We start from the raw sequence: 144,179 nt of genomic DNA, 5'->3' as shown, positions 1-144,179 counted from the left end.
GAGGTTCTGGATGTGTGTTTGCTCGCTGAGCTGGAAGGTTAGTTTTTAGACGTTTCATCACCATTCTAGGTAACATCATCAGTGAGCCTGTGACGAAACGTCTGAAGGTTTCATCAGAGGCTCACTGATGATGTTACCTAGAATGGTGACAAAACGTCTGAAAACTAACCTTCCAGCTCAGCGAGCAAACTCACATCCAGAACGCTTTAAACAAACAGACATTAGATACTGAAATGGATGGCAAATTGAACTTCCATTGCATTGCTAATTTTCATTTAGTGCTTTGGGTCTGTTCTGCTATTCAAGACGTTAATCTGTTTCCCTCCTGCCTGTGTTTCATGTACCTGCCTGTGTTGGTATCGCTTGATGTCATTGGAAAGCAAAGCTATTGGCCTTCGATATATAGGGATTTTGTTGCGTTACACAAAGAGAATTCTGAATTTGGTTCAAATTTTTATGTGCCCTAGTCTAGACTTCAAACGGTGGAAGTAGTATCCATCTGTTGCCGTGGGACAAATCACCTGTTAACTTCCAAAATCCAAGTGAATACAGTGTTGCTCCCATTATTTATCTCATGCCTATCTATAATGGAAGGAAGACATCTATCCTCTTGTCAGTTATTCTTCTGAATATCAGAGTCAGAACTCTATTAGGATTTTTGATTGTGTTCTGTTCTCACACATGACATTTTGATTCTGTACCAGGGCTTCCAAGTCTCTCTGTGCCTCTGAGATAAAAAGAACCGCCAATGTTGGAATCTGAGAGAGCACAGTGTTGAGCTGGAAGAACAGAGCAGGAAAATTGACATTTCAGGTCGGGACACTTCTTCAGAAATGGGGGAAGGGAAGGGGGCTCTGAAATAAATAGAGAGAAGTGGGGGGGTCAGGCAGGGGCAGGTAGGTTGAATGGTGATAGGTGAATGCAGGTAGATAGTGGTGGGGATTGGTCAATGAGGTGGGAGGAGTGGATAGGTGGGAGAGGAGACAGACAGTTCAAGGAGGCAGGGATGAGAGGAAGGGTTGGTCATGGGATGAGGACAGGGTTAGGGAGATTTTGAAGCTAGTAAAGTCCACATTGAGACTATTGGGTTGTGGGTTCCCATAGTAGAGTATGAGGTGCCGTTCCTCCAGTTTCCAGATGGCATTGTTGTGACATTGGAGGAGGCCCAGGATGGACATGTCGTCCAGAGAGTGGAATTAGGAGGGGGAGTTGATGTGGTTTGCGACTGGAAGATGTTGTTTGTCACGAACCAGCGCAGGTAGTCTACAAAGTGGTACCTGAACATCTGCTTGGTCTCACTGATGTAGAGGAGGCCACATCGGGAGCCGCAGATAAAATAGACCACATTGGCAGAGGTGCAGGAAACATGAGATGCGGCCGAGGGCGTATTCAACCACTGAAGTGGGCGGGGGTGTTGGGGTCCTTGAAATACGATGACATCTGGAATGTTTAGGAGTGGAACTTCTTATCTCGGGGGCGTAGGTGGAGGAATTGGGAGTATGGGATCACATTCTTGCAGGAAGGTGGGTGGCCTCATCCCATGACCAACTCTCCGTCTCATCCCCACTTCCCTGACCTGACTGTCTTCTCTCCCACCTATCTGCTCCTCCCACCTGACTGATCAAACCCCACCACTGCCTACCTGCACTCACCTATTACCATCTCACCTATCTTCCCCAGCCCAACGCCCCCTCTCTATTTATTTCAGACCCCCCCTTCCCCTCCCTCATTTCTGAAGAAGGGTCCCAACCCAAAACACCAGCTTTCCTGCTTCCCTGATGCTGCCTGGCCTGCTGTGTTCTTTATGCGTCTACCTCCTAAAAAGTTAGAAAAATTAATTTGCATTGTCCTCCTGATTCAAGATTTGCTCATTTGTTTAATGTCAGCAGAATAGACTAAGAACGTGGTAATGGCTGGAAAACAGTGGGAATGAGTAGGTTATTTTTCAGTGATAATGGGAGCTGCAGATGCTGGAGAATCCAAGATAATAAAGTGTGGAGCTGGATGAACACAGCAGGCCAGGCAGCATCTCAGGAGCATAAAAGCTGACGTTTCGGGCCTAGACCTTTCATCAGAGAGGGGGATGGGGAGATGGTCTTGGAATAAATAGGGAGAGAGGGGGAGGCAGGCCGAAGATGGAGAGAAAAGAAGATAGGTAGGGAGGGGATAGGTCAGTCCAGGGAAGATGGACAGTTCAAGGAGGTGGGATGAGGTGGTAGGTAGGAAATGGAGGTGCGGCTTGAGGTGGGAGGAAGGGATGGGTGAGAGGAAGAACAGGTTAGGGAGGCAGAGACAGTCTGGGCTGGTTTTGGGATGCAGTGGGGGGAGGGGATGAGCTGGGCTGGTTTTGTGATGCAGTGGGGGGAGGAGATGAACTGGGCTGGTTTTGGGATGCAGTGGGGTAAGGGGAGATTTTGAAGCTTGTGAAGTCCACATTGATACCATTGGGCTGCAGGGTTGCCAAGCGGAATATGAGTTGCTGTTCTTGCAACCTTCGGGTGGCATCATTGTGGCACTGCAGGAGGCCACGATGGACATGTCGTCTGAGGAATGGGAGGGGGAGTTAAAATGGTTCACGACCGGGAGGTGCAGCCCTGGTAAACCCTACAGCCCAATGGTCTCAATGTGGACTTCACAAGCTTCAAAATCTCCCCTTCCCCCACTGCATCCCAAAACCAGCCCAGCCTGTCTCCGTTACCCTAACCTGTTCTTCCTCTCACCCATCCCTTCCTCCCACCTCAAGCCGCACCTCCATTTCCTAACTAACACCTCATCCCACCTCCTTGACCTGTCTGTCTTCCCTGGACTGACCTATCCCCTCCCCACCTCCTCACCTATACTCTCCTCTCCACCTATCTTCTTTTCTCTCCATCTTCGGTCTGCCTCCCCCTCTCTCCCTATTTATTCCAGTTCCCTCTCCCCATCTCCCTCTCTGATGAAGGGTCTAGGCCCGAAAGGTCAGCTTTTGTGCTCCTGAGATGCTGCTTGACCTGCTGTGTTCATCCAGCTCCACAGGTTATTTTTCAGGTTGGAGAGGCACAGGAATCAAAGATTGGTCCCCATATTCTATGTCAGTGCATTGGATGTGGGTCATAAATGTAGTATTTCCAAGTATGTGCCTGATAGAAAACTTGCAGGTAGAGTCGATGATTAAGAAAGTGAATGTAATGTTGTCATTTATCTCAAGAGGGTTGGAATATAAAAGCAGCGATGTGCTTCTGAGGCTTTATAAAGCTCTAGTTAGGCCCCATTTAGAATACTGTGTCCAATTTTGGGACCCACAACTCAGGAAGGACATACTAGCCCTGGACCGTGTCCAGCGGAGATTCACATGGATGATCCCTGGAACGGTAGGTTTGATGAACGTATGATGAACGGCTAAGGATCCTGGGATTATACTCATTTGAGTTTAGAAGGTTGAGGGGAGATCTAATAGAAACTTACAAGATAATGTATGGTTTAGAAGGGGTGGACACTAGGAAGTTGTTTCCGTTAGGCAGGGAGACTAGGACCCGTGGGCAAAGCCTTAAAATTAGAGGGGGCAAATTTAAAACTGAAATGAGATGACATTTCTTCAACCAGAGAGTGGTGGGCTTGTGGAATTCATTGCCGCAGAGTGCAGTGGAGGCTGGGACGTTGGATGCCTTCAAGGCAGAGATCGACAAATTCTTGATCTCAAAAGGAATCAAGGGCTACGGGGAGAGTGCAGGGAAGTGGAGTTGAAATGCCCATCAGCCATGATTTAAATGGCGGAGTGAACTTGATGGGCCGAATGGCCTTACTTCCACTCCTATGTCTGATGGCCTTATGTCTTATGGTAAGATGGGAGTGAGAGTTGTGATTAGGATGCAAAAATGCTTCAACAGGTTTTGCCCAGTGAGTGGGCAAAACTTTGACTGGTGGAATACAATGTGGAGAAATGTGAGGTTATCCACCTTTGTTAGATAAACAAAAATAAAGACTACAGGGGATCCAAAATTATGAAAGTCTGACTTACGAGCGTCCATATCTAATGAATACAATCCCAAATGGGCGCTTTTTAAAATATGCATCTAAATCATTTCCTCTGCTTACAAACCTTTGCTTTATATCGTCTTGCATTGTATTCCAACTTGTGCAGAAATTGACTTGTGAACAGGCTGCACAACAGAATACATTTGCAACCCATCAACAGTCTACTGCTTACAAGGTGAGAGGCTGGGAAGTGTTGAATTTCAAAGGGACTTCAGTGTCCTTGTTCAGGATTCATTGAAAAGTTAACATGTAGGCACAGCAAGCTATAGAGGAAGTAAATTGTATATTGCCTTTATAATAAGAAGATCTGAGTATGAAGGTAGAGCTATCCTACTTCAATTGTATAGAATCTTGGTGAGACTGCCCCTGGAGTATTGTGTTATAAGACACTTTACCTAAAACAAGAAACACTTGCCGTAGAGTTTGTGCTGCAAATGTTAACCAAACCAATTTCTGCGATGGCAGGATTAAGGAAAAATTAAATAGGCTGTGTCCATATTCTCTGGAGTTTAGAAAATTGAGAATTTATCTCATTCATACGTACAAAATTCTTGCGCAGATCAACAAGGTTGATGCGAGGAGACTGTTTCCCACAGCTTAGGGTGGATGAATGTGGGGAAGGAGACGGCATCTTGAATCAGGATGTGCAATCTTAGAATGAGGGGCAAATGTTTAGGATTAAAATGAGGAATACCTTCACTGAGAGGGTGGTGGATCATTGAAATTCTCTGCCCCAGAGGCCTGTGAAGGCTCAGTCACTGAACACATTCAAGGCAGATCAATAGATTTCTACATCTTAAAAACTTCAAGAGATGTAGAGGCAGTACAACAAAATGGTGATCAAGTAGGAGATCAGCCATGGTGTCGTTGAATGATGATGTGGTTGTGAAGGACTGATTGGCCAACTATATTTCTTCATAATTTTAAGCTTCATCTTCATCACTGAAAATGCTACAGAGCTTTGTACTGGGAAAACTTTGGATAGAGAACTTTCTATCCCATCTTACTGAAATCCTGTCAGGATGCTAATGGTCACATCCTTCTAATGAGAGTAGCTGTACTCATCACTTCTGTTTCGGGTCATCCAGCCAATGTCCAAAACTGGCCAATCATTGGTATTCAAAATCATGAGTTTAAACTTTAACAACAGCTTGTGAAAGTATAAACGTCAACTGCCTCACAGAAGTTCAGAAGAATAACATCCACAGATGCACACTCTCCACGAATTTAATCAACTCTTCAAAGAATTCTATTAGGTTTGTCGTGAATGAGCCATTCTGTACAAAATATGCTGGTTTTCTCTGATTAGCTAAAAGCTTAAGATTTCAAGTCTTACTTGAATTCCAGGGTCAAATTAAGAGAGACTTCAAGAAACCAATGTTTTATTTATGGGAATTTAAAATGTTTAAAATCTTTATCTACACAATTTCTGATTGATGTGGATGTGGTGGTACTGTCATTAATATCAGGATTGACTTTGCAAAAGACATCTACATTTCTAGTTGTTTGGAATGCTTCTTTGCAAATAATGATTGTTGGATCTATGATAATTTTGAGTCTGTAATTTTGTGAATTTATGAGACCATAAGACATAGGAGCAGAAATTAGGCCATTCAACCCATTGAGTCTGCTCTACCATTGAATCATGGCTGATAAGCTTCTCAACCCCATTCTCCCACTTTCTCCCTGTAACCCTTGACCCCCTCGCCAGTCAAGAACCTAACTATTAAATGTACTTAATGACCTGGCCTCCATAGCCTTCGGTGGCAGCGAATTCCATAGATTCAACACTGTCTGGCTGAAGACGTTCCTCCTTATCTCTATTCCAAAAGGTCTTCCCTTTACTCTGAGGCTGTGTCCTAGTCTCTCCTACCAATGGAAACATCTTCTTAACATCCACTCTTTCCAGGCTATTCAGTATTCTGTAAATTTCAATTAGATGTCCCTCATCCTTCTAAACTCTATCTGGTATAGACACAGAGTCCTCAAACGTTCCTCATATGTTCAGCTTTTTATTCCAGGTACCATTCTCGTGGACCTCGTCTGAACGTGCTTCAGGGCCAGTGCATCTTTCCTGATGTATGGGGCCCAAAACTGTGCACAATACTCCAAATGTGGCCTAACTAGAGTCTTACGGAGTCTCAGTAGTACATCAACCAAAGTTGAATTTGCTTTTCTGACTACTGACTCAACCTGCAAGTTTACCTTGAGAGAATCCTGGACTAGAACTCCCAAATCTTTTTGCACTTTAGAATTTCTGAATTATTCTCTCCATTTATAAAATAGTCCATGCTTCTATTCTTATCAAAGAGCATGACCTCACACTTTCCCATGTTGTACTCCATCCGCCAGTTCTTTGCCCACTCTCCTAACCTGTCCAAATCCTTCTGCGTCCTCCCCACCGCCTCAATACTACCTGTCCCTCTACCTAGCTTTGTATTGTCTGCAAAGTTAGCCAGAATGCTAGATCATTAATATATAAATTGAAAATATGTGGACCCTTGTGGAACACCACTTGTCACCAGCTGCCATTCTGAGAAAGACCCTTTTATCCCCACTCTCTGCTTTCTGCCAGACAGCTAATCTTCTATCCATGCTAGTACCTTGCCTCTAACACCATGGGCCCTTATCTTACTCAGCAGCCTCCTGTGCAGCACCTTGTCAAAGGCCTTCTGAAAGTCCAGGTAGATAACATCCATTGACTGTCCTTGTCTAACCTACTCATTACTACTTCAAAGAATTCTAACAGATTTGTCATGTACGACCTCTCCTTGATGAAGCCATGCTGACTTTGCCCTATTTTACCATACACTTCCAAGAATTCAGAAATGTCATCCTTCACAACGGACTCTAAGATCTTACCTTTGGCTGAGGTTAGGCTAATCGACCTGTCTTATGCCTTACTCTCTTTTTAAACAAGAGGGTTACATTAGCAATTTTCCAGTCCTCTGAGACCCTGCCTGACTCCAGCAATTGCTGAAAGATCACCATTTCTGACTCCACTATCTCTTCAGTGATGTCCTTAAGAACTCTGGGGTGTAGTCTATCTGGTCCAAGTGATTTATCCACCTGCAGGCTATTCAGTTTTTCTAGCACCTTCTCCTTGCTGATGGCCACCGTACTCAGCTCTGCCTCCTGACTCTCTCGAATTTTTGGAATATTACTCATGTATTCCACTGTAAAGACTGACACAAATAATTATTCAGTTCCTCAGCCATTCCATCTCTCCAGTGTCATTTTCCAGCGACCCAATGTCCACTTCTGTCTCTCTTTTGCCCTTTAGTTATCTAAAGCAACTCTTACAGTCCTCCTTTATATTAACGGCTAGCTTACTCTCATATTTAATCTTCTCCCTCCTTATTTCTTTTTTTGTTGACCTCTCTTGGTCTTTGTAAGCTTCCCAATCCTCTGGTTTCCCACTGCTCTTCGCCACATTATACACTTTCTCTGAGATAGTAGGAACTGCCATTGCTGGAGTCTTAAATAACAAGATGTAGAGCCGGATGAACACAGCAGGCCAGGCAGCATCAAAGGAGCAGGAAGGCTGACGTTTCGGGTCTGGACCCAGCTTTCTCTTTTGCTTTTATGCATTCCCTGACTTCCCTCGTCAGCCATGGTTGCTTCATTATCCCTGTACCATGCATCTTTTCCCTATGAATGAATTTTTCCTGTGTCTCCTGATTTACTCTGAGAAATTCCTGCAATTGCTGTTCCACTGTATTCCCTGCTAGGCTCCTCCCCCAGTCAATTCTACCCACCTTCTCTTTCATGCCACTGTGGTTGCCTTTATTCAGCTGTAATACCATTACCTCTGATTCTATATTCTCCCTCTCAAATTGAAGAGTAAATTCTATCATATTACGACCACTGCCTCCTAACGGTTCCTTCACCTTAAGGTCCCTTATCAAGTTGCCTCATTGCACAACACTAAATCCAGTTTTGCCTGTTCCCTCGTGGGCTCTGCCATAAACTGCTCCCAAAAGCCATCTCGCGGACATTCCATAAATTCCTTTTCTTGCAATCCATTACCAACATGATTTTCCCAGTCCACATTCCAAGGCCCAGGACCGTGTGCTGAGGGACGCACTAAAAACTGGAGCAGCTGCTGCAAAGACACAGTGGAGAAAGGCTACTGTGTAAGGTCCTTCTGCCAAAGCAAAGCAGGGGTCCATTTAGTAACCGGACCCTCCTGATGCCTCAGTTAAATGCCAAGAGGTTAATTGTAAATATAGAGAAGGACATATGCCAATGTTTATTTTATTCTTTGTAAATAATAACAGTATCGACCAGATTGGATACTTCAACTGTGTATGTATCTAAAAATGTATTTATTTGAATGGAGTACATTTTTGCAAATAAAAGGATATTAAACGGATATGCAATTGGCTCACAGAGCAGTCATGATTCCTTAAATGACCAAATGACCTTCAAGGCTAAATGACCAAGAACAATTGTTACTAGAAAATAAGTTTAATTTTAATGGCACTTTTTTTACAAAAAAAATCTAGTTTGGAAATATCAAAGTCCAGAAAAAAAATCTCGAAAAATTTTCAGGACAAAGTGAACTCCCACAGGATCTGTTGACTGATAGAAACTTTATAGTTGATTTTGCATATTTTCCTGGTGTGTTAGGTCATTATCTGAGATGTGACAGCTATGCTTAACTATATTAAACTCTGAATTGCATTACCTTGAGTGGCCACTGTCTTAGCTGGTCCTGTATTTCTGCTGGAGTGCAATCGAGTGCGGTTGAATTCTTCAAGATTTCTGCTGAACTTAAGCTCCACCCAGAAAGTAATGGCCTGAGTGTGAACGGGAACTATAAAGCTAAAAAATAAGATAAAACAGCAAATAAAACTTTTTTTAACAGGCTTCCTCTGGCTGCTACTGTATGGATTCTTCTTTCTAGCCTGTTGTCTATAGTATTTTAACTTAACCTCCTGAAGGAACCTCCTGAGTTCAATCCAGGCAAACATGAGGTGATGCATTTTGGAAGATCCAATTCAAGAGCGAACTCTATTGTAAATGGGAAACCCCTGGGGAAAACTGATGCACAGAGAGATCTGGGTGTTCAGGTCAATTGTACCGTGAAGGTGGCAACACAGGTCGATAGAGTAGACAAGAAGGCATACCGCACGCTTTCATTCATCGGATGGGGTATTGAATACTAGAGTTGGCAGGTCATTGTTACAGTTGTTTAGGACTTTGGTTTGACCACATTTGGAACACTGCGTACAGTTCTGGTCGCCACATTACCAAAAGGATGCGGATGCTTTGGAGATGGTGCAGAGGAGGTTCACCAGGATGTTGCCTGGTATGGAGGGTGCTAGCTATGAAGAGAAGTTGAGTAGATTAGGATTATTTTCATTAGAAAGACGGAGATTGAGGGGGGGGTTCCTGATTGAGGTCTGCAAAATCATGAGAGGTATAGACAGGGTGGATAGCAAGAAGCTTTTTCCCCCAGAGTGGAGGACTCAATTACTAGGGCTCATGATTTCAAGGTGGGGGTGGGGTTTAAGGGAGATATGTGTGGAAAGTTCTTTCCGCAGAGGGTGGTGGGTGCCCGCGATGCATTGCCAGCGGAGGCGATAGAGGTGGGCACGATAGCATCATTTAAGATGTATCTGGAAAGATACATGAATAGGTATGGAGCAGAGGGATACAGATCCTTGGAAAATAGGTGACAGGCTTAGATAGAGGATCTGGATCGGTGCAGGCTTGGAGGGCTGAAGGGCCTGTTCCTGTGCTGTAATTTTCTTTGTTCTTTAAAAATAAGCATGAATAATGGTGTTTCTCTTACTTGAGTCTTGCTTAAAATTCGACTATCTGGACTCTCCGTTACTGCTTAAACTTTGTGATAGATCGCTATGTACTGATTAACCTTCCCAAATTTACAGCAGTCTTACCAGGCCCTGCTGTCTGACAGCTACAAGGTGCAAAGATGTCCTAGAATCAAGGTACATTGCAGAGTGTAGGTCACCTACTGAACAACAGGATCACCTGCACATGGTGAGGCTTGGCATTGTTTCATTTTCGCTAAAATTTTCTTCTGCATATGTCAGGTCAAGGTTTGTGCATTTCTCTTCAAAGCTCACATTACAACCACGTTATGTTCGTTTTAAAGTAAGCATACAAATTACATGACAAGGATCAATAAAACAATATGTGGTTTCTTTGTTTTGAAGATGAGACTGCATATAGAAACATATTTAGTTAAGGCTAAGGGTATACATCTGACTTCTACCTACTGTTGACAAAATGATTACAAGTCATAGGACTAATGCATCTTATCCTGATGCGGGTGTAGTGATTGACAACATTTTAACATACACATGCTCAAAACTACAAACATGCATTATAAGGAATAGGTATCTGGCCTTCTGTAGCACAATGGTAGCACCCTTACTTCTGAGCCAGGATACCAAGGCTCATATTCCATCTGATATTTTTCCTTTAACTAATTTTAGAAATTCTTGTTATTTATTTTAATATTGGTATCCAGCTTTCCTTTGTACTTTAATTTCTCCATTATTATCTTTTCAGTCATTCTTCATGGATCTGAAATTCTGTCTGATCTTCTGACCTGTTACTAATCTTCACAGAATTGAATACTTTTCATTCAATTTGATACTGTCTTTAACTCCTTCATTTAGTCAAGGGTGATGACCCTTCTCCTAACCAGCTCTGTCTTCATTGCTTGTAATTATTGTTAAGTTTAAAACACTAGAATTAGTCTCGCTCTCTGCCTCAAACTTAACATGAAAGTAAATACCTTAATGTCACCTAAATTGTTCACTAATTTGAGCAGATTTCCCTTATCATTTTCATTGTTTGCACACTAGACAATGAAGCCTTCCATCGGATTTTCTGATATTGTTCATAAAATCACAGAATACTAATGGTATTGATTTTACAATGCTTGGTTTAACTGTCACTGCTTAAAATCAGGAGTCATCCATTTAAAACAGGTGATTTTTTTTCTCTCTCGGTCAGTGGGTCATGCATTTTTGGAACTCCCTGTCTGAAAAGTTATTGGAAGAATTTTTTTTAGACAGAGGTAGGTAGATTCTTGTTAAGCAGGGAATGAAAGGTTATTGGGTGTAGGTGGGAGTAGAGATTTGGGTTTATAATCAGGTCAGCCATAATATTATTTAATGGCGGAGGAGATTTGAAAGGGGAATGATTTACTTCTGCTCTTTGTTTCTTAGTTCATATGTTATAGGCGCATTGGACTGTGCTTTCACCTGAGGTCCACACTGCAACCTTTCAATCAGTTCATTTGATATCCAGAACGATAACTTGAGTAGGAACGATTTAGTGGAATATGGACCAAACGCAGGCAAATGGAGCCAGTTTACTTTAGGAAACCTGGTTGGCATGGATGAGTTGGGCCAAAGGGCCTGTTCCTTGCTCTATTACTGTATGACTCTATGGTCATTTCCCTTTAACGCATCAGGACCAAGGGTAATTATTACCAATGGGCCAGCGGTCAGAATATTCAAACACAAAAGGGATTTATCCAGCAAATGTCTGGTTCTGTATGTCTTCAGTACATTTTAGATAAGTTCAAAAACAGTATCAATGACTTTCGCCATACTGTTTCCAAATTGTCGCTAAAAGGGAATTTGTATAAACTCTTGGTTCCACGAATAATCTGCTCCAAAGATCTACTAAGTTAGCTTCTAGTTCAAGCACACACAGACACCATGGAACTGCTCCTTCATTCTGCCTTTTATGGTGCTTGGTGAAAACTTGGAACTCTCTCCCAAACATCTCTGTAGGTGTAAAAATTGTTTCGGAGGTAGTAGGAACTGCAGATGCTGGCGAATCTGAGATAACAAGGTGTAGAGCTGGGTGAAAACAGCGGCACAAGCAGCATCAGAGGAGCAGGAAAGCTGACGTTGCGGGCCTAGACCCTTCTACAGAAAATGAAAAATTTTCTGAAGAAGGGTCTAGGCCCGCAAGGTCAGCCTTCCTGCTCCTCTGATGCTGCTTGGCCTGCTGTTTTCATCCAGCTCTACATCTTGTTATCTCTGTAGGTGTACCTAAACCCCCATAGACTGCAGCAATTCAAGAAGGCAGCTCGCCACCACTTTCTGAAGGGTCATTAGGGATGGACAATAAATACTGGTCCAGCCAGTGATGCCCATATGCCATGAATGACAAAATAAATTTTGACCATTGGTACATTTTTGTCTGCGTTAATGTGACATTTTGCAGCATGTTATTTTTGAAGTTAATTTAGAATCTAAATTGTGTTTGTAAGAAGAAGCAAATATTATTGCAGCACCAGTAGTGCCAATTGTGAATTTTTCTGTTCACAAACCTGATTAAAGTGTCTTAGAAATCAGATCCCTAGCTAACAGTGCATCCTTATGTAAATATCTTAATTTCACTCAAGTTGTTCAATGGTTTGAACAGATTTCCCTCCTCGTTTTCATTGTTTGCACAATAAACAGTGAAGCCTTCCATTGCATTTTCTAATATTGCTCAGAAAATCACATGTACGCACAGAATACCAATACTATTGATTTTTCAGTGCTTTGTTTGTTCATTCCTCCTAGACAACAGTATCTATATTGCAAGCCTTATTAACTTCAGAAGCAGCAGAAGTCCCCAAAGTCATCTACATATTCAAGAGATTTAATATACAATTGTTCATGTGAAGCTCATGTTGAATCTGGAGATGGAAAAAATTAGCTTTTAACCTGAAATTGAGAACAGAAGTATGGTTGAGAATACAGTGGCATTGACAGCTTTGTCAATTCTCATATTGCAGACAAATCTCAATCTGCCAGGTAGCCTCATGCATTGGCTTTGTCACAGGCAGAAGGAGCTTCTCCCCCTTATAAGGCCAGCCAGTATAACCACGTCTTGGCCATCTCTTGTGGAGGGTTTCTTCAGGGTTATGGTGGGAGAATCATTGTTGACTTTCAATGATGAGGCACTTTAGCTCAGTCAGTGATGTACATTTTAGTATTAAACACCTGTATGGACTTCGTGTGGAGAATTTTGGCCAGAACAGTTATTTCTAAAGCTGTGATAAGTCCATTGTGTGAAACAGTGTGATATGTGTCCTGTATTGGTGTGAATATTTTTGGTATTTTCTGAAATCTTACGCTCATGAATTAGCTGCCAACATTTTTCTTCATGCCTACAGGCTTTCCCATTCTGAACAAATTAACCATGGTCCTTCACACTACTCTGCCACTAGATGGCGCTTTACAGCAATTAAATATATATATATAAAAATTTTAAAATTACATGCAGCTTTTAAAGACATGGTATTTGTAATGCAGTATTCATACTATTTATCATAGTTCTCACCTGGTTTCCTCTACTTCCCCTCATTATCCCACTCCTGTATGATCTGGCAACTTCCACAACTCATGGCCTGTTCTTTTCTGTCTGTCTCCAATTCCATAAAATTTGTTGGCCTGAGCCTACCATTATAATTTACTGGAGTAGGTCACCACAAGATGTGTCTATTTTCCCTTGCCATTCACCTCAAGCATTTTTGGTTTCCACTGTTCAGCTGCTGGCCTCCCCTCTTTTTGTTTCATTAGCTTTCAGGCAAATTGACTCGCAAATGCATCAAGGCAGCCACTGGAAGGGCCACGCCCACCCCTCAACCCCTCATCCCCTTTGAGAAGAAGCCCTAGCCACTTGTAGCCATTCTTTTTGCCAGTGCTGACACAGATGGCAAAGTTTGGGGCCATCTGCCAACGCCCATTTTGTGACTCAGTACCTGCATTGTCAACATGCTGGCCTTACCTGGCCTGGCCTACGTGTGACTTCAGACCCACACCAATCTGGTCAACTCTGAACTGCCCTCTGAAATTCCTGAGCAAACCTAGTCTGCCAAGGGAAGTTAGGTTTGGACGAGAAAAGTCAACCTTGCTAGTTGTAATATACCATGAAAGTATGAAGGAAAATAACTTGGGGAACCAAGCAAAGATGATGCCAAAATGCCAAGGAGCATATCCCAAGCATGTGGCCAGTGATGTTTCATTCCAAGGTGCAACTGACTTGAAATGATACTCAATCTTTTGTAACATATGAGGAGTAAACCACATTTCACCATTGAGACCCCACGAAAGAGCTCTAGAAGAAATACTTGAAAGGCAAACAAAAGCAAGTACATTGCCAAGGAAGATAACAATACAGGTAGGATTTATTTACACACTGCAATTATTACATTAAAATAGATTGCACAAATATGATGTTTTATTATTCACAGCAATAACCGGTGCATAGGAAACGGTCTAGGCCCGAAACGTCAGCTTTTGTGCTCCTGAGATGCTGCTGGGCCTGCTGTGTTCATCCAGCCTCACATTTTATTGTCTTGGATTCTCCAGCATCTGCAGTTCCCATTATCTCTCATAGGAAAGGATGCTGACTGATTTTTTAAAAGTATTGATTTATTATTGTCACATGTACCTAGGTACAATGAAAAGTTTTGTGTACAGTACAGGCTGATTGTACCGTACAAAGTGCATTAAAGTAATAGAACAGAGCCAAGAAAACAATGTTACGACAGCAGTGAAGGTACATATAAGAATGAGATCAACATTAAATTTTAAAATTCGAGAGGTCCATTCAGAAGTCTAATAACAGCAGGAAAGAAGCTGTTCTTGAATCTGTTTGTGCTTAAGCTTTCATTTCTTCTGCCCGACAAAAGAGGTTGGAAGAGATTCTAACTGGTACGGTAGGGGTTTTTGATTATGTTGGCTGCCTTCCCGAGAAGTATGGATGGAGTCAATGGATAAAACGTTGGCTTCTGTGATGGAGTGGGCTGTGTCCACAACTTCCTAGGAGCTGGGCAGAGCAGTTACCATACCAAGACATAATCCACTCATTACTCATCATTCGCATGGTCAGGTAGGGTAATGAGATTAGTGGATGCTAGTTTATGTTGATGTTTGTTTGTTGGAAAATGGGAGAAGGAGGTCAGGTGTCTTGTGACTATGCTGGCCTGAGTTAGAAACTGAGAATGGCAACAGTCAGTGAGGAGATCTCTAAATGTGCCTCATCCTGATGGTCTTCCCTACATAACACTTTACCTGCTTTCAACCAGAGTCCCATCTTCCGCAATGGCAGAGTTGTCATGGATACAGCAAACGTTGCGGTGTTTGTATGGTGTTTCATTCAGGGATAGAGAGTCATATTGGACTCAAAACATTAACCTTGCTTTTCTGTCTTCAGGAGCTGCCAGGCCTGAGTTTTCCAGTACTTTCAGTTTTTATGTTAGACCTCCAGCATCCATAGTACATTGCTTTCTTTGGAGTTTACATTATTATATCCTCGCTAGTTCAGAGTCACCAAAAAGGCTATTGACAAGGCTATGTGCAGTGGTATTCAAAAAAACTATGATCATCGATGATTATTCTTCATTTTTCAACTTTTTTGTGTTTATTCATGGAAAGTGTGTGTCATTGGTTAGGTCAGCTTTCATTATCCATCCCAAATTGCCCAGAGGGTAGTTATTTGCTATGGATCTAGAGTTACACGTGGGCCAGACCAGGTCAGGATGACAGATTCCCTTCCCTAAGGGCATTGGTGTATTAGATGGCTGTTTCCAACAATTGACAGAGGTCACATGGTCTCCATTAGACTAGCTTTTTATTCCAGGTTTTTAAATTGAATTCAAAATTTTGCCATTATGGAATTCAAGCCCATATCCTCAGAAAAGTCGCCTAGGGTTCTGGAACACCAATCCTGTGCCAAATCCTTCCCCTTGTATAATCTACATTATATCCATTTTGGGAGCAGTTCAATGGAACATTAGTTTTCTGGAATCCTTCTAAAAGAAATAAAAGTTTTGAATTGTGACCATTTTTGTAATTTGATTGAAAATTTGTGTGGCAAATCTCATTTATACGAAGATTCCCTGTGGAGGCCTTGGTTCTTCACCTATAATGTGGTGCATGGTAAAGGGAGCTTTTGAACAAAGACTTCAGCTTTAATTATAAGACTGTCCTTTTATTGAACGAGGGTGGTAGATCCAAAGATAAAAGGATTTTTTTTTGCAATTTCTCCAAATTGATAATCAAAAGGTCAGGCAGCAATTTCTCTTAAGTGTAGGTAATAGAGAATCTAATTATCAAGTTTGAATAAAAGAATTCCCAATGTGGGCTTATCAATGAGTACCACTTAACGAGCAGTAGAACAGTGAATCAAAATTACCACATGCATTTCTTTCAGTGAGAATACAATAATACAGACTTATTCAATACTTGGCTCGCATTTCAAAGAATAGGCTCAGTAGTGATTAGGAATGCATTAAGAAATCATAAAAGACATCATCTTAGTGCATGAATGTGTATCCATGCTTCACATGAACGAGGTGCCTAACCAGCCAAGAGCAGATTGATTATAGGCACGAACAAAGGCATTAACTAATACCAGATCCCAACTTCCCTGCACTCCAGGATAAAGTTCAACCAGCAATTCACTCCAGAAAATGATATTTACCAATTCATTCATTGTAAATATCTGGCAAATACATTTTAATAAATCGAACATTCTACCAAAACTTTGAATGAATCATGACTGGCTAATAATTCTGGAATAACTTCGGAAAAAAAATATAATGTTTGGATTATTAGAATGTGTCCTTGCGGCATTTGTAGACCTTTTGATTAATCGAACGCTATTTGATTTTCTTGCTCGAAATGCAGTTCTTTACATTTATTAGAGTACCGGTAAACTGCCTGAAGTGTACGCATATAAAAATTGTAGAAATTCTTAAGGTCTGAAACTGGTTACAATTCTGAGCTGTCGCGATCTCATGCTGTGTTCAAAATTGCTGCGCACTGTTCACTACTTAGTAATTTATTGATGTGAAACGCTTTGTGATGTTTCTGAAACATGTGATAAGGTGATGCATAAATACAATCTTTCCTCATTTTTGTAATTTAATTTATCATCCAAATTGAATCATTTGAATTCATGTCTTTATGCCTATCTTCAAAGAATCTTCGGGTTTCACTATAAATTAGATCACAGTGAATAGAACTGGTAATCACTATGCGTCACATATTCCACAGCTTGATATCCACAGGCAGATGCATTTCATAATCAGTGTGGGTGGAACTTGAAATTTTTACTTCTCAAAGCTCTTTAGCTGTTTTTCTTTTGCAAGGCTTCGAAGGAGAGGAAAGGTATTGACAACTAGTGAATAGATGAGAAATCATTGTGACTTGGTAATATTGACAACGATTTTTGGAACACAACGTTCTTTGTTTGTAATAATGCTAAAGAAATGGAAATTGTGAGGTAACTTTTTCCCACAACTTGAATAATAGAAGCATATTGCCCCATGTTTGGTCTTGATGCTCAAAGATCTGTATGGAGGGAAGTTCTTAAATAAGATGTTAATTCCTGCTCCTTCTTAAGTATTAAAAGATCCTGACCCGAGGTGGAAATGTTGACAGAAGGGGCAGAAGCTCAAACAAGGGCAATATCGAACACTTTATGATCCTGCTGCCTGGCAATTTCTGATTTTGATTTTTTTTGACAGAATTTACAGAAGTGATACATTATGTAGAGTAGCACACAAGGCCTCCTTATTTTCATGATATGTTGCCCATGCTGAGCCATACGTGGAACATTTCTGACTCCGTGTTAAGTTCAGGGTGTCAGTGGAACCAAATCAGCGCGTACCTTTGAAATGATCATTTTTGCACAGAATGCTTTGTCACTTTCAAGTGTTTTACCAAGTCTATAGAAAGTTAAGGAGTGTAAAATATTGAGTTGATACTTGCCAGGAGTGACAATACCCATTAAGTTACCTACCACTCTACTCCTTCTGCTTTACACTGGATAGAATTCTGCATTTCTAGCCAGGGCTTCTGAATCTGAACTCTTCAAAATATGGAGCATACCTTTCTTTTTTGTGGAATCCTATCTTGTAGCTTAGGATTATTGGGGGAGTCCAATCAATTTTTCTTTTAATAGCACTACTGCATGCTAGTAGGTCTCAATCATCCACTAACACAAAGAAAAATGTATTTGGACATGGAATGTGGGCATAGCCTGGAATCCAGTAAGTTATGGAATATTTTGACCAATGCCCCTACTGTATTTACAGCCACTACCTTTAAAACCCTTTAATGCAAGCCATCAGGTCCCTGCAACTTGTCTGCCCTTAGTCCCATGTGTGCATCGAATACTTTTCTCCATGTGAAGTAGGCTGTTACAAGATCTTTCCTCCCATTTGCACCTTGCTTATCTGTTGCCTTTGGGATATTTATAATGGTCTCTGTCGTGAAGACTAATATCAGTTCTTTGCACAGTCTGCCAACCCCGTGTGCCCTGCTGTTAATTCCCTAGTTGCATCCTCTAACAGATCCACATTTACTTTAGTTACTCCATTAATTTTTATACACCTGTGGAAGATTTAGCTGTCTGTTTATATATTTCTTGTCAATTTTATTTTCATGAAAAAATTTCTTTTTTTTTAGCTTTTAACTCGGCAGGTTCCCAAAAATGTCTCGTTCTCAGCCTTACCACTAGTTTTAGATGCTTTGGTGATTTTTGGATGCTCTCTTTGACTGCCAGTCATCATTCTTGCTCCAAAACCTTTGACTGTTATTTTGGGAGAGGTAATAAAGGTCTGCACTGGAGACAGGAACTTCCTTCTGGTAATCTCTTTCTTTCCATGCTGTGAACTTTAAGAGGATTAGGAGGTCAATTTGAAATCTTGACTCAAGAGAGTTTGCAAGAGAATATTATTTTGTACACATCAATTCTGATTTCACAGCATTTTGGAACTTGACCATCTTATTTAGACATCTTGCCCTTTTTATGTTTCAGGAGAATATACTTCTCCCTTGAGATCTTTAAGTGGGTTTTATCAATTGCTGGCTGAATTTTAATTCCACTTGGAGAAAAGTACGAAATGAAAGTGACCTCACTGTCTTGTGATTGTTTTTCTTCTTAGCTATTAGGGATGGCCATGCAGTCTCATGTGTCCTTTGTTGCACAGAATGGTATAAAGGAAATCATGCATGCTTTCTTCAGGCAGGCTTTTAGAGTCATAGAGTCATGGAGATGTAGAGCACAGAACCAGATCCTTCGGTCCAACTCGTCCATACCAAACAGATATGATAAATAAATCCGGTCCCTTTTGCCAGCATTTGGCCCATATCTACCTAAACCCTTCCTATTCAGACACACATCTAGATGCCTTTTAAATGCTGTAACTGTACCAGCCTCCACCATTTCCTCGGGCACCTCATTCCATACACGCACCACCCTCTGCATGAAAAAGTTGTCCCTTATGTCCCTTTTAAATTGGTCCCCTCTCATCTTTAACCTATGCCCTCTAGTTTTTGTCTCCTCCCATCCCGGGGGAAATACCTTGTCTATTTATCCTATCCATACTCCTCATGATTTAATAAATCTCTGTAATCGTCACTCCACAGCCTCCGATGCTCCAGAGAAAATAGCCTCAGCCTGTTCAGCCTCTCCCTATAGCTCAAACCCTCCAACCCTAGCAACATCCTTGTAAATGTTTTCACAAGTTTCACACCAACCTTCCTGTAGCAGAATGACCAGAATTGCACACAGTATTCCAAAAGTGGCCTAACCAATGCCCTATATAGCTTCAACATGACCTTCCAGCTCCTATATCCAATGCACTGTCCAATAAAAGCAAGCAAACCAAATGCCTTCTACAGTATCTTCTCTACCTATGACTACACTTTTTAGGCACTATGAACCTGCGCTCCAAGATCTCTTCGTCCAGCAACGGTCCCCCGGACCTGATCATTAAGTGTATAAGTCCTGCCCTGATTTGCCTTTCCGAAGTGCAGCACCTCACGTTTATTTAAATTAAAGTCCATCTGCCAATCCTCGACACATTGGCCCATCTGATCAAGATTCTGTTGTACTCTGAGGGTAACCTTCTTTGCTATCCACTACACCTCCAATTTTGGTGTCAGCTGCAAACCGACTGACCATATCTCCTGTGTTCCAAATCATTTATATGAATGACAAAAATCAGTGGACCCAGCTCCGATCCTTCTGGCCCATCGCTGGTCACAGTCCTCCGGTCTTGAAAAGCCAGCCTCTAACACCATCATCTGTGTTCTACCTTCGAGCCAATTCTGTATTCAAATAGTTAGTTCTTACTGTACTCCATGTGATCTAACCTTGCCAGCCAGTCTACCATGAAGAACCTTGTCGAACACCTTACTGAAGTCCATATAGCTCTGTTTGTTGTGCTTTAAATGGAACCTTCAATGGAGTGTTTAGTCCAGCTCTGTAGATTAGTAAGTTTCCACAGTTGCAGAGAAGCAATTGTCATGTGACTTTGAAAGCTCCAGTACACAACCACCTCAATTTAACTGAGAAAGATTTTCATTGATGAGCTGTTTATCTAGCGTTAATTTCTGAATTCTAGGAAACATTCATGTTGCCTTCTTTATACAACTGTAAACCAAAGTATCTTTGATTCTGTACACATCAGGATAATTACTTGACAATTAGACATAACTTCTGCAATCTTGACTCTTGACTCCAATAAGACATTTACACGCAGAAGAAAAGTATAATGAGAGCCATGGGACTACAAGGATTGTAACAGAACAAACTACTGGGATTTTTCAAGAAAGTGCCCAGATAAATTTAAGGAGTTCTGCAATCTACTCCAAACAAGAGTTTCCTAGCTTCTACATTTGCTGCTTCACCTCTTTTCTTCTTATGACCAGTCAGCTGCTTCTTCATGCAAAGTTGATGTTCATGATCGTTATTCCTTCTCCAATCATTTTTCTTTGGCTTTGTTGCTGAATTTCCTTTTACGCTGCAGTAAGAGAATATTGAACTAAAAGGACACGACGAGCTTACATAATTCTTATCTCCCGTAGGTTTGCAAACAGCTCAGTAACCATGTCAGCCACAGGATATCTCAGCAGGAGTTCCGCAGTGTACTGTCCTAGGCTGAGGTATCTTCAGCTGCTCCATCAATGATCTTCCTTCCATCATAAGGTTAGAAGTGGGAATGTTTGTCAATGATTGCCCAATGCTCAGCATGATTCATGCCTCCTCAAATACTGAAGTATCCCACGTCCAAATGCAATGAGAATCAGACAATATCCCAGTTTGGGCTGATAACAAGGGAGCATCCTATTCTCCCATGACATTAAACAGCACTACCGTCACTAATTAGGGAAGCAGTGATGTTGTAATAATTTCACTTGGTTCGCAATTTCAGATGTCCAGCGTAATGCTTCATGAACAGCTATCACTGCGGCAAAATTGGAATTTAAATGCAGTAAATAAAGTTACAGAAATGATGGCCATGACATTTTCGTTGTTTATTGTAAAAACTAATCAGATTTATTAATGTCCTTTTATGGAAGGAAATCTGCTGTCCTTACATGCTCTGGCCTACATATGGCTCCATGTCAGTGGGTGACTCTCAGCTACCCTCTAAAATTGCTTAAATGCCACTCAGTCCAAGGCGTGTGAACGATAGGCAACAAATGCTGCCTTGTCAGTGACTTCCACATCCAATGAGTGTATAAATAGGAAATACAGTTGTATCATAGAGTACCTGTTTTGACTGTGGTTTAGGGCTAACAGCGTGTTTTGCAAAGATCCTGTAAGACTTGCCAAATTTGATCTGAAACTTCAGTCTTAATGAGTGTCCTTTTTCCTGCATGCAGAGCATCTCGTTGTTCAAAATGTGGGGCTGATTGTAGCCAATTCCCAAAACTGAGGGATGATCGCTCATTATGGAAAGAGTTTGTGGACTTTTCTCGAAAAGCAATCCCAACCATTTGCAATAGAGGAGCAGGAAGGCTGACGTTTCGGGTTGAGACCCTTCTTCATAAATGGGGGAGCGGAAGGGGATTCTGAAATAAATATGGATATGGGGGAGGTGGATAGAAGATGGATAAAGGAGAAGTTAGGTGGAGAGGAGACATACAGGTCAAAGAAGTAGGGTTGGAGCCAGTAAAGGTGAATGTAGGTGGGGAGTTAGGGAGGGGATAGGTCAGTCCAGGGAGGATGGACAGGTCAAGGAGGGGGGATGATGTTAGTGGGTAGGAGATGGGGGTGGGGCTTGAGGTAGGAGGAATGATTAGGGAGGCAGGGATGAGCTGGGTTGGTTTTGGGATGCGGTCACGGGAGGGGAGATTTTGAAGCTTGTGAAGTCCACATTGATACCCTTGGGCTGCAGGGTTCCAAAGCGAATATGAGATGCTGTTCCTGCAGATTTTGGGTGGCATCATTGTGGCAATGCGAGAGGCCCAGGATGGACATGTCGTCCAAAGAGCGGGAGGGAGAGTTGAAATGGTTTGCAACTGGGAGATGTAATTGTTTGTTGCGAACAGAGCGTAGGTGTTCCTCAAAGCGGTCCCCAAGCCTCCGCTTGGTTTCCCCGAAGTAGAGGAGGCCGCAGTGGGAGCAGTGGATACAGTATACCACATGGTAGATATGCAGGTGAACATTTGTTTGATTTTCTAACCCTGGTGCTGTTTATACCTGGCATTTTGGTTAGATAACTTAGGTCACATTAAAGGAATGTAATAATGAACAGATAGCAAAAACCCACTGACTACCTTGTTGTGGTCCATATCCAGTTTTATATGAGTCAATATCAGAGACGATATCTACATAATCACTTCAGTTTTCCACTGATTGCAAAGTTCAGCTTTACAAGTCATTAGTAGGAAATCATATCCCAGCACTTTGCGCTTGTGTTTATGCATTCTTTTCCAAAGTAACTCCAATTACAATTTATTTTCTGAAAAGAACTTTTAGTGTCCAAATTCCATCTTTAGGCAATTATCCTCTGTTATCCACTGCAAGCCAGTTGGTGAGTCAGGACTGCTTGTGCTTCACAGCCATTGGGAGAATTTATTTGTAATGTTGAATAATGTAAAGTGTCAAGTGTATATATATATGGACAGACTTTTAGTCAACACTACCTCAATACGTGAGGTCCACATACATTTTGTGACCATAGATGTCCTTCTCCAGTAATGTGTGGGTATCTGTGAAGGTCTTCATATTGCACTAAAGTGGAAATCACTCCCTCAAAGCAGAAAATTCACTACCTCAGCAGCACCAAATGTGGTGACAGCCATTTTCATTTCCACAGCACACCTGCTATTTGGATTAGCATGGAAGGCAATGCAGGTCACATTTGCAGAGTGAGTCATGGGCTCAGCCTCTTGGTCCAGACCAGCCCCTAAACTGTTATGGTTCTTTCTGCCTTGCCCTCCCTGATAACCCAGAAACCAAAATGTTTCGATATGATTTTCCACATGTTCCTACCCAACATTTGAAGAGCCAGCACAAGCACAATAGCCAAATGGCCTCCTTCGGCTCTGTAATGATTCTGTGATTCTATGATGTTTATTTAACTGATAATCCCCAGTTCACCCCCGAAACCCAGGGATATGGCTTAGTCATTGCAAATGAAGTGATGCACTGTTCTCCCATTGGAGCCGTGCTGGTGGTGACTATCCTAGGGTTCTAGTTTGCGATCAGTAATTTACTGATTTTTAGGTGGTTCGAACCACCCCCCAGATCCCTTGTTCTGACACCGGACTTATATAGAGAATGTGAAATGAAGAAGGCAGTAGACAGGTGCTTCAGCGCAAAAGAATCTCGTGAGTTTATTAAACACAAAAAGGTAAGTATAATATGAGAAATTAAGGAAAATATAATAAACATGAAATTGGCACAATGAACAATACAGAAGATAGAAATAAGTACTCTTAAATTGAATGCAGGTTAAACACAATTAGAAGTAAATAGTAGTTTTAATCACAGATACTTCAATCAGGCTTCTTACCCTCTGGGATCAGAGATAATGGGAACTGCAGATGCTGGAGAATCCAAGATAATAAAATGTGAGGCTGGATGAACACAGCAGACCCAGCAGCATCTCAGGAGCACAAATACATGAAGGGTCTAGGCCCGAAATGTCAGCTTTTGTGCTCCTGAGATGCTGCTGGGCCTGCTGTGTTCATCCAGCCTCACATTTTATTATCTTATATTCTTACCCTCTGGGTTCCCTGCACTGTAAGCATCATCTTCCTCTCCCTGCTATCCAGGTTGGAAATGTTGGGGTCTTGGGATTTTAAGTCTACCACTGGGGAAAGCACCATTTTGAACTGCAGGTGGCTGTTCCTGCGTGCCATGCCCAGTGCCTTGATGAAGACTTCAGACAGTGTAGGCCTTCAGTTTGGGTTGAGTCCACTGATGCACAGGACGTGTTTTAGATTTATGAGGTCAGTACTTGGTTCTCCTTACTTTGTGGTAGTTTTGCAGGCTCGGTCTACACCTCAGGATGTGTCTAAGGCCTCGTGGTGTCCGTTAGGTTGTTGGTTTTTGGTGGTTGTCAGTTCTTAGGTCTGCTGGTCATGGTCGGTGCTGTGTTGGTAGGTTTTGGAATTGCTGTCAGGATCCCTCTTCTGGAAATAGCTTTTGGAAATGGCCGCTGCAATTAGCTGTTGTAATTCTTCATCTGGGGATCGTTGTTCAGACCACCTCCAGGGGAAGAGCTGTGGGGGGGTGGTTCAGCTATCAGGATGACAGCTGGTTGGGATACTTCTTCTGGAGATAACTCTTTCAGATGAAATCAGGGCCTGCAATTATACTAACTGTGTATTTCTTCTCTGCATGCCAAACCTGCGCTTGCCATTGTCTTACTGGTGAAGTTGATTGGCTTCCCGGTAGTAAACAGGTATGTGTAAATGTATTTTGAATGACGTCAAATGCCCGATATCTCCCTGAAAGAATATTGATTAAAGTTGAATGCTTGGTATCTGTATGGTTTCCATAACATCTGGATTGGGTAGCCTGAGATGTAAAAGTTAGTTTCAGTCAGCCTAGAGTCTGGTTGATTATTCTCTTAGAGAGAAGGTGTAAATTGGATTTTTGGGCTGAACAATGGTCCCTGACTGAAGTCATTCTGGGTCTGTGTGTATGTGTTGCAGCCTGAGCTCAGGTTTTTGTCCAATGTTTGAGATGTTAGAAAAATCTCGGGTCTTGGTCCAGTCTTGGAGTATGTGGGAATTTTTGCTCAATCCGACACTTTTGAGCAACCCTTTATGCAGTACCCCTTGCCTTCCTATGATCTACTGTCTCCCACCCTTATATGTTGAATTACCATCTCCCCCCCCACAACCTGGAATTAATAATTGCCCCTTCACCTCAGCATGTTGTCTGCAAATCCCCGTAATTGACATTTCCAGCATTCCCATCATGGTCACCCATGATATACTCTTTGATTTACTGTAAACAGACTCCTTAGACTCACTGTGGTTCCTCCACTTCTCAACAGCCCTGACAGACTTGGCAAGATGGGCCAAATGATAAAAGTGTCCAGACCACTGACTGATTTTTTTGTGCTGTTCCCAACAGAGTTATCGCTAATCCCTGGGATGGTTACACTGGACCTAGACTGAACCTTACCACATACTACTCTTCAGACTCTCGTAGCATAGACCCTCTGCTCGCATACCCCAAGTGGCTACCCGAGTGTGTCTAAGACTCTGGGCTGATATCATATGATGCCTTTGACTTACCGTGCCAGTAACTCCTTGACTTGATTGAGGACTACTCCCCTTAGACATAGCCAACTAGTTGAATTATACAATGTGTTTGTCACGTATGCTGCTGTCATATGCTGTCAGTATGAGATTGATGTAGATTGGAGCCACATAACAATGTATGCATTCCCTTTACTGATCATTGCTGACAACCTTGACAAGTTGCCTGGCTTTATGCCTGCACTAAAGGGCAAGGCAAGACAGATGTACTGTGAGCCTGGACATTCCAAATGAGTCAGCAAAGCACGAGAAGGTAAGGCAAGATGCTGTGACCATGAAAGTAGGCACACGGCTAAGTGAGCTCTATGTGGGCAAATGAGGAGCCCTGAGATACAGCCTGGTCAAACCCAAAAGATAGGTGTTTGTCCCTGTGCACAAAGTGTCCCAGCAGCAGTATTATAATCAAAGGTGCTTGCATGGTCCAAATTGTGGCATTGAAGAGGAAAATATATTCTAAGTAATTCAGAGAGGTGCCAAGAGGATATGTAAAGCTGATGTATGTCTGACGTCAATGTCAGTGAGAGGAGGAGAGAGAGATTCCAGGCTATCACTACCCAGAGAAAGTAACCTCAGGTTTTCAGGATGGCTATCCATGCTGGAGGGACAGAGGAACAAATAGTGAGCTGGAACTGACCGGAGTCCATTCTGACTTTCATGTCAGAAATTGCCATTATCTAGTGTCTCTCTGTCACAAGGGAGCATATGAAACCACTTATACATGAGGTGAATTTAACTCATAATGAGATGTAAATAGCTGCAAAGAGGCCTCTTGCTGCTCACTGACGAGATACTCATCTTGCTATTCAAGCCTTTGTGGCAAAATCAGACATTTTTTCTCTTGATGTTGCGAATCTCAATTTTCTGATCTCAATGTATTTTCCCAATTGACTCACCATTGCCCATATTGTTTAGGGGCTGGGAAGATTCAGCCTATTGCTGAAGTCCACAAAAAGGATTCCAGGATTCTGTGATGCTGCACTGGGGCTATGGGTCTTCAGGTTTTGTACAATCCAGGATGCCCTCACACCAGCCTCTAAATGCAGTGTGAGCAAATTGCAAAGAAGATACATGTTTAAAGTTTAGAGAACCCGGCAACAGTGTTAGAAGAGGTTTAATAACTTCTCACATGTGGGAAAAGTCACGGAATGTAGCTTTTCAGTATCTCTCATACTCCAACCACCAGTTACAGACATAGAACATAGAACATAGAACAATAAGGCGCAGAACAGGCCCTTCAGCCCTCGATGTTGCGCCGACCTGTGAACTAATCTAAGCCCCTCCCCCTACACTATCCCATCATTACCCATATGCTTATCCAAGGACTGTTTAAATGCCCCTAATGTGGCTGAGTTAACTACATTGGCAGGCAGGGCATTCCACTCCCGTGCTACTCTCTGAGTAAAGAACCTGCCTCTGACATCCGTCTTAAATCTATCACCCCTCAATTTGTAGCTATGCCCCCTTGTACAAGCTGAAGTCATCATGCTCAGAAAAAGACTCTCACTGTCCACCCTATCTAATCCTCTGATCATCTTGTATGTCTCTATTAAATCCCCTCTTAGCCTCCTTCTCTCCAATGAGAACAGACCCAAGTCGCTCAGCCTTTCTTCCTAAGGCCTGCACTCCAGACAGGCAACATTCTGGTAAATCTCCTCTGCACCTTTTCCAATGCTTCCACATCTTTGAAAGCCAAGCAGGCCATTGCTGCATTGTTAGAAACCTGAGCTATGCAAATTAATACTGTATACCTATTGAGACTCATTAAAATACTGATTAATTCAGAAATAAATACAAGCTTCAGCCACTGATGGCACACGCTCACTAATTAAGATGAAATGAAATCAATGAATAGTGACAGCATGTAAGGTAAATATACCTTTTGTCGGCAAAAAGGAACAACTATTTGACTTTGTGTACATATGAACGTAATGTTTGCAGCAATTGAAAGTTTTAGATTGAAGTGGTAATAAGTAGGCAATAAAATTCTGGTCACTTTTCACTGATCATATGATTCTCTGGTTTATTGTTTTGGAGTTGGCACTGAGTATTCACAGCAAGTTGGTGTCACTGGCAAGGCCCTCAGTTTGCATTCAATCCTAACTGCCTTCTGGAACAGTTGTAGTCTCTGTTGCAATCCAACAGTGACGTTTGGCAATGATGTTGACTCGATGAACAACATTGATGTACTTCTAAGCGAAGATAGCCTGCGCCTTTAAGGGAAGCTTGGTGCCCTCAGGTTTGTGCTGAGTTTGTCCTTCTAAGTGATAGAGCCTATTGATTTGGCAGGTGCTGAAAGAAGACTTGGCGTGTTTCAGCATCACATCTTGCAGATAGCACACACTGTAGCGACAGTGTGCCAATGGTGGATAGAATAAAAGTATAAGATGGTGTGGATAGGGTGCTTATCAAGTCAGCTCCTTTGTCTTGATAATGTAGAACTTCTTGAATGTTCTTGGAGCAACATTCACACTGTTATGGCATGCTAGCATGCATGGCCATATACATAGGGAAAGTGGTGGTCATGTCACAAGTGTTCTGCAGCATAGGTTTGAATCCCATCATCAGAAATGGTGAAATTTGAATCCAACTAAAAAACAACAAAAAACATACCTATTGGTGACTGTGTAATGACAATCAATTGTCATAAAAACTTATATTGTTCATTAACACCTTTCAGGGAAGGAAATCCGTGCTTACCCGGTCTGGCCGATATGTGATTTTAGACCCCACATTAATGCGGTTGACACTAACTGCCATGTGGGCAATTAGGAATGGGTAATAAATAATGCCTAAGCCAGGAACATCCACATCCCAATCATTATATGGTTGCAACACAGAATGGAACCATTGTGTCCATAGATCCATGCTAGCTGTCAGCAAGAACTACTCACCTAGTCCCACTTCCCCATCGTTTCGGGCTGCCAGCAATTTTTCATTTCAACTATCCAATTCTTTTTGAAAGCAACAAGTGAATCTTCCTCTGCTAGTCTTCCAGATGATGCTTTTAACATAATAACCATGTACTGCATGAAAATTCCTTTTTCAATACATTTTTTTTTAGTTTTTTTTACACTTAACCTTAAAATTGGTTCTCTCAAAATTTCAATCTTACCACCAGTGAAGACAATTTCTATTTTGTTCAAACTGCTCATAATTTTGAACACAACTATCAAATCTCCTCTTGACCTATTTTGCTAAAGAAAGCAAACACAGAATGAGACCATTGGGCCCGCAAGTCCATGCTGGCTCTCTGCAATAAGGGCTTGCCAAATCCCACTTTCTCAGCAATTTTTCACTTCATCTAACCAATTCTCTTTCGAAAGCCAAAAGTGAATTTCCGACCATTAGGCTTCCATGATTGAACGACAAAGAATGCTTTCACTGGTCTGTAGGTGTAATGCAACAAATTAGATAGCGACAGGAGATCATAGAAAGAACTAACCATAACCAAGAAGTTGTTAATCTAAAGGAACAACTGAATGCTGTTTGCAAAGAACTTAAATCGAAAAAAACAAGAATTGGCTAAGAAGGAGAAAGTTCCAGTAACGAAAATCATTCCACCGCTGCCATATCTGAGCAGTCCTCTATATATTGGCTGTGGGACATCACGAGGCCTTGGTAAAGTGTGAAAGGGAGACAAACAATATGGTTCCAGATCTAGTGAGTCTGAAGGAGAGGATCAGCCATTTAATTTACGGCCAGTACAGATCAGGTGCAGTGAAGAGGACAAAACAAAGCACGAGAAGGGTGTAGAAAAATATGAATGCACACGATGGGCGGCCCACAAGACTGCCAATCCCACACTGATGAAAAGATGGTCCAAAGAACTGTCTCACCTGAAAAAAGGAGGCATGAGAATGTGGGATGAATTAGAAATGCTTAAAAATATATACAGTCTCCACTCTATGGATGGAGTGTAGGTGTTTTCTGTCATGGTCGGAGGTAATGCGTTGAGGAAACTGACTAGGAAGGTTAAAGAAGAATTAGGTGATGACAGCCAGCCTATTGATGAAGGTTGGGCTGCTGTCAGAAATTGGCTAAAGGACTATGGCCCCACTAAAACAGACTGGATTAAGATTACGGCATGCCAAAAAAAGGCAACGAGGAATTACGGGTCTGTGCAGAAAGGCTTGTGGTGATCTGAATGGAACATTCTGGCCTGGCAGTGGGCACAGACATAGACGAAATTGACAGTAGTGATCTAACACCCCTGAAATCTGCCCTCGACACAGAATTAAAACCAGAACTATCAAAAATGTTAAATTGGGAGACCAGTTGCAAATGATATGGTGAAATCTTCGAAGAGGCTAACTGCTTGGAATGGAATACGAAATGTCGACTTAGAACCATGCAGGCTGTAATAACAACGCAGGGAGTCTCGGCAGATAGATGCCTGGGTAAATGTCATAACTGTGGGCAACAAGGACATTGGGGGCAAAGACCTGTAGGGTTAACAAGAAGGCTGCAGGTTGTCCTGAGTCTGGTCCGAGACAGGAATCTTACCTGTCTGGGGACTCGAAGACTCAACTGGCATTGTTGGAACATATCAAGGGCGTGTCCCCTGAACATTAGAAGGGAATCCTGGCTATATTGTCTTTTGGACATTGGTGCTGAATTCACATGTTTACCTTTGATGGACATAATCTGCCTTTTGGGGAGCAGAGGACTGCAATCTGGGTAGAGTGAAAGAGATTAACTCTTAAGAAAACAAAACCATTGCCAATATGATTAGAACCACATGAAATTATGGCATCTATATGGTTTGGACCTGTGCAACAGCCTTTATTGGGCATGGATGTTGTAACCCAGATAAACTCGTCATTGCATTCTGAGAATAGTCATGTTACATGGGCAATATGACATCTGAAAAAGGAGGAATGGCAAGATCATCCAATTTGGGCAAAGGGCAAGAATGATTGTGGCCTGTTGCATATGATCCCAGTTGCTTTTACTGGAGTTGCCCTGCCATGCATTAAACAATACCCCAGTAGTCCAGCCTCTATTGCTGGTATTCTGCTTGTTAAGCGATTAAAGTGAGCAAGGTACTCACTCGTACTAATGGGACAGATCCAACAGTGGAATGAGATAATACAGAAATCAAGTCATGACACAAGAAGAACAGAGCTGAAAAGTCAATTAAAGGCTATCTGTGAGAATTTCAACAGCACCAAAAAGAGCAAGGAAGAATGGGAGGAAACCTCTCAACATAAGAACCCAAATCCCCAAATAACCCCTCCTAACTTTACTGTCCTGGAGACCGGTAGAATACTACTCTACCCCTCACTAAGCCAATCGGAAGCAAAATATAGAAGAGAAAGAGAGCTGAACCCTCCCCTGACTCCATTGACAATGAGAGCCCATTTTAGCCCCTTTATGGCTCAAGCAATGCAAAATCTGGTCCCAGCAAAAAACTGAAAAAGGGGGAGGATTGACTATAATTATGAATGGGCCAACTGGTGCTGCCAAAGATGATAGACATCTGGTCCAAGAGACTTAGAAAAGCCTGGGGACAACTGGAATGCTGTGAAGGAAAAAGAAACGGAGAAAGAGAGAGAGAGGGAGACGAGCTGTCAGTGCTGTATCCCTAAACTAAGTGTTAACACTTTGTGGTATGGTTTGAATGCACCTTTGTTTGTTGATTGTTAAATATTGTGTAACACTTGTGTTTTCATTTCCTGGAGCTCAAGATCTGGGAATGCTTTGAATTCAGTTTGAATTTTGGGAATTTAGTGGTTTGAAAGTGTGATGTGTGCCTAAATCAGTATGGAACACGTCTGGTTAATGTAATGTCCTTCCAAGGAACTATCAGTGACACAAAAATAATCTGTGTCGAAATGTTGATTTAAAAATTAGCTCATGGAGCTTGTTAAAAATTTACTTCCTGGAATGGGAAACTGTCACGTTTGAAATTTCATTTTCTGGGCAGAGTGAACTTCCAAATACTGTTTTGATGCGTGAGTGACTCTTTAATTCTGGATGAGAAGATTTGGTCATTGTAAATGTATTTTGGTCTGAAAATGTCCAAGTAATAGGAAAATTGGAATATTGGAAGTTGGAATCTTTGAACAAAATTCTGATGAAACTGATATCAAGGAGCTTTTTTGAAAAAAGTGTGATTTAACAAAGGAGGTGGGGTTTTCCTTTGTCAATTATAACACACTTAGTTCTGTACAGGAGGAAGAGAAATGATTGATGTAATTATGTCAAAATGTTTTCAGCACCCCCTTTAAGCCACTAATAATCAACTCATTCTGCTTGAAGTGGAATGGGTGTCTTTTTCTTGTTTTTCAGTGATTGAAAGATGTGGAAGGCTTTACTTCTGAACCTGTCTGCAGGCTTTCAGTGTTGAAACACAGTGATGGATGAGGCTTCCTCAACCCATCAAGCCAATCATTAACAACACATCTCAGCATTAGAGAACTATTATGAAAGACATGAAACCCATTAGGTATTAGGAATTTACTCCCTTTGTGGGAGTAAACAGAATTGTGAATTTGGACAAATTTGCATTGAGATATGTCAAATATCTAGAATGAGTTATGAAGTAACTTTAAAAAAAAAGTCATCTTAGAGAAAGAATGAACAACATATGTTTTGCCTGAATCAAACAAAAATGTTTGACTCGTATTTCAAAATATTATAAGTTATTTTGCCATGGAGTACAAATCTCCCCAGATCTCTGGAATTTGATAGGTGGTAATAGTTAAATTGCAAAATAGATGAGATGAAGTAATTAGGGATGAAGAGTATTGGCAAAAGAAAAACAATTTAGAATAATGTGTTGAAACAGCAATTGAAGTTAACATGTGTTTCAGTGAAAAGGAAGTTTAGGTGAGCGTACTATACTGATAGCTTTCTCTTGGTGATGTTTGTATCCTTGTCTTTCCTGTCAAGAGAACCGAATTTCATCTTTGAGCCACTGCCTGAGGCATTGGGACTCTAAGTGGAGAGATAAGTAAAATCTCATAGATCTTTAGATAAGATCATCTGAGAATCATGAATGTGTGACATGGTCTTGGGACACCGATGTAAGTGTGCAAAAGTGATTGTTACCTCGGAAGTAACAAACATGAGGGAATGTTTGGTAAAAAGTTGCACTGAAGAGTGGGCCCCAGTCAAGTAGATTAGTGTGGCTTGGAAGAGCGCAAAAGTATAGATCAAACTATAAAATGCTGACAAACAATTCATAGAGAAACTGATTTTAAAACAGTGATAGCAAGAGGAAGTGAAAGGACCCAAAAATTATAGCTCGAAGAAAAAAACAGGGAAGCACAAGCTGAATGTAAAGCCTAATGAATGCACTATAATTTGTTTGAACTGTAATGTTTAATACCAAGTACATTGCAACCCTGAGGGGGATCTTCCAAGTGGAGGCAGTTACCACTCAATGACAAATTGGCAAAGAAGGAAAAATATTGAAGAAGAATCCTCAAGATGGACACAGATGAAGAGGATTCGGGAATTTTGAGTCCATGTATGATGTTAATGCGTAACCAGTGACTGAGCTTGAAACTTGACAAGAATCGTTACAATCAACTTTCCCATCTTGGACTATTGTATTACTAACTGTATTGTGAGTGTTTGCTTACTAGTGACTTGTCAATCCCCTGCACCAAAAGGGAAGGACTTATCATAAAATGTGAACTCAACGTAAATACCTTTTTGTATATGTTTGTATCATCCTGCATATGTTTGTATTATTCGGCATTCCTCGTTTATGTTGCTTGAATGTTGTATTCAGCAAGTGCTGAAGCCTAAAGTTCAGTGTTTTACTGCTCTTCAACACTCTAGGTGGCCTACATATTATTGTTAGCTTGTTTGGGTTGTGTGATTCTGTTTGGGAAGAATCAAAGCGGGGAATGGGAGAGTATGGTGAAAATTGTGTGATTAAGCTACAGCATGATGAGGGTTAGATTTACAAACGCTATTGCAAAGATCTGACTTGCAGGTGCTGTCCAGGCTAAGGAAATTGGTTCAAAGCAGATGTGAGAGTCATGACAAATAAACTGTTGCCTAGTTCTTGGGGTTAGTAGTTTGCATGAACTTATTGGAGTATGTATTGGGAAGGTATCACGGAATAGATTAACGGAAGATACTGAACATTACTTGCAGTTTTGGGGAAGATAGAAAACTTGTATAAGAGGCATGAAGAAAGCTGTTACTTCAGAGTTCTCAAGTGGCAATCGTGCAGTTGACATATGGGGAAAAAATAAAGCTGGATACTTGAAAAGATTGGGAGTTTCTTCCTTATCTCTTAGGAACCTAACAGCTGCCAAATTCCTTTCCATTTCAGGAGCTTGTCAATGTCCTATTGAGATCTACCCCTGGACACAATACTTTCAAGTTTTGGGCCATCTGCAAATTTTGTAATTGTGCTTTGCACATTCAAATTTAGATTATAAATGGTAGAGTCTCAGCAAAAGTGATGAATCTGGAGCTCTAGCAAGAGACCTGTGTTACCTCTTTCTGTGAGACCCATTAAACCGAGCTGGTCAGTGGAGAGGTCAGCAGTGGTCCAGTCCCCAACATCAGGATCCCATGTACGGCAATGCCACCTGCCAAGAGTTACTTGTCAATCAACATTGCCACAGGATGGCAGTGGCTTTTACAGAAGTGATACCAATCAGAAACGCAGGATCTCAGAGTGCCAGGTCACTGGTGAATAACGTCAGCAGTGTTTTCACGGGTTGGCAATTGTGCATTAGAGAGGCATGGGGGGTTTTACAGGACAAGAAGAAAGAACAGGATGTGGCTCCCAATTCTTTTCCCAAAGCTGGATCCCTTGATCAGGCACTAAGTGACATTTGGAGGTGGGATCTCACCTCACCCCATTTGGAAGCGGCAAGCATGCTGCACAGTTGTCCTTTGCTCAGGACGGTAGTGCTACCCTCAGCTCAGTAAAGTAATCAGTAATTGTCTGTCCTATTGGTGACAGGGTGTAAAGGGTGTCCACAGGCTTTCCTACTCTGGAGATAATCGGCATGGAAACAAGAAGGCAGCTGGATGCTCACCCTCCACTCTATTAAATGCATTTGCTGCCTCCCAGCATGCCACTGAATAGGGCACGATATTCTGGCCATAGATCAAGAAAAGCAGGCGATGTAGTAGCATTCCATAGCAAACGATGTAATCCTCAATTCTGAAAAGCAACTACTTACCACTAGCTCTCTACTCTACCATTCAGTGAACTTGATATTCTCGATGCTACTTTTAATCCACTTACATCGCTGATAAAATTTTTATCAACTGCCTTTTGAAATTATTTATACCGCTAATCACCCATTCTGTTGCCTTATCAAAAAAACCAATCACATATCACAATCCAATTGAGATCATAAGCTTTTAAACAATATTTTAACTTCCAGTAATGGATTACTTAAGAAGACGTTTAGCACGCTTCCTTTCATTGCTCAAATCTTTGAGTAGGATATTGAGACATCATGTTGAGCTTGCTGAAGGCATTGGTGAGACCTTTTCTGGAGTACTGTGTACAGTTATGGTAGCCCTGCTATAGGAAGGCTATTGTTCAGTTGAAGAGTGTTCAGAAAAGATTTACCAGGATGTTGCTGGGAATGGAGGATTTGAGTTAAAAAAAAATTAAGCTGGATAGGCTGAGACTTTTTCACTGGAGTTTAGGGGTGCATCATAGAATCCCTACAGTGTGGGAGCAGGCCATTCAGTTCACACCATCTCTCTGAACAGCATCTGACCCCCAATCAATCCCTGTAACCCTGCATTTCCCATGGGTAGACCATCTAGCCTGTACAATTTACCAAGCCCACTCTACCTTACCTGCACATCTTTAGACTGTGGGAGGAAACCCATGTGGGCCCAGGGAAGAATGTGCGAACTCCATACAAACACTCACCTGAGGTTGCTTTTGAACCTGAGTCCCTGGCACTGTGAAGTAGCAGTGCTCACCACTATGCCACCCTTCTATATGGCTGACAGTAAAGAAGTTCATAAAATCACGGGTGCTTAGATAAGGTAAATATCAAAGGTCTTTTCACGAGAATGTGGGAGTTCAAAACTCAGGGGCATATTTCGAAGGTGAGAGGGGAAAGATTTAAAAAGAACATGAGGGGGCATCGTTTTCACACAGAGAGTGGTTTATGTATGGAATGAACTGCCAAAGGAGGTGATGGATACAAATACAGTTACACCACTTAAAAGACAATTGGATAAGTACATGAATAGCAAAGGATTTGAGGGATATGTGCTAAACACGGGCAAGTGGGACTAGTTTTAGTTTGAGAACATGGTCAGCGTAGACTAGTTGGATCGAAGGGTCTGTTTCCAAGCTCTCTAACTCTATGACTTGACAAGATTTAAAGTTTTAGTACATTTACTGTAATAAACAAATTTAAATCAACATTGTCTAAGCATTATTTAGTGGGCAACCTATATACTTAAACTACAGACAAAGATATCATTAAATTTAGAAAACAACCAACAATCTCCCTCAGTAGTTATACTTTTCACTGTCTCTCAACTGGACACTTCACACTCCAGGAATTAATCCAAAATTATTCCAATTTTCCACTGGCTTTCTTCCCTTCTTTGTCATGGCAGATAATTTCTAAGCTGAGAGTTAATTTTCATTGCAAGGTTTATCCTAGAGATCACTCCCTCTAGCCAGAGCTAGGTAAATCTTTCAACCTCATTTAGACCTTCATAAACCTGGCCTCTTCAATCTGAGCATGAGTTCCCATTCATATTCTGTGTGAAGAATAATAGACACTGTCTCTCTCTCATGGCTTTCTCTCTCACTTACAGAGATCCTTGCACAATAACTTGTCTCTGAGATTCAGGGATGTTGCAGGAAATTCTGCTCTCTGTATCTACAGTGGAGTCCAATGGACTACTTCCCCCAGTGGCAACATGAATCCATGGACATTATATCCTTGTAGAAATGTTAATTAGCTATCATCTTACCTCCCCCAACCCCACTCCAATGCTGTCTAGTTTAATTGAAGAGACCAATGGTAACTGTTTATAAAACTTGAGCTTCCTGACATTTCTCTTGGACTGTTTGCCTACAGTCATCACAGATACTGTTCTCATTGTCCACAGATGTACCTTGCACTTTCTTCCTCATAAATCGACCTTCCCTCTATTGACTACTGTGCCCCCTACGCTGCCGCCTCTCCCCACACACACATTCACATACTCTCACATGAATGAAGACACTCGCTTACGCACACATACTTACTCGCTCTCATGCCCAGTCTTACTCTCTCTCTCTTCCACTCTTGAAATTTATTAACTGACGTTTGCAGTTGGACTGAATTCAGAACTGGTCAGATGACAGTCTTCATTTCTCCAGCTTCCTTTAATTTTGTTAATCTCTACACAGATGCTGCCAGAACTACTGACTATTTCCTAAGCTTTCTGCTTCTGTTTCAGATTTACAGCATCCGCATTATCTTATTTGTCAATTTTTTCCTGAAAATTAAATTACAAGAAAGAGGAGAATAACCTCAAAATAAAACCTTCCAATCTCAAGTTTTACGTAAGTGTTTTCAGATGAGGCGAACTAAGTTTATTCTAAATTGTAATGGTGGGCTGCTGTGAATTACTTAATTTCTATTCCACCAATGAGATTCCACACCTCTGTAGTACTAAACAGCCATGTATCACATTAAATTACAGCTGCATAAAGAAGTTAAATGGTGTCAGTCTGCATTTCATCCCATGTCAGCATCTTAGAAAAGCCTTGTGTAATTATCAAAATAAATTAGATAGCAACCTGAACATATAAAGACTGTCACAACCATTCTATTAAAAAGAGATATTTGCTGACAGTAGCCACTGATTCTGTTGAACATGTTCTAGTGTTCATCAGGGAATGTCCTGTTCAATCATATCCTGCAGAAAGGACATCTTGAGACCACCTTCCCTGCCACACAGCTCAATTCAGTCAGTACTTGCATGACACCAGGTTACAGTCCAATGGGTTTTTTTGAAAACATAAGCTTTCGGAGCCTCAGTCCTCCTTCAGGTGTTAGTGAGAGAGGTAGTATCAGACACAGAATTTATAAGTAAAAGGTCAAAGGTTCACACCCTTGATGAGGATGTATTAAACAAACCTAAGATACCGTTAAATCTTTAATCAGTTAGAAGATTTTAAGTGATTAATATGTACATGTAAATCCCCCAATTCCTTCCAAGTCATGGTCCTGAGAGAACGAAAGGCTTTATCAGTATAAAGAGGTGACAATATAGGTCAGACAATGCATTTTAGGTGTGAGATCTTGTTTAGAATCTGTATGTATCTTAGTTTGGAGTCAGACTGGTTGTATTTCTACAGTAGGAATTTTATAAAATGCCATATTGACTGACTGACTATGAATTGTCTGCTTTTTGAACAACACAAAATGTGTCTGTAAATGCAAATTCACCCAAAGATTTGTGTGTGTGTGTGTGTGTGTGTGTGTGTGTGTGTGTGTGTGTGTGTGTGTGTGTGTGTGTGTGTGTGAGAGAGAGAGAGAGAGAGAGACACGAAGGGGGGATGGGAGAGAGAATTTGTGAGCGTGCAAGTGGGGAGTGAGAGTGTGTGTGTGAGAATGCAAGGGGGGAGAGAGAGAGCATGTGTGTGAGCGTGCAAGGGGTGAGAGAGAGAGCGTGTGCGTGTGTGTGAGTGGAAGAGGAGAGAGAGAGCGCGCATGTGTGTGAGTGGAGGGGGGGAGAGAGATAGAGAGAGTGTGTGCGTATGTGTGAGTGGAATGGGAGAGATAGAGAGCACGCATGTGTCTGAGTGGAAGAGGGGTAAGAGAGAGCGCACGTGTGTGTGTGAGTGTATGCGTGTGAGAATGTATAGTGCGGTGGGGTCACTATAGTGTGACATGAATCCAAGATCCCAGTTGAGGCCATCCTTACAGGTATTGAATTTGGCTATCAGTCTCTGTTCAGCAACTCAGTGTTGTTGTGTATCCCAAAGTCTGCCTTGGAGAACATTTACGTGAAGATCCCAGTCTGAATATTTTTGACGGTTGAGGTGTTCCCCCACTGGGATGGAACATTGCTGTCTGATGATTATTGTGCAGTGTCCATTCATCCATTGTCATAGCATCTGCATGTTTTGCCAATATATCATGCCTCGGGACATCCTTGCCTACAGTGTATGAGATGGACAACATTGGCCAAGTATCTGCTGTGTACGTGACGGGTGGTGTTACCACTTGTGATGTAGCATTTGTGTTGAAGATCTAACATTTCTTGTAGAGGTTACCATAACAGGGTTGTGTAATGTTGGGATCCATGTTGTCCTGATAGCCGGGTAGTCTGCTGTGAACAATGGTCTGTTTAAGGTTTGACGGTTATTTGAAGGTGAGAAGTGGAGGCATTGGGAAGATCTTGGCAAGGTGCTCATCATTATCAATAATGTATTGAAGTCTGTGAAGAACATGGAGTAGTTTCTCTGCTCCTGTGAAGTACCGGATGATGAAGAGTACCCTATCGGATGTACCCCGCGTTTATCTTCTGAGGAGGTCATTTCGGTTTTTTGCTGTGGTACTTTGGAACTGGTGATCGGTGAGTTGAGCGTCGTATCCTGTTGCTGTGAGGGCTACCTTCAATGCCTTCAGGTGTCCATCTTGTTCCTCGTCATCCAAACAGATTGGGCTTGTCAGCAGGGGATGGCTGTTTTAATATATTTAGGGTGAAAGCTAGGGAAGTGCAGCATCATGAAAGTTATCTGTAGGCCTGTGGTAGAGTGAAGTAGTGAGGTGTCTGTCCCTAGTGGAGATACATGTGTCCAAGAATGAGACTGATTCTTGGTAAGTCTGGCTGTGGGATGAAACTTTTTGATATCGCTATGTCGGTTTCTCAGTGATTCTTCGCCATGAGTCCATTGGAAGAAAATGTCTTCAATGTATCTGGTATATAGCGTTGGATGAAGGTTCCTTGCGGCAAAGAAGTCTTGTTCGAACCAGTGCATTAAAATGTTGGCATATGGGGAGAAACTCTGGACCCAAAGGCTGATCTCAGTGTCAGAATGAAGAGCTGGTTGTTGAAGATGAAGATGCTGTGGTTGAGGATGAAACAGATGAGTTGTAGGGTGGTGCCTGGAAATTGACAGTTGATGGTATTGACCACCGAGGCCGTTCACAAAGCACCCAATTTATAGACAGTCAGTTAACATAGCATTTTATATATTTCACAAAATACTTCAGAAATAAAACCAGTCTGACTCCAAATTAAAACACAAACAGATTCTAAATGAGGTCTCACACCTAACATGCATTGCCTGGCCTAAAATATCAGCTCTTCTTTACACTGATAAAAACTTCAGTTCTCCTAGGACTATGACTTGAAAGGAATTTGCAGATTTACACATACATATTGACCAGTTAAAACCTTCTAACTGATTAAAGATTTAACGATACCTTAGGTTTGTTTAGTACATCCTCATCAATGGTGTGAACCTTTGACCTTTTACTTATAAATTCTATGTCTGATACTACCTCTCTCACTAACACCTGAAGTTGGATTGAGGCTCCAAAAGCTTGTGTTCCCAAATAAACCTGTTGGACTATAATCTGTTGTTGTGTGATTTCTGCCCTTTTCCACCCCAGTCCAACATCAGCGCTTCCACGTCATGGTAGCCAGTAGTTGTTTGTTCCAGGTATATTTTCACTAAGGTAAGGAAAATTTGAATAGTTAACAACGAAAACCTTAGAAAAAAGAGGAAAGAATCAGGCAAATTTAGAATAAGGAAGAGAGTTTTGAGAAAGGAGTAGGATTGGGGTAAATAGGATGGATGGCAGGTCATTCAGGAAGTTTTTTGAACTGCGAAATGCAAAAAATTCGAAATTCAAACAGATAAAATTTGGAATACACAACAAGTCAGTCACATTATGTTTATAGGGGAGAAATAAGTCACACAACCCAAAGAAGAAGGGTCTCAACCCAAAATGTCAACTTTCCTGCTCCTCTCATGCTGCCTGGTCCGCTGTGCTCCTTCAGTACCATACTGTGTTTTCTCTGATTCCAGCATCAGCAGTTCTTTCTACTTCCCAATCATCCATGTTATGTTTGCACCCTGGATAATAAAACCACAACACCATAAGACATAGGAGCAGAAGTTAGGCCATTCAGCCCATCGAGTCTGCTCCACCATTCAATCATGGCTGATAAGTTCCTGAACCCCATTCTCCTGCTTCCTCCCTGTAACCCTTGATCCCCTTAATAATCAAGAGCCTATCTATCTCAGTCTTAAATGTACTTAATGACCTGGCCTCCACAGCCTTCTGTGGTAGCGAATTCCATAAGTTCACCACTCTCTGGCTGAAGAAGTTTCTCCTCATCTCCATTCTAAAAGGTGTTCCCTTTACTCTAAGGCTGTGCCCTCGGGTCTTAGACTCTCCTACCAATGAAAACATCTTCCCAACATCCACTTTGTCCAACCATTCAGTATTCTGAAAGTTTCAATTAGATCCGCCCTCTAAACTCCAATTAGTATAGCCCCCAGAGTCCTCAAATGTTCCTCATACATTCAACTTTCCACTTCTGGGACCATTCTTGTGAACCTCCTCTGAACCCGCTCCAGGGCCAATACATCCTTCCTGAGATATGGGGCCCAAAACTGCACATACTACTCCAAATGTGGCCTGACCAGAGCCTTATAAAGCATCAGTAGTACATCCCTGCTTTTATAATCAAGTTGTCTCAAAATAAATGTCAGCATTGCATTTGCCTTCCTGACTACTGACTCAACCTGCAAGTTTACCTTGAGAGAATCCTGGACTAGAACTCCCAAGTCTCTTTGCATTTCAGACTTCTGAATTTTCACCCCATTTAGAAAATAGTCCATGCCTTTATTCTTCTTACCAAAGTGCATGACCTCACACATTACCATGTTGTACTCCATCTGCCATTTCTTTTCCCACTCTCCTAACCTGTCCAAATCCTTCTGCAGCCTCACCACCTCCTCAATATTACCTTTGTATCATCAGCAAAGTTAGCCAGAATGCCCAGAGTTTCTTCATCGAGATCATTAATGTATAAAGTGAAAAGTTTGGTCTCAGCACTGACCCTGAGGAATACTATTTGGCACCAGCTGCCACCCTGAGAAAGACCCTTTTATCCCCACTCTCTGCTTTCTGCCAGACAGCTAATCTTCTATCCATGCCAGCACCTTTATCTAACACCATGGGCCCTTATCTTACTCAGCAGCCTCCTGTGTGGCATCTTGTCAAAGGCCTTTTTGAAGTCCAGGTAGATAACATCCATTGGCTCTCCTTGGTCTACCCTGCTTGTTACTTCCTCAAAGAATTCCAGCAGATTTGTCAGGCATGACCTCCCCTTGATGAAACCATACTGACTTTGCCCTATTTTACTATACATTTCCAAATATTCAGAAATCTCATCCTTTATAATGGACTCCAAAATCTTACCCACGACCGAGGTTAGGCTAATTGGGCTGTAATTTTCCGCCTTTTGCTTTACTCCCTTTTCAAACAGGAGTATTATGTTAGTGATTTTCCAGCCCTCTGAGACCCTCCCTGACTCTAGAAATTCCTGAAAGATCACGTCTAACGCTTCCACTGTCTCATTAGCTATCTCCTTTAGAATTCTGGGGTGTGGGCTATCTGGTCCAGGTGGTTTGGCCACCTTCAGGCCAATCAGTTTTACTAGTGCCTTTTCCCTGGTGGTGGACACTACACTCAGTTCTGCCCCTGACTCTCTTGAATTTTTGGGATATTACTTGTGTTTTCCACCATGAAGACTGACGCAAAGTAATTATTTAGTTCCTCAGCCATTTCCTTGGTCCCCACTACTATCTCTCCACCATCATTTTCCAGTAGTTCAATGTCCATTTTTGCCTCTCTTTTGCCCTTTATATATCTAAAGAAACTTTTACAATGTTCATTTATATTAGTGGCCAGTTTGCCCTCATATTTAATCTTCTTCCTCTGTTTTATTTTGTTGCCGTCTGTAGGTTTCTGTAAGCTTCCCCATCCTCTGGTTTCCCACTGCCCTTTCTCTTTTGCTTTTATGCTATCCCTGACTTCCTTAGTTAGCCATGGTTGCCTCATCCTCCCTGTACCATGCTTCTTTTTCCTAGGGATGAATTTTTGCTCCATCTGTTGAATTACTCCCAGAAACTCATGCCTTTGCTGTTCCACTGTCTTTCCTGATAGGCTCCTCTTCCAGTCAATTCTGCCCAGCACTTCCCTCATACCTCTGTAGTCACCTTTATTCTAATACCCCTCTCACCCTCTTCATTTTACTCTATTGGGATAACTTTCCATTCCCTTTTACCTCATTTATTGATCTTATTTCCCTTTAAATATATCAATTCTATTCACCTCAACTCCTCATAGAATCATATAATCAGACAGTCATACAGCATGGAAACAGGCCGTTCGCTCCAACTCATCCTTGCTGACTACGTTATCAAACAAAACTAGTCCCACCTGCCTGCTTTTGGCTCATATCCCTCCAAACATTTCTTATTCATGAACTTAAAGACATTTGAACGTTGTAATTGTATTCACATCTATCACTTCCTCTAGAAGTTCATTCTGCACATGGCCATTCTCTGTGTAAAGCAAAATGCTCCTTGTGTCTTTTTTAATTTCTCTCCTCTCACCCTAAAAAAATGCCCCCTAGTCTTGAAATCCCCAACTTAGGAAAAAGAGAGCTGTCATTCACCGTATCTATAGACCTCATGATTCTGTAAACCTGTAGAAGACCACGTCTCAACCTCTTTATGGCACTAAGTACTGGATTGTAACCACTCTCTGTATTAAGAGAGTACCCCTGAATTCCTAACTGTATTTCTAAGTAAAATATTCATGAAATATTCATAGTTTTTTTACTTTTACACAACTGTAAATATCTTTTCTACTTTTACTGTGTCAAACTCTCATAATTTTAATGACTTCACCTTTCCCTTTTCTGATGGTATGATGTCTGTTCCAGAATCAACGTTGCAAATTGTTTTTGGTTTTGTTTATGACCTTAATAATTGCAACAGTATTTTTGATAAGCCCAATTTGTTGAAGGGAAACAGTAGCTTGGTAATATTTCCAATGTTCAACTCTTCATGAGTATCTGATTGGAATCTTTGTGGCCGAAATGTCAATACCATGTCGTTTCTTTTTAACAAATGTTGAAAAGATACCACGTTCCTGGGATTTTCTGTTTTTATTAAACACAAAGCTTAAAAACTGTTTATTTTACCAGAGATAATGGGAACTGCAGATGCTGGATGGAGCTCAAAAAGTTCATCCACTTCACCAACACCTTCCACCCTCACCTAAAGTTCACCTGGACCATCTCCAACACATCCCTCACCTTCCTGGACCTCTCTGTCTCCATCTCAGGCAATCATGTAGAAACCGATGTCCATTTCAAGACCACCGATTCCCACTGCTACCTAGAATACACGTCCTCCCACCCACCTCCTGCAAAAATTCCATCCCCTATTCCCAATTTCTTTGCCTCCGTCGCATCTGCTTCGAGGATCAGGCATTCCACTCCCATACATCCCAGATGTCCTCATTCTTCAAGGACCGCAACTTGCCCCCCGCTGTGGTCGAGAACACCCTCGACTGTGTCTCCTGCATTTCCCGCAACTCATCCCTCACACCCTGTCCCCGCAATAACTGCCAAAAGAGAATCCCCCTCGTCCTCACATACCACCCCACCAACCTCCGGATACAACGCATCATCCTCCGAGATTTCTGCCATCTACAATCTGAGCCCACCTCTGAAGACATTTTTCCATCCCCACCCTTATCTGCCTTCCGGAGAGACCACTCTCTCCGGGAATCCCTTGTTCGCTCCACATTCCCCCCCAACTCCACAACACCCAGCACCTTCCCCTGCAATCGCAGGAAGTGCCACACTTGCCCCCACACCTGCTCCTTCACCCCTATCCCAGGCCCTAAGATGACTTTCCACATCACCTTCACCTGCACATCTGCCAATGTAGTATACTGCATCAGCTGTACACATTTTGGCCTCCTCTACATTGGGGAAACCAAGCGGAGCCTTGGGGACTGCTTTGCAGAACACCTACCCTTGGTTCACAATAAACAACTGCACCTCCCAGTCGCAAACCACTTGAACTCCCTCTCCCATTCTTTAGATGATATGTCCATCCTGGGCCTCCTGCAGTGCCATAATGATGCCACCTGAAGGTTGCAGGAACAGCAACTCATGTTCCGCATGGTAACCCTGCAGCCAATGGTATCAATGTGGATTTCACCAGCTTCAAAATCTCCCTTCCCCCACTGCACCTCAAAACCAGCCCAGCTTGTCCCCGCCTCCCTAACCTGTTCTTCCTCTCACCTATCCCCTTCTCACACCTCAAGCCACAGCTCCATTTCCTACCTACTAACATCATCCCGCCCACTTTACCTGTCTGTCCTCCTCGGACTGACCTATCCCCTCCCTACCTCCCCACCTATACTCTCCTCTCCACCTATCTTCTCCTCTATCCATCTTCAGTCCGCCTCCCCCTCTCTCCCTATTTATTTCAGAATCCTCTCCCCATCCCCCATTTCTGATGAAGGGTCTAGGCCCAAAATGTCAGCTTTTGTGCTCCTCAGATGCTGCTTGGCCTGCTGTGTTCATCCAGCTCCACATTTTGTTTATTTTACCGGTTTATTCAATGTCATAACTTTTCCAAACATCTCAGTAACATCCTACCGTATAGGATTTTGGTAGCACTCTTATTTCAACTGAAATCTTTCTTCAAGAGTGCTGTTTTTGTTGTGAATTTTGTGAAGTTGTTGGCACTGTAAGGGTTAAAGTCTTCGATTTTAAGATGTTTCCGGACCCAAGTTTTGAGATTTAAACCAGCTCCAACTTATTCATTGCTTTTTTTTCCCAGCAGCAGATTCAATCTTCACAGCTGGTTAAAAGAGAGATTGTCAATAGCATAAACATATGACAGTTTCTACCCCGTTATTTATTGTGGTAGAGCCTCTGTTAGCAAGTCTGCTGATGCTGTTACACTAACATGAACGAGTGACATTGTCCATCATATTTAAACATATTTTAGCTGACCTGCAGTGCAACACTGACTCAGAATGATTTTTGTGACATCTATGATCCTTGAACCATCCTGTGCCACAATGATAATAATGAGGCTTTGGAAACTATCCATAAAAAGAATTGCATTAAAGAAAATCATTGCTTAGCAAATAACTCATTATAATTAACATTTTAAAATAATGTGCAATGATTAGCAGACTGTGGTTTAACTGCAGATGGGCTCTTATAGTTAAGAAATTCAATGGTACACCATTCAAATTCTGAGATTAATTTATCTAATTAAGATAATTCTCCCATTATTCTAGTTTTTTGCACATAATTGCAATAATTCTTGTGATATGCATGTGTAACACAAATGAGATACGTAGATTCATTTTAAATGAACATCAGTGGTGGGGCTACTTACAGTCAACTTAATATATATAGTGCTGAGTAATCTCCAGACACTGGGCTAAAGTTGCAGAAAGCCTGTGGGCTGTAGCCATGTCACAACTTCTGGATACTTGGGCTAATTTGTATGTTGACCTCTCAAAGGGACATCACTCCAATGAGGTAGCTAAAGATTAACAAAAGCTTTGTAGAAGAAAGAAAATAAATATTATTATTACTTTTGAAGTCCCCATTCTTTTATGTACAGTAAATGTTAAAAGGCTAATCAACCAGGAGGGCCATCACTGCCAAACCCAAACACGTTCTTGTGCAGGGAAGCGGTCTGATACTGTATGATATCTTTGTATGATCACTAGGGAACAGAGTGGCAACTGGGCTGAGCTCAAGGGTTAGGATCAATGCTGATCTCTAACCACCACTGGTTGAGGGATACTCCAAGCTGGCCTTGGTGGAATGCATATGAAAGTTGGGGTCAGAAGTGAGCTAACTTTCAAACTTTTGATTCATCCTCTCACAGCCCGAACTCCCTTTATCCCTCTCCCAAAGTCTTATTCCTTTCCTTCTCTCTCTCTTCCTCCTTTGTCTCCTCTTTCTCACTCCTTCACCTCAACCCTCCCTCTAACCCCCTCAGTCTGGGTGTCTTACTCTGTCCCCTTTAATTTCACGAAAATAATCCATTGGGGTTTCGTCCGAATATTTCCACCAGCACCATTAACCCACTGGCAAACATTTTGCATTGAAGTGAAAGTGGACAACATTGTTTTATGGGAAGTCTTAAAGGCAAATTAAAAGGCAATTTCTTTTATGAAATGAAATGGAATAAAAGTTAGCAGGACCAACCTGATAGTCTGACATTCACAATAATCATCACGACCTGATTTGCAGTTCCCTTCTGCCATTGCTTTCTCACTGTGATGTAACTCTTTTCCCTTCACCGCAAGCCAGAGTCTCCCTAAATGTCTCGTATTCCCGGATTCAGTCCCCAGGCTCATTGTCACAGCTCCAGGTCTCAGGCTGTTCTCTACTCCTCCAGTCACAGACTGGTTCTCTCTTGCATTTGCTGCCCATAGGCTGAGAAACAGCATTTGATCGGAGGAGCAGTCACTTGCAAAATATTCCACGTATAATTGCCTGACTTTGAAAACCCAGTTTCATGAAACAAAATGAAACAAAAAAACTAAAAGGGTTAAAAAAAAACTTTCATTTGACATACTTTTTAACCTCGCCTGTGATCCTTCTCACGGAAGGCCATGTAATGATTAATTAATTATTACTAATTGGGAAGGCTATGCATGAGTTATAAATTTGTCTACCAGGCATTGGGCCACGAGAAATGCTCTTGCAGTTTGGACACCCCTACTGTATAGCAAAAGGTTTGTCAGCTGAGACACTTCATATTCATGAATATGAAGCTTGCCAGAAGCCTGGAATTCAAATCTCATTGAACATAGCACCACAGAAAGCTTGCAAAAGTGGAAGTATTTTGTTGACTCATATCCTACCACTAGAAGGTGATTGCAGTTTGAGATAAATCCCTAGAAACCTAAATGGCAACCTTAGCTGCACTATCTTCAGTTGCTTCATGAACGACCTCACCTTTGCTTAAAAGCAACAGTAGATTTAGATTTGGATTTATTTATTTGTCACATGTACAAAATATAGGAATACATGAGTACAGCGAAAAGTGAAGTAAATCACCATTCACTGGCCCACTTGATTGTAAAAGCAGGAATTAAAAGATTTTAATAGGCCCAAAAGGTAAGCAAGAGAAAAAGAGAAGCTCAGAACTGAGAGTCCCAAGTCCCACCTCCGCAATAGAGCAAGCGCCACTCCAATCGCTAGGACACCCAGGAGGCCGCTGCTGCCACCATGCAAAAGGCCTCCTCTCACTGCTGACTGCTGCTGCCTCACCAGAAATTTTTGCACTTATTTGCTGCTTTTCACACCATCAGGAACGAACAAAGTGCCTTACAGCCAGTGAAGTACTTTGGTCAAAAAATTGCACGGCGGTGGGTTATAGTCCAATAGGTTTATTTGTAAACATGCGCTTTTAGAACCTCACCCCTTCTTTAGTTGTTAGCGAGAGAGGTGGTGTCGGACACAGAATTTACAAGCATAAGATCAGAGGGTCATAGAACTGATGTGAATGTATTGAACAAACACAAGATGGCTGTTAAATCTTTAATCAGTACGAAAGTGAAGCAGGTTTCAATTGATTAATTAGCAAATCCCAAGAATTGCTTTCAAGTCACTGCCCCAAGATAATTAACACTTTTATTTGTGTATCGGAGGGGACATTTCAGGTCAGACAACGCACTTTAGGTGTGAGGCCTTGTTTAGAATCTGTTTATGTTTTAACTTGGAGTCAGACTCTTTTATTTCAAAAGTAGGAATTTATAAAATGCCATATTGACTGACTGTCTACAAAGTGTGTGCTTTTTGAACAAAATAGAATGCATCTGCATTGCAAATCTGCAAATGCAAATTCACCCCATAGATTTGTGAGAGTGTGTGTGTGTGCATGTGTGTGTGTGTGTGTGTATGTGCAGAGAAAGAAAGAGAGAGTGTGTGTGTATACGAGAGGGTCTGTATGTGTGAGTAGGTTTGTGTGAGAGTGTGAGTGTATGTGTGCGTGTGTTTGCACGTGCATGTAACAGTGTATAGTGTGGTGGGGTTACCTGCAGTGCGACATGAACCCAAGATCCCAGTTGAGGCCATCCTCATGGGTACCAAATTTGTCTATCAGCCTCTGCTCGGCGACTCTATGTTGTATTGTATCCCAAACTCCACCTTGGGGGATGTTTACCCGAAGATCTCAGGTCAAATGACCTTGACTGCTGAATTATGTGATTTAATGTTGATGTTGATTCTGGGATAAATTCTGATCAGTTCATCAAGAGAAATACCCTACACTTCAAAATAATGCCATGGGAATCTGTTTCTCTACCCGAGGGACCAATCAGGGCCTTAATTAATTGTCTTTTCTGACAGTGCAACCCTAACTTGATACCGCACGTGAGCATTAGCTTAGATTTTTGTGGCTAATTCTCTGAAATGTGATTGTTCACAACCACAGAGGCAATCATTTTCCCCAACTGAGCCTGGTATCACTCTTAAGAATACAGCTTGTCACTGCTAATGACTTGATGTTCAGAACATTTCATAATTCCTCTGACATCAAAGAAGTTAATGTGACCACATTCACATTTGATAAATAAATGGTGAGTATCATCCATACATAAGTGATTGCCTTCACCCTCCCTTGACCTTCAACATCACCAGCAGTGTCAAGTTTGCCACCATCAAATTCCTAAGGTCATGACTGGCCAGAAGTTTAACTGGATAAATTTTTTTAACAACCTAACTGCATGGCAGAAGCTGGTTACTCTGAGAGACTTGTCCCACTGTCTTTGAAGCTCAAGGAAGTTTTTTTTATGCCGGACTTGTCACTCATCTGATTGGTTTCTGGCACAACATTGAAGAAATGTGAGGACTTTGAGATTAGAACAGATCGCCTCATCATTATTCTCCCAGTGATGCTGGTATCTCTTCTCTCTGCTGACACTGTCAAGTTTGCTGAAATGCTACCTCCCAATCTGTTAAACTCCAGATGTAAGGTGAATCATCGGAATAGCATAACCTACAAACTGGCCTCTGAAAAGTTTAACTTGAATGTATAAAGTAATTTCTTCATCATCACTTGTTCAGTGTCCTGCAACTCTCCAGCTAACCTACTTCAGTAGTTGTACTTAACTACGTCCCAAAGCTGTGAAACTCATTGCATAAATGCACGTTTTTCTTGCACCAGGCCTTCATCTAGTGGATAAAGTGCCAGAAAGTTGTGATATGTTGGGAAAGTAACAGCAGACCCCATTGTGGGTAAGAAATAGCTGGACAAATTAAAAAATGCAAACAGACAAGGATTTATTTTTACAGCCGATCCTGCCCCATCTGAGGAGGAAGAAAAAATGGTAACATTTCAGGAAGGATCTTTTTTCTCAACTTCATTGTTCAATTTTATTTCCTACGATAAAGGTCTGCAGTGGAAAACAGTTTTGTTTCTTTCACAGGTTGTGAAGAGCCTGCTGTGAATTTTAGGCACGCTCTATTCTTTTTCCACTTCCACACCAGATTTAATCCATTTGGCAGATCTTTTAAAATGCTGCATAATCACAGAATAATTCTGTCACTTAAAAATATAAACTGTTTTGCTCTGCAAATTAACTGGACGCCACTGCTGCCCCACAGCGCCAGGGACCCAGGTTTGATTCCAGCTTCAGGTGACTGTCTGTGTGGAGTTTGCACATTCTCCCTGTGTTTGTGTGGGTTTCCTCTGGGTGGTCTGGTTTCTTTCCACAGTTCAAAGATGTGCAAATTAAATGGATTGGCCTTGCTAAATTGTTGATAGTATCTAGGGATGTTCAAGGTAGGTGGATTAACTATGGGAAATAAAGGCTTATGGTGATAGGATATAGGAATGAATTTGGGTGGGATACTCTTTGGACAGTCGGTGTGGACTCACTGGGCCGAATGGCCTGTTTCCACACTGTAGGGATACTATGATACTTAGGAGGAATTTGGTGTTTCAAATTAATTGACTCCAATTGTTCTGATTGTCAAATCAATATCCCAGAAAGATGCATGATTGTTGATCATTTAGCAAGTCCTTGAAATGCAAAATAAGGTCCTGTCAGACCAGTCACTCAGGCTGAAGAAATAGAAGTTATAGCTGACAGAGATAAGGCTCTCTGGTCCATTTGTCATAATTGTTAAAGGCTCACGAATGCTAAAAATTACCTTGCCATGCAATGAACATAAGAGAATTGCAAATGTTTTCACTGTTCACAGTCAACAATCTTCATTTTTAAACCTACAGACATGACTTAATCTTTAATATCATCAGAATAACTGAAGGAGATTGACATACTCCCAGAGATCAACTGGCCCAGAAGCAAACAGCTGTCCAAACACCAAGGAACAGTCTATTATTGACCAACCAGTCAAGGGCAGACAGTAAAAGGCCTAATTTTTCTTCCTGGATGCTTAGCTTAACCCAAGAAAAAGAATGTTGACATCGCTTACAAGGGAGCAAAAGAAATGTTTCATATGGCCAAGAAGAAACAAACGTACGGCCAGCAAAGCAAAACAGGCTTCACAAAATTTAACAAGAACACACATGATCATGGCCCGCTTACCACTTGCCAATATTTTGTTGGGAGATGGCAGACCAAAGGCTCAGTGAGTTTTTTGAGAATGCACACTTTGAGAACAAACGACAGACAATTTGCTGGTGCATGACTGAAGAATAAGGTTACCTTACCACCCCTTTGGGAAGATATATTGGGAAGGACATACTGAGGGGTCTAAAGCATTGCCAGATGTATAGCTGGGGCTCAGTCAGTGGTGTGGTGGCCAGAGATCACAAAAGAGATTTACTCATTTTGAAACCTGCAATGGTGCTGCCTTGGCAAGTCGAGAAATAGTTCCTGTCATTGCTGAAGACCGTTCGGAATTTAAAACTCAGCGAAGTTTGTGAGAAGAAGGAATGAGCAGCACAACCCACTTCAGCTCATTCCAAAAAGTTTAACGGACCTTTTTCAGATGACAGAACGGTCTGTTGAACAAATTGACAAAACAGAGCCGTGAATGCCAGTAGCAAGTGCTGGGTGAGCAGCAACATGACTGAGAATGTGATAAAGCCTAGTTCACTAGGCAAAGAACCATAGAGAGTGAGTGAAGTCATTCAACCCAATTAACAATCCATGGAAAAGCTGCATATGACTCCGGTGCTTCTCTGTCAATTCTCTACAGTGGTGTACCCTCTGTCACTGCTCATTAGACAAGTCCTAGTCATGGTATAAACAAACGAGGATTTGTGGCAGTCAATAATCATGAACAACTCTTACCCTGTTCCACAGACTGTCAGGGGTAGCAGAGATGCCAGTAGTGACAGTCAGTGTGAAACAACTAACGTGAACGTACAAAAAAAAAGAAAACAAGAAAAATTCTTTCACTCTAAAGGATATGTCTCTAACTAACCAATGCACCAAGTCATGTAATTTCACTCAATGAAGGGGCTATGCTCCAAAACCTTGTGATTTCAGATAAACCTGTTGGACTATAACCTTGTGTCATGTGACTTCAGACTGCCCACCCGCTTCCAACACCAGCATCTCCACATCGTGGTAACCAATGCATCCTGGACATGAAATGAATGAGCACAGTTCAATCTTTGACGTATCTATTCTCAACAATAAAAGGTGGTGCAAAACTATATGAAATGCAACCATGCTATTACAAATTTACAAGTGAAATTTCACTCTGGGAACAAAGCAACTCTGCTACCTCCAAGCTCCGAATACATCTTATATTAATGATAATTGAGCTGGGGACAAAAGTTGTGGCTATGTTGCAAAGCATCCCTGTTTATCCAGGATGTTATTTAATAGTCATTACATAGCTACAGCATTGTGAGTTGTTTGCAGAATCCATGTTTAAACAGCTTCATCTGCTGCAGTTGCACTTCTCACCGTGCACACTGCCAGCTATTTTAAAATAAATGTAATCACATGGGAAACAGGGAACAACTTGAGGACGGAAGTGCTGCAGAAACGCAAAGTTCTGGCCTGTGTTAATACAGAGCAACATCAAATTGACCTCTGTCTACTTTCATTAGAATCAGTGTGGACAGATGCCTGCATTTCAAAACAATCCTTTCCATTTCAGATTCCCTGCAATGTTCTGTGTCTTTTTCTTTGATGGCAAGCTCCTAGCATTGATAATTTTCTTTCACTTTTCCACAATGGAAATTAGACTGTTAAGCTCAGTTAATTTAACCATCCACTGCAATGCAGAATTTGATTTCACATATACCAAAGGCTGCAGAAAATTAATTAACATATAGCTGAAAACAATGTTGAGTATCATTCAACATTGCCAGAATTGATTTGGTACAAGGAGTGTCAGGAGACAGCATTGTCTGTACAAACCAGTGAAACAACTGGAATAAATCATTAGCCTGGGGCTTATTAGAGTTTAAATTTATTTTTCAATCTAGTGATGAGGTAGAATCAATCTCAAAGTTTGGAGATTTTGCAAAAATCCAATTTCAATGCAGTAACAATCCTTTTAGATTACAATGCCCTTTCCTTTCTATTTCCTCAAACATCTCCCTTATCTTGGACTACATTGCTTAGACTGGGATAAGTCACAACTTTTAAACCAGGTAGTGACATAGCGGTAATGTCACTGGACCAGTAATCCGTAACAGAGAGCTAATGTTCTGTGGCCATGTATTCAGATTCCACCAATGGTAGATAGAGAAATTTGAACTCAGTAAAAAGTGTGAAATCAAAAGTTTGCCTAATAGTGACCATGTTATCACTGTTAATTGTTGTAAAAACCCACCTGGTTCACAATGTTCTTTAGCGAAAGAAATCAGCCAATCTTACTTGATCTGGTCACACTAGACTTACATCAATATGGCTGATACTTACTGCTCCATGGGCATTTAAAATGGCAGTAGATGGTGGACTGGATAGTGAAACCTGCATCCCATGAATGACTTCTTTTTTTAAAAAGTGCAGTATTTGGTGGGTGCGTGAGTGTTCTGTGCTCAAAGAACTGGAGCAGTTCAAGAAGGTAGCTCATACCTTCTCCATGACAATTAGGATTGGGCAATAAGCATTCGCCTATCAAGTGAAGCCCACATCCCATGAATGAATACTTTTAAAATGACTTAGCAAGCCACTCAACTCAAGGGCAATTAGGGATGGACAACAAATGCTGATATTGCCAGCGATGACCACATCCTATGAAAGAATAAATAAGCAAAAGCAAGTAGTGAACAAGGAAATAATAGGGAATAGGCTGGATGTTCTCCATGTGGATTTTCAGAAAGCATTTGTCAATGGAGTACATACAGGCTTAAAAAATTGAAAAACGTTAGCTTGGAAGAAAGATTGGCTTAAGGACAGAAAACTGGGAGTCATTGTAAAGTGATTTATGAGCTTATGAGCTTCATGAACTTAAGGAGGGTGGCACTGCAGCCTCATAGCACTAGGGATCCGGGTTCAATTCCAGCCTTGGGTGACTGTCTGAGCAGAGTTTTATGTTCACCCCTTGTCCGTGCGGATTTCCATCAGATGCACTGGTTTCCTCCCACAGTCCAAAGGTGTTCAGGTTAGGTGGATTTGCCATGTTAACTTGCCTCATAGTGTCCAGGGATGTGCAGGCTGCGTGGATTAGCCATGGGAAGTGCAGGGATGTGGTGGGTCTGGATAGGATTCTCTTTGGAGTGTCAGTGGACTTAGTGGGCCAAATGCCCTCTTTCTGCACTGTAGGGGTTGTATTCTTGTCCAAATGATGTTGGACAATCAATTCGCAGATTGCTGCCTTTTAAATATATGTTTTGATTAAATGACTTGGAAATTTGCAAAAAATAGCAAACTCTCAAAATTTATAAATGCTACCAAACTTCCAAGTGACTGCGATATGGCAAATATAGGCTAGTAGAATAAGCAGACAAATGGCATGTAGAATTTAATACGGAGCGATATGAGGTGACTCATTCTGGTAGAAGTGATATGGAGGCATGAAATCACAATTCTAAAGAATTTACAATAGAGAGACCAACCTTAAAAGATCTGTAAGCAGATTATATTTTGGATCTTAGATGCAATAAATGAATATAATGAATATAAAAGAAGGGAAACTACCCTGTGCATTTAGGTTCTGGTCGTGGCACAATTGGAATATTGTGATCACTTCTGGCTGCTACATTTTAGGAATGATGTCTGGGTCCTTGAAAGAGTGCAGAGGAAATTTGAAGGTGTGGTTCCAGGATTGAAGGATTTAAGCCACGAGGTGAGCTGGGGCTTTTTCCTTCTTGGAGAAATGGAGCTTGACGAAGAGCTTTGTAAGAGGTGCACAAAATAGTGATGGGTTTGCATAAGGTAGATAAAGAAAATTGTCCCCTTTAGTTGGTAGTAGAAGGACTATGGGACACAGCTATTGACTAAGACATGTGAGAAGAATGTGAGAAAGGACTTTTTAAAGTAGTGAGTATTAATGATTTGGAACTTGTTGCCTTTGAGCGTGATAGTGATGAAGACACTAAATCATTCCAAAGGCAAATTGAAAGGAAATTTTATGGAAATAAACAGGGATACAGAAGGGGAATGGGATTGACTGGATTGGTCTAATCGAGATAGCATGGATTCAGTGGGCTAAATGGCCTCCTTGGTTCCGTACCAGCTCAATAACTCACAACAACGAGAAGCTCCAAACCGTTGCATGAACATAGTTGCTTTACAATTATCTTTATGGTGTAGTAATGGTATAAACTGTGATTGCTGCATATTTAAACTGACAATAGCGAGAGCTATCTTGATGTTTCTAGTTGTGACACTTTACAGCTTGAAAGCTCCAAGTAAAAATATCTGAAGTTATATCTGGTAAACTAATGCTACCATGACAATGAACTGAACAGAATAGAACACAGTAAAGAACAGCAGCCTCATTCTGATCTGCCCTGAACCTTTATACATTCAGATATTCAGTGTTTGTTTTTCTGAATAGCATGGCCCTGATTTTTTTGAAGTTAACTTCATGCATGTTTGTGAGGACTTTTGAATGTGTGGCGCAGTAACTAGATGCAAAAGTTAATGATCCAGCATTGTGGGTTTTAACTCACATTGTTATTTATTAAAATGTATGTTCCAGTTTTTGCTATTTGCTTTTCTAGCATGCTATGTTGTAGCAGATTACACAACCTACAGGAAGAAAGAAAAATCAAAGGAACACACAGGGAAGGAGATGAGAACAACGAGTTGGGAAGTCAAAAGAGAAGAACTGAAGTAGAAGAGGGAAGATTAAGAGACAAAGAGGAATATAGAGACAACAAAGAGAGTGACCATATATTTTCAAGTGTCAGTACCGGTGAGTCATGTGTTATTCAGCTAAAAATAGCAGGACATTACTTTTAATTAAGCTTAGGAAATTACATTTATACAGGGTTGCGTGAAATGTAAGTTCAACTCTAAAAGGAATGAGGTGCTACAATGCCTATTTGACTTAATGTTGTTTGTTTACTGTTCTACCTTTCTTAAGCTATTTTATGGTGGCTATTTTTCTTTACATCATAGAGCCATACAGCACGGAAACAGCACTTCAGTTCAATTCATCAATGCTGACCAAGTTTCCCAAACTAAACAAGTTTCATTTGCAGACGTTTGGCCATATCCCTCCAAACCTTCCCTATTCATGTAAATAATGGAGTCAGTATTCAGGATTGAAGTTCTAGATGCAATAGTAGTTTAGGTAACAAGTACGCATTTTATTAACCCCATGTTGCCTGTGAAATATTCTATACAGACACTGACCAGTTTATTACTCATAAAACATGGTTACCTATGTGGTCTTACTGTATGAGACAAATAAAGTACTGCAGTACAAACTTAGTTTTATTAAAACACTCACAAGTAAAGAAAACGTGTACAGATCAAGTTACTTTTCCCAATCTAGGCTGACTGCCTGAAAAACACACATACTATCCACTCTGGTGACAAAAACAAAGTTGCTGGAAATGCTCAGCAGATCTGGCAGCATCTGTAAAGGAAAAAAATAGAGTTAACGTTTTGGGTCTGGTGATCCTTCCTCAGAACACGGTCTTTCGTTTTTTTATCCATCCTGGTGAGCTGGATTGAGCTGCCAGATTCAGTTCACTGACCTCCATAAATAGGGCACTCAGGATGTCCTTAGTTTGAAGGTGGGTCTTGCATGGAGTCTTCGCTGGTCAAGACTTTGCTGAGGGAGTGGCTGCCAAATATTTCTTCTCATGTCCCCTTTCTGAGCCCTTTGCAATGTCCACTGGCATTAGTCAATGAGGTTTCCCAAACTAAACAAGTCTCATTTGCAGACATTAGGCCCATATCTCTCTGGGGCGGCATGGTGGCTCAGTGGTTAATATTGCTGCATCACAGCGCCAGGGACCTGGGCTCGGTCCCACCTTTGGGTGACTGTCTGTGTGGAGTTTGCTCATTCTCCCCGTGTCTGCGTAAGCTTCCTCCGGGTGATCTGGTCTCCTCCCACAGTCCAAAGATGTGCGGGCTAGGTGGATTGGCCACACTAAATTGCCCGTAGTGTTCAGGAGTGTGTAGGTTAGTTGGATTATAGGGGGGATGAGTCTGGATGGGATGCTTTGAGGGTCGGTGTTGACTTGTTGGGCCGAAGGGCCTGTTTCCTCACTGTAGGGATTCTATGATCTATGAGGTCACACAGCAGGAGTTACAGCACCCATGAGTTTGGCCAGGTCATTCTGGGTTTGCCTGACCCCTTTACAAGGCATGAATGCACATTGGTGACAAGAAGCCTGGCCAAAACGGGGGAATACACTAACATAATCTCTTGCCCTATCATTCAGGATGATTACCTCCTTTTGAGTTTCGGGTCAGAATGACCCTTCCATTGTCACGGTTGATCATCTCTGTTAAATGTGCAATATTGGTCTGATCAGATCCTTGTTCGCTTTTGACCTGTGCTACCCTTAGTCTTTTTGGATTCTTTCAGGGCTTGCTTGCAGAAACTGTTTAGGTAATTTTATATTGGGCCTAGTTGCTCAGGCTGGTGGCCACTTGGCCACACCTAGCACTGTTTACATTTTCACATTCGGAAAATCTTCAAACATTAAAGTGAAAACCCTGCAGCAGAAATATCAAAAAGGAAGCTTCTGGCTCTGTTGTGCTCGGTTCGCAATACCTCTTTGCAGAACACCTCCACTCGGTTCGCAATAAACAACTGCACCTCCCAGTCACGAACCATTTCCATTCCTTCTCCCACTCCTCAGATGACATGTCCATCATGGGCCTCCTGCAATGCCACAATGATGCCACCCGAAGGTTGCAGGAACCTCAACTCACATTCTGCTTGGGAACCCTGCAGCCCAATGGTATCAATGTGGACTTCACAAGCTTCAAAATCTCCCCTTCCCCCACCACATCCCAAAACCAGCCCAGTTCGTCCCCTCCCCCCACTGCATCACACAACCAGCCCGGCTCTTCCCCTCCACCCACTGCATCCCAAAACCAGCCCAGCCTGTCGCTGCCTCCCTAACCTGTTCTTCCTCTCACCCATCCCATCCTCCCACCTCAAGCCGCATTTCCATTTCCTACCTACTACCTCATCCCGCCTCCTTGACTTGTCTGTCTTCCCTGGACTGACCTATCCCCTCCCTACCTCCCCACCTATACTCTCCTCTCCACCTATCTTCTTTTCTCTCCATCTTTGGTCCGCCTCCCCCTCTCTCCCTATTTATTCCAGAACCCTCTCCCCATCCCCCTCTCTGATGAAGGGTCTAGGCTTGAAATGTCAGCTTTTGTGCTCCTGAGATGCTGCTTGGCCTGCTGTGTTCATCCAGCTTCACACTTTGTTATCTTCTGGCTCTGTTGATTAGTTTTCCAGGTTTGTGTAAGGACATTTCTAATGAAAAATACACAATATTTTATGCATAATTTTGCATAGAGTATATTGTGAAATATCGGTATATTGAAGCTTTGGGATTCATTATTTGAGATAGGAAAAATCCTGCACTTACCACTGATGAGTAATTCGTTTTCAGAATTCAGTAATATTTGATAGAATCATGGCGATATTTTCTGTTGGCTTATGATTACGAGAATTGATTGAAAATTGGAGTTCTGCCAAAAATTTTGAAAGGAAAATAGCATCAAAATATGATTGTTCAGGCTACTAATTAATGTGGCAAAAATTAGCATAGTTAATTAGGGTAGATTGTAAATGCTTGTAATTGGTAGCTGAACCCTCAAGGAGTGGGATATGGCAATAACACTTAATGGGATACACAATTTAAAGGCATCATTCACTTCTTAAATATGAGATGCCGTTAGTGACCTGACCAGAGCTGCTAAGGTAAGATCCACATTTACAATGTTCTTAACAACTGACCCAATACTATGCTGCTCTACAGTAGCTTCTTTAGTGAAAGCTTGAAAGACCTATCTGTACTTCTCCCTGCCATTCATAGCAGTACATGGCTGCTGAATTTCATGGGAAGGTGCTAAAGAGCCAAAAGTTCCAGCAGAAGCAGTGAATAAGCAAGAAAGAGGTCTGAGGTCCTGATCTTAAGGATCTAAACAGAAATTCAAAAAGTAGGTCCTTGCTGATAGCAAATTCTGGATTACTCCTTATGTTACATACTGGCAAGAGGAAAAATGAAAGAGGTGGCAACTTACTGCACGACAAGAGACAGTGTGCAGGAAGAAGTGTTTCAGAATCCTGATACATTGGAATTAGTGGCGGCTATCTCCTGAATTAGGATATTCTTGGCAGGTTAGCTAGGGCTGTGCAGAGAATTGTAACCAATTCATAATGGAGTTGGGAACATGGAAACCTAGTGTTAAGATAGATAGTAGTTAATAAGTGTGAAGCTGGAAAAGCACAGCAAGTCAGACAGCATCCAAGGAGCAGGGAAGTTACTGTTTCAGGCTGAAACAGTCCTGGTGAAGGGTTTCAGCCTGAAATGCTGGCTTCCTTGCTTCTTGGATGCTGCCTGACCTGATGTGCTTTTCCAGCTTCACATTTATTGACTCTAGCTTCCAGCATCTGCTGTCCTTACTGTCTCCACTGTCTCCTAGATAGTAGTTAAGCTGGGTTAAATTGATTTATTAAATGAATAGATAGATACAGAGAGGGAAGAGATAGACAGGTACGTGGAAGGAGCTGGAAGACTGAATAGAGTTGGAGGTGGTTAATAGGTGAAAAAAATACCATGGGTGATTTGGTGATGGAAATAAATTATTCAGTTCTGTGTAAGACCATCTCTGGATATAAAGATAACTAACAAAGGGAAGACTGGGTAGGGGGTTCAGTTAGCTCAGGCGGCTGGTTGACTGGTAGCAACGCATAATGATGCCAACACTGTGGCTTCAATTCCTAGACTGGCTGAGATTAACATGAAGGTCCCACCTTCTCAACCTCCCCCCTCACCTGAAGCATGGTGATCCTCAGATTAATCCGCCAACAATCATCTCTCTCTAATGTGAGGTCACCCTCTGATTGTTTGTGGGTATGTTGGAATAAAAACAGCACTGTATACTTGATCATCGATGCCCTATATCATGATTGAATGTGTTTCCCCACTGAACTGTAGTGAAAATTATAAGAGGATGAGTGACTAGTTAACAAACTCAATCCTAAAAGAAATGTACCTTGTTTTCCATCTCACTGAAAGGTTTGGATCCAGATTGATGCATAAAAACAGGAATAGGTCAATTAGCCTTTTGACCCCGTTCTACCATTCAATGAGATCATGCCAAATTCATGGTGCCATTCCATATATCTGCACTTACTCCATCTCTCTTAATGGCTCTGATGAGCAAAAACCTATCAATTTCAGATTTGTAGTTCACAATTCATCAAGCTTTCGTTATCATTTGCACAAGAAAGTTCAAAATGTCCTTTCCATGTATGATTAATTTGAAGATTATTCCTCCTCTTGCACCAAACCACAGAAATCTACACTCTGTGTTTGCAATGATGTGTTGAAAGTTTCAATAAAGTCAACCTTTTACCTTTGAATTCCAGGGATTACGGCACTTATTTGTATAAACCCTCCTCCTAACCTAACTCCTCCATGATGTCTACGTTTCATTCTGATAAACCAGTTCCCTTAAAAACCAATGAATTCTTCTGGTGGTACAATGTCCAGGACTATTCACAGTTCTCTGGGTTTGCCCTAACCAGGGATTTGTATAGTCTAGGTAGAAATGGTTTATCCTTTCAATGGCATTTATGATTATCATCTTTATCTGTTCATGGTATTTAAGTGATCTATGTAAAAATAGCAAAGAGCAAAGGCACTGTCGAATAAAGGGTAGGAATCTAAGGGAGATAACGTCAATGAAGTGGCCTGAGAATATAGATGTACAAATCATGATAGTGGCAGAGCAGTTGAGTAAGTATTTAATAACACATCTGGAATCCTAGACTTTATAAAGGCATGGAGTGCAAAAGCAAAGAAGATATGGGCAACCTTTAGTCATAAAAGGATTAAAACCCTACTTTAATGCATATCTATATATGTATATATTTAGTGACTGTTCTAAAAACACATAAACAGGCCAATGAAGATGGCTACTATCATACACAGAGAAGGCAAGATGGCTGCTTCCAGAAATTTCTAGCAAGTACCAGGAAAAGAAAGTGAACTCATCACCCCTGGATTGTGGCAATACTTGCGTTGTTTGATATTCTAGAAAAGCCAACACAGAAGAACCATGGGCAAGATGTCCATGCCAGCCAATACTGAATTAAGGAATCAACCGAAACACCATAGCTTGTCTGAGTTTGGTCTATATGCGACAATTGACCTCTCCTCAAAAACAATTTAGAAATTGTTAATAAATGTCAGCTTTGCAATTGCTGATTAAAATAAAAAGAGTTATAAAGTTCAATGTCCGCTTCAGCAGTCAACATGTTTAAAATAGCAGAGGCAGAACATTAGGGGCTGAATTTTCCTACTTTCTAAATTGCCCTTGAGGACATGGAATGTGCTGTACCAATGCAGTGTGTGTTGTGTGGTACAGCCAGATTGCTATAAAGATGAAAGTTTCAGGATTTTGACACAGTGACAGTGAAAGAACAATGTAGTTCCAGGATAGAGTATGAATTGAAGGACAACTTGGTTGCATTCACATCTATTTTCTATTCTTGATCTTGGGGATAGAGGTTGCGAGTTTGGAAGGTGTTACCAAAGATAAGTTACTACAGTGCCTATGAAACATTTATTGACAAAAGAGTTGAAAATAGATCGACGAGGACATGAACAATGTGGGTATAGTAACTGGAGTAATGCCAGTCATGTGGACTGCATAGAATATGAGTTCCCTGATTGGGGCTACTAACCTGACCCTTTAGCGGGCCCTGGCCGACAGATTTAAACAGGAGTGGCAGGAGATAAGAATTTTCCAAGAGGAACAATTGAATGACTTAATATCTCAGTATTAAGTAGCCTTATCTCAATTAAATGCAGTTTGTTATTCTTCCTCACCGTGGAGAGAAATTACACAGCAACAATTACCAATACGTAAGTCTGGGCAGGTGCCAGGTATCTAGTGGCTCCAGTTTGCCACCCAATCCTCTGCACCCCCATCGTGACTTAGTTCCGAAGAAGAGGCATCCTGAACTCAAAACATTAACTCTGATTTTCTCTCCGCAAATGCTGCCAGACCAGCTAGACTTTTTCCAGCATTTTCTATGTCTTTTCTTCCCTAAAAATTGTAGCATGAGAAATAAACCTCTCCAAATTAAGTATCAAAATCCTTTTCGCGGAGAAATCAAGGCAAACAATCATTTATTCTATTGAAAAGATCAAATTGTGTATCTCAGCATCAACCATAAAAAGGGGCATTTAGAATTAAACTAATCCTTGGACAAACATAACACACCCTCCTCAAGGCGTGGGAATTCGGGGAGAATAGGAGTCTGGAAGGACAGCGCAGGGAATTCTGACACAAAATACAAACAGAAAATGCTGGAAAAGCTCAATGGATTTGTGGTGAGAGAAACAGAGCCAATGTTTAGAGTCCAATGAGTCTTCTTTGTTCACCCGTTCACATGCTGCCATTTTCACTCCTGGGCTTTCCTTGGCCAGGGGAGGATGGGGGATTGAGGGAGGAGGGGTGCAAGAACGTGTCAAAATCAGGGATGAGGAACTGCATTTAAATCTTAAATGAGAACTATGCAAGGCGTTTAGAGTGACTGATCCACAAGTGAAAAAAAATGCAGCAAAGCTGTGTGGCAATGAAACAAAATCTTTGTGACTTTGAGGAATTTCCCCATGAGTCAGGCAGAGACTTCATCAGAGATAATGGAACTGCAGATGCTGGAGAATCCAAGATAACGAAGTGTGGAGCTAGATGAACAGAGCAGGCCAAGCAGCATCTCAGGGGCACAAAAGCTGACGTCTCGGGCCTAGACCCTTCATCAGAGAGGGGGTTGGGGAGAGGGTTCTGAAATAAATAAGGAGGTTGGTCCAGAGGGAGGAGGGTAACTTCATCAGGTTAGGCATACCTGGAAGACTTCATCAGAACTCAATTCAGATACTCATGTCAATTTCTATCAAAATTCTGGTTTTATTTTATTTGAGGATCTTTGCTTTACATAGCTGTAACTGCGTGGTAAGGTGAAATAATAGGAACAAATGCCTGCAGCATAATTAATAATTGTTAAAGTTGCATAATTTTGCTTTAATGTTGATTGAACATTTCCCTCAGTATTAAGCTACCTTCTTTGAATGAGTTAGTCTATTAGCATGACTGCATTTCTCCAAGGATGCAACGTTTAAGATTGAATTTCAGGAACCGTACTAAAACTATCATCTTGGAAGTGTCGTGAACATAAATGTAAGTCTTCTGTTTTTAAGCAGTGTCAGATTCAAGTGCATTACGAAAGGGACCTCGCCTGTCACTCTGCTAAGCTCATGTGTCCTGTTGCCCAGTAACAGCAATTAGCACGAAAAAGGCAGTATGTTGCCCATCTCAAACTTTTTCAGTCAAAATGTCTTGTTTCTATTCAAATTTTGAACAAGGTGTAAAGACTATAAGACGATGAGATATAGGACCAGAATTAGACCATTCAGCCCATTGAATCTGGTCTGCCATGAGATCACGGCTGACATGTTTCTTATCCTGTTCTCCTGGCTTCTTTCAATAGTTGTTACAAATAAAATCAATTAAAAAGGCAGAATCAATATTTAACTGTTTAATCAACCAACGCAAATTTTCTTTTCAATCAGGATAGTGATGCACAATTTCAATCAGAACAAACCTAACAACAGAATGGTTCAGGATAATTTTGTTTGTGATGTATGACATAATACCAAAATGGTCAAATCTTTGTACATTATTACCTCCACTTTTTGAATATTAATCAACATTGATCTCCATCTAGTACATGAAATAAAATCCCTCTTCTTATGACAGTTGTTCTTTTAAAATTGTAACTATTGCAAGAGTGACAACTATCAAAGAGCTCTTAATACAAGCACCACTTAATGTGTGCACTCACAGCAATTGGAGCAATTGCTGTGTAATCAATAATGGAGGAATTATAATTTCAATTATTCATGACTGATGTTTCTAAGTACTATGTACTTTGCTTGCAGCTGCCTGATACTAATGGAATTCAGTTTTATGCAGCAGGGGTTCCATCACGATGGGAAAATTGCACTCACCCGGTTACGCTAGATACGGCCACCTTCCAATCTAGATCCATTGGCAGCTAAACTAGTTTACACCTGATGGTGAATTTGTGTGCAAAGATCTGACCACACCCATTTCCTTTGTTTCGTCAGTATACATCTGGTCATTTATAACTTGATGCAGCATTGTCTCCCTCATTAAATCCTCCCCATTTCTCTGTAGCATTTTTTGTTTTGCTAAATTCTGTAAATCAATAATGTCATGTCATGTAGATGAAAGTAATTAAAAATAACATGGCAAACAATCTTCACAATTTTCCAACAGTGGTGTCCACACTTTAATTGATTCTGTAAGGAATGGAGCCCTGGGATCTTTGACAATATGTCCTTATGGAATCTAAAGCAGGCAGTCTGTGTTTGTGTGTCTGTGTGTGTGTGCACATTCTGAAGAAGCAGTGTTGTAAACCCTTTATCTATCCTTAAGGGCTGAAATTGGGATTTGACATTCGTGGAAAATGTATGATAATAAATTTGCAGTCCATTTTACATTCTGTCCAATTTTGTTATCCATTTGTTCTTGAATATTTTGTGTGACTATTAAGGCTAATTATATCCCCTCTGTTTCTCTCTGGTATTCTGTCCAGCACAGCTGTCACTAATGAACAAGTTCTTTTTTAATATTAGTGATGTTAATTGTAATCTTTACTTGTCTGGAAGGCTTTCAAAATTCAATTCATAAAATGCAAAACAACTAATTGTTGCACCAGAATGCCAGGTTCTGAAACAAGAAAACTGCCTGAATTTCGAGTCACTTCCTGCACAGATGGAGAAACTAGCCAAGATAATAAAATGTGAGGCTGGATGAACACAGCAGGCCAAGCAGCATCTCAGGAGCACAAAAGCTGACGTTTCGGGCCTAGACCCTTCATCAGAGAGGGGGATGGGGTGAGGGAACTGGAATAAGTAGGGAGGGGGAGGTGGACCGAAGATGGAGAGTAAAGAAGATAGGTGGAGAGAGTGTAGGTGGGGAGGTAGGGAGGGGATAGGTCAGTCCAGGGAAGACGGACAGGTCAAGGAGGTGGGATGAGGTTAGTAGGTAGCTGGGGGTGCGGCTTGGGGTGGGAGGAAGGGATGGGTGAGAGGAAGAACCGGTTAGGGAGGCAGAGACAGGTTGGACTGGTTTTGGGATGCAGTGGGTGGAGGGGAAGAGCTGGGCTGGTTGTGTGGTGCAGTGGGGGGAGGGGAAGAACTGGGCTGGTTTTGGGATGCGGTGGGGGAAGGGGAGATTTTGAAGCTGGTGAAGTCCACATTGATACCATTAGGCTGCAGGGTTCCCAAGCGGAATATGAGTTGCTGTTCCTGCAACCTTCGGGTGGCATCATTGTGGCAGAGCAGGAGGCCCATGATGGACATGTCATCTAAAGAATGGGAGGGGGAGTGGAAATGGTTCGCAACTGGGAGGTGCAGTTGTTTACTGCGAACCGAGCGGAGGTGTTCTGCAAAGCCGTTCCCAAGCCTCCGCTTGGTTTCCCCAATGTCGAGGAAGCCACAGCGGGTACAATGGACGCAGTATACCACATTGGCAGATGTGCAGGTGAACCTCTGCTTAATATGGAAAGTCATCTTGGGGCCTGGGATGGGGTGAGGGAGGAGGTGTGGGGGCAAGTGTAGCATTTCCTGCGGTTGCAGCGGAGGGTGCTGGGTGTGGTGGGCTTGGAGGGCAGTGTGGAGCGAACGAGGGAGTCACGGAGAGAGTGGTCTTTCCGGAAAGCAGACAAGGGTGGGGATGGAAAAAATGTCTTGGGTGGTGGGGTCGGATTGTAGATGGTGGAAGCGTTGGAGGATGGTGCGTTGTATCCGGAGGTTGGTGGGGTGGTGTGTAAGAACGAGGGGGATCCTCTTTGGGTGGTTGTGGCGGGGGCGGGGTGTGAGGGATGTGTTGCGGGAAATGCGGGAGATGCGGTCAAGGGCATTCTCGGCCACTGTGGGGGGATAGTTGCGGTCCTTGAAGAACTTGGACATCTGGGATGTGCAGGAGTGGAATGCCTCATCGTGGGAGCAGATGTGGTGGAGGCAGAGGAATTGGGAATAGGGGATGGAATTTTTGCAGGAGGGTGGGTGGGAGGAGGTGTATTCATGTTAGCTGTGGGAGTCGGTGGGCTTGAAATGGACATCAGTTACAAGCTGGTTGCCTGAGATGGAGACTGAAAGGCCCAGGAAGGTGAGGGATGTGCTGGAGATGGCCCAGGTGAAAACTGAAGGTTGGGGTGGAAGGTGTTGGTGAAGTGGATGAACTGTTCGAGCTCCTCTGGGGAGCAAGAGGCAGCGCCGACACAGTCATCAATGTAACAGAGGAAGAGGTGGGATTTAGGGCCTGTGTAGGTGCGGAAGAGGGACTGTTCCACGTAACCTACAAAGAGGCAGGCATAGCTGGGGCCCATGCGGGTGCCCATGGCCACCCCCTTTGTCTGTAGGAAGTGGGAGGAATCGAAAGAGAAGTTGTTGAGGGTGAGGACGCGTTCGGCTAGGCGGATGAGGGTGTCGGTGGAGGGGGACTGGTCGGGCCTGCGGAACAGGAAGAAACGGAGTGCCTTGAGGCCATCTGCATGCGGAACACAGGTATATAGGGACTGGACGTCCATGGTGAAAATGAGGTATTGGGGGCCAGGGAATTGGAAGTCCTGGAGGAGGTGGAGGGCGTGGGTGGTGACACGGACGTAGGTAGGGAGTTCCTGGACCAAAGGGGAGAAGATGGAGTCCAGATAGGTGGAGATGAGTTTGGTGGGGCAGGAACAGGCTGAGACAATGGGTCAACCAGGGCACGCAGGTTTGTGGATTTTGGGAAGGAGATAGAAACGGGCCGTGCGGGGTTGGGGAACAATGAGGTTGGAGGCTGTGGGTGGGAGGTCCCCTGAGGTGATGAGGTCATGAATGGTGTTGGAGATGATGGTTTGGTGCTTGGGGTTGGGGTCATGATCAAGGGGGCGGTAGGAGGAGGTGTCAGAGAGTTGGCGTTTGATGACATGTCCATCATGGGCCTCCTGCAGTGCCACAATGATGCCACCCGAAGGTTGCAGGAACAGCAACTCATATTCCGCTTGGGAACCCTGCAGCCCAATGGTATCAATGTGGACTTCACCAGCTTCAAAATCTCCCCTTCCCCCACCGCATCCCAAACCAGCCCAGTTCGTCCCCTCCCCCCACTGCTCCACACAACCAGCCCAGCTCTTCCCTTCCACCCACTGCATCCCAAAACCAGTCCAGCCTGTTTATGCCTCCCTAACCTGTTCTTCCTCTCACCAATCCCTTCCTCCCACCCCAAGCTGCACCTCCATCTCCTACTTACTAACCTCATCCCACCTCCTTGACCTGTCCGTCCTCCCTGGACTGACCTATCCCCTCCCTACCTCCCCACCTATACTCTCCTCTCCACCTATCTTCTTTTCTCTCCATCTTTGGTCCGCCTCCCCCTCTCTCCCTATTTATTCCAGAACTCTCTCCCCATCCCCCTCTCTGATGAAGGGTCTAGGCCCGAAATGTCAGCTTTTGTGCTCCTGAGATGCTGCTTGGCCTGCTGTGTTCATCCAGCTCCACACTTTATTATCTTGGATTCTCCAGCATCTGCAGTTCCCATTATCTCTGAGAAACTAGCCAAAGTGTGCTAGGCATGACTGGGTTCTATCATGATGTCAAATAAGCTGATCAGGAAGTTGCTTTCAGCAATTTCATTTGCTGATATGCAATGAATACTTATGCTGAACAGATGTATAGCAGCATAAGGGCTGCATTCCCAGAAGTGCCACTTAGAAGATCAGACACCAGCTTGCAGATGAGGCGCTTTTACTGAACTCTCTTTGGAGTTGTGTTGTAGAGTTGGTGATTGAAACTGGGAAAGACACAGGGTTTGATGACTGAGACATGGCATCTGTGGTGACAATCCCTCTTTATCTTCAACGTGACCAAGAAATGGAGACACAGTGACTGGGAGGGGAGTTCTATGAGGAGGGAGGAGGAGGATGACACATCACAGAAGGTCCTTGTCCTAAAAGCCTTTAAAAGTGCACTGTTACACCCATCTCACACAGGACCAGTGCCTGAAGCAACTCAGGTTCAACAAGAAGGTGGTCACTGAACATTGCCACCTTCTATAATCCATTTTAAAACTTCACACCAACAAGGGGACATCCTTCTCACTGGCTATAAATTTCAGAGTGACAAAAAATTTGCTTCCAGGTCTTTTCTGTTAGGAACAGGTGACCTTTTTGGAAATAGCCCAGTGTATCAACCACCTGGAGGTGGTTTATTTCAGAAAAGGGGAATAAATTGTCTTCTGACCAAACAGAGATGATAGTGAGACCCATAAAAGTGCTCCACAGGACAGTATCAGCTGTATGCACATGTTCTACAGACCCTCCTGTCAATGGGGAGAGAAAAAGGAACTGCTTGGATTATCATTCTATAAACTTGCAGCTTATAGACCACCAATACGTCACGGTTGTGAATGCTCGCTGTTGTGTCAGCGATCATGACACATCCATCTTGTGCTAGTTATCCATACCTATTGTCTTCAGACCTTCCCAGAAAGCCACAGGCTGGTTGCTAAGGGATAAAGGTCAACCTCTACACACATAACTAATGATCCCTTTCTTCAATCGTCTTCTGTCAACGGTGAGAGCAGTGGGTGTATAGTGAGAAACATGATTTCAATAAGGAACTTTGTGAAGCAGACAGTCAGCCTGCTTAACCAGTGATTCAACTACTTGGATTGTTTGAAAGTGGCCCTTCATTTCATGCTGGGTTGGGTTCTGAAGTTTATGGTGATCTACTATGTCTGCTATAAATGCTACCATGTATAGACAGCCATTGCCATCTCAGGAGGAAGAGCATGAAGAGTAGACATCCTTGTTCCCATTGCCATGGTTAGCCTCACAAAACCCTCGCTTAGTCTCTGTTTTTGATAAAACTAATTCACTTGACCACCTTTAATCTGCCATGCCCCACCATTATGTCCAACTGAGAAGCTTCATTATACCTTCCCCAGTCCTTCATCTAGCAATAAAAGGCATCCAGAAAAATCATGTCATTGATATCTTTATCTAGCCACAGATCCAGTTATACAAGCAGGTTTGAACCTCTATCCTTTGTGTTTATCCTCCATGTGCCTTTTCCCGACTCACGCTCCTAATAGTATTGCCCCAGTGGATGCAGCAGAATTGGTGAAAGATCATTGAACTTAAGCTGGGCGCGTACTGCAGGATGCCTTCAAGCTACTCTTAGACCTTGAGAGCCTGATTTTGAACTGTACCATCTCAACATGGGCTGAGTTGGGTTTGGGAAGCGGCAAGAGAACGAGCAGATTGGCATTGACAGTACCATGAAGATCAACAATCTGAAAGAGTACATTAATTGCATGTTCAATGATACAACTGCATCTCCCATGAGAGAGCATCTCAATAGATTGTTGAGGTACAGATTGTTGGACTGTAGTAAGGATGGCAGCACCTGAGCCTTTGTGGTGATTAGCATGGATTTCATGATCTCAGTTTGGACTTCAGCTGCTGTACTGTGACACAGGATAGGATTAGGGTTAGGGCTATGGTTAGGCTTAGGGTCAGTGTTAGGGTTGTCTTCACCTGACTAAACTGCAGCAGAACTCACTTGCAACCTCACCGTCAGCAGAATAACCCACTCAAGGTGACTCACCCCGTGTCCACTCTTGTTCACTTTTGTTCCGTAGCACCTTGCACTAGATTTTCATCTCTCTGTCCATATCAGAATGGCAACATGAGCAAAAAGCATTGCCCAAGTCTAGATTCCTGCCTTCATAACTGTCACTGTTAATTTTCAGTGGTGTAGGGTAAGAGTGTGAAGTCCTGACCATACCAGCTCCATTATGGGAGATAGGTGAGCAATTCAGAAACCCTTCAACTTTGTTGGAGTTAGGGTGGCTTCCATTATTCACCCTAGACCAGGTATGAGTGTTGGGAAACCTTGAGTCTGAAATTGGGAGATCTTTTGGCAGGCAAGGTCAGAAGATATTATCAACTTTGGATAAATCTCTAAAGCTTTTTGTTCCAAAGTATGCTTTATTACAATTGTTTAAATTTCCATTGACCATTGGGACTTGGTAGAAATTTTCTTAAATGTGGCATGAAGCTGTTGTTGATTGTCAGAAAAAAAAACTCATTCAGTTTGCTAATGCCCTTTTAGAGATGAAAACTGCCATGCTTACCAGGTCTGGCCTACATGTGACTCCAACCCCTCAGCAATGTGATAGACTTTTATCTGCCCTCTGTACAACCAAGAATGGACAATCAATGCTGGCCTCGTCTGTGATGCCCACACCCCATGAATAAATTTTTACAGACACAGTCTATTGACGTAAATTGTTGACTTATTTCATTACGTAGAGTGAATTTAAGCTGTGCTTTAGTCAGTGCGTCCATTTGTGTTGGAGTAGTGTCAAAATAACCTGTTATTGATTTCATATTAGGAATAATATCACAGAAGATAAAGTGCTGTCAACTCTAGGAATAATAAGTATGTCCATTAAATCTGGTAATGATCTATAGAAATCAGGGATTATTTGTAATCTTGTTGTAGAAAGTATGATTACAAATAAAGACGTATCCAAAGAAAGAAAAGCTTGAACCTTTTGCGATTGAAAAGATACTGAAGTCTTGAATGGACCAAAAAATGTTAAAATCAGTGGGGAATGAGTTGAATTTACATGCAGACCATACTTTGCAAGTATAAAGACACAGTACACCAGCAGAATTTTTGTCCAATGGACAAACCAGAAGAGGGACTGTGTTCAAACCAAAGTGGCACATGAGAGCACCTGAGCTCTAATTTTAGGGATGCACTCCTTTTTCCTAAACTGCCTACCAGAGGAACTGGTATCTATCAGATCTTTTAATCATCTCTAAAGCATCCATGAAAGTATACAGAGCTATAGCACTGTGAAAAGTGAGAATGAAAATGGAGCGATTCTGGAATTTTACTGAGAACTTCACTTAAAGAGAATGAGTGCTGTGTTTCTATATCTGATTGGACCTTCTGTAGGAACCACCAGGAGAAGGAAGTGATTGGTCATGGAAATCTTGTGAGGAATCCCCCTTTGGGTGAGGAATAAGAGATGATGTATTCAGCCAGAGCTGTGCCACCAGTTAGAGGAGAGAATACTTTGAGTATTCAGCTCCTTCCCAAAGCAGCTAGCCCTTGTTTTTCTGTCATGAGTGCATTTATTGTCTTTCCCTAGTTGTACAGAGGGCAGTTAAAAGTCAGTCACATTGCTGTGGGTTTGGAGTCACATGTAGGCCAGCCCTGGTAAAGATGGCAGTTTCGTTCTCTAAAGGGCATTGGCAAACCTGATGAGTTTTTTCCTAACAATTGACAATCCTCATTTAATAACAAAGATGTCTATTCATAGAATCATAGAATCTCTGCAGTGTGGAAACAGGCCCTTCAGCTCAACAAATCCACACTGATCCTCAGAGCATCCCACCCAGGCCCATCCCTCTATGACCCACCTAATCTACTTGACTCTGGACACTATGGACAATTTAGCACAGCCAATCCACCTAGCGTGCACATCTTTGCACTGTGGGAGGAAACCCACACAGGCACAGGGAGAATGTACAAACTCCACACAGACAGTCACGTGAGGATGGAATCAAACCCAGGACCCTAGTGCTGTGAGGCAGCAGTGCTAACCATTATGCCACTCTGCTGCCCCAAAGTGGAAACGGCCAAGCAAGCTTCCAGTCAGAACACAAAGTATTAAACTCACGGCTAAAAACGTGCAGACTTGGTCAGTATGGGAATTAAACCCATGACCTTAGCATTATTAGCATCACGCTCCAACCAGCTAAGTTAAACGAAAGATAATGAAGGAAGGTTCCACTTATGAATGAGATATCACAGTTGAATTGCTGAATAGAAATTAGAAAGACTGCTAAGAAAGACCATGACTAAAATGCTAATGGAGGGCATTAAGAAGTGTAGAATTTGGTGGATAGAGAGTTTCCCTATCAGTTTCTATAAAGTAATGAAGGATGTTCAGTGCAGTCCTGGCATCTCCTCCAAGGTCATAAATATCCCAAAGTCTTCTGTAAGCAATGGTTTTGAGTATTTCCGTCCGCTTCATTACAAATGCTTGATTATCTGGGACTTTCAGACCACTCTCTGCCTCTTACTGGCCAGGACACTGGCCAAGGAGGGTGAAAGGCTATGGCTAAACATACCAGCTCCAAGTCCACAACATACTGAAGAAGCATAATATGAGCATGATTCTGTCCTTAGGTATAAGTTCCCCTTTCCAACTGGGGCCTCTGGTTAATGGCCAAGATTTGGAACTTCGGTTCATTCTTTTCTTCCTTACTTTGGCCCAGGTGTCTTGGTGGAAACTTGTGCCCCACCAGCACTTGACTTTACTTCCTTTTGATGACTTGTTTAAAGATAATTATCAGCCCTAAGAGATTTCTCAAACCATTTCCTCGTTTTGATGCCCAATGGACGATTGAACACTTTTAACAACAAAGGTGTTCTTTTTTCGCAGTAAGTTGTTTAAGTCCATTAGTGTTAATTCATTCTGCCTGGTAATCTGAATTAACTTCCATGTAACAATTTAAGAAGTAGTCTTATTATAGATCAAAGCAGTGCGTGACTTGTACGCACTTTCTGTCAAAATTGCCTTTGTATCAACACAGTAGGTGATTCAGCTCATTGTTTCTTAGATTCCCTTATAATATTTCTTTGACTCTAATAACAATACTCTCTGTGTGTTGCTGCAGGAATAATACGTGACAACTGTGATACCTATGACAAAACTGCAGCTTTATGTAAAATGCAAAAGAAGCTGTACTAAGAAGTTCCGTTTTCTCTTCAGTGCCAAGTAATTGTTTTGCCTTCACTTTGTTCTAACTTTCCGGAAAATCTATCAATCACTGATTATTACCTCTGTGTGTCTAGTACCTCTCTGCTGCACAAGATAAAGGAAAAATTATGAAGTCTGAAGAGCAATGTGTGAGGCAAGTTTTAACTTAACCCGCTCTGTTGGAAGTGGACAGGTTTACGTTGGAAGCCTGTTTTACGTTGATCCTAAACTTCTCATTGAGAAACTATGAAATGTTATTGAGTCTGACATTAGTCAGTTTTCCACCAGGGAGCTTGGATAAAAATTTTCACCCAACGTTCATTTGTAGAGCAAAATGGTCAAGACTCAGGAACCAGTTTTGGGTATCTAAAACTCAACATGATCCTGCTCATCTCTAAAGTGCAGTTGGAGGCAAGTGGGAAGCTATGAAGAGGTGTTGGGTCAGTCATTTAAAATGTAAGTATTGAATTAGTACTGTCTTTAACCCTGAATTTTAGCTTTAACACAGGTTTGTTAATCTACAGAACTATTCATTGTCAACAAGGCACAGTGGAGTGTCATCACTGAATGAAACTAGCAGGCTGGAAAATCTTTTAAAGTCTAAACTGTATAGCTGCTGCCTTGTCTATGTTACAAGCTGTGTTCAGGTGACCTCTTCTAAAAGTATGGTTTCATTGCTGCACAAATAGAATCCCTACAGTGCAGAAGCAGGTCTTTCAGCCCATCAAGTCCACACTGACCCTTCAAAGAACATCCCAACCATCCACCCTATAACCCTGTGTTTCCCATGGTTAATTCGCACATCCTTGGACATTATGGGCAACATAGTAAGGCCAATCCACCTGTCCTGCATGTCTTTGGACTGTGGGAGGATATTAGAACATCTGGAGGAAACCTGTGCAGATATGGGGAGAATGTGCAGACTCCACAGAGACATTCACCTGAAGGTGGAATTGAACCTAGGTCGCTAACACTGTGAGGCAGCACTGCTAACCTCTGAGCCACTATGCCAATGGCTTCGAAAGTGTTAGAACTTAGTTCACCATCAAGTGGTGTTCATGTGACTTGCCCTTCTCTATTATCCACCAATCCCTGCAGTGTGGCGCAACTCATGAGCTATAGCATTTCTCTCTCTGATGAGGAACAAGAGGACCAGCAGCCACACCAAACAACAACAGCAGCTGCAGCAATGACACAGTAGTTGCCTTCTCTATTGTCATGTTATATTGATTGGGTATGGAGCTCCAGCTTGAGTGAGGCAATAACCCCCGAAACAGTTTACAGAGAGCGGATTAACATTCTCAAACATGATGGAGCAACAGTGTCTCATGATGACTCAGGCTTTCACAACTGCTTATTGCAGCTAGCTGCAGCATCCAGGTAGGCATGCATTGTCAGTGACTAGCAAGGTTATCACAGTCTCATATTTCATCACCTCTGGTTCTTTCTAGCTGCCATCCTCAGGAACTCACAATCTGCTGCCCACAAGCTAATCACCAAAATACCAGGTTCGGCAAAATGCCCACCAATGTCCACTTTGACACTGATGAGGTTGGCTAGCCACAAAGGACTGAAGTGCTGAATTTCTAGATAGGGGGAGTGATTGATTGCATCCACATGACAATCAATCTACACCCACTTCATCCTGGAAGGGATTCACCTCCATCCATGTTTAGATGATCAAAGAGACTGACAAGTCTACCATTTTTAATGGCTATGTAGCAGATCAAATTACCAAAAGATTTAAAGTATGATACCTTGGAGGCTGCCATGTGTTCTTCATTCTAGGACAGTCACATCTCCCATGAATCTCCTTATAGAGATGGGGCGGCATGGTGGCTCAGTAGTTAGCACTGCAGCCTCACAGCACCAGGGACCCGGCTTCAATTCTAGCCTCGGGCGACTGTCTGTGTGGAGTTTGCACATTCTGCCTGTGTCTGCGTGGGTTTCCTCTGGGTGCTCCGGTTTCCTCCCACACTCCGAAGATGTGCAGGCTAGGTGGATTGTCCATGCTAAATTGCCCATAGTGTTCAGGGGTGAGTGGGTTATAGGGTTATAGGGGGATAGGTCTGGGTGGGATTCTTCAAGGGGCAGTGTGGACTTGTTGGGCAGAACAGCCTGTTTCCACACTGTAGGGAATCTAATCTAGAGTGAGCAAACGTCTCCTTGAAGATAACTGATACCTTCTGAAAACTGGGTCGATGGTATTTACTACTGATGCAGAGAAATGTTAGTGTCAGTCACATGGCCACAAGATGCTCATTGAGCAACACACTGAGCTGCTGAAGATGCAGTTCAAGTGCCTGCACAGAGCTGGTGGAGGGTTAGAGGGTTGGTACCCTTCACCATGTTCTGGGGCAACATTCTGGTGCGAACAGGAATGGAGATGCAGGAGGACAAATTTACATACCTTCCCAGGGTGAGGAGGAGGAAGGGGAGCTGGTTGTGATCAGCATGTTCAATTCAATGTCAGATAGGCCTGCAATGAGTCATCTGGCCAGATTCAGGTAAGCTGAATGTATTAGACATTTGGAGCCAAAGTGTTAAATCCTTTGGCCAAACTCCCTAGCCACTCCCATACACAATTTATTCACACTGTAGAAAATCTCCTCCAACTCAGTTGCATTGTCTGACCTTGTCCAAGCATCTTCATGAGGGCTACCGTCCATATGGAATTTGGGAAGTAACAATGAAGATGGCAAGTTGTTGTTAAATAAAGTGCTTAATTCATTGAAATTTCTGTAAATGCCTGGAGTCTGCTCTAATTGGGAAGCATCCAAGGTGAAACCATTTCACATGTTCACATTTTGCTCAAACAGTCACAGGCTCTGTGCTGTGATGGCTGGGCATCCCAATCATGTGACCTAAGCTGAACAACTTGTGCTCCTGAGATGCTGCTTGGCCTGCTGTGTTCATACAGCTCCACACTTTGTTATCTTGGATTCTCCAGCATCTGCAGTTCCCATTATCTCTGATGTCTTTTCACTTGATGCTTTCTTGTACCAAAAACTTGCCAGATGTTTCATTCCTCTGACTATGCTTGCAACATGCAAATAAAAATCACCAGAGAAGCTCAGCAGGTCTGGCAACATCTTTGGAGAGAAATCAGAGTTAAAGTTTTGAATCCAGTGACCCTTCTTCAAAACTTTGCCCATGATTCTTTTTTCCTATTTGTGTGTGCATGTGTGTGTGTGCTTGTGTGTGCGTGTGTGTGTGTGTGCGCGTGCACGCATGCACGTGTGTGTGCTGTGTGTGCGTGCGTGTGTGAGTGCGTGCACGTGTGTGTGTGTGTGTGTGTGTGTGTAATTTTATAAGAGGGTTCGAGTTTTACTTGGTAGACTTATACGTTGAAAGTTCATAACTGTTTATTGTAGGTAGAATCTCTTTATTTGTAATCAGCAGTTAATCATTGTTAAGTGCAGGAACTCAGTCAATGCTTTCTATCTACTTGGGTCTAAAAAACAGGCAAATTGGGGAATTTTGGTGGACATTTTTAAAATCTTCCTTTGCACACAAATCTTTATTTGAACACTACCCCTTTGGCTGCAGCTTATCTATAAACAGGCTTCCGCAAATCCTCAGACAAGTGGCTGTGTAAATAGCACTTACAGTAAGTACCAGGTCATTGCTTTTGTAGAATGATTCAGTTTTTATAGCACAGCCTTATTTATGTATGACAGTTACAAAAGTTGCTATGTTAGAATTCCTCCAGCTGGTCACGTTTCCTCCAGGTGTGGTTACACAGGCCATGAGGAATTTGTTGGAATTCCCACATAAAACAAGATGTGCTGTCTATGGGATTGGGGTGCCCTACTTTGGATCTGTTTATTCGACTAACTTAGCGAGCACAGGACCCAGTATCAGCATCGGCAGCTGCTACTTTGGCGAGGTAGGAAGATGGCATTTCAGGATCGGTAACTTCAATGTTTGTTGAGTCGGGTGCTGGAGGCAGCAAAGCGATGGTGAAATGGACATAATGATGATATCTGTGGGTTCCCATTGGAACTGGAGATGTTGGGCTACAGCTGTGCAAATGCGGTAGGTCTGAATTGTTACTCCTGGAGTAGACAGTGATGCAAGAGTGTTGAGTGGAGCACAAGAAGGGAGGAAGATGAGCTCTGATTTTACTTAAATTTAAGTCTTATGCCTTAATTTCAGTCTAAAACCTTAATATCTTGTGTATGTCAAAATAGCACTGGAGCATGGCAACATATTACACTTTTCACTACTTATTTGTTAAACACGTGTGAAGTAAATCATTCATATTCAGACTGAACTGATATTAAATCAAGGGTTATTAAAGAGTCAAGACAAAATAACTCACAATCTTGTGCTGACATCAACATATTTGTTTTTTAAATTACTTGACTTCCCTCCTGGCTTGGACTCTGCCTTCAAACTCCCTCGAGTTTATGGTTCTCTCTCACAGACTTTCTCATGATTCTAGACACTGTGTAGGTCTTTCTTTAGTCCCAATCAAAAGGGAATATCTTCTGTTGTTTCATTGCTGTATTTATCATACACCAGGCATACTTGAGTGATATTGACAATTAGTGACAAATTAAGGATAATTTTGTGTAGTGATGAGATGCCTGCGGGGACCTGGTTTTAAGTTCATGCTTACTTCCTTTAGAATGATTGCAGTTAGTAGACAGAGATGGTACTTTCAGTCAAGGTAGGATGAAGGCCCTCCACCTCCTCCAGGACTTCCAATTCCCTGGCCCCCAACACCTCATATTCACCATGGACGTCCAGTCCCTGTACGCCTGCATTCCGCATGGAGATGGCCTCAAGGCCCTCCGCTTCTTCCTGTCCCGCAGGCCCGACCAGGCCCCCTCCACCGACACTCTCATCCGCCTAGCTGAACTCGTCCTCACACTCAACAACTTCTCTTTTGACTCCTCCCACTTCCTACAGACTAAGGGGGTGGCCATGGGCACCCGCATGGGCCCCAGCTATGCCTGCCTCTTTGTAGGTTACGTGGAACAGTCCCTCTTCCGCACCTACACAGGCCCCAAACCCCACCTCTTCCTCCGGTACATTGATGACTGTATCGGTGCCGCCTCTTGCTCCCCAGAGGAGCTCGAACAGTTCATCCACTTCACCAACACCTTCCACCCCAACCTTCAGTTCACCTGGGCCATCTCCAGCACATCCCTCACCTTCCTGGACCTCTCAGTCTCCATCTCAGGCAACCAGCTTGTAACTGACGTCCATTTCAAGCCCACCGACTCCCACAGCTACCTAGAATACACCTCCTCCCACCCACCCTCCTGCAAAAATTCCATCCCCTATTCCCAATTCCTCCGCCTCCGCCGCATCTGCTCCCATGATTAAGACATTCCACTCCCGCACATCCCAGATGTCCAAGTTCTTTAAGGACCGCAACTTTCCCCCCACGGTGATCGAAGACGCCCTTGACCGCGTCTCCCGCATTTCCCGCGACACATTCCTCACACCCCGCCCCCGCCACAACCGCCCCAAGAGGATCCCCCTCGTTCTCACACACCACCCTACCAACCTCCGGATACAACGCATTATCCTCCGACACTTCCGCCATTTACAATCCGACCCCACCACCCAAGACATTTTTCCATCCCCTCCCCTGTCCGCTTTCCGGAGAGACCACTCTCTCCGTGACTCCCTTGTTCGCTCCACACTGCCCTCCAACCCCACCACACCCGGCACCTTCCCCTGCAACCGCAGGAAATGCTACACTTGTCCCCACACCTCCTCCCTCACCCCCATCCCAGGCCCCAAGATGACATTCCACATTAAGCAGAGGTTCACCTGCACATCTGCCAATGTGGTATACTGCATCCACTGTACCCGGTGCGGCTTCCTCTACATTGGGGAAACCAAGCGGAGGCTTGGGGACCGCTTTGCAGAACACCTCCGCTCACTTCGCAACAAACAACTGCACCTCCCAGTCGCAAACCATTTCCACTCCCCCTCCCATTCTCTTGATGACATGTCCATCATGGGCCTCCTGCACTGCCACAATGATGCCACCCGAAGGTTGCAGGAACAGCAACTCATATTCCGCCTGGGAACCCTGCAGCCATATGGTATCAATGTGGACTTCACCAGCTTCAAAATCTCCCCTTCCCCCACTGCATCCCTAAACCGGCCCAGTTCGTCCCCTCCCCCAACTGCACCACACAACCAGCCCAGCTCTTCCCCCCCACCCACTGCATCCCAAAACCAGTCCAACCTGTCTCTGCCTCCCTAACCGGTTCTTCCTCTCACCCATCCCTTCCTCCCACCCCAAGCCGCACCCGCAGCTACCTACTAATCTCATCCCACCTCCTTGACCTGTCCGTCTTCCCTGGACTGACCTATCCCCTCCCTACCTCCCCACCTACACTCTCTCCACCTGTCTTCTTTACTCTCCATCTTCGGTCCGCCTCCCCCTCTCTCCCTATTTATTCCAGTTCCCTCCCCCCATCCCCCTCTCTGATGAAGGGTCTAGGCCCGAAACGTCAGCTTTTGTGCTCCTGAGATGCTGCTTGGCCTGCTGTGTTCATCCAGCCTCACATCTTATTATGCTGATAAAGGTCAACAGGTCTGGCAGTACCTGTGGACAGGAATCAGAGTCAAGGTTTCAGTGACCCTTTCTTAGAACTGATAGTGGCTAGGAAAATGAAACAACAAGGTCTGGAGCTGCATGAACAGAGCAGGCCAAGCAGTATCTGAGGAGCAGAAAAGTTTGACTCTTCAGGTCGGGACCCTTCTTCAGAAATCGGGGAAGGGAAGGGGATTCTGAAATAAATAGGGAGACAGGGGGAGCTGTATAGATGATGGATAATGTGGAAAATAGGGTGAGAGGAGACAGACAGGTCAAAGAGGCGGGGTTAGAGCTAGTGAAGGTGAATATAGGTGGGGAGTTAGGGAGGGGATAAGTCAGTCCAGGGAGGACAGACAGGTCAAGGGGGTGGGATGAGGTTAGTGGGTAGGAGATGGAGTTGGAGTTCGAGGTGGGAGGAATGTTTAGGGAGGTGGGGACTAGCTGGGCAGGTTTTGGTATGTGGTCGGGGGAGTGAAGATTTTGAAGCTTGTGAAGTCCACATTGATACCTTTGGGCTGCGGGGTTCCCAAGCGAAATATGAGATACTGTATCTTTCGGGTGGCATCATTGTGGCAATGCAGGAGGCCCAGGATGGACATGTTGTCCGAGGAGTGTGGCGGTTCAGTGGTTGGGCGGGGGGGGTAGTTGAAATGGTTTGTGACTGGGAGGTGTAGATGTTTGTTGCGAACTGAGTGTAAGTGTTCTGCAAAGCGGTCCCCAAGCCTCCGCCTGGTTTCCCCAATGTAGAAGAGGCCACAACGGGAACAGTGGATACAGTATGTCACATTAACAGATGTGCAGGTGAACATCTGTTTGATGTGAAAAGTCTTGTTAAGGCCGGGGATGGGGGTGAAGGGGAGGTATAGAGGCAGGTGTAGCACTTGCTTCAGTTGCAGGGAGAAGTGATGGGGGTGGCGGAGTTGGAGGGGATTGTGGAGTGGACAAGGGAGTCACGGAGAAAGTGTTCCCTCTGGAAAGCACATAAGGGTGGGGATGGAAAAATGTCTTTGATAGTGGGGTCAGATTGCAGATGGCAGAAATGTTGGAGGATGGTGCATTGGATTTGGATGTTGGTGGGGTGGTACGTGAGGACGAGGGGGATTCTGTTTTGCTTGTTATTACGGATAGAGGGGTGTGAGGGATGAATTGCAGGAAATGCGGGAGACTCAGTCGAGGGCATTTTTGATCACTGTGGAGGGGAAGTTACAATTCTTGAAAAAAATGGACACCTGGGATGTTCGGGAGTGGAATGCCTCATCCCGGGAGTAGATGCGGCGGAGGCAAGGAAATTGGGAATAGGGGATGGCCCTTTTACAGGAAGGTGGGTGAGAGGAGGAATATTCTAGGTAGTTGTGGGAGTCGGTAGGCTTAAAATGGATATTGGTTTCCAGGTGGATGCCAGAGAAGGAGTCAGAGAGGTCCAGGAAGGAGAGAGAGGTGTCAGAGATGGTCCAAGTAAATTGAAGGTTGGTGTGGAAGGTGTTGGTGAAGTGGATGAACTGTTCGAGCTCCTCATGGGAATACGAGGTGGCGCCGAAACAGTCATCAATGTAACAGAGGAAGAGATGGGGGATAGGACCAGTGTAGCTTTGGAAGAGAGATTGTTCCACGTAACCTACAAAGAGGCAGGCATAGCTTGGGTCCATGCAGGTGCCCATGGCCACCCCCTTTGTCTGTAGGAAGTGGGAGGAATTGAAAGAGAAGCTGTTGAGGGTGAGGACAAGTTTGGCTAGGCGGATGAGAGTGTCAGTGGAGGGGGACTATTTGGGCCTGCGGGACAGGAAGAAGTGGAAGGCTTTTAGGCCATCAGTATGGGGAATGCAGGTGTATAGGGACTGGGCGCCCCTAGTAAAAATGAGGTGTTGGGGACCTGGGATTTACAAGTTCTGGAGGAGGTGGAGGGCGTGGGTGGTGTCACGACATAGGTAGGGAGTTCCTGGACCAAGGGGGAGAAAGTGGAATCCAGATAGGCAGAGATAAGTTCAGTGGGGCAGGAACAGGCTGAGACAATGGGTCAACCAGGGCAGGCAGGTTTGTGGATTTTGGGAAGGAGATAGAAGTGGGCGGTGTGAGGTTGGGGAACGATGAGGTTGGAGGTTGTGCGTGGGAGGTCACCTGAGGTGATGAGGTTGTGGATGGTTTGGGAGATGACGGTTTGGTGCTCGGGGGTGGGGTCATGATCCATGCGGCGGTAGGAGGAGGTGTCGGAGAGTTGGCGCCTGGCCTCAGCAATGTAAAGGTCAGTGCGCCATACTACAACTGCGCCTCCCTTGTCCGCGGGTTTTATGTTGAGGTCGGGATTGGAGCGGAGGGAGCGGATGTCCCCTCTGATGCTGCCTGGCATGCTGTGGTCATCCAGCTTCACACCATGTTATGTGAGATTGTCCTGCATTGCAGTTCCTACTATTTCTGTAGCTAGGAAAATGTTGGTTTTTTAATGCAGAAGATAGAAGGAGGGAGGAGGTAAGGAGTAAAGGATAGATGGAGATAGAGCCCAAAGAGAGAGAAGAACAATTTGACAGACAAACGAGTGACTAACAACTAGCCCGGGAGAATGAATGGCTACCAGTGCGGACAATTAGTGGCTCAGGATAGCGTGGGTAATAGTAGGCCATGTAATAACAGGGCCTGGTGTGTGGAGGTTGGGGTAAGGACATGGGGAAAGGTGTCTGAAGCCTTAAAATTGCTGAACTGACTAATTAGTCCAGAAGGCAACAATGTTGGCCAGGGAACACAATGGTGTGTTGAAGTGGCAGGCAACTGGAAGCTCAGGGTCTTTTTTGGAGACAAGGGGTAGGTGTTCTGTGAAACGGTCACCCAGTCTACACTTTGTTTCCCCAGTGTAGAGGAGAGACCACGTTGTGATTAGCAAATGCTGTAGATTAGTTTGTGTGAAGTGCAGGGAAAGCACTGCTTCGACTGGAACGTGTGTTTAGGCCCTTGGAAACTAAGGAGAAAGGAAGTGAATGGGCAGGTGCCACATCCTCTGCAGTTGCAGGGGAAAGAGCTATGGGGCTGGGGTGGGGGGGGGGGGGGGCGCAGAGTTAGGTGGGGTTGATGTTGGGAGTGAAGGATAAGGACCAGGGTGTCCCAGAGGGTATAGTCCTTGTGGAAGGCTGACAGCGGAGGGGAGAGGAATAAGTGTCTGGCGGACTGTAGTGATTGGAATGAGGGCCAGGTGAATATCATTGACTGTGAGATCCTTGACTGGTGTCGTTGAACTGGATTAATCGGGGACCCCCGGCTGACAACCCAAATTGAGGATTTGGTAGTCAGTGATATCCACCTGGCCCTTGTTCCAATTAGTATATGGACCTCCTCCCATGACCTCACCTCCAATCCCGACACACTGGGGCATGTTATCACATGTTCTGCTAATACACACCAGCCATCTTCAGCCATTGTCTCCATTAGTAGCTATACATTCCTCCAGGCCAATTGTTATTCACTCCTTTGTCTGTCCAACTGTTCTTCTCTCTCTTTGTGCTCTAACTCCAACTATTGTTTGCTCTTTACCTCCTCCCCCATTTTATCTTCTACATAAAAAATACTTTTCTCAGCTACCATGAGTTCTGAAGAAGGGTCATTGAATACAAAATGTTAACTCTGATTTGTCTCCGGAGATGTTGCCAGACCTGCTGAAGCTTTCCAGCAATTTCTGTTTATGTATCACATGAAAGAGGGTAGGCGATTTGATATCTGACATACAATTTTTAACCTTGAAGTTGATTGGATAAACACTTTGTACAGTGAAGGACGAAGAGGCTGTCACACTATGCCAGGGCAATGGTTCCACACATCAGTGATACCATCAAGAAGGATGGTGATGAAAAATCAGGGAGGTATGTGACAATGCATTTAAAATCGATGGTAAGGAAATTATTGAAGAAGCAAGGATAACTGAAGAATAGTCATCATGGTTTTGTCAGTGGGCAATCACATTTGACAGATTTGAATGTCTTTTTTTGGCGAAGAGAATAGATGTGTGGATGAGGGTAGCACAATGGCTGTGGTCTACATGGACTCCATTAAGGATTTTGACAACAAGAGACAGGACACTGGCCAAGTAGGTAAGAGTCTATGGGTTCTAGGGAAATTTGGCAACGTGGATCTAACGTTGCCTTTACAGCAGGAGGCAGAGGGTGATGGTCTTTTCTGTGACAGGAAGCCTATGTCCAGTAGTATGCACAAAGTTTGGTGCTGTGTCCCTTGCTTTTTGTAGTGTACACAGGAGGTTGGATCAGTAAATTCATGGATGACACAACGATGGTGTGGTAAGCAGTGAGCAGAAGAGTCTTAGACTATAGGGCAACGTAAATGGGCTGGTCAAATGGTGAGAACAATCAAATACTGAGAAATGTGAGATGGTGCATTTTGCGAGGACTAACAAGGGAGGGGAGTAACTATTGATTGGTAGGACCCTGGGAAGTACAGTGTATTGAGGTATCTTGATGTGATGTGAAATGAAGTAACTAGTGAAATCAATGCCGATGCTGAAATGTTAAGAAATAAATGATGACATCACCCTGCAGTGTGACACCAAAGAGACAGGCCTTCGAACAAGGACAACCAGACGTATTTGCATCCAGGATGATAATGCAAACTGAACATGTTATGCTTAAACGAGAAAGAGCACCCAGGCATTATCTTTTCTTGTGAACATTTTCAGCAATATATCCTTGAAAGAAACAAATTGACAGTTGAATCTCACCCCAAGCCTCTTCAACTCCAACTTCTCTGTTCTAAAGCCTCTGCAACAAATGTTGCTCTGGGTACAGAGATATCAGTTGGACATGACATTGAAACAGGGGAAACAGATATATATTGTTGACATGCTGTTGGGCAAAGCACTCCTTATGATATTAGAATGGAATGAGAAACCTTATAATGCTATGATTTTGGTGACTGGGAGGTAGACCAGCGGACTTCGATGAACACCAGTAAGCCTGAATAAGACTAATGTTGGGCTGCAAACACCTAAATTACTCATCCAGTATAAAAAAAGGAAGCTAGAAGTAATAACAGGCACAGTTGACAAAATCAAGATACAATAACAGAAAATCAAGTTTCATTTTGAGAGGACTCAAAACATTCCCACAGTTGAATATTTAAGAACTAGATGGGATCCAAACTTTTAATGCTTTCAATAAGATTCAGCCCAAGTGGTAATTTGGAATATGCACAGAGCAGTTGTGACCCTGATCATATGTGGTGGAAGTGAATGAGCAGATACATTGACACGACTGCAGGCACATACACATAACAGGAGAAACTGTTCCATCACCAGAAGCAGTTGATCAAGAAGATAAGATCACATGATCTGCATGGACCACAGATCAACCATCAGTCCTGAGGTTCACGATACCCCTACAACAACAACTGATACTCTAGTTACAACAAGTGAAATGGAACAACATTCTCTATAGAAAAAACATCATCTAAATGGCCAACCAATGACAATGGATGCTGGCACATTACCAAGAGACCAGCATAATTTAAGAACAATGCATACAACGTATGTGCAAATACTGACAAGAATAACAAAGAGCGAATGTATTTAATATAATAGTTAATGCAAATAGAACAGCTGCGCACATAGTGGGTAAACTATGGTGTGTGGTGAGTGAAAACAAAATGGTGGACTGGAGAGAATCATGGCTGTAAGAACTGGTCCTTTTTTAAAGGTTTTTTTTATTGCTAGAGCTGATTTCCTCAATTTCTTGGAGCAGTAATTACTGTTGTTATAAGTTTTGGCTTTGTTTGTGGAACTTTTTTTTAAAAAAGAGCTACTTTGAACAGAAGTAATGAGAGAGAGGCCACATGGGAGGCCCAAGAGTGGCTCTAGAGTTCATCCGTAAAAATCCCAATGGTGAACCTTCACAGCTGACTGACCAAGCAGCGAATGTTCACAGCTGACTGACTGTAAGGTTACAAGGATCTCTGGAAACTGGTGTACGGTCCACAGAAACCAAACAAACAGTGAAATTCACAACTGACATTGGGGAGACCTCATTATGAGAACTGTTCAGAGCTGGCAGTGTCAGGATTTCATTTATCATCTTCATGTTTGCTTTTAAGACTTATAAAACTTAGCATTTTGATTTATTTTTATAAACCTATAATAGTGAGTAGAGTGAGTTTTTTTATGTCTTACTGAGATCTGTCTCTTGATTTGTTTTTAAATGTAAAACAGAGGAATTGAGTTATTCTATAGCAGTGTTTTTAGAGCAGTAAGGCCATGCTATTTCCTGCTTCTGTAGATTAAGGTGCAGAATTGGCCTTCAGTAGAGTGATGAGCTCTATCCATTGGATGTGGGAGATTAGGGAGAATTTCAATGTTACTGATGATTGTTTGTGAATCCTTTGGAATGCATGGATCTGTTGGAGCGGCAGTTAGATACAATGAGGAAATTGCAGGAACCAGGGTATGTGATGGATGGCATTTTCAGGAAGGTAGTAAAACCAGACACAGCTTGGTAAATGGGTTACCTCTAGGAGAGGTATGAGATGTAGGCAGGTAACGCAGGAGTCTCCCTTGGCTAATCCCATCTCAAATAAGTATGCTGTTTTGGAAAATGTAGGGCGTGATCGACTCTCGGGGGAATAAAGTACCGACAGCCAAGTTAACTGCACTGTGACTGGGTATACTGTAATGAGGATATGTCAGGTATCAAAAAAAAACGATTGTGACAGATAGACTTTTCTGCAGCCAATAGTGAAACATCATAATGGTGTGTTGGCTCCCTGGTGCGAGGGTAAAGGATATCCCGGAGAGTGTACAAAATATTCTCAAAGGGGAGCATGACCAGCAGGAGGTCATTGTACATGTTGGTACCAATGATGGAAAGAGAAAGGGACAAGGTTTTAAAGGGAAAGTACAGGAAATTAGGCGGGAGGTTTAGAAGATGGTCCCCAAGGGTAGCAGTTTCTGGATTAGTCCCGTTGCCACGTGCTAATGAGAATAGGAATAGGTAGATAGAGCAGGTGTGTGTGTGGCTGGGGAGCTGATGCAAGGGGCAGGGCTTTGCATTTTTGGATCATTGAAATCTCTTCTGGGGTAGACATGACTTGTATAAGAAGGATAGATTGCACCTGAATTGGAAGAGGGCCAGTTTCACAGTGGGGTTTTGGCAAGTTCTAGTTGGAAAGTTTTGAACTAGTAAGACAGAGGGTGAGCACGATTGTAAGAAAAGAGATAAGCCTGAAGCTGGTACAGTTGAGAAGAGGAGCAGGACAAATAGTCAAGGCAAGTAGGAGCAAGGCCGAGAATGCGGTCAGACTGATGAATTAAACTGCATTTATTTCAATGCAAGATGCCTGACAGGAAAGACAGTTGAACTCAGGGCATGATTTGGAACGTGGGACTGGAATATCATAACTATTACTTAAAGATGACTCAGGGAAGGTCAGGGCTGGCAGCTTAAATTTCCAGGATATAGATACTATAGGAATGATAGAAAGGGGACAAGAGAGGAGGGGACTGACATTTTTGGTTAGGGATAACATTACGGCTGTATTTGGAAGATATCCCTGGGCATACATCCAGTGAAGCTATTTGGGTGGAACTGAGAAATAGGAAAGAGATGATCAGCTAATTGGCATTATCCTATAGGCCCCGAATAGTCAATGGGAAATTGAGAAGCAAATTTATAAGGAGATCGCAGATATTTGTAAGCATAGTAGGGTATTTATGGTAAGGGATTTTAATTTTCCAAATATAAAGACTAGGACTTCCATAGTGTTAAGAGGTTGGATGGAGATTAATTTATTAAGTGTGTACAAGGAAATTTTATTATTCAGTTATGGAAAAGGAGTGAGGTCAATTTTGATGATATTGGGCAAGAACATTTAAAAGCTAAATAGGACAGGCTATTTGCAGTTAAGGGGATGGGTGAAAAATGAAAGGCTTTCAAAATGACATAACAAGACTTCAGAGACAAAATGTTCCAATTAGTGTAAAGGGTAAATATAGGGAATGCTAGATGACTGAAGAAATTGAGGCTCTGGTCAAAAAAAAATGAAAGAGGCATATGGCAGGTATAGACAGCTGGGATTGAATGAAACCTTTTAGAAAAATAAGGGCAGTAGGAGTAAACTGCAGAGGGAAATCTGAAGAGCAAAAAGGGGACATGATATAGCTTTGGCAAATAGGGTTAAAGAGAATTCAAAGAGATTCTATGAATGCATTAAGGGCAAAAGAGTAACTAGGGAGAGAACAGGGCCCCTTAAAGATCAACAAGGCCATCTATGTGTGGAGCTGCAGGAGTTGGGTGAGATACTAAATGAATATTTCATGTTAGTATTCACAGTGGACAAGGAAATGGAAACTAGAAAACTTGAAGAAATAAAGAGTGATATCTTGAAAAGTGTCCATATTAAATCCCAAGGGCCTGATCAGGTGTACGCCAGAACTGTGTGGGAAGCTGAGGAAATGATTCCCATGTCCCTTATTGGGAAATTGGTGTCATTGATAGCCATCGGTGAGGTGCCTGAAGATTGGAGGTGGCTAATGTGGTGCTTTTATTAAGAAAGATGCTCAGGAAAAACCAGGGAGCTATTATGACAATACTACGACTTTTAAGGCATTAATTCGTCCAGGTTTGTTTGAAGACAGATGTGAAGAGCAGTCTACAAGGTCACTGGAGTAAACAGCTTGTGAGGCCTTTTTTAAAAAAGTTATAACAATATAAGGAGCCTGTAAAGCTCCATGGAATCAGGATTTTTAGCTCAGCTTTCAGCAATTTCTTGACGTCTTGAAGAAGTGGAAGCTATTACACCCTCTTTGTTACGGCCAAAAGCTTGGGATTATCTTCCTGCTGCTGGAGTTGCACGTGAGACAATCTATTTTCTGATTTTGCATTTTGTCAAGGGTGTGTTTATGGTATGTTACTTTGTTGGGATTTTTAGTTAGTAATAGTTACTATATCTGTTATTCTGTTAAGTTTTCCAATAAGGTTAGGTTATTCCAATTCCTTCTTTCTTTTGTAGTATCTTATTGTAGTGGATGAATAAAGTGTGTTTTCTTTAAATCCAGTAGTTTAACTAATCACATTGCACCTGGAATACAACACCTTACTTCTGTCTTTAAAACAAGAAAAAGTTAGGGTTGAGGCTATCATCTGAATATTTTGAGGGGCTTTCGTCTAGTCCACAACATAGAACTGGTGAGCCTGATACCAGTGGTAGAAAAGTTGTTGAAGGAGATTCTAAGGAATAGGATCTACTCGCATTTGGAAAGGCAACTCTGATTAGGGATCGTCAACATAGCTTTATGCATGGGAAATTGTGTCTCACTAACATACTTGAGTTTTTTGAAGAAGCAACAAAGAAGATTTATGAAGGCAGAGCAGTGGACACTGTCTTTGTGGACTTCCACTAGGCATTCAACAATGTTCTGCATGGTAGACTGCTTAGCAAGGTTAAATGACATGCAATTCAGGGAGAGCTAGTCATTTGGACACAAAGAAACCTTAGGGCATAGGTACATATTTCCTTGAAGGTGGAGTCACAAGTAGACTGGGCACTGAAGAAGGCATTTAGTACATTTGCCTTTAATGGTCTGAGCATTAAGTACGGGAGTTGGGATGTCCTGTTGTAGCTGTACATGGCGTTGGTTAGGAATACTGTATTCAATTATTGTCTCCTGCTATAGGAAAGATGTTGTTAAATTTTAAAGGGTGCAGAAAAGAATGATGAGGTTTATGCCAGAGTTGGAGCATTTGAGAGGCTGAATAGGCTGGGGCTATTTTCCCTGGAGTGTCGAAGGTTGCGGGGTGGCCTTATAGAGGTTTATAAAATCATGAAGGACATGGATAGGGTAAATAGCCGAGGTCTTTCTCCCAGAGTAAGGGAGTCCCAAACTCGAGAGCACAGGTTTAAGTTGAGAGGGGAAAGATATGAAAGGGACCTAAGGGGCAACTTTTTCACATAGAGGGTGATGTGTGTATGGAATGAGTTGCCAGAAGAAGTGGTGGAGGTTGCTACAATTACAACATTTAAAAGGCTTCTGAATGTATACATGAACAGGAAGGGTTTAGCGTGATATGGGCCATATTCTTGCAAATGGGACTAGGTTAGTTTCGGATATCTGGTCGGTATGGAAGAGTTTGAATGAAGGGTTTGTTTCTGTACTTTACAACTCTACGACTTTTTGACTCTATAACTTGGTTTACTTGTAATGTAAATGTTCATGCAGGCAGATTTCTTGTATGAAAAGTAGATAAGATTGTAATGATGTACAAATGTGCCTTTTAGTTATAGTCATCTGAGCTCTACTCCGACAGATGTAGCTGAGCACCAGTAACTTGAAAGCTACCACATGAATTTAAACTGTTTTAGTACCTAGTGCCTGTTCAACAGCTCTTCTTGCTTCACAATATCTGTTGTTCCCCTTCCTGTTTGTGTTGGCACTGAAATGCTGAACTATTTGTTCTGTTCCAGGAACATTATACACTGTGTGTGTCAGTGGCTGTGATGTTTGCTTTATAATTGTAACTCTTCAATTTGAGCCATTTTGACCAGGAGTATCTCTCAATTAATTTCCTTTGACTTGTGCCAGAGGGAGATGGATTCTAGGGCATATATCCTAGTGTGGAATTCCAATTACATGCCTAGCAAAAGAAAACAAAAACGGTCAACAATATTGTCTTCTTCCAATAATCCATTTTGCAATTGTTTTGTTAGTTAAGTTGTAACTTTCCAGGATATATAAGGACGTGAGTGGAATTCCTCAGAGAACATTTGCACAGCCTAGGTACATACATTTGGTTCACTGAGCGTTTAAAAGAGAAGATTAAATGAGACAATTCAAATTTCAAGCTAAAAAGCATGCAGTTTTGTTGGTTATATAAAATGTATATGTCCCAAAAAGCTAAATAATGTGCCAAAAATAAAAATTACTATTTTTCACTTCTGCAAGAGCACCCAAATTTCAACTTGTACCTAATAGAAATACAAGACTTCAAAAGAAAACAAGGATATCCATCAAATATCTGAGCAATAATAAATTGAAACCTGAGTGTGAGACCTGTTAACTTTCATAATGAATCTTAAATGAAGCTGACCAATATCATTGATGTTTCCGAATTAATCAAGTTGATGTTGAAATATTTATTATGAATTCTTTGATCTTGCATAATTAAACAGTGATGTGAAAGATGGTTACTTGTTCAATAAGAAACCATCCCTAGTCATTATCCCATGTTAGGTAGGAGGGCCTCTCCAACATAAAGGCTCAAAAAATGTTTTTTTTAAATTAATCTTGAAAACTAGCTCAGAATAAAAGTCATTTTGGTCAATCTATTTGGTCAAGATACTGCATCTACCACAATGATAAGATTTGGGTCCAGTGTTCCTTCAGCAGAGTGTGGTTTCATATATCTAAAATAGCATAGTATTGCACTCTAATGCCAGTTGTCATCGCAAAGATTCCCAGGATAGTGGCTTTAAGCTCATTGTAACCTTTATCAGCAATATTATATCGAGAGTTGGTGATATTATGCTTTGTTGTCTTTGTCTTTAGAAGAATGCAGCGTGCTATAATTTTGCTAAGAAGAATCTTTTAAATTAAGTCCTTGAATCCATGTCATCTGTTTAGCCCTTATTCCTTAACATGGCCTTTATTCCTTCAAAATAGGTAGTTGTATTCCGATGCCTACCGCCTGATGGTATCAACATCTTTACCTACTCACTGTTGCCCATTTGTATGCATGATTTAGCACCTCAATCCCAAACTTTCCGCATCAAATTCCCGCTCTCACCAATTTCCCATCATTTCTCTGTTTTGCAATCAACTCCATTTACCAGACTCATTCATTTATCAGTAAAGTTTGTACTAGCAGCTATTAAATTATGGTTACATAACATAAAATAAATTGTGTAATAATTGCATTATGGGTAAATAATTGTTGATCTAACCTGTAACAGTGACCTACACCCCTCTCCTGTCTTGATGGCAGTGAATTTTTAAAAAAATATGTTCTTTTTGTAGGACTTTGGTTTCATTGACAAGTCAATATTTGTTGCCTGTCCACAAATGTCCTTGAAGTCAATGGCTTGTGTGGCCAGTTAGTAGTTAAGAATCTACCACAGTACTCTGTATCTGGAGTCATATGTAGGCTCGATCAGGTAGGGATCTAGACAACATTCTGGGAACCCGGGTTTGAATCCCACCACGGTAGATGGTGGAATTTGAATCCAATAAATAGCTGGTATTAAGAATCTAATGATGACCATAATTCCATTGCTGATTGTTAGGAAAAATCCAACAGGTTGGATCACTAATGTCCTTTAGGGAAGGAAACTGCCATTCTTACCTGGTCTGGCCTACATGTGACTCTGGACCCACAACAATGTGGTTGACTCTTAACTGCCCTCTGGGCAATTAGAGGTGGGCAATAAATGCTGCCTGGCCAGTAACACCCTCATCCCATGAATGAACAAAGGATTTCCCTCCCTAAAAGACGTTAATGAACCTTTTGTGTTTTTAACAACAATTGATGTTATTTCTGTAAGTTATTGTTGCTGAGATTGGCTTTCGAGAACAGATTTCATTAATTGAATGTAAATTCCACCAACAGATAATTTGTATTTTAAGTTATGTTCACAAAGCAGTTACCTCAGCCACTAGATCATTAGTCTGGTGACATTACCACCACATCACTGTGACAACACTACTGAGCCACTGTCTGCCCCCGATTATCATCAGGATATGGTTTGATGCACCAAGCAATGTGGGATATTGGAATATTTCCAAAGCATTTAATTATTTTGCTTGTGGTAGGCATTGCAATTAAATAAGGATTGTCATACTGTGCAGTGACTAGGAGTGCCTACTTTTTTTTTAACCAGAGCAAGAATACCAACTTCAGAGTATTTACTGTGAGATCAGCAAATGCAATCAAATCCTAAGGTCTAAGGTGGGACTTTTAAAATTCATATCTCCCAATTTTGTGGCATACTTACACATTGAGCCATTGAACAAAGTTGTGAATCTTTGTGAAACCCTGTTTTCTAGGCACCTGTATAATCTTCAATGAAAAACCAGTCACCTGTACTTTTACTTTTTGATATGTAAAGCAATAAGTTTGGTGATGTAATGGACAGTGAAGAAGATTATCACAGAGCAAAACAGGACCTTGATCAGATGGGCTGATGGGCCAAGGTATGGCAGATGGAGTTTATGTAAATGAGATGTGTTTCATTTTGGTACAGCAGGACTTATACACTTAATGGTAGGGTCCTGGGGAGTGTTGCTGAAGAAAGACATCTTGGGATGCAATTTCATAGTTCCTTGAAGTTGGTGGCACAGGTAGAGAGGGTGTTGAAGAAGGTATTTGATATGCTTACCTTTATTGGTCAGCGCATTGAGGATTGGAGTTTGAGTGTCATGTTTTGGCTGAACAAGACATTGTTTAGGTCACTTTTGGAGTACTATATTCCTTCCTGGTCTCCTTGCTGTAGGAAAGGTGTTGTCAAACTTGAAAGGGTGCACAAAAGAGTTACAAGGATGTTGCTTTGCTTAGAGGATATGAGCTATAGGAAGAGGCTGAATAGGCTGGGGCTATTTTCCTTGGAGTATCAGAAGCTGTGGAGTGACGTTATAGAGGTTTACAAAAGCATGAGAGGCATGGATAAGGTGAATTGCTAAGGTCTTTTTCCCAGGGTAGATGATTCCAAAATTGAAGGGCATAGTATTAGGGTGAGAAGAGAAAGATTCAAAGGGGACCTAAGGGACAACCTTTTCATGCAGACGGTGGTGCATGGATGGAATGAGCAGTCAAATGAAATGGTGGAGGTTAGTACAATTGCAACTTTTAAAAGGCATCTCGATGGGTATGTGCATATGAAGTGTTTAGAGGGATATGGGTCAAATGCTAGCAAATGGGGCTAGATTAATTTAGGATATCTGGTCAGCATTGATGAGTTGGACTGAAAGGTCTGTTTCTGTGCTATACAATTCTCTGACTAAATAAGTAGAACGACGTGTTATTGCGCTATGTCTCACAGTTGGCAGTGCAATATACTTTGGAGAGACAGGCTCATGATATCACCACTGTATGACACGTGACATGATGATATAAAGGTCTCAGTCTCCATCTTGCTGGAGTCACTTGCAGCATGACATGCTGAGAAAATAATTTATAACAGCCTGTAACCGAATTGCTCGGTATTCGTCCAGATGTGACAGTGTAATATGTAGATACTAAGAGCTGGAATAAAAGTCTTTTGAACCTAGGTTATTCATGTCCAATTCTTATGTTACTGAAGGTAATTTTACTTTTGCATCAACAGGTACATATCCTGTTAAGTGTAAAAGCAGACAACACTGCAAATACAACAGATCATGAGTGCAGTTCACATCATTTTTGATCAAATGGAACATATTTGAACAAAAACAGAGTTGCTGGAAAAGCTCAGCTGGTCTGGCAGTATCTGTGAAGGAGAAAACAGAGTTAACATTTCATGTCCGGTGACCCTTCCGCAGCTCTGAGGAAGGATCGCCGGACCCGAAGGGTAACTCTGTTTTTTCCCTTCACAGATGATGCCAGACCTGCTGAACTTTTCCAGCAACTCTGTTTTTGTTCCTGATTTACAGCATCCACAGTTTCAGTTTTTATGGAACATATTTGAGTTGCTGACTTTTTTGGATGCCTCACAAACCCAACACAAGTTGTCACACATTTAATTTTCATATTGCTTAACACTGTCGCAAACACGAATTGGTATTTTCTCACCTAAAGGATACCACAGAAACATTTGTCCTAATATAAACCTTGTCTTTGGGATTCTTATCTTTGCTTTGTGAAACTGCAAACTTTAGGTCTTTTGAGATATAACGAACCCTCAGCTATACTCACAAACCCAATGGTTTTGGAACTGATTTCTATCAGTTAGTTACTGGGATTCAGGCTGCTCTGGGAATTCTATTTAATTTTGCAGATTTAAAATCTATTGGGTCTTTCAATTACAGTATTTCTTCACATGAATGTTGCTTAATTACTTTACAAGTCAATGAGTAATACCAGCTTACAATTTAAAACAATCTCAGAATTCGCTTCTCTGCCTAGGCTGAAATTCAAAGTAGCCTAATAAATAAGGATCAATTCTGCGAGCTAGTTTTTGTTTTTTGCAAATAAGTGGAATTGTCATTTTGCACTCTTTTCATAGGCGGTCTCCATTGGCAATGAAATACAATGCACCTCATGAGCACTGGGATAACGGTAATCTTCACAGCATTGAGACCATGGTGATTTTGGTGGGCACAGGGATGACAGTGATCTCCATGGGCCCTGAGAACACAGTGATCTCCGTATATTTTGAAAATACAGCAATGTGAACACCAGGAGCACATGGATGTTCACGGATATCAGGTGCATGGTGATCTTCACGGGTATAGGTATTACAGCAATCTCCACAACCACTCAGAGTACATTGATACTGGGAATACAGTAACCTCCACAAGCACTGGGAATTCAGTTATCTTCATGGGTACCAGGAACACTGAGTCCTAGATACTGAGTGATATAATGCTGTGATGTCTTACCATATGATTTATTAGACACATTTCAAAACCTGGATTCTCCTAACTGCACAGAAACACTAGCCACAGATTTTAGCTAGCAAAGTTATTCCAAATAATGCCTGTTGGAATGGTATGAACTGTTGGGACTATGTAGCCCATTGACTTACCTCAGTCAGTTGGATTATCTTGCAACAACTCAGTGATGAGATTGTTTTAGCAGGTATTCTGGTTTGGGAGAAAGATAAAAATGTATGTAAGGGCTGATTATTTCTAATATATGTAACATTAATAACCGGTAGTGAAACCAACAGGCACAAAACAATTTTCTTGTTGGCGGAGTTGGTTTGAAGGTGACTGATGGGATGAAAAGAAAAAGAAATCAGAGATGTGCAACATGTCAGATAGTTAGAAAATAACGTGACCTTGGAAGATTGGGTGTCTGTGGAATTACAGAAAGTGGATATGGTGAGGCCAGGTAGAGGTTTGAAAAGCAGGGTGAGAATTTTAATATGGAGGTGGTGCTGATCCAGGAGGCAGTATAAGTTAGCTAACAGAGAGTGATGGATGAACTGCCTTAGGTGTGGGCTATGATTATGGACAGCAGAGTTACAGTTGAATTCAACGTTACATTGTGTGGCAAGTGGGAAACTGGTTGTTAGAATAATGGAAGAGCATGATCATGCGAAATGACCTCAGTCTGTGTCTGAGCCGGAGGGCCCATTAGCTGGCATATCAGGTGGTATTTATTCAGTGAATATTACCACTAGAATTGCAGTCAGATCATCCACATGGTAGGAGATACCAGTTGTCTTTTGGTGCTTTTGCCCTGTTGTGACTCTCATTTGGGAAATGGTGATGCTCACTTGGCAAAGTTAATGAATCAAAAGCATCCTTTTTGTTGCCACAAATGCTGTTGTCACCCTGGTCAAAGCTGCCAGTTCTTGGACATCGAACAAACGACATTAATAAACAACATGTGAAGCTGTAAGTTTGTTTCAGTCTGGACTTTTTTTTAAATTCATGGGTTTTGGATATCGCTGACTGGAGTAAAATAATGCAGAAGTTATGTTGCAGCTCATCAAAACCCTGCTGAGATCCCACATTCAGTACTTAAACCGATCTGGGCACCATACTTTAGGCACGATAAATTGGCTTGGAGCAAGTGCAATAGATGTTCAAAGAATGATACTTAGACTTCAGGGGTTAAGGTATGAGGAGAGATTATACAAATTAGGCCTGCTGTCTCTAGAATATAGAAGGTTATAAGATGATCTGATCAATGTCTTTGAGGTATTAACAGGAAAACACAGGGTAAGCACAAGATAAACTATTTTCACTGTTAGGGATTCTAGAACTAGGGGCTACAGCCTAAAAATTGGGCCCAGACTATTCAGGAGAAATGTTAGGAAGCACTTCTACACACAAAAGGAAGTAGATGTTTGGAACTATCATCCACGAAAGGCAGTGGATGCTGGATCAGTTGTTAATTTTAACCCTGAGACAGGTACACTTTTATTAAGTAAAGGTATATTGAGCTAGACCACAGATCAGCCATGATCTCATCAAACGATGGAACAGACTCGAGGGACTGAATGGCCTACTTCTGTTCCTATGTTCCTATATTCTACATTGAATCTGCTCTGGTGTTTTTCAATGGATATGCAGATGACATGACTCATGAAATTCCAACGTGTTCAGTCCCATAGGGCAACAGAAAAGCTTAATATACAGTACATCAGTAAAATTTGGCCAAATTGATTTTGTGGCGATTTATACCCACATGCAGATAAACAACACAATGAATCGATTGACACTGTCGCTTTACATTTTCTTTAAAAAGTTGCTCCCTTACTCATACCATTTGCTTCATTCTAATTTAATAATGTTACGTTGGTGCCTGTACTTTTACAGTGGATAATATTATTCTGCCATTTCATTTTGCGGTTATGCTTACGTGGCTGAGTACCTTTCTGTCTTGTCACAATTTTACAACAGAATTGAAGCAGGCTGAAATCATTTAGGACATATTGTTCTGTGTGAAAAAGAAGTGAGAGGTTAAAATAATAAATCAATACACTCAACTGAAAACACGGCACAGATGTTGAATTCACAGCCAAAACTATTGCTACAGATAAAAGATCAATGGTATGAATGTTTATGTTATTAGACTAATAACTGTTGGGCAATGTTCAGGGGACATAGGTTCAAATCCTGCCACAGTGGATAGTAAAATTTGACATCAGAAAAGAATCTGGGAGGGAAAATGCTGTTTGAATAGTAACCACATAACATTTGTTAAAACCTGTCTGGTTTACTGACATGTTTACTGAAGAAAATCTGTCATCCCTATCTGGTCTTGACTACAAGTGACTCCAGACCTATCGTAACATGGTTGACTCTTATTACCCTCTGGGCAATTAGAAATAAGCAAGACATGCTGCTTGGGCAATTGATACACACATCCCATGAACTAAGAAAAAATGCATGTCCAATTATTGACAAAATTACAGCTAATAGATCTTAAGATCTGCAACCTTCGTCAATGCTTACTTATTGTAATTTTGGACTTTGTGAGTCAAACCCTAATGAATTCAAATGCAAAGCAATGACTCCAAACAGCAAGTAATTCATATGCTTCCTGCAACAAAAAAGTGAATGATGTCTGCAATAACGAAAAGGAGAGGAAACACAAAATTTCACAAAATAACGGAAAGAGGTTAAACATTTCAGTTTCTAAACTAGTCCTTGTTTGCCGTCTTTAAATCAAAACTGAAACTAAGTACTTCATATCCTGTATGTAAGAAATAAAGATGTATTCCAAGTTAAAAGGAAATTTCAAATGACCTAAATTCATTGATATTAGTATTGCAAATAATCATATTCTGCCCAAATTGTTTTTGTCATCCAGTGATCAACTATCCAACAACATCTAATATCTATTCAATAGTTTTAACAACCATCCAAAACCCCAAATACAATCAAGGCTTTCTCCAATTCTTTTTCATTCATTCCTCAAACAAAAAATGTTCTTTTCTTCGTAGCTATGTATTTACTTCAATCTGAAGTTTGGCTTTTAATCCAAAGTAGATCAATTATGGCATGCCCAAGAGTAAATTGTGTGGTACAGTACCGGAGTGGTTAACTCTGCTACCTCACATCACCAGGGATCTGGGTTCTATTCCAGCCTTGGGTAACTGTCTGTTTCTATGTTCTCCCCGTATCTGCATGGGTTTCCTCCCGCAGTCCAACGAGGTGCAGGTTATGTGGATTGACAGTGCTAAAATGTCCATAGTGTGCAGGCTTGGTGATTAGCCATGGGAAGTGCACGTTTATGGGGACAGGGTTGGTGCGAGTCTGAGTAGGATGCTCTTCGGAAGTTTGTGCGGACTGAATGGGCTGAATGGCCTCTTTCTGCACTGTAGGCATCCTATGATTCAAATTCACTTTCTACTGTTAATATGTACATGATATTGGTTTCCACAGCAGTTTTTGTTCTCTCCAAAAACCTGCAGAAAACATTCCCATTATTGAACATAAAGTTCAGTCAGAGACCTGATAATTAACATTTAGAAATAGAAATAATGATAAAGGAAACTGAACCTAAATAGAATGAGTACTCTAAAAGGACATTTAATCTGTCACCAGTCCCTAGAAAAAATTCTAAGATTAATAACCTGGAGTCTGTAATAATACTCTGCAGCGATCATCACTAGTGAACTGTTAAAATAAAAAATCCATTTCACAGCCCTAGTAGACTTGAATATGAATCATGCCCCAGCTAACTAGAGCCTTCGATCACTCACCATGGAAACCATGGGCTGAATTTTACCTTAAATCGGCTAAGTGTAATTTTTGTCAAGTTTCATGCAAGGTTTCACACCATGAGACCTCATGCGCTTTCTTGCGCCGTCGCTCTAAACTGTTCTCGCTAATTATGGTGCCCCTCTGATTGATGTCAGTCTAATTCTACCACTCTCTGCAAGCAGATGGACTTGCCGCTGCCAAGATATCCCAGGATACCTGGCACAGGTGCCATTCTGGAAAGGCCATTCTACACTTGGTCATGAGCTGGCAGTGCAGAGCTGCCCCTGCACGATTTGCCTGGTCATAGGGAGGGTGTGGATGTGTCGCCTCACAGACAGGGACTAGGAAGTTGTGGTGGTCAGGAGGGTGGAGCAGGGATCCTGAAAATCCTGCCAGGCTGATCCAAGGTTACCAGCCAAATCAGTGCCAAGTCCAGGGTAAGGCGGGCTGCTCAGCTGTCTAGAAAGAAGATCCACCAGGGTGAGCGAATGTCTGTGTTGCAGCCCTCACTTCCGGTCATAAAACAGCCTCGGCTCACTTGCTCCACAATTTGTTCATGAGTACATCAAAAGATGTGAATCATTAGGCTGCAGGAAAACAGCAAAAACACAAACCACAACTAAAACGTACACTGACACATTAAATCCCTAAAAACAATCCTGGGAATGACCAACTTCATTTTCTAACTGCAGAACAAATCCATGAGCCAAGGTAGTTTTCTTTCTCAGAAGAGGCCAATCATGCTCCCAAGATACTGATGTCAGCACAGATCCTTGACTAACATTGGCAATTGTCAATGCAATATGTATCAATACATTGTTACGATTTAAATTCAAAAGTTGGCACAAAATGTTGTCGCACAGACTGTCACTTAAGGTAAATTGATACATGGCATCTCTTATTCAAAAAGGAATTATAAATGTGCAGCACGTCAGATGTTATAAGAAAATATATATTATTCCCAAGACTCTGCTGGATTGTGTAGGGCAGCTACATGTGTCTCCAGCACAATCTCAATATATATGTAGTTCTAGTCATATATGTAAAAATATATCCATTTATAACTGCCTTTCCTGGCTTTCATGAAGGTGCTTTTAAGTCAATGGACTATTATTTGATACTGTTTGTAACATGGGAAATGCAATGGTAGCCAACTTCTACACAGAATGATCCCAGGACTGTGCTGACAACCAAATAATCTGTTTTCATATATTTGTGAAGGAAGGGATGTTGGCCAGAATACCAGTGAAATTTTTACTTTTGCAAATAGACCACTGGATCTTTTACACAAGCCTAAAAGGATGGCTAAAACCTCGGTTTAAGGTCTCAATTTAAGATGAAAGATGAATGTAAGGATAACAGGAGATACTATCCACAAAGTGGAAATAAAACCCCCCATTACGACAGTTGCCACAGGGTGCTCCCTATGGTGGCTAATTTGCCTGAGAAATGTTGCAACTATTGGTGTTCTGAAAGTAGGTGATGATTGTATCCGGAACACAAGAGTAAAGCTTTTGGCACAAGTAAGCTATTCAATTCCTAAAGGGCAGGAGCAGGTTGTCACTTTAAAATAGTTGGTAATCCCACAAAACCGGTTCCGGCATAGATCCTTGGATAGGAGGATAGACATTGCATCGACATCAACTGGATTTGTATCTAAGCACCAGGTGGATATCTCCATGACCCAGCTCCACCGGAGGCTGAACTATCCAATGGGCAATCGTCTTAGTGTTTGGCATTCAATTCTGAGTTAGATTTGAAGGCTTTATTTGGTCCGACTGACTTATGTGACTAGATAGCGAGGAAAATTGAAATCGTTTAAAACCTTTTCTAACTTCTGGCTAAATATAAAACCGACCACCCCCTCCAACACAATTCATGACACTGAGCCTAGACAGCCAACAGACACCTGAGCCCCACGCTGATTTGAACACTTTCATTTTGGCCCCCCAGTAACCCAAAGCCCTTCCCTGATTCCCACCTCCTGACGCCCCTCAGACCTGACATTTAACTTCCCATTACCTGGCCCCTAACCTTAGCTGCCATTTTGCTGAATATAACAGCTCTTGCCACTAAACTGAGTACCCAGAGAGCACACCTACAGTGAACCATTCCCACCCCACACCAGGCCACTGAATTTGACATACCATCCCAACTTGACCAAGAGCCTTTTGACCGAATGGCCTATGAACACACCTTCCCCGATTCCCTCAGATTCAGCCAGACTGACTCCCTCACCACTGTCAGTACCCATCCTGACAAACTCTAAATCCCTCCCTGAGTCTGCCCCCTGATTTAACGTTAACCCTCACCCATCTTACTTGCCATTCTAAGTCCTAATCTTCACCCCATCTGATACCTCTACCCCACCATTCACCTAGCACACTTACCTGCTCTGCCCACCTGGCATTCATCTACCTGCTACCTTAACCTATCATCACCCAGCTTGCTACACTCTTGCCTACCTGATACATTCCCCCTTACTCACTTGGCACCCTGCACCATCACACACCTGGCACCATATCTTCCATCCACCAGCATTCTACCTCCTCATTCACAGGATACAACTTCTTTCAATGTCAGTCAAAAAAAAACAAGCACATTCTCGACTACAGATTATAGCAATTAATGCTGAGAAATGGAGAGTAAAATCAACAACATTCAACTCTAGTGCAACCTGTGAGGACTCCACACCACTTCACTGGCTCCTACCCTGGGAGATTGCTTGCAAACTTGCATCAAAGTTAGGTGGGCAACTTTTGGTCTGATCTGAGTTGGAAATAGGAGTTTTTCTAAAGTTCCTATATTCAGGAAAGGTACCACTCAACAAGAATATAGTGAACATAACCTCTCTATTCAAGAAGGGAGGAAGGCAGAGAATAGGAAAATATGGCCAGTTAACTTGACCCTGCTGTGGGAAAGGTGTTATAATCATCGAGCATTAAAGAAATGGAAGCTATATACGTATTAAAACCAAAGATAATCAGGAAGAGTTAGCATGAGTTTGTCAAAGGAAATTATGCTAAGCCAATTCAGTGAAGTTCTTTGAAGGAATAACATGTGGTGTGAGTAAAGGACACAATACTTGAATTTCCAGAAGGCATTCGAAAAGGTGCTAAATCAAAAAAACCTGCAGAAGATAAGAGCTCATAATGCAAGGAGCGACATATTTGCACACTAGCATGGCAAAAAGCAGAGAGTATGATTAACGGGGTCTTTGTCTAATTTGCAGAATGTAACGAGTGGAGTTCCACAGGAGTCTGTGCTGGTTACGAATGATTGTGACCAGGTGAATGTGGTAAGGATCTTTCCTCTTGTGGGTCAGTCTAGAATGAGATACATTGTTTTACAGTTAGGGGTCACCCTTTTAGGGCAGAGAGGAGGAGAAATGTCTTCTTTCAGACAATTGTGTGACTTTAGAACTCTCTGCCTCAGAAAATGATGAAGGTTGAGTCATTGTATCTTGTTAGAAAGAATCTTGTCAGGGAGGAGAATCAGGGGTTATTGGGCATAGATAAGAATATGGAATTTGAAACACATTTGAAGAAGGGTCCAGACCCGAAATGTTAGCTTTCCTGCTCCTCTGATGCTGCCTGACTTGCTGCGTTCATCCTGCTCCACACCTTGTGTTCCCAGACTCGAGTATCGGCAGTTCCTACTATCTCTCAAATGAGCCACGATTTTATTGAATGGCAGGGCAGATTTGAGGAGCCAAATGGTCCACTATTTTGTATGTTGCTATGAATTTCAACACAGATAAAAATGTTTGGTTCTTTGTCTCTGGGATCATTTATACATGGGCTTTACAGATGTAGCAAAAGAGTCTTAGATACTGAAGTTGTTGCATAAACAGAAATTGAGCTCAATGACATCAGAGAAAATTGCACTATAGCTGTTGAAGTGAAAACCCAAAAGCTGATGGTTTTACTCCCAAATAGATAATCCCATATAATAGAGTATTCACTTACAATTTAAGTTAGAAAGTGCAGCGTGATTGTTGATGAAGAAGAGGCTTTGATAAATATTTGTACAATTGGACATTCGGTCTCTTGATAATAAGAAGGATGTTTTCCACGCTAGCAAATTTAACTAATTGCTCATATGTTTCAAGCATTCTCACATCACTACACAAACAGTTGATGCAATTACAGCAACAGGCTTCAGAGTAAATTAAACTGAGGGAGTAAGATACATTTTAGAACAGCCAGCACAAGCTGTCTCTCCAAACTCAAACTGAATTCAGGATCAATTTGTTTTCTGCTTTCCTGCTGCAGGACAATTGTATTGTCATGGTCTTGGTGCATTAGTGCATGTCATTGTGCTGTCACTTCTCTAAAATGTTCTTTAAGTTAGGTTTCACTGCTCTGCGTGGTTTAATGTGTGTGTGTATTGTGAATGGGAGTAAGAGTAATCATTATTTTGTTTCTATTCTGCAGTTTGACAGGAGACGGGTGAATGAGAAATGCAAATTGAAATATTACTCATGTCTGACGTCTGTGTGATATAATGTTCATAAATTACCCCTCAGAGGATCAAAGAAAGATGACCAAATTTCTACCAAATCATGCTCCCAGCGTTAATGACAATGAGGGAGGAGGTAAGCTTTCATTTTATCAACTTCTAACAAACTAAAAAACTTAGACTCTTGTTATCGATGAATATCTGCCCAAAGTGGAACTTCTGGTGTTCATCAGCCTCAAAAGTTATGGAACAGTTTTTAACGAAAGTAATTCCAATCGCTTGTCTTTAAGGTTATTGAGTAGATTTGTAGCTCGGGTTGTGGATGCTGTGGTTGGTTGTCTCGCCGAGCTGATTCATTAGTTTGCAGATGTTTCATTTCCCTGCTGGATAGCATCAATGAAGCGCTGTTGTGTTTTCCTGCCTGTTATTTAAACTCTGGTGTCCTTTGAGCTGGGTTACCTCACTTCCAGTTTTCCTTTGCAATGGAGCATATGTAGGATCTAGCTCCATGTGTTTGTTGATGCCTTTTTAGTGGAGAACCAGGCCTTAAGGAATTCCCATGCTTGTTTCTACTTGGCCTGTCCCAGGATCCTGGTATTGTCCCAATCAAACTGGTGGCTTTCCATATCCGTGTGAATGGAGATGAGTGTCTATTGGTCGTGTCTTTTTGTTGTTAGTTAGTGTTCATGTACACTTGTGGCCAATTTTCTTCCTGTTTATCTAATGTAGTGTTTGTTGCAGACTTTGCATGGAATCTCAAAAATGACATTGGCCCTATCCATAGTGGATAATGGGTCTTTGGTTTGGGTTAGCATTTGGTGTAGTGTTGATGTGGGTTTGTGTGCTATTCTGATGTCCAGTGGTTGTAGGAGCGATGTGGTAGGTCCATATGTGTTAGCGATGTAAGAGAAACACTGGAACACTACTAAAACAAGAATAAGACCTAAGTGACACCATCTCCACGACAACATGCTGAAGCTACTGGGCCTATGCCTCACTACCTACTTTACCTGTAATGGCCAAATATATGAACAGATCAACGGGACACCCAAGGGATCAACTATCGCTGGACTAGTACCTGAAGTGCTGATGCAGAGACTCAAAAGCATGGCCCTTCCATTAATCCAACCAAAACAATGGATATGATACGTGGATGACACCTTTGTCATTATTAAATCGACCAAACTAGAGAAAACATACGAACTAATAAACAACAGTCTCACCAGGATCAGATTCACCAAGGAAGATGAAAAGAACAAACAGCTCCCATTCTTGGATGCTATGGTGGAATGCAGGGCCAATGGGGCATTCCTAACAACAGTATACAGGAAAGTCACACACACACTGACCAAGTACTGAATTTCAACAGCAACACCCCGAGACCCACAAACAAAGTTGCATGAAAATTTGATTTAAACAGTCAACACGCTGCAGCAATACAGAGCTACATCAAAGAGAAGAAGAGTACCTCTTCCAAGTGTTCAAGGACAACAAATGCCCGAAAAACTGGGTCAGAAGATGCCTATTACATGAGTGGCACCAGGAAGATATGGCATGACCCAACACTCATCAGGCTACCTTGGATCAAGAACACATCTGAACTGACCACAAGACTCCTACAACCACTGGGCATCAGAGTACACACAAACCCACATCAACCCTATGCCAAATGCTACCCTGAACCAAAAACGCAGTACCCACAATGGACAGGACCAACGTGACATACAAGATTCTCATGCAAAGACTGCAACAAGCATTACATTCGACAGACAGGGAGAAAATTAGCCACAAGAGTACATGAACATCAGCAGGCAACAAAAAGACCTCACCAATACTCACTCAATCTCCATCCACATGGATAATGAAAACTACCATTTTACTAAGGAATCTCACTCATGATTCATATTGATGGCCAGGATGAGTTCCCAACTTGATTGGTTCAGTGACCTAGCAAATGATAGTTCAGAAACTGTCCGAACATTCAAGATCTACAAACGGGATGGTTTACACCTGAACCAGAGGGGTACCAATACTCTAGGGGGAACATTTGCTAATGCTCTTCGGGAGGGTTTAAACTAATTCAGCAGGGGGGTGAGAACCTGAATTGTAGCTCCAGTGAACAGGAGGTTGAGAGTAGTGAGGTCAGGAATAAGGCTTCAAGGCCGCAGGAGGAGACAGGCAGGCAGGAAGGTGGTTTGAAGTGTGTCTACTTCAATGCCAGGAGCATCTGGAATAAAGTGGGTAAACTTGCAGCATGGGTTGATACCTGGGACTTCGATGTTGTGGCCATTTTGGAGACATGGATAGAGCAGGGACAGGGATGGTTGTTGCAGGCTCCGGAGTTTAGATGTTTCATTAAGATCAGGGAATGTGGTAAAGGAGGGGGAAGGTGTGGCATTGTTAGTCAAGGACAGTATTACGGTGGCAGAAAGAATGTTTGATGAGGAATTGTCTACTGAGGTAGTATGGGCTGAGGTTAGGAACTGGAAAGGAGAGTTTTCCACAGGCTTCCGAAAAGTTCCAGAGATGTAGAGGAAAGGATTGCAAAGATGATTCTGGATTGGAGCGAAAATAACAGGGTAGTTGTTATGGGTAAATTTAACTTCCCAAATATTGACTGGAAACACTATAGTTTGAGTACTTTAGATGGGTCAATTTTTGTCCAATGTGTGCAGAAGGGTTTCCTGACACAGTATGTAGATGGGCCAACAAGAGGCAAGGCAACATTGATTTGGTACTGGGTAATGAGCCAGGCCGGGTGTTAGATTTGGAGGGAGGTGAGCACTTCGGTGATAGTAACCACAATTCAATTATGTTTACTTTAGCGATGGAAAGGGGTAGGTATATACCGCAGGGCAAGAGTTATAGCTGGTGAAAGACAATTATGAGGCGATTAGGTAAGATTTAGGATGCATAGGATGGGGAAGGAAACTGCAGGGGCCGGACATGATTGAAATGTGGAGCTTGTTCAAGGGACGGCTTCTGCGTGTCCTTGATAAGAATGTACCTGTCAGGCAGGGATGAAGTGGTCAAGTGAGGGAACCGTGGTTTACTAAAGAAGTTGAATCTCTTGTCAAGAGGAAGAAGGAGACATATGTAAAGATGAGGCATGAAGGCTCAGTTAGGGCACTTGAGGGTTACAAATTAGCCCGGAAGGACCTAAAGAGAGAGCTAAGAAGAGCCAGGAGGGGACATGAGAAGTATTTGGCAGGTAGGATCAAGGAAAACCCTCAAGCTTTCTATAGGTATGTCAGGAATAAAAGAATGACTAGAGTCAGATTATGGCCAGTCTAGGACAGTAGTGGGAAGTTGTGCTTGGAATCCAAAGAGATAGGGGAGGGGCTAAATGAATATTTTTCATCAGTATTCACACAGGAAAAAGACAGTGTTGTCGAGGAGAATACTGAGATCTAGGCTATTAGACTAAATGGGATTGAGGTTCATAAGGGGGAAGTGTTAGCAATTCTGGAAAGTGTGAAAATAGATAAACCCACTGGGCCGCATAGGATTTATCCTAGGATTCTCTGGGAAGCTAGGGAGGAGATTGCAGAGCCTTTGACTTTGATCTTTATGTCATCATTATCTACAGGAATAGTGCCAGAAGACTGGAGGATAGCAAATGTTGTCCCTTTGATCAAGAAGGGGAGTAGAGACAACCCTGGTAATAGACCAGTGAGCCTTACATCACTTGTGGGTAAAGTGTTGGAAAGGATTATAAGAGATAGGATTTATAATCATCTAGAAAGGAATAATTTGATTAGGGATAGTCAACGTGGTTTTGTGAAGGGTAGGTTATGACTCACAAACCTTATTGAGTTCTTTGAGAATGTGGCCAAACAGGTGGATGAGGGTAAAGCGGTTGATGTGGTGTATATGGATTTCAGTAAAGCGCTTGATAAGGTTCCTCAGGATAGGCTATTGCAGAAAATACAGAGGCATGGGATTGAGGGTGATTTAGCGGCTTGGATCAGAAATTGGCTAGCTGGAAGATAGAGGGTGGTGGTTGATGAGAAATGTTCACCCTGGAGTTCAGTTACTAGTGGTGTAACGCAAGGATCTGTTTTGGGGCCACTGCTGTTTGTCATTTTCATAAATGACATGGATGAGAGTGTAGAAGGTTGGGTTAGTAAATTTGCAGATGACACTAAAGTCGGTGGAGTGGTGCATAGTGTGGAAGGATGTTGCAGCTTACAGAGGGAAATAGATAAGCTGCAGAGCTGGGCTGAGAGGTGGCAAATGGCATTTAATGCGGAAAAGTGTGAGCTGATTCACTTTGGAAAGAGAAACAGCAATACAGAGTGCTGGGCTAATGGTAAGATTCTTGGTAGTGTTTATGAGCAGAGAGATCTCGGTGTCCATGTACATTGATCCCTTAAAGTTGCCACCCAGGTTGATAGAGTTGTTAAGAAGGCGTACGGTGTGTTAAGTTTTATTGGTAGAGGGATTGAGTTTCGGAGCCATGAAGTCGTGTTGCAGCTGTACAAAACTCTGATGCAGCCGCTCTTGGAGTATTGCACTCAGTTCTGGTTGCCGCATTATAGGAAAGATGTGGGACCATTGGAAAGGATGCAGAAGAGATTTACTAGGAAGTTGCCTGGTATGGAGGGACGGTCTTATGAGGACAGGCTGAGGGACTTGAGGCTGTTTTCGTTAGACAGAAGAAGGTTCAGAGGTGACTTAATAGAGACGTACAAGATGATCAGAGGATTAAATAGGGTGGACAGTGACAGCCTTTTTCCTCAGACGGTGATGGCTTGCACGAGGGGATATAGCTTTAAGTTGAGGGATGATAGCTATGGGACAGATATCAGAGGTAGATTCATTACTCAGAGAGTAGTAAGGGCGTGGAATGCCCTGCCTGCAACAATAGTAGGCTCGACAACTCTAGGGACATTTAAATGGTCATTGGATAAACATATGGATGATAATGGAATAGTGTAGGTTAGATGAGTTTCAGATTGGTTTCACAGATCGGCGCAACATTGAGGTCTGCTAGGCCTGTACTGTACTGTAATGTTCTATGTTCTATGTTCTAGATTCAAGGTAGCAGTGGAGTAGCAGGGCTAGGGCTCATCTGCTCGTGATGCTTTCTTTTGTTTCTTTTTTCCTTTCTTTTTACTTCTGCTCCTCTTCTTTCATCTCTTCCCTTTGCTTTTCTTTCCTTTGGAACCTTTTGCAGCAAGTTGGTCAGCCAAATCAGTGTGTTAGCTGGAACAGGCTGTATGCAGTATGGAGCGCCTCCCGGTGGTGGGAGATAATGGGAACTGCAGATGCTGGAGATTCCAAGATAATAAAATGTGAGGCTGGATGAACACAGCAGGCCAAGCAGCATCTCAGGAGCACAAAAGCTGACGTTTCGGGCCTAGACCCTTCATCAGAGAGGGTCTAGGCCCGAAACGTCAGCTTTTGTGCTCCTGAGATGCTGCTTGGCCTGCTGTGTTCATCCAGCCTCACATTTTATTATCCCGGTGGTGGGAGGTGGCAGCAGATGCAGCACCTCAAGGTGACTGGAGGCAGTGATGGGGACATCCTCCTTGTGCTCAGGGCTGGCAGCAGCAGGAATCATCCAGCAATTACGGGCAGAGGCAGTGGGCCTTTTGGGAGGGCAGAGTGAGATTCTTGCCGAGATGCTCTGGTGATGGACCCAGGGACTCCTTGGTGTGGTAGGCCCAGGGTGGACATTCCTAGCATTGGCAAGCCAGCAGCTGCAGTGATGGCAACATGGTATGACCAAAGCCAGGACTCCTGGCGTTATTGAGGCGGCAGCAGAGCCTGGAGCGAGAGTGGGTTCAGCATGGGACCTGGCATTGTCAGCAGTATCAATGAGGTGGGCACCGCAGCAAAGAGATGGTGTGCAAAGAGTGGCGACTCTTACATTGGTGAGTTTCGGGCAGGCGGCTTTGTTTTCTTCATTCATTCACAGGATGAGGGTGTCACTGGCCAGGCAGCATTTATTGCCCATCCCTAATTGCCCAGAGGGCAGTTGAGAATCAACCACATTGCTGTGGGTCTGGAGTCACATGTAGGCCAGACCAGGTAAGAATGGCAGTTTCCTTCCCTTAAGGACAATTGTGAACCAGACGGGTTTTTCCGACAATCAATAATGGGTTCATGGTCACCACGAGATTCTTAATCCCAGACAATTTATTGAATTCAAATTCCACCATCTGCCATTGCAGGATTCCAAACTGGGTCCCCAGAAACATTATTTGGGTCTCTGGATTAACAGTCCAGATATAACACTACTAGACCATTGACTCCTGAAGGAAGAGATGGTGTCTAAAGAGTGGTGACTCCTATGTTGGTGGGTTTGGTGCAGGCAACTGTTACAGTTACATTAGATTGCTTATAATGGTCAAAACAGACCTGTCATACATGCCACAGAATTGCTGTTAATCGAGCATCTTTTATGCACATGGTATAAAGTTCCTCAATATGATGTATTTCCTAATCATTTGACCAACATTGACTATTGTCATTTGATAAACTATCCCGAATCCTGGCTCTACCTTTCCATTAATATTTTAACAAATAACTCAGGTATTTTTGAAGCCCTTTCATATTGCACTACAACAGGATGTCAATTGAGAGTGTGAAAATGGGACAAAATTTGCAGCACAAATTCTCACTCCTCAGAATTGGATTCAAAGAGTAATTAATTAGTGTGTTAATTAGTTATTTTGCAGTATAGAACCTGTGTATTGTTGTAAAAAAGACATATTCTTTTTCAAATATTTTCAGCATGTACTCGTTAGGATAATTTTTCTTATCCATTCTTGGGATGTGAAGGTTACTGGTTGTGTCAACAATTATTGTCCATCCCTAACTGCCCAGGCAAAGGTGGTGGCACTATTTGAACTACTTGGGGTGTAGGGACACTCACCATGCTGTTATAGAGGAGTTCCAGGATTTTAACCCATATTCACGAAGGAAAAGCAATGTAGTTTCAAGTTAGGATGGTACATGGCTTGGAGAGGAACTTGTACATGTCCTGATTGTTGTTGCCCTTGCCCTTCAAAGAGGTCATGGTTCAGAAGGCTTTTGAAAGAGGTTTTGTGAGCTAATGCAACGCATCATGTTGAAGGTGCCACTTGAGGGTACTACTGCCACTTTGAGCATTGCTGAAGGGTTTTATTGTTGAAGGTGGGTGGATGAGCTATTAATCAAGTGATTCATCAACTTTGTCCTGAAAGGTGTTGAGCTTCTTGAGTACTGTTTCACCTTCATAACCCTTTTTCAACACATAGTTCTATCTGTCTTTAAAAATTCCCAAGATTCACAGCTCTGTATTATGTAATGAATGTGATTAAAAGCAATTAACATGTTTATTTTTATGCTTCAGTTTGAAGGGAGGTAGATAAACAAAAGATGAAGAGTGAAGGATTATTCATGTTTGATATGTGTAATATATAGTCAGTAAATTATTGTATTGAGGATCAATACAAGATTATTTAGTTTCTCATTTGTAATAAATACCAATGCAAATAGAAAGTAATATTTTATAGTATAGTGTGCTGACAGTGTTTGGCTGACAAGTGGACTCTGATTGGTACCATGGAGTATGCACCAGTTATGTGATGATTGTTAGTTAGCTATCAACCTTGTGTGTAAACCAGGCAGGTTGACTCTGCATGGACAATGCACTGTCATAAGAAATGAAACAGAGAATGGCTATTAGCTGTTTTATTAAGTTGAGATTGGTGCAGTGTGTGTGCAAGTTTGTTGTGTCTGCAAGAACAGGATCCCATGTAGTAGCATATTTAGTGTCCAGCCCACTCAAATATGACACAATGTAAGCCCAACTGACAGTTTTAAATTGATTGACAGCATAATTCTTCACACACTTTGGATAATTTAGTAAACGCTGGCCCATTGCAGAATCACATCAAAGGTTGACGCTGTCTTATGCTTTGCGAGCCTGATTAGATTTTGTACTGTACTTTGCCGGTTAAGTACATCCAAAGGAATGTGTTATTTGATATGATCGACGATTGTTTGGGACATATAGCCTACATACTCAGCATCATACTGGACAGCACTCACTTCAGTGCTTTCTTTTAATGGAGTATAAAATGAGTTTTCCCCTTTACATTGATAATTCTTGTGAATTAATCTTTATGAGTGCAAAATGAAAAGCTTTGACAAAGGTGAGTTTTTGTGCGATATTAGTCATTAGGAAATAATCAGCATTTAAATATACCAGCTTTATAGATGATTTAATAATTTGTCAATTTTAGTGTGTTGTAACTGAATGCATATGTAATATGCTACAATGGACTGTTACTAGGTAAATTTAGCACAAGTAATGATTACAGTTCAGTGACCACTTACATCAGGTTGCTAATGTAACCAGGTTAAATACAGGAAGTTCAGAGAAACATTGTAAAAATAAATGAGAGCAGCATAGAGAAAGTATGAAAAATGACTCCCAAATAGAATCATTGAATGATACAGCACAGAAACAGACCCTTCGGCCCAATGTGGCCATGTCGGCCAGGTTTCTTAAACTGAAATAGTCATATTTGCCTGCGTTTGACCCATTTCCCTCTAACCCTTTCCTATCCATGTATCTGTCCAAATGTCTTTTAAATATTGTGATTGTATCTATCTCTACCACTTCCACTGGCAGTTTGTTCCATATACACACCATCTGTGTGCCCCTTCGGTCCCTTTAAAGTATTACCCCTCTCACATTAAACCTTTGTCCTCTAGCTTTGGAATTCCCTACACTGGGAAAAAGACACAGACCCTACTCCCCATGCCCCTCGTGATTTTATAACCCTCCTTGAAATCAACCTTCAACTCTGATGCTCCAGGGAAGAAAGTCCCAGCCTACCCAGTGGCTTCTCATAACTCAAACTCTCCAGTCTCGGTAGCATCCTTGTAAAATCTTGTTTACACCCTTTCCAGTTTTGTATAACAGGGCAACCAGAATTGTACACAGTACTCCAAATGTGACCTTACCAATGTCCTGTACAGCCGTAACACAATGTCCCAACTCCTGTAGTCAGTGCTCTGAACGATGAAGGCAAGCATGCCAAATGCCTTCTTCGTCATCAGTCTAGGGCGGCACGGTGGCTCAGTGATTATCACTGCTGCCTCACAGCACCAGGGGCCCAGCTTCAGTTCCTCCCTCAGGCAACTGTCCGTGTGGAGTATGCACGTTCTCCCATGTCTGCGTGGGTTTCCTCTGGGTGCTGCGGTTTCCTCCCACAGTCCAAAGATGTGCAGTCTAGGTGAATGGGCCATGCTAAATTGCCCGTAGTATTCAGGGATGTGTAGATTAGGTGGGTTATACGGGAATGGGACTGGGGGGAGGATGGTCTGAGGTTCGGTGTGGACGTTTTGGGCCGAAGGGCCTGTTTCCTCACAGTAGGGATTCTACGATTCTATGATCACCCTGTCTACCTGTGATGCCACTTTCACGGAACTACAATAAACTACAATAATCACAACAAATAAATTACAGTTCTTCTACTGGATGTGCTATTGTTGAAAGTGTTGAAACATTTCATCACTTTAAAAGATTCTGACTATGTGTTTACCACCATAACCATTCAGTTCACTTCCACAATCAGCCTTAGCTTTTTCCCTCACACAGATGTAATTGGTTTGTTCAAGTTAAAGCCTTTTGTTATACGCTTGATCATACTGACCTCAGGCTTAATTTGAAATTCAGTTGTATCATTGCATTCTTTTTGCCTATGAGATTATGAATAACTCTATGTCATTAAAAGATGCTCTGACTAAAATAACTCTCTGCATAGCTCATTTCACAATGTCTCGTTCCAGGAAACTATGGCAAAAACTTTGCTTTACAACAAAGGCATGGATCATCAGGATTTAGCCAATGGATTGATGTGGGGTTTGAACTGTTGATGTGACAGAGAAGATTGCACAGCTAAAGTAAATGTGCCCAATAACTGGATAAGACCTGCCTTTACTCGTTTGCCTACTTATTTGCATAACAAAGAAGAAACATTTCTCCCGTAATCCCTCAACATTTGGATAATGGGAATTGAAATTGTGCAATGAAATCACTTTGCCCGTTCACATTAGACAATAAGCCTCCATCAAGAAGAGATTACAACATTTTGCTGCTGATTGAAGTCAGACTAACTGGCCAGTGTTTCATGTTTCTTTCCTCTCCTTCATTGGTTGGATAGTAGAGATGCATTTGTAAATCTCCAATTTGTGGGACCATTTTAGAATTTTGGGAATATTGGAATATCATACGAATGCATGCATTATATATGCAGAATCCCTTGTCTCTAGGCCATCAGGCTTCTAAGGATTTGCTGGGTTTAGTCGCTTAAGTTTCTATCATATTGTTTTCTCTGCTGATTTTAATAGCTTTGAGTAATTTTAATTTAATTAAAAACTTCCTCGCTCTTAATAGTGGATCAATCTTCCTCTATCTCTGGTACACAGTTTATGAATCTAATCTAATAGGAGCTTGAATGACATGGGCTCTGGTGAGATACACAGCAAAATCACACAAGCAGTTCCATGAGGCTGATCTCGATGTTGGAAACAATTCATTATATCTTTACTGAATTGCTGGGTGTCAAGGCAAGATCCTCCCTAGGCAGCGGCAAGTTGCCTCTTAAGAGGATTGTAGCTTGTTGTCAATCTTATTAAACTCATATGTGACCTCATGAATACACAGTGTTGTAAAGTGAAGGGTGAGTCAATGTGGTCCGAATAATCTTGACCACTTTGCAGTAACCCTTTTTACTCAGGTGTAATAAATGGTGAATTAGAGAAAGGGCCCAAACACCAGAGAAATGTGTTTGAATAGACTCGAATAGGTGAACATAATGAACAAGGAGGTGTTGGGTGTCTTGAGATGCATTAAGGTAGAAAAGTCCCAAGGGCCTGATGAGATCTATCCCAGGGTACTGTGGGAGGCAAGGGATGAAATAGCTGGGGTCTTAACAGATATGTTTGCATCCTGTTTCGCCTCAGGTGATGTTCCAGAGGAATGTAGAATGGCTACTTCGTTTGAGCAAGGAAACAAAGATAATCCAGGTAATTACAGCCCAGTGAGCCTGACATCAGTGCTGGAGAAGCTGTTGGAAAAAATTTTGAGGGACATGATTTATTCACATTTGGAAACAAATGGACTTGATAGGCAGGATAACAAAGTGTGGAGCTGGATGAACACAGCAGGCCAAGCAGCATCTCAGGAGCACACTTGATAGGCAGCATGGTTTTGTGTATGGCAGACATGGCTGACTAACTTATTGAGTGTTTTGGGTAGGTGACACCCATAATTGATGAGGGAAAGGCAGTGGAAGTTGTCTACTTGGACATTAGTAAGGTATTTGATAAGGTACCTCAGGGCAGGCTGGTACAAAAAGGTACAGTCTCATGGGGGCCAGGGTGTGCTGGCTGGAGAGATACAGAAGTGGCTTGATGATAGAAGGCAGAGAGTAGCAGTGGAAAGTGTTTTTTGGAATAGAGATCAGTAACTAGTAGTGTTCTACAGGGATCAGTGCTGGGACCTTTTCAGTATGTAATATATATTAGTAATCTGGAGGAAAACATATCTGGTCTGATCAGTAAGTTTGTGGTTGACACCAAATTACCAGAGATGTAGATTGCGATAAGGATTGTCAAAGGATATAGTTAGATTGCGGATTTGGACAGAGAAATGGCTGATGGAGTTTCATCTGGGCAAATGCGACGTGATATCTTGGAAGATTAAATTCAGGTGCAAGTTATACAATAAATGGCAGTAACCACAAGTGCATTAACATACAGAGGGATCTGGGCATACAGGTCTACAGATCCCTGAAAGTGCCACCACAGGTGGATAGGTTAGTCAAGAAAGCATACAGCATACTTGCCTTCATCGGCCAGGGCATCGAATATAAAAGTTGGCAAGTTATGTTACAGCTGTATAAATATTTAGTTTGGCCACATTTGAAATATGACACAATCAATATGATGTGGATGCTTTGGAGAGGGTGCAGAGAAGGTTTACCAGGATGTTGCTGGAACGTTTTAGATATGAGGAGAGTTTGGGTAAACTCAAATTGTTTTCACTGGAAAGGCAGAGGTTGGGGGCGTTAGAGGTGCTGAAGACACCTGTTAATGGTCTATTATGAGAGGCGTAGATAGGGTGGACAGTCAGAGGCTTTAATGTTTAGAAAGGTCAATTGTAAGATGGCACAGGTTCAAGCTGAGAGGGGGACAGTTTAGGGGAGAAGTACAGGGAATTATTTTCAGACAGAGCAGCAGGTGCCTGGAATGCACTACCAGCAGAGGTGAGGGAAGCAAGCACATTAGTAATGTTTAAGACATATTTTGAGAGGCACATGAACAGGAGGAGAACAGAGGGATGACCACAGCGTATTGGCAATAAGTAGAGGATCTACATAGGGATGAGGAATTGGAGCAGGCTTGGTGGGCCAAAAAGTCTGTTCCTGTGCTGTATTTTTCTTTACTCTTTGTTTTTTGACAAAGAAAGGTACAGCACAACTTTGTTGAACAATTTATCAAGGACAAACAATATTTATCAGACTCTACTATTGCACTTTAATTAAGCTGTATAAATTTCTAATCCCTTCACAGGACTCTACTTAAGTAAAGAGTCTGAAATCCCCTAAGTGAACAGTTTTAAATCAACACAAAATATCTACTCCTGACACACACTTCTGAGGATTTGCTACACCCTATTCACTGGTCTCTACTATTTTACTTGAACAGTTTGTCTGAAAGGATTGACAAAACAAGCTCAATAAGGCTGGAAGAGGCTGTTCTTCAGTCTTTGACAATTAGCTGATGCTTCAGGATCTGCAGTCATCAATTTGAGGTTCCCTTCTCATCTAAGGTAGTTTCTAGTCTTTGGGCTGTCTCATCGAGATGGTTTCTCTGGGTCTAGTCAAAATGATGAAGCACATCACGAGGCACAAAGACCTGGAGTTGCTGTGCAACTCAGCTGCCAGTCAAAGTTGCTCCCTGGAGATGCTGTTGATGAAGGATTAAAAACAGGCAGAGCTGGGGCTGCAGTATTCCCCTTTCATTCCCCTCGTCAAGCTCCCTCAAAGATTCTGTGGACTATGTCCAATACCAGCGTCAGGCAGGGGTAGGAAGATCGAATGAGGTGACTAGTTTCCACATTTGGAGGTCACAGAACATGGCTTTGAACCTTCAGCTGTCAAGTGCTGCCCTTGTCAGGCTCTGCATCTGACCTCCTACTGAGCTGAGTCCACTAAGTATAAGTCTGTTTAACATTCTTCTAACAAAGCAGGTTCACTGGAGATGGAAACAACTATTCATTCTGAAACAATGGGACCATTGGCACCTGGCCAGGCAGTTCCAGGCCTGTCTGACTTCAAGGGGAAATTGATTGCCTGAAGCCTGGCTACATGAATATTGTCTGTTCCAGCTCTGCAGTTTCCAAATTGCAGAGTCTGGCTAGTTTTTTAAACTTAGCTTCCACATTTCCAAGTTTTTATCCACCGCTGTGAAAGATATTAATATTTCTACAACAATCGTGGAGGTCCTGGTTCAGCAGACCATAGCAGTTCCCTATCTTTGCAAACCAAATGCCAGGAATTCTTCTGACAGGGAAGTCGAAGTGGGCACTTGGTGACTTGCGCTCACTGTTTCCTGCAAAGAGCCTCCACATTGCACACCAACAAATAGCCATCTCCGATCAATCTTTGATTCCATTTTATATTCACTGCATCCTCACTCAGCCCTTTGAAACTAGCCCTTTTCCAATTCAGAAATTCTAATTTCGATTGTTCCTCAACCTTCTCCGAAAACTATCAAATTCATCCCACTTCCCTTTCCTTGCCTTATAACACTGCAATTTTCTCCTTTTCATGTATACACCAATTTTATTTTGAAGATTAATATCAAAATGGATTACATTTAATTACAGAATTGTTCTGGTGTGATTAGAGGTCTTTTAGCCCATTGTGACTGTATTGGCAATCTGTACATTTCAAGCCTGTGCCATTCTCTTGCCTTTTCCACATAACTACAAGTTGTTTTCTGTTATCAAATGTTCTCTCAAGTGCCTCAATCGAAATGCCTCCACCATTTTTCCACGCACTTTAACTACTCGCTGTGTGTAAAGGGCTTTTCTCAACTCACATTGACTTTTGCACACTCTGCAAATCTATGCCCCCGATTCTCAATCCTCTTACAAGCGAGAACAGTTTCTTCCCAATTATTTTGTTCAGACCCCTTATAATTGTGAAAACTTTGTTTTGATTACTTCTTAGGCTTCGTTTTTCCGAGGAAATTGATCCTAATTTCTCCAATCTATTGTCATTGACTGAAATAGTTCATCCCCGGAGCCATTCACATAATCCTCTTCTGCACTCACTCCAGGCATTCACATCCATGTGAAACAATGGGACCAGAACTGTAGACAGTATTCTAGCTAATGTCTCACTGGAGTCCTGTATATTTTAAAATAACTTCCCTACGTAAGCCCCCTATTATTGAACCCTAGAATTGGTCTTCACCTATCTTGCTATTTACTTATGCACCTATATTCAAGTCTCATTGCTCCTGCACATATTTTAGAAAAATGCTCTTCATTTTATATAGTCTCTCTATGTTTTTGGAACCAAAATGTATCACCCAGTGTCTCTCAGCACCAAACGCTAACCCCTTATCAATTCCTCTGTGCATTTGTCAATGTCTATTTGAATTTATACACTGTCAACGTCATAGTTTACAATACTCACAAATTTTGCATCCACAATTTATACCTTGCACACCAAGATCTAGATCAATTATTTCTATAAGGTCCTATATAGACTCTGGGGAACTCTATGACAAATTTTCCTCCAGTCCAAAAATTGCTTATGTTTTAATCAGCCAATTTTGTAGCCGTATTTCTACTTTTCTTTTTATTCCATGAGGTATAACCTTTCTCACATATCTTCATGTGGCACTGAATTGAATGTTCTTTAGAAGTCTATGTACACCATACAAACAGCATTCCCCTCATAACCCACTGTATTATCTCTTTGAGAAACTCCAGCAATTTAATTAGACATGATTTCCCTCAGGAAACCCACAGTCTTCCAAATTAACCCATATGTTTTCAAGTTATTTTTAATGCTATCTCAAATATCTATCCCCAAATCTATTTTAAATTATCACTATTCATAAACTCTGTCACTCTGAACATCCCTCTGTGAGACTCAGAGAATTGCAACCTTATCATAGTCAGCAAAGATGCTCTCACCGTTGTCTACAATATAAATATCTTATACTTACTCAGCAAGTCTGTTGAATTGAGACCCTCATTCCAACAAAACTACAGAGAGTTCTCTCTTACAGAGAGTTGTTGTCATTCAGAATTCAGAGCAGGCCATATGACCTCCTTCATTCTCCCATTTTATCTTAAATTAAAGAGGCAATCACAAAACATAACAAACTTATAGAATTCATTTTGTAACACCATTAAATAGTTGTTAAATTTTTTTCAGAGCCTACTGTTCAGAATATGTTTTTATTTAGTCGTTGCTTAGTAGTACAGAAGTTGAGTTTTGCTAAAAAAAAGTTTCAGCACATTTCGCATATCTAAGCAAAGAAATATTGTCTATATTTATCAGTTTATTAATTGTTGTCTAGTGTAGGTTCAATGATTGAGGCTTCTCATCCACTGAGGTGGAGAATTCCAAAGATACACCATGATCAGAATGAAGAAATTCCCCCTCATTTCAATCCTAAATGACCTACCCCTTCTTCTGAGATGGAATCTTCAAGTTTTGATGTCCCAGCGCAACCATCCTTCCAGTAACCTTCCCTGTCGGGCCCCTTTATAATTTTGTATGTTACAATGACATCACGTCTCATTCATCTAAACTCAAGAGAATATAGGCCCAGACTCCTCAATCTCTCCTCATAGGACAATCTTGCATTCATTATGATCAGTCTGGTGAGCCATCACTGCGCTCCCTCTATGTTATGGAGGTACCAGTGTTGGACAGGGGTTGGAAAAGATCAGAAGGTCACTTCACCTCACAAAGAAGCAACGCTCCAAAAGCTTGTGATTTCAAACAAATCCGTTGGACTATAACCTGGTATCATGTGGCCTCTGACCTTGCACTCTCTCTATGGCAAGTATACTGTTGAGAAGGATGTGGTAAGGTACTGGCCAGGGGTCTTAAAGTAAAAGTATGCTGTACTGTTTGAAAGTTATCTTGTTGCAGCAACAATGAGGAAGATTATTGGTTTCAGGCAATCATATCCATAATCTTTTGTGCTAAGAATGATTCCAACTATTGAAGAACTTTCATCCCGATTCGATTGAATTCAATTTTGATAGGACAAAGAAATGTGATTTCTGGAAACTTGAAAGGAAAAAACACTATTGGCTTGAGAAACTCAGCAGGCTAGCAGCATCTGTGGAGAGAAAGAAGGTCAATATTTTGAGTCCAGTGACCCTTCAGAGAAAAAAAAATTAGGGTTAGCATGAGAGTGGTGGTTAGGGAAGAAGGGTCACTGGGCTCAAAACATTAAATTTGCTTTCTTTCCACAGATGCTCCCAGACCCCATGAGGTTTGCAAGCAATTTTTGTTTTGTTTCAATTTTGATAGGATTCTATGATGGCAAACATGGTTCAATATTGCCTTGATGTCAAGGGTAATCATTCCCTTGTATCTAACCTCTTATATTCAATTCTTGTAATAAAGTCTGTAATAAAGTCTGGAGATGGATGCTCTCAATGGAATCTATAGAACCTTCTGCTATAGATTTATAAATAGGATAGTCAATGCCTATTCTCAATCAGCACCAATAAAGACAAACGATCTCATAATTATCACATTGCTAGTTGTGGCATCCAGCTTTCCACAAATTGGCTGTGGCATTTCCGATATTGTAATAATGATTACAGAAGTACTTAATTGTCTGTAAAATGCTTTTGGGATCACCAAAGGTTATGAAAGTTGATGTAAAACTCTTCACCTTCCAACTGTTTCCTCCTGTCAGCTGTTTGTGTCTGTGCAGGGTCAGCTGCCTTCCCACAGGTCGATCCTGCCCAGCATTATTCATACGTTTTAATGAAACACCTCTCATTCTTCTAAACCTGACCTTTGAAATAACTGCACAGAGGATGCTATCCCATCACCAGTACAGTACATGAACTCTGGCCACCCAGATCACTGCCAGTCCCCTAGAGGGTGGAGATTCTGACACTTCTGTTTATCTTGCTTTTGAATCACCTGTTTGTTTGGTTTTATTTCCCCCTTTCCCCACACTAACACTGCACCCAAAGAGGCCAATGCTCCTGTTTATATCTGTCAGCCAAGGCTCCTCAATTGGCCCAGGTTAACACCCAATCAAGGATCTCATAGTCAATGAGATCCATCCGGCCAAACTTCTCCAATGACTACAATCTCCAAAAGACCCCCAGATGCATGTGCCCTGATCCATCACATTTCTGGTTCTGTGTTATAGAATTTGTGCCTGTAGAGTAATTTTCACCAATCATAGTGAAGTTGCCCCATCTTCGGCAGTTGGGCAGTGGCTCGTTCATGAAATGAGGCGGCCATGGAATAAACAAAAAATGATCTTTGTCTCATGTTTTATGTATACAATTTACTTAATTAAATGACACTGTTTTTGTGACAACTTATAACCATTTTACAGTATTTTCATAAATACAAGTAAAATAAATTTCTACCTATCTGTATACCTAACAATGAACTGAGTCAATAATGGGCAAACATCCTCTCCCTGAGTGTTTGTGAATGCATTATATTTCTAACAATTCTATATATTTACAGTCTAATGTATTGTTTAAGAATGCAGGGAAACATGTTTCATGGAAGGAGACTGAAAGTTGATCTTAAGTGGGGATGCCCAGAGGGGAAAATATGTAATAAAAAATGATAGAACTGTGGATGCTGTAGACCAGGAAATAAAACATAAGTTGCTGCAAAAGCTTAGCAGGTCTGACAGCATCTGTGAAGGAAAAAAACAGAGTTAACGTTTCAGGTCCGGTGACCCTTCCTCAGAAAATATGTAGGTTTGTAAACGAGGAACATGGAAGAACGAAGAAGAAGAAAGAGCTTGAATTATGCAGATATATTGCCACAATTAAAATGAGAAGGCTTGGAGATTTGAATTATTGGTGAATGAACACATTAAGCCTTTTTTTCTGCATCATGTTCAGAAATGTGTGAGATGCAGTTTGGATGAATCGCTATAAATGTAGAAGCAGGAGGAAGATCTTGTAAAATCTTTGCAACCAATTAGGAGTAGTTGAGTGTGAAAGAAGAAGGGTTGGACATAAAACTGGTGTATGTGCTTGCAATTCATACCATTCACGAGAACATGAACAAAAGGGCACTGTGGAAATAAATACTTTGAATTTTCCTTTGAAACAGGCTGTATCACCTTTTGAACAGAGGTAGAACAATGAAACCAACTGTAGAGTTCGGACGTTTTTGCATGCTGTCAGAATGCAAAGTTTTAAAGATTTTCAAAGTGGAACAGTTGTGTTGCAATGGGATAGAAAGAGAATATTTGATGCACTGATACAAAAGATAATGGCAACAGAATATTTGAGTTGATGCAGTTGTTCTAAAAATTTACTGACAGATGCAAATTAATTTGTATGAATTGACTTTCACAGAAAGATAGTTAGGTTGGAAAATTGGTCTTCACAGTAAAACTGGTGGCAGCATTGAAGAAGTGCAGAAGGCATTAAATAATCTGAACTGCTCTATTCTCTGTTTCCAGTTGCTTCACCTGATGAATGAGTTGGTCCATTCCAGTTTAACACTGGCATCTCCACATCATAGTTTTCAGTTGCAGCACTGACAGTCAGCAGCAGTCCCAGTTCAGTGGGAGAGCTCTCTTCTAACATGTCAATAGCCACCCTTTCGAGCTGGAACATTGTTTAATCTTACATGCCATTAGCACCCTTGTCAAACATTCAGCAAGACTGAATTATTTCCATTAGGCTAAATGATGTAATCACTGTAATGACAAGTCTGCATGAAGTTTGTAAGGTGCCTGCCTCAAAAGAAACAGGCGAAGGCAGATCACAAGTTATGACCCCTGCCCATAAAAATGAATGGAAATAAGTTATTCCTAAGTAAATTCCAGCCTGCTGCTTTACAGCACCAGGAACCTGGGTCTGATTCAACCCTCAGCTGACTGTCTGTGTGCAGTTTGCACATTCTCCCTGTGTCTGTGTGGGTTTCCTCCGGGTGCTCCGGTTTCCTCCCACAGTACAAAGATGGGCACGTTGAATGAATTGGCCATGCTAAATGGCCCCATAGTGCCCAGGGACGTATAGGTTAGGTGGATTAGCCATGGCAAATGCAGGGTTACGGGTAGGGGGGTGGTCTGGGTGGGCTCCTTTTTGGAGGTTTGCTGTAGACTCAATGGGCCGAATGGCCAGCTTCCACACTATGTGGAAGAGCTTAATTCTTTAACATAAATCTTCCAAAAAATACTTTCCATTTTAAGTAGTTTCATTCAAATTACCATCCTTTGTTTTGGAGTACACAGTGTTATTTAAGATAAACAAGGACTCTTCTGCCAGTCTAAGAAATATTACAATCACTACCTTACATTTTGCACAATAAGATTCTCATAACGGATACAATCTCCTTATCGTATACCTATATTTAAAGTAAAATTACCAGTTAATTGTTTGTTTCTATTTCATATTGAAAAACAGGTGGAAAGTAATCTGTTTGTATTAATGAATACTTTGCAAATTGTTTTAAAAGGTTACTCAAAAAGACACTTTGTACTGAATTGTTTAACAAATGTGCCATGTATGCAGTTAAAATAATACAAAGTGACGACTAGTTGGTCATAGCTTTCATCAAATCCTACACTAAACTGAAGTTTTATGATGGTTATTTTTTATTTTTGCACATTTAATGTTTTAACTTCTGCGAAGATCATTTATCATTTTGAGGGATTTTGTTCATGTTATTTCCACATTCAAAACTAATTCACTAACGGTGATGTGAATTTTCACCTAACTAAATTACATGCATTGATTGGCTAAAGCACGGTGTAATGACTGGAATGCATGGATCGCACTGGAATACATGAGTTAAAACCAGCACTTTTCGCGCTTTGTAAAGGGCTATCTGCTTCTGTGTAGTAATATCATTTATCTGTTGTCAGTAACCATCAGAACGCATAATGCATGTGTGGAAGGGATGAGCAGTGAATCCAAAATCTAAATTGGAACTAGGCTGTTATGTGAACATTTTGGTATGGCTTATCGTCAATAACACAAGTCAATTAGTTACACCAGTAAAAGTTTGCAACAGTCACTAGCCAGGAATGTCCACTTGGTTGTAATAAAGTGTGGAGCTGGAGGAACACAGCAGGCCAGGCAGCATTGGAGCAACAGGAAAGCTGACGTTTTGGGTCAGGACCCTTCTTCGGAAATTTCTGAAGAAGGATCCCGACAGAAAATATCAGCTTTTCTGTTGCTCCGATGCTGCCTGCCCTGCCGTGTTCCTCCAGCTCCACACTTTGTTATCTCTGGCTCCAGCATCTCCAGTTCTTGTTGTCTCCACTTGGGTATGCTGCTATTTTTTACCATCAAAGTGAGTGCAACACATGCAAAAGATTGCAGCATCTTCAATGAGAATCACGTTTAGTGCAAATTGAGATTTTGTGACATTTTTCAAAGATATATTAAAAAGTACATGACTGAAAATATCTTAACTCAGTGAGAAGCACTTCTGGAAGAATGACGTGAAATGTTTTGGAATTGCATGACAAAACTACTTAAAAAATTAACTCCAGATGATAAGCTCTTCATCCAAGAAAATCAAAGCATTTTAAGAATAAATTTTCTTGCACATGTCTACAAAAAATATAGTGTATAACAGAACAAAAAAGGACTACTCGCTCCAATATAACTTAAAAACAGCTCTATGTATATTTACGTCATTTTTAGTTATTTAAAATATGTGGTGGTTTGACTGAATGATTAAAATTATTTGTTTGAGAATTGGACCTCCAGAACTGATTTGTTCCACACCTCTAACTGACTTTGATGAACAGTCCCTAGACATTACTGACCAGACCCTGGTCATTGTTTTTCAGCTCCCTAGCTGATGATATATGATGTCCCTGACAGAAGCTGCTATCCCTATGGACTTCTCCTCTGACCGTGACTGTCTCGAGTGTAACACTATATAAGCCTTCCCCTGGATTGTTTGTGTACTGTGCCTGTGACTGATGGTTCTGGGATTCCCTGATAGACACTGAGAGCTGGGTGCCTGCAAAATGTCTATGCAACAGCCTTTAGATGCTACTTGCTGCTGTGCCTGCACTGAAGATCTGTACTTTATAAGTGTCCTACAAATGGATCGGAGAGGTGCCATTGAGGATCTGGAGGGGATATCAAATATTAGACGTTTATGGACAAGGAGTGCGTGTGCTAGTGCTGAAGGATCATGCCATGAGATGTTGTTGCCTGCTGATCAACAGGGAGGCTCTCTGCAGTCAGTGGTGAGCTGAAGTCTTCAGGTAAGTCCTCTAACTCCAAAGTCAAAACTTCTCGGTATCCAGCTTGTGATGGATGGTAGGATAGGAAGCTATGTATTAATGAGGTAAAGTGTGCAGTTAATAAGGCGTTTAACAAGCAATAATCGTCCCCAGTAGGCAACATGTTGCTGTCTTATCGGAATCTCTCCTGATTGCCTGCAATTGAGTTAAAAGATGCCACAAATTGTTCCCACTGTCGAGGTAGTCCTCACTGGACTTTATAAGTGATCCTGCTGCATGTACTAAATAAAAGTATAGAAGATCTTAAACTGATCTCCTGCAGTTGGGTCATGAAGTTTCATTTACTTTTGCCAGCCTTTGACAATTCCTAAGCATGCATTCATGCAGCTCCACGGAAACCCTATTTTAATAGTAAGTTTCTTAATGGGGGTAGCGGCCCTATTTAATATGTGTTTATAAAGTATAAGTCTGTACATTAGTACAAAATGGTAGTCCAAAATAAAAGTTAGAAATAGAAATTACAGTGTTATAGAAATTGGTAGCGTAAAAGAAATTTCAAAGAGATAAAAAGCAGTAGATTTTAGGGGCAATACTGGTGGAGGAAACTGATGTCCTGCAGCCTATTCAGATCGGTTACTACAGGCTAATTAATGTTGTAACCTTTCCATAGTTTTGAGTGAGTTATGGAGACATGACGGAAGGGATGACATTGTTCTGAGTAGGTTACGCTATTAACACATATTCTGGGGTAACCTTTCATACAGAAACAGGACTAAACACTGCTTTACACATGGGTGAATAAGAATTGAAAGGTATAAAGAAACAGTAATAGGCTGGCAGCCTAGGATGGAATGTTTAACTTAGTTTATCTTGTAAGAGTAAATTGCACTACAAAAACCCAATTTATGAATGAATGAATGGAAATGAGGTATAGTAAACATAGAGCGCTTGTCAGTGAGTTAGTAAAGAGAATCATAATACAATATGTCACAATTGCCTTGAATAGTTTAAATAATCTCTCCTCATCAGAGAGTCCTGCCTTCCCTAGTATTAACCTATGAACCTTTGCTGCACTCTCTCCATGGCAAATATATAGCTTCTTAGATTGGGAGACCAAAACTGCATGCAATGTTCCAGGTATGGTCTCACCAAACCCTGTACAACTGTAGTAAGACATCCCTATTTCAATGAAGGCCAGTGTACCATTTGCTTTACCAATTGCTTACTGAACCTGCCTGTCTACTTCTCCAGCATCTGCAGTTCCCATTATCTCTGTCTACTTTCATTGACTGGTGTATAAGGACACCTAGATCCCTTTAAACATCCACACTTCTTGATATATCACCATTTAAATATTATTTTTCCTTTCTGTTTTTCACATCAAAGTTTAAAACTTTACATTTTAACACATTGTACTGCATCTGTCATGTGTTTGTCAACTCCCTCAAATTGTCTTAAATCACCTTGCAAACTCCTTGCATCTTACTCACAATTCTCAATTTCACTCAACGTTGTGTCAAACTTGGAAATGTCTCATTTAGCTCCTTCATCCAAGTCATTCAAATATATCATGAATAGTTGGGGCCCAAACATGTCTCTAAGTGCCACTCAAAAAAGTACCTATTTATTCCCATTCTGTTTCCTGCCTGTCAACCAATTCTTAATCCATGGCAAAATGTTATCCCTTATCCATATCTTTAACTTTGCCCACTAATTTCCTCAGCCTTTATCAAAAACCTTCTAAAAATCCAAACACACCACACCCATTAGTTTTCCCTTATCTTCCTTATCTAGTCTACTAGTTATATCCTCAAAAAAATCTCCAAATGACTTGTTTAGCATGATTTGACTTTCATAAACCCATGCTGCTTTGTCCAATTCCATAAATGCTTTCTAAATGTTCTGTTTTCACGTCTTTTAGACCAGCATTTCCCTATTACTGACATTAATCTAACTGGATTTTAATTTTCTGTTTCTCCTTCCCTCCAAGTTAAATAGTGAGATTACGCTTTTGTCTAATTTGTAGAAACAACTCCAGAGTCTCAAATTTTGGAAAATGACTGCTACTGCATCTAATATTAACAGATTATCAGGCTGTAGTGACTTGTCAGCCTTTAACACCATTAATTTCTCCAGCACCAGTTCCTTACTTATACTGATTTTCTACAATTCTACTGTCTCAGTAGACCCTTGATTCCCTAACATTTCTGGGGGGTTATTTTTTGATCTCTTTTGAATAGACAGAACCAAACCATGTGTTTAATTCTTCTGCCATTTCTTTCTTCCACATTATAACTTCCCCAGCTTCCTCATCATTCTAAACTCTGGAGAATAAGGGACCAGTAATGTGTCTTTACCAAACTTTTTCACTTCACACATTTAGCGAAGCATTAATCCAATTTTATGTTCCCTGCAATTTTACTCACTACTTTACTTTAGCCCTCTTGATCAAATATTTTTGTCCTCTTCTGCTGAATTCTAAAATGTTTCCAGTCTCCAGTCTGCTTTTCTCTAACAATGTCCTAGTTCCTCTCTGGATCTAATGCCAACCGTAATTTCTTTTGAATGCCATGACTGAGCTACTTTTCGCCATTTGTGTTCACTCCAGACAGGAATAAATAGTTGTTATAATTCATGCACATGTCCTATAAGTATGAAACATTGCCAGTCTACTATCATCCCTTCAATAAGGTTCCCCAATACATCCTTGACAATTTGCATCTTGTGCCCTTTATTTAGATTCGGGAACCTAATTTAAGAGTTGACAATTTCAGTTTCCGTGAACAGTTGGAGCTAAAAACAAACCAAATATTTAGAAGACCAGAGGATGAGAGCAAAGATTTAACATGAGTGGGATCTAAAAGCAGAGATTTAATAAGGGCAGGAAATGAGTGTCAAAGCATAGAGAGCTGTCCTGGAAGCACAGTGCAGTTACAGGATAAGGAGGTACAGATGGTAAGGTTTTAATGATAAACATTTAATTTAATTGAAATTAATCAACCAAAAAGTACAGCTTGAATGACTCATCAGTTTCAAGCCTAAGATCTTAAATTATTTTTATAAATTGTAACAAAATTAACATCAGTCGTCCAATAATCAGAACCAGGAGAAAAGTTAAAATTAAATAATAGGGGATTGTGAAATGAAAGAAGACTGATTTTTTTCAGTAAACTATATTATAAACAATTTAGATAATGATTTAAGTGTAAACATTTTTGTTAACCTCCCTTTACGTGAGAATGAATGATTATTCAATTAATTAGAACAACTACAAAACAATGATTTTATAATATAACTGCAGTCAGTGCTCAATCACTTTATCACAACTAGGGGATAAAATTAAAATTACAATTACCAGAAATAGCAATAATAAATAGTTCTGAACATTTAAGGAAATTAATATTTAAGATGTTTAGTTTTAACAATGAGGTAAAACATTTCAAATAGTTATTTCACTGCACAGAACTTGAATATTACTGAAGAAAGTTACTTTTTGGCAAGGGTTATTTTTCTTGTATTGATCAGGATAATTTACAAGAAATATCAATGTAGAAGGAAAACAACATTCATACTTAGATAATGACTGTCAGTTGACATTCTCTGGTTCATTTCTCAGAGCAATGCCTAGACCAATCAGAGTCATTCATTCTGGTTTAAAATTCATACAGACCTGAGTCGTTAAATATCAATTATCATCTAACTATTACATTCCTCATGACAATGCTTCTACCAAACAGCAGCCACTTGCTTACCACATAATATAATATAGTATAAATGTCATTTTCCCTTTCCTTGCTAAATATCCTGATGAGTTGAAGGCAAAAAAGTGTCATTTTTAAGCAATATTAAATAATTTCACTTAACCTCTCTATAAGATAAACTATTGATGGTTTAGGAGAAGCAGTTGCTTGTTAAGTAGTTAGGAAGTTTTATTGTCTAATAATTTGAGGAATGGCAGGACAAAATGGATCAGTATAGTACATATCCAGGCCACTTCTCTCATCCTTGATGATCATATGTGGAGGAGCTGTAATCAGGTACAGCAGCTCGAGCTGCAGGCCTCAGAGCTTGAGAAGCAGCTACCATCACTGTGATGCTCCAAAAAAAGGATAAAAAAAATTCCAGACTAAAAGTAATTCATCAGAAGGGGGATCATTTTTCAAAGAATGATAATAGATATTGCCCAGGTAAATTGAAGTCAAAGATTTGCTGGTAAAACTGAAAAGATGACCACAGAAGACCATTTCTCACTAGGGAGAGAGTAAGATGATTGGTCGTGGTTTAAGGGTGACCAAGCCTCTGGTGAGGGTCAGGGTTGAGAAGGTGGGGCCTACAGCGAATATTGGAATTGAACCCACTCTTTTGGTATCAAAGAATGAGGTACCTTTAAAGACTAAACATTTGGGATACAGATGAGGTATATTCCAACAAAGGAAAAACATTGGGAAAACAAATTCATCCACGGCTACCTGGATATTGATGGAAAGCAAGGTAAAAGAAATAAAAATGAATTGAATAATTCAAATGAAAGCCAGGTTGAATACAGAATATTTCAAGGGTAAATAAAAATGGAAGTAAGAGAAGCAAAGATAGTGTGTGAGAAAAAAGGACATTTGACTAATCTAAAGTGAACTGAAGTACCTTCTGTAGGAATATAAATTGTCAAATAGTGGTAAAAGAAGAAATGGGCTAACAAGGTGTAGAGCTGGATGAACACAGCAGGCCAAGCAGCATCAGAGGAGCAGGAAGGCTGACATTTAGGGTCTAGACCTAAACCCTAAATTTTCTGAAGAAGGGTCTTGGCCCAAAACATCAGCCTTCCTGTTCCTCTGATGCTGCTTGGCCTGCTGTGTTTATCCAGCTCTACACCTTTTTATGTCAAATTCTACAGCATCTGCAGTTCCTACTATCTCTAAAAGAAGAAGTGAGTCTTATTAGGGACCAAAGAGGAGATTTGTGCCTGGAGGTTGGAGCCTGACTGAGATACAATATGATAATATATGAATACTTATGGTGGAATTTTACCAGGTCGTGAAAGAAGTGGACTCGAGAGCTAGAGTGAGAACTCTAGGAGAATCACATAAAAAGTCTAACAAGACCTTTCTTAACTTCAGGAGCAATTAGTAGTACTTTCTGAGTATGTTCCAGATGTTGAGATGAGATTCTTGATAGACAGTGTGAAACGCCGATTACTTAATTGTTATTGGCCTCATTAAATGCACATCACACCTCAATAATATGCAGCTTCCTTTTCTACCACTCACCATGACCAAACTTGACACCTGCTCCTCCAGACTGCCATCTTGATCACCAAGCTTCACCATATCAGGGCATACTCCATATGACAATCTCCCACGCTGACTGCAGACAGCTGTCAGCTTCTCATGGCAGAACTCCGAGCCAGCTAGTTTGACAATAATCGTGATGAAATCAATAAAACTGATAATTTGGGACACAATTAACAGGCATTTGGTCAATACGGATTGGTTCAAATGGAAGGCCTACATGGATATTTTAGAAGCACATCATATTTAACTAACTTGCTTGAGTTTTGTTTAATAGGACAGCAGAAAGGGTTGTTGAAGTCATGTGTTGAAGCCCGGGGAATAAAAGCGACAAAAGCAGCGAGGAAATGTAATTGAACCAAAATAATGTTGGTGAATGCTTATTTTTCAAATTGGAAAAAGAAGGGGATCTCCAGGGGTCAGTGGTTGGAGCATGCTTTTTTAAAATTTATATTAATAACCTAGACTTTCATGGACAGGACGCTACTTCAAAATTTGTGTAAGACACAAAACTTGGAAGTTGCGTGAAATGTGAGGACTATACAGACAAACTTTAAAGGGACATAGTCTGTTGGAATGGTAAGTGGAATTTAATGTAGAGAAATGTGAAGGTATTCATTTTGGTCAGAAGAAAGAGCAGAGACAATATAATACAAATTGTACGTTTTTAAAGTGGGTAGAAGTGCCTGTGCACTTGATCTGTCTCTTTCCGAGACCACATACACATTTAAAGCACAGAAGGACGATAATTAGCCTAACATGTCCATGCTAGCCAACAAGAAGCTAGCTCCAATAGCCCTGTTAACCAGTTTTTAGTCCACAGCCCTTTAGGCTAGAGAAACACAATATCTGAACACCAATTAAAATTTACAAGAGTTTCATTCACAACTACCTCTTCAGGCAATGAGTTTCAGATGACCGCTACTCTTCCAGTTAAAAAGATTCTTCTTAACTATACTCTTAGCCTCTACCTTTAAACTTAAATCTATTCTCCTCCACTAATGGAATAAGATCCTGTCCACCATATCTATGCCTCTCATAATCTTAGGCACCTCTATCCCAACTTACTTTTGCTACGCCAAAGAAAACAACTCAACCTATCCGAGCTTTCCATATAGCTTAGACACTCCAGCCAGGCATCATCCTGGAAAATTTCCTCCCTGCCTTCTCTAATGCAATCACACTCTTCCTAAAATATAGTGGCCAGACTGTATGCATTACTTCAGTTGTGTCCCAAACAGTGTCTTATACAGTTTTAGTTTAACCTTGTATTCAATGCCTTAACTATTAAAGGCAAGTACACCACATAACTTCTTTTCTACCTGCGTCGCTACTTTTAGGGATCTGTACATATGCACACCAAGTTCCCTCTGATCATTCATAGTGCAATCTCTTGCATTAACCCTGCCTGAGTGCATTATCTTACTGTTTTCCAGGCTGAATTCAATTTGCTATTGCTCTGCCCATCTGACCCCAGTCTGTTGATACCGTCCTGCAGTTTATGGCTATTCCCATCACTATTTGAAACCCCACCATCTCTTTGTGTATTCTGAAAACTTCTTCATCATACACCCTACACACAAATCCAATGTATACAGTAAGAGTCCATCAAGCCTGCTGGAAGCACACTCGAAACAGACTTCCAGTCACGAAAACATCTCTCTACCATCAACCTTATTTCCTGCCATTCAACCAATTTTGAATCCACCATACCAGTTTGTCTTTAGTCCCCTGGCTTTTATTTTCTTGAGCAGTCAGCCACAAAAAAACCTGATCAAAAGCCTTGTTAAAGTCCATATATTCCACATCAAATGCCTTAGCCACAACAATACTTCTAGTTACTTCCTCAAAAAAATCAATTAAACTTATCAAACATGACTTTCCATCAACAAATCCATGCTGACTACCCCTAAGTAATCTTTATCCCAAATGTAGATAAAATCTGTATCTCAGAATTCTCTCTAATAACTTCTGCACCATTGAAGTTAGACTGACTGGCCCGTAATTTCATTGTCTCCACTTTCCTCTGTTTTTTTAATACTGCGTCAACTTCAGCAGTCCTTCAGTCCTCATCTGTAGCCAGATAAGTTTTGAGAACTATTGCCAGGGCTCTTCATATCGCCTCTGTTCCCTCCCTCAAAAGGTTGGGATCCATCTAGATCTGTAGGTTTATCAACTTTTAAATTTGCTCGCGGGTACCTCCTTTCTCTCTGTTATTTGCTTCTCGTATTTCACAGTCCTCCATCTGCATTATCCTTTTCCATTGTGAAGAATGATGAAAACTATTAATTGAGGACTGAGACCATGTCTTCCACTTCCAGGTGCAGATTATCTCTATGGTCCCTATTGGCCCCTACTCTTTCCCTAATATCTCTCTTTTGTTTCATGTATTATAAAACCCTCTGAGATTTCCTTTATCCTATCCGCCTATAATTTCTCATGCATCCTCTTTGCTGTCATAATTACATTTTTAAGTTCCTTCCCTTCACTTTTTATGCTCATCTACAGAATTTTATTGTATTGAGCTCACGGTATCTGCCATAACTTCACTATTTCCTTAATTCTATTCTTTATATCTCTTGATCCAGTCTTGGTTTCACCCTTTGTCTTATGAAAACATGTTTTCCCTGCACTTTCACTTGTATCCCCTTTAAACCATTCCACTGTTCTGACACAGTTTTACCTGCAAGTAGTTAATCCCAATGCACTTGGGACAAATCTTACCATAGTAAAATTTCCCCTTTTCCATTTTGGAGATTTCATTTCTGCCCATCTTTATCCTTTTCCTATCTGAGGACTATCCTAAATCCAAGTGAGCTATGGTCATTATCTCCAAAATTCTCACTTAATTTGCTTAGGCTAGTACAGGCTGAAAAAAAGTTCAGTAATTTACGCATTTGGTTTTCTCTCTACGTTGAACGTTAAAATTATTTCAGCTCATATTTGGGTGATGAAAATCCTCAACATTACTGCCTTATTATTCTTACACTCCTCTGAAATTTGATTTTATATTTGAGTCTCTACCTCTCCTTGACTGACTGGAATATATACAAGGCTATTTGTTTGCTCCTTTTGAGTTTTTGTTCTACTTCTACTTATATGGCCGTATTTGATGAACCTTCCAAGATACCATCCATCCTCACTGCTATAATTGATATTTTTGATCAACATTTCAATACCCCCACTTCTTTTCCATCTCCCTTTTCTTTTGCCTAAATATCCTATAACCAATAAGGCTGAGCCACAGATCCTTCCCATCTTTAAGCTATGTCTTGATTGCACCTATGATATCATACTCCTATGCATCTTACAGTGCTCTTAGCTCATCTATCATATTCCACAGGCTGCTTGCATTAAAATATATTCCATTTAGCCTTGCTAAACTCATTTCTTTCTTATCTAGCATTTTTTTTTCTGCAATTGAGATTCACTCACTCACATTTTAACTTCTAATTCCATCTCAGTTTTTCTGTCTCTGCTCTATTTGTCAGAGAATCCCAGGACCCTGCCAATTGAGTTAAATCTAAACCAAGAGCTATATAGAATCACATAGCTTGGAAACTGATTGTCCATGCCAAACCAGATTTTCCAAACTAAACTAGTCCCATTTGGGTGATAACCCTCTAAACTTTCCTATTTATATAGCTTTCCAAATTGTTGCAAAATTGGATAGAGTGTTTGATGTTTTTAGAATGATGTGGAGTGGTGATGGGGAAAGAGTGTACGGTCCCTTCAAAAGATGATGTGTTTTATCTTTAGGCTTAGAGATTAAAACAAAAAGGTGTCTGCCAGTAGTAGCATATGCACAGAGCATTCTTAAAATTGAAACATTGCTTCAAAAGCAGCAGGTTAGCAGGCAAAGCAGCATTTTTACCAAGAGAACAGGTTTTTGAATTTAGCCAATTAATTTAAACCAGGCCCTATGTACCAAAACCCAAATAAAATTATTTATGATGGTTTTGACAACCTAGGACTAATCCTATTGTAAGAAATTAACAGGTCATCAAGGGTACAATAAAAGAGGGCATTTGAAAATTAGTGTGAGAGTCAACTGTCATGAGCTAAGAAAACAGCTCTCAGCTATAAAAGAAGTAATCACTGTTTCTCTCAGAATTCTCTAAACTCTCAGAAAATCATCATCTAAACTAAAGGTACATCGGTATTCTTAGGTAATATTCCTGACTTAAGAATTTGATGGTGAAAGGTATTCCTGACTGAGAATCAGTGGAGAGGGCATGGAGCATTCTGGGAAGATTTATCCTGGCTATAATTTTGAGAGACTAAGCATTTTTTTTTGTTAATTTGGTTTATATGAGTGGGTCTTGTATTTATTGGAACAGCATACTATAAAAATTTTGTTTATTCAGGAATAGTTAGTAGTTAAGGGGGAATGGTTTGGTTTGTTAATAGTTCTGTAATTTGGTTACTGCTAGAGTTAGATAAATAAATTATTACTTGTTGATTATAATGTGAGTATCAGGGATTTTTCTTTCATTTAACCACTCCTTTATAGCAGATTGGGGGATTTCAGAGGTAGGTTATAACATTCTTCACCCTTTGTTTAACAGATTACGAGGTGAGACGAGCTGCTAAATGTGTTCCAGTTTTAGATCATTTTCAGGAGTCCGTGGTGGGGGAGGGGGGGTGCGGTTGGTGGTGAGGTGGTGTCAACCTTTCCATTACAGACTGTCTTGTAAATGTTGTAACTATACCTGTGTCTAACCACTTCCTCTGTCAGTTCATTCTAAATATGTACCACTGCTATGTAGCCCCTTAGGCCCCCCTTTTAAATCTTTCTCCTCCTTAAAAATCTGTCCCCTAATTTTGTACACACCCCACCCTAGGAAAAATACCTTTGCTATGCCCCTCATGATTTTGTAAACTTCTATAAGGTTATCCCTCAGCCTCCTGCAGTCCAGTGAAAAAAAAAACAGCCTAACATTACTAATCAAATGCTCCATTCCTTGAAACATTTGATACTCCTCAGCCCATTGGCTCAATTGATCAAGATCCCTTTGTAATCTTAGATAACCTTTTTCTGAGGAAGGTATTGGCCCTGTTCCTTTCCAGTTTTAGCCTGGAAAACTTGTACATTTTCCACCCTCACCTTATCCATGCCCCTCGTGATTTTATAAACCAGAGCCTCCAATGCTGCAGTGAAAATAATCCCAGCCTATTGAGCGCATCCCTATAGGACAAACACTCCCCCTGTGGCAACATCCTTGTAAATCTTTCCTGAACCATTTCAGGTTTCATAAAATCTTTCCTACAGCAGGAAGACCAGAATTGAATGCAGTATTATAAAAGTGGCCTAACCAATATCCTATACAATGCAACATGACCTGCCAACTCCTGTACTCAATGCATTGACCAATAAGGGCAAGCATACCAAACATCTTAATAAAATGTGAGGCTGGATGAACACAGCAGGCCAAGCAGCATCTCAGGATCCGGAGGGAGGAGGGTAACTTCTTCAGGTTAGGCATCCCTGGAAGAGGCTTCGCAGTGAGGTTAAAATAGTCTTGTTCACTATCCAGTCTATCTGCAACTCCACTGGTCAATTTTGGAGAAAGTTCAATTTCAATGATATTTCCCTTTCAGTTGTTGGTAATACATTCAGTCTGATATATCAATAATCCTGACTATTGCAGAATTCATGCATCTTGAAGCAGATGAACCAACTAGTAGCTAATTACACATCTATTTTAACTTTAATTTGGGTTTCCAGTATAAAATTATTTCATTTCTACATGAAGCTATGCTTTTAGCATGTTAACAGTGAGGAAGCTGCTACAGCACAGATAAAATGCGTACAATATAAACTTTGATATCTTTAATGGTAGTGCAATCAATTTGCAAACCACTTACAATAAAATTACTTTCAAATTGGACATGAAGATATATCTGGAGGTTGTGTAGGCCTTAGATTTCACCACTAAAATGTAGGAGAAGTATGAAATTCCATAATTCGGCTCCTCAGGACCAAGGGAAAAGAATTAGTTTGAATCCAAAGACAACATTCAATGAAAATGTTGATGGACAGATAAGAAGGAAGCGATATTGACCTTTTCTTCTTAGTTGAAATTGAATTAAGATGAGGATGTAAAAATTATTTTACTTGCCATTTTATCTTTTTAGGATTTCTGTAAATGTCAATATCAACCATCTGAGATTTCTTTAAATTTGTATCTGTAGCATACAGGCATAAGGTAATTGGCATGCTTCTGTTCAAGTACTTTTGCAACAGTGATGAAGGCTGCAGGAGGACTTTTCTTGAATAATCATATTTGAATTCAAGAATTTTAGGAAGAAACTTCAAATTAAAAAACTTTGAATTTCATTCTCCTGGTAATATGTCATCTCTGTTCAATTTGTAGCAGTCTTCCTTTTGAGACAACATTTGTGGGTTCAAAGTTGCCAGTTTTCTTAGCTGAAGGAGATGAAATTCCACCCTTTTTAAAAGTGGTTGTAAATGGCCATGTGGTTCAGTAATGGTAATCTTGCCTTGAGTCATAAGGCTGTAAATTTAAAGCCCACTCCAAATTTTGAACAACTTGACAGAAACTTGACACTATTCAGTATACTGGATCCAATTTGCTGTTGGTATTACCATTATACTCAATATCTACTCCTCCAGGACTTACTGTAATGGCTTACTAAGCTCACATTTGTGGGATTTATGGCTTTGTCACTTCTACAAAAAAGTACAAGAAGAATATCATGGGAATATCATCATCTCAATATACACGCACAATCCAGATTACATGTCATAATTTCTTCATTGTCATTGGACAAATGCCCTGGAATTCCCAAACTATAGGGAGTTTAATCTATAAGTTTGGACTGAATAATCTCACCATCAGGCTTGCAGCAGAAAAAATCCTTTTTCATGTGGTTCATGCCCTGAGAGTAACAACACCTGTTGGGTTTTAATGATAGGTGTTCCCTGCAAGTTTTCTTTTTGAAGGGTGAATATTTCTCATCTTAAGAATGGTAAGTGCTGGAGAAATGTTCATTATTTCAGCACCAATATCTTCTGGGTCTAGTATAAGACAGGTCAGATACAGCGTTAAGTCACTCACTTCCTTTGATTAGCATGATAACTGAAGCAAAAGATGATATAATTGTAAGGTTCAAAGAAGGGACAAAATGCATAAAAATTGCTTGACATGCAGTAATATGAGTGTGATAATTATGTGAAGTAAAAATACACTCAATAACAATTAAAAAACATTTTGTGATGCCTACTGATATAGCGCTATAACTGTTTAAACTGCAGTCATATGGCTTAACTTCAGCTTCCAGGGGAGTTCTTGCACTGTGTTAGTGTGGAATTTCCTTTTCTCAATTCGTCCATCTCTACTAGCTGCTTTACTGAGTCTGAAAATTAATGTCAAATCTCAAGTCTTCATATTTTAACGTATGTCATTCAGTAGATTGCGATTATTAAAGCTGGTTGAATAAGGGTATCGACACCCAAAGAATAAATGCATGACAATGACACAAATGAAGAATGTTTTTACATGACCTGCCATAGATGGGTTGCAATTTAAATATCACACTGTTACTTCAGTAGACTTCACAAAATGACATTTAATTATCATTATTGTGCATATTTTCTCATCATATAATTATTACGCATCGATTACTTCATGCCAAACAAGTTTCTGCATTTTTATTTCTGATTTGTGCCTTGTATTTATGTCACGTCTCCTTCCATCATTAAGCAAAAACATAGGCAGTATCTCAATAAATGCTCTTTTCAGTGATTATAACTGTTGCACCATGCCAACGTTAAAGAAAAAGGTGCAATTTATTGGGCATCATGCAATTTCTAGCATTTGGCATTTATCTATGAGATCAAATGATACACAGAACTGACTTACTTTAATATCAAATCAATTGCAGCTTTGAAGTACTGTGCTATAGCTGCAAAATCCAGTTGAGGAGTGTCTTTACCTTTGGCATCACAAGGTGCTGTTTGAGGTCCTAAATGATGTGGAAAATTTCAACGGGCATAATTTGTGGTCAATCTGAATCAGATGTCATTTTGAGCAAAGAACTGGTCTGGATCCAGGGAGTAGATGTCAAAGCACTGGTTACAACAGCCAATGTAAGTTGCTGATTGATGCCATTTTAGACCTGAGCACTCTGACTAAGTCTTTGAATTAACCCTCAAATAACTGAAATTAATTCAGCAGCAAGTAACCTCACTACCTCTTTGATATAAAAAGAAAATAATCTAATTAATCCAATTTAAAGCAGAATTAGGTAGTATGGGAGTCTGAAATATTAACAGAGGCCAGCTTGTGAACTGTCTTACAGCATTAAAAATACTGATAGTCTTGCACCTGTTAACTGTGAAAATCAGTTAAAAAACTCATTGTGACCACTGTGTTCACAACTTGTACAAGTGCCCAATGTCATTGTGTCATTGGAATCTGGGATGATTTCAGCATCCTAAAAATCCCTGAGAGATTTAAATTGGCTTTAATTTTGAATCTGATATTAAGATTGACTGTTCCAGTGTGGGTTTCCTGAGGTTATGCAAAATGGCAGTGAAGGGAAGGTGACACCCTCATCTGTTCAACTGAGCTTAGGGAACACCACTTGAGTGTAGATAATGACAGAGCTTCATGCAGAGCACATCCTGAGCAGACGGACCCTTAGTCGGACCACAGCAAAATCCCAAAAACAGCCAAGCTCAGCCAAATGGCTAAAATACTCTTCAGGACTGGGTCTGGCAAGCCGTGTAGTTGCTGCTGGTATGTGGACTCGAGACAGTAAAGGAGTCTGAGATTGATGCAGCCTTGACATTGTTACCACCAAAAGAAAAGGAAGAAACACTCCCAAGACTCTCCTGGTGTGAGAGATGAGCTATGGTGCAGTGCACACCACCTCTGTCTGAGTCAGAGTCAGAGGAACCAGACCTGGAGGTGAAAAGGTTCCAGGAGAAACCACAAGAAAAGAACAGGCCTACATCCCTGGACTTTGGAGGGGGTGGGGTTGTGGGAAGGTTTGGAGGGATGTAGTGATTGAAAAGAGGGACAGGTGCGGACAGGTGGATTGGTGTTGTTAACCTGGCCAATCAGGGAGCCCTAGCTGGCACACAAAAACAGGAGATTCAGAGAGCCTCCACATTCTAGAAACTGGCTCTGAGCTGGCTGGTCACAGCCCATTTATTGTACACATTTGAATAAAGGGTGACCTGGTGATGGGATACCAGATTCTCTGCAGTTAATTCACATAACAATTATATAATGGAGTTCTTCATTAAGTACTGTATGCAAAGCATTGATAACCTCATCATTACTTGTAACTATTACTGTACTGATTGTTTAGATGTTTGATACTGAATACAAATAAATGATAAACTTTTTGGAATGTAATACATTGATTAACAACTGGTTGAAAGACTTTTATCTTAAATTCCAAAAGAGTTTACATTTTGTTCATGCAACTTGGCCAAGGCATGGTCATTGATAACATAATTAACACCCTAAAATACTCAGGAAAGGCCCGTTTTATATCACATTGCGTTTCTTGGGCAGCATTTCTGCCTGAGTTATTGTTAATAGATTCCATTAAAGTCAAATTTCATCTATGCCACTGAAGAAAATTAGACGTTATTTTCCCCGAAGTTATCAATGGCAAAGTTCACAAGTAACAAAGTTTTCACACCTTTATTTCAAGCAGCCATGATACTCAGACCAAAGAGTTGGAATGTGAAGCTACCATAGATGCTAAACAGCAACAGTAATATGCAGCTGCTTCTCTTCCTTTCAATATATGCTTCAGTCGCTATAAACCAGAGGGAGAAAAATATACATTTTCCTTGTCCAGTTGAGAAATTGTCTCACGATGTGTTGCCAAGAACCTTTTAGGAAATGGTACAGCTAAGGATAAGATTGCCTCTTTCAGCTACGGTCCATCTTCATTTTGAAAAGTATTACCAACAGAAAAATGCATTTGCTTCAAATTTTAAATGTCAGCACAATTCAAAATGCAATAATCATCCAATCTAAACACAAGTTTATACCTTTCATTGTTAAACCCATAACTTCAATTTATCAGCAGATTGTTACAGCACTTAGTAATCATAATCAAAAACATCTTCCAAACAGGATTAGAAACAAAAACAGAAATTGCTGGAGAAACTTAGCAGGTCTGTGGCGAGAGAAACAGAGTTAATGTATGAGTTATTGTATAATGACCCTTCTGTTCTGAGCATTAGCATGGGCTACTGAATTAATAACTCAGCCAGTACAGGAATTCAACCTATGCTGTTGGCAGCATGCCACATTACAAAGCAGCCATCCAGCTACCCGAGGTTGCCAACACCACCCCCCAACCACTGCCAATATTATGCTGCAAATATAACAAAGTGCATTTTTTTGGGATACTCACTGAAAGAGTCACAACTCTACTGGCGATGAAAATGTCTTCAATTTGAAGAACCAGAGAGTGGAGAGGAAAAGAGGGCTGTCTGGGATAAGTGGGGATGGATAGGAAGAAATGGAAGTGGAAGGTAGAAAGGTGGGGATGGCAGAAGTATGATGAAGGCTAATTTCATTTTTACTGTTGCATCCTTTCATATTGCATATCTAAGTCTGAAAATCAAGTCAGTGTGCAAGATGTTTTGTCTTCTTATCTGTACGATAATTATGTACGAACAGCTACCTCTATGACACTGTTATGATGCTCTGGAAAAGGCAGACAGCATACCATAGGTCCCTTTTCTGTGACATTCCAACTCACATTGCGACCTAAACAATTTTGATTTATTGTCATTAAGGGGAGCAATTCATAATTGATTGCAATGATAAAATAGATAGCTTAGCAGAATGAACAGACAATTGTTAAACAGAATAGAAACAGAAAATGCTGGAGAAACTCAACCAATCTGTCAGGATCTGCAGAGAGACAAACAATATTATCATTCTCAGTGCAACGACTCTTCTTCATAATTGTTCATTTCCAAAGAAGGGTCTTTGGATTTTTCAAAACATTAATTCTGTTTCTTTCTCTACAGATGCTACCAGACCTGATAATTTTCTCTAGCATTCTCTGTTAATTATCAGATTTCTAGCATTTATGGTATTTTGTTTTCATTTAAATGGCAGATGTTGAAATGGTCAAGACACATTTTGCTCGAATGGATAAGGAGAGACAAGTGAATTGTTCCATTGAGTTTATCAGAAGTATGCAGCGACAGAGGGACCTCAAGGCTGGTTTTAATAGCTCATTTCATAATTCATGCGTTTTAGAAGTATAACTTCTAATTTTAGGAATTAAGGGGTTAAATGTAAGTTAAGTGGGAATACTTGGTTGAAAAGCTGATAAACAATCCAAAAGTAAGTGCAATTCAAAGCAATCTCAGATAATTACAGTTCCAAATAACAACACGTTCATTTGATAAGATTAGAGTGAGCAGGGAGAGAATTTAAACATTGAATTAGTGGGAAGAAGATGCTTATAAAAGTTTCATTAAGAGATTTGGATCATTCATACAGTTCCCAGATTAAAGAAGCTAAAATCACTGCTGGCACCAAGAGACTTATGGAAATCAGGGAATCCGGAGAGAGGGCCATTAATTCAATTAGAAACATTTGAATCCCAGAATGAAAAGGTTGTTTTTGATATCAAAAACTAATGCATTACCTTTCTGTTTGGAACATCCAAGTGTATTACATTGCCATGGAGATGAGCTATAGGATTTGGCAGATTCCTTTATTTATTTATCCATATGTTTGCTCACAGTACCAGTCAGTTAGTTATTCCAATTGGGAACATAGATACAATTGAAGCTCACTGAGTCCAGGGAGCAAAAGGGAAAAGTGTGAGTTAGACTTGCATTTTAAACAGACAAAATACAAACTTTATCATTCAGTACATGGGATGCAATTAGGAGCTTGAGATCAGTTTGGAGATATAGTCCATGGGGGAGATAGAAGCTGGAAAATTAGAACTAGAGAAGCAGATCTACAGCAATCTGCATCATGAAAACAAGCAGTTCAAATTGGAATTGAGAAGAGAGACAGAAATTCAACAGGAATTGCAAAAGGAACAGGGCCTAGAAAAACTATGAATGTTTCTAATTTTTTTGTTGAAATCGCTCTCCAGCAATTGTGAGTGAAGCACTGACGTAAGCTGAAAATTTCAGCATTTTCAGGGCAGCTGTATGGAGCTGCGAGCTGATGTGTTACAGCGAAAAAGGGAATTGAGGAATTCAGTCTAAAATACGTGTGGCTTTGTTTTAGTGTGCTTCTCAATGTAAAGTATAAATAATTACCCAAGACAGCTTCAGCGCAACATTGAGGGCCGAAGGGCCTGTCCTGCGCTTTATTGTTCTATGTTCTATTTAGTAGTGCATTCTTGAATCTGCTTTAGTAAGATTTATTCTTTACTAAACTCATGGAATCCTTATTATTTGTTCTTTCAGTAAATCACTGGATATTCAAATTCCTCTTTAAACATTAATAGTCTCAGTTGAGATCATCATAAGGCTCATGTGCATACAACACGAAATGTGGCAGTACATGCTCAGAGAGTTGTTCTTGGATCATAAGAAAAATGGGCAGGAGTTGGCCAGTTAGCCAGGCTCCTTCAGCCTGCTCCGTCATGCACAAGACCGTGAGTGACTGTGTCCTTAACTCCATTTTCCTTTCTGCCTGTTTACACCCTAATTTCCTTGTGGATCCAGAATCTGTTTAATGCAGTCTTGAACATATTCTATGACTTGGTATCCACTGCTTTGTGTGAAAAAAAGAAGGGGAGGTAGTGGTACCTAATGGTATTATTACTAGACTTGTAATCTAGAGATCTAATTCATGTCCTGGGCACCTGGGTCTGAATCCCACCATGACAGATGGATTCAATAAAAATCTGGAATTAGGATTCTGTTGATGACCATGAATCCATTGTTGGAAAAGCCCATCTGCTTCTCTAATGTCTTTTATGGAGGGAAACTACCATCTTTACTTGGTTTGGCCTACATGTGACTCCAGACCCACACCAGTGTGGCTGACTCTTGAGTGCCCTCTGGGCCAACAGGGATTGGCAATGAATGGTGGCCTAGCCAGTGATGTACACATCCTGTGAATAAATTAAAAAAAGAAATAATCCAAAAAGTCACAACCTTTTTGAGTGAAGGAAATCCTCTTTCACTCCATCTTAAATGGAAAGCCCGTATTTTGTTTAAACGAGCCCCTTGGTTCTAAATTCCTCCATGAAAGGAAACAACACTGCAGCATCTACTCAGTCAAGCTCCCTCAGAATTTTCTATGTCTCATAGCATACAATAGATAGAGATAAATTATTTTCTCTGATTGAAGAGTCTAAAACTAGTGCCCATGACCTAAACACCTGAGGAAGAATCAGTGAGGAGGCACTTTAGATACAACAGGTGATGAAAGCTTGGAACATTCATCTTCACCCTTGTTAATTTTACATTTGAGCTTGATTTATTTTGTATTAATTACTGATATGAGGTGATATGGAGTTTGATTGCCAGTTAACCAAAATCTCACTGAATTATGGGTTGGTTTAGAGAAACTGAATGGCCTACTTCTATTCCTGTGTTCCCATCTTTCACGGTGCATGAAATTGCTTCAGGAACACAAGGTTTCGTGAGTTGAAGTAGTTGGCACAATGTAGTGCTCCTGTAAAACCTGTTGCAAGTTCTTATTCAGGGTGGCTTATAGCCTCCAGGTAGAACTTAGTGTTGTATCACTGGGAGTCAGTTAGAAGGCAGGAGACATGCAGCAGAAAGTTTAAGGTGGAAAAACTGTAAAAATAGTGAGTCCTCCTGATTATATCTGAAGCAGGAAGGGTTGAAACAAGCCTTTTCTGCCTGGAGACCACTTGAGGCCCTTAAATAACAATAAGACAGCATCCTGCCCTTTAGACTGATACCCCTCCACTCACTCAATGGGGATTCTCTATGGATCCAGTGGTATGGTCCCACTCACCTACTTTTTG

General features: G+C 41.5%; 1 long non-coding RNA gene across 2 annotated transcripts; it reads left to right on the top strand.

The window, feature by feature from the left end:
* The first annotated feature begins 55,733 nt into the window (after nt 1-55,733).
* On the top strand, nt 55,734-113,650 carry LOC125454345 (uncharacterized). Of its 2 annotated transcripts, XR_009445987.1 has the most exons (4): nt 55,734-55,925; nt 102,209-102,274; nt 103,413-103,573; nt 113,230-113,650. It is a non-coding gene; the product is annotated as an uncharacterized LOC125454345 (long non-coding RNA). The 2 variants fall into 2 exon arrangements; XR_007247968.2 differs by lacking the exon at nt 102,209-102,274.
* The last annotated feature ends 30,529 nt before the right edge of the window (nt 113,651-144,179 follow it).

Source organism: Stegostoma tigrinum, chromosome 7 (genome assembly GCF_030684315.1).
Source record: "Stegostoma tigrinum isolate sSteTig4 chromosome 7, sSteTig4.hap1, whole genome shotgun sequence".
NCBI lineage: Eukaryota > Metazoa > Chordata > Chondrichthyes > Orectolobiformes > Stegostomatidae > Stegostoma > Stegostoma tigrinum.
Note: the sequence above shows the minus strand (reverse complement) of the source record. Positions and strands in the feature narration are given on the sequence as shown.